Source organism: Apteryx mantelli, chromosome 23, assembly GCF_036417845.1.
Source record: "Apteryx mantelli isolate bAptMan1 chromosome 23, bAptMan1.hap1, whole genome shotgun sequence".
In the NCBI taxonomy this organism is placed as follows: Eukaryota; Metazoa; Chordata; class Aves; order Apterygiformes; family Apterygidae; genus Apteryx; species Apteryx mantelli.
The window spans coordinates 12212665-12349074 of record NC_090000.1 but is presented as its reverse complement, the minus strand read 5'-3'; positions in this window follow the sequence as shown (position 1 = coordinate 12349074).

The following is a 136410-nucleotide window of genomic DNA, read 5'->3' as shown; positions in this document are numbered from 1 at the left end:
GAGGCGGCGAACGCACAAAGCCATTTGCTCGGCGGTGATTCGCTGCCTCGCACAATAACGAACCACTGTGCATGTTGGCTGTCTCACAAACAAGCAGCCTGCTGCGTCTCTTCGCTGCCTCGCCAACTAGCAAAGTGCTGCCTCGCTTCGCCTGCAGGCGAAAAAGCCATCCGCCATGCCACTGCGCCACCTGGTGCACAAGCAAAGGGCTGCATCTCTTCGCTGCCTCGCACAATGAGCAACCACTGGGCATGTTGGCTGTGTCACAAACAAGGAGACTGCTGAATCTCTCCGCTGCCTCGCCAACAAGCAAACCGCTGCATCTCTTCGCTGCCTCACCAACAAGCAAAGCACTCGATCTGCTCGCCGCCTCGCCAGCATGCCAAGCGCCGCGTCTCTTCGCTGCCTGCCCAACAAGCAAACCGCTGCGTCTCTTCACTGCATCGCCAAAAGCAAAGCGTCGCGTCTCTTCGCCACACGGCCAGCTAACTAGCTGCTGCGTCTCTTCGACGCCTCGCAGACGAGCACACCGCTGCATCTCTTGCATGCCTCGCAAACTAAGGAAACGCTGCGCCTCTTCGCTCCCTCTCAAGAAGCAAAGCGCCGCGTCTCTTCGCCGCCTCGCAAACTAAACGCTGCATGTGTTCAGTGCCTCGCAGAAAAGCAGAGCGCTGCGTGTATTCGCTGCCTGGCAGCAAGCAAAGCACGGCGCCTGTTCGCTGCCTGGCCAGCAAGCAAAGCGCTCCATCTCTTCGCTGCCTGGCAAACTAAGGAAGCGCTGCGTGCCTTCGGCGCCTAGCAAAGCAGCGCGTGCCTTCACCGGCTCGCCGCCTAAGAAAGCGCTGCGTGCCTCCTCGCCCTCGCCGCCTAGCAAAGCGCCTAGCAAAGCGTCCTCACCCTTCGCTGCCTAGCAAAGCTCCACGTCCGCTCGCCGCCTAGCAAAGCACTGTGTGCCCTCGCCGCCTCCTACAGCGCTGCGTGCCTTCGGCGCCTGGCAAAGCACTGCGTGCCTTCGGCGCCTGCTAAAGCACTGCGTGCCCTCGCCGCCTCGCACAGCGCTGCATCCTTGGGCGCCTGGCAAAGCAGCGCGTGCCTTCGCCGCCTCGCCGCCTAGCAAGGGGCCCGAGCCCGTCGACCACCATCAAATGGCTGCATGCCTTCGCTGCCTCGTGCCTTAGCAAAGCGCCACGTGCCTTGGGCGCCTACAAAAGCGCCGTGTCCCTTCGGCGCTCCTACGGCGTTTGCTATGCGGCGAGGCGGCGAAGGGACGCAGCGGTGTGTGAGGCGGCGAAGGCAAGCAGCGCTTTGCTAGGCGGCGAGGCGGCGAAGGGACGAAGCGATTGGGGAGGCGGTGAAGGGACACGGCGCTTTGTTGGGCGGCGAGGGCGAAAAGGGACGCAGTGCTTTCTTAGGCGGCGAGGCGGCGAAGGCACGCAGCGCTGTGTGAGGCAGCGAAGGCACACAGTGCTTTGCCAGGCGCCGAAGGCACGCAGTGCTTTGCTAGGCTGCGATGCGGCGAGGCGCCGAACGCAGGCACTTCTTTGCTAGGCGTCGAAGGAACGCGGAGCTTTGCTAGGCGCCCAAGGCAGACGACGCTTTGCTGGGCGGCGAGGCGGCGAACGCACAAAGCCATTTGCTCGGCGGTGATTCGCTGCCTCGCACAATAACGAACCACTGTGCATGTTGGCTGTCTCACAAACAAGCAGCCTGCTGCGTCTCTTCGCTGCCTCGCCAACTAGCAAAGTGCTGCCTCGCTTCGCCTGCAGGCGAAAAAGCCATCCGCCATGCCACTGCGCCACCTGGTGCACAAGCAAAGGGCTGCATCTCTTCGCTGCCTCGCACAATGAGCAACCACTGGGCATGTTGGCTGTGTCACAAACAAGGAGACTGCTGAATCTCTCCGCTGCCTCGCCAACAAGCAAACCGCTGCATCTCTTCGCTGCCTCACCAACAAGCAAAGCACTCGATCTGCTCGCCGCCTCGCCAGCATGCCAAGCGCCGCGTCTCTTCGCTGCCTGCCCAACAAGCAAACCGCTGCGTCTCTTCACTGCATCGCCAAAAGCAAAGCGTCGCGTCTCTTCGCCACACGGCCAGCTAACTAGCTGCTGCGTCTCTTCGACGCCTCGCAGACGAGCACACCGCTGCATCTCTTGCATGCCTCGCAAACTAAGGAAACGCTGCGCCTCTTCGCTCCCTCTCAAGAAGCAAAGCGCCGCGTCTCTTCGCCGCCTCGCAAACTAAACGCTGCATGTGTTCAGTGCCTCGCAGAAAAGCAGAGCGCTGCGTGTATTCGCTGCCTGGCAGCAAGCAAAGCACGGCGCCTGTTCGCTGCCTGGCCAGCAAGCAAAGCGCTCCATCTCTTCGCTGCCTGGCAAACTAAGGAAGCGCTGCGTGCCTTCGGCGCCTAGCAAAGCAGCGCGTGCCTTCGCCGGCTCGCCGCCTAAGAAAGCGCTGCGTGCCTCCTCGCCCTCGCCGCCTAGCAAAGCGCCTAGCAAAGCGTCCTCACCCTTCGCTGCCTAGCAAAGCTCCACGTCCGCTCGCCGCCTAGCAAAGCACTGTGTGCCCTCGCCGCCTCCTACAGCGCTGCGTGCCTTCGGCGCCTGGCAAAGCACTGCGTGCCTTCGGCGCCTGCTAAAGCACTGCGTGCCCTCGCCGCCTCGCACAGCGCTGCATCCTTGGGCGCCTGGCAAAGCAGCGCGTGCCTTCGCCGCCTCGCCGCCTAGCAAGGCGCCCGAGCCCGTCGACCACCATCAAATGGCTGCATGCCTTCGCTGCCTCGTGCCTTAGCAAAGCGCCACGTGCCTTGGGCGCCTACAAAAGCGCCGTGTCCCTTCGGCGCTCCTACGGCGTTTGCTATGCGGCGAGGCGGCGAAGGGACGCAGCGGTGTGTGAGGCGGCGAAGGCAAGCAGCGCTTTGCTAGGCGGCGAGGCGGCGAAGGGACGAAGCGATTGGGGAGGCGGTGAAGGGACACGGCGCTTTGTTGGGCGGCGAGGGCGAAAAGGGACGCAGCGCTTTCTTAGGCGGCGAGGCGGCGAAGGCACGCAGCGCTGTGTGAGGCAGCGAAGGCACACAGTGCTTTGCCAGGCGCCGAAGGCACGCAGTGCTTTGCTAGGCTGCGATGCGGCGAGGCGCCGAACGCAGGCACTTCTTTGCTAGGCGTCGAAGGAACGCGGAGCTTTGCTAGGCGCCCAAGGCAGACGACGCTTTGCTGGGCGGCGAGGCGGCGAACGCACAAAGCCATTTGCTCGGCGGTGATTCGCTGCCTCGCACAATAACGAACCACTGTGCATGTTGGCTGTCTCACAAACAAGCAGCCTGCTGCGTCTCTTCGCTGCCTCGCCAACTAGCAAAGTGCTGCCTCGCTTCGCCTGCAGGCGAAAAAGCCATCCGCCATGCCACTGCGCCACCTGGTGCACAAGCAAAGGGCTGCATCTCTTCGCTGCCTCGCACAATGAGCAACCACTGGGCATGTTGGCTGTGTCACAAACAAGGAGACTGCTGAATCTCTCCGCTGCCTCGCCAACAAGCAAACCGCTGCATCTCTTCGCTGCCTCACCAACAAGCAAAGCACTCGATCTGCTCGCCGCCTCGCCAGCATGCCAAGCGCCGCGTCTCTTCGCTGCCTGCCCAACAAGCAAACCGCTGCGTCTCTTCACTGCATCGCCAAAAGCAAAGCGTCGCGTCTCTTCGCCACACGGCCAGCTAACTAGCTGCTGCGTCTCTTCGACGCCTCGCAGACGAGCACACCGCTGCATCTCTTGCATGCCTCGCAAACTAAGGAAACGCTGCGCCTCTTCGCTCCCTCTCAAGAAGCAAAGCGCCGCGTCTCTTCGCCGCCTCGCAAACTAAACGCTGCATGTGTTCAGTGCCTCGCAGAAAAGCAGAGCGCTGCGTGTATTCGCTGCCTGGCAGCAAGCAAAGCACGGCGCCTGTTCGCTGCCTGGCCAGCAAGCAAAGCGCTCCATCTCTTCGCTGCCTGGCAAACTAAGGAAGCGCTGCGTGCCTTCGGCGCCTAGCAAAGCAGCGCGTGCCTTCGCCGCCTCGCCGCCTAAGAAAGCGCTGCGTGCCTCCTCGCCCTCGCCGCCTAGCAAAGCGCCGTGTGCCGTCGCCGCCTCGCCTCCCAAATCGCTTCGTGCCTTCGCCGCCTAGCAAAGCGCCTAGCAAAGCGTCCTCACCCTTCGCTGCCTAGCAAAGCTCCACGTCCGCTCGCCGCCTAGCAAAGCACTGTGTGCCCTCGCCGCCTCCTACAGCGCTGCGTGCCTTCGGCGCCTGGCAAAGCACTGCGTGCCTTCGGCGCCTGCTAAAGCACTGCGTGCCCTCGCCGCCTCGCACAGCGCTGCATCCTTGGGCGCCTGGCAAAGCAGCGCGTGCCTTCGCCGCCTCGCCGCCTAGCAAGGCGCCCGAGCCCGTCGACCACCATCAAATGGCTGCATGCCTTCGCTGCCTCGTGCCTTAGCAAAGCGCCACGTGCCTTGGGCGCCTACAAAAGCGCCGTGTCCATTCGGCGCTCCTACGGCGTTTGCTAAGCGGCGAGGCGGCGAAGGGACGCAGCGGTGTGTGAGGCGGCGAAGGCAAGCAGCGCTTTGCTAGGCGGCGAGGCGGCGAAGGGACGAAGCGATTGGGGAGGCGGTGAAGGGACACGGCGCTTTGTTGGGCGGCGAGGGCGAAAAGGGACGCAGCGCTTTCTTAGGCGGCGAGGCGACGAAGGCACGCAGCGCTGTGTGAGGCGCCGAAGGCACACAGTGCTTTGCCAGGCGCCGAAGGCACGCAGTGCTTTGCTAGGCTGCGATGCGGCGAGGCGCCGAACGCAGGCACTTCTTTGCTAGGCGTCGAAGGAACGCGGTGCTTTGCTTGGCGGTGACGGCACGCGGAGCTTTGCTAGGCGCCCAAGGCAGACGACGCTTTGCTAGGCAGCGAGGCGGCGAACGCACAAAGCCATTTGCTCGGCGGTGATTCGCTGCCTCGCACAATAACGAACCACTGTGCATGTTGGCTGTCTCACAAACAAGCAGCCTGCTGCGTCTCTTCGCTGCCTCGCCAACTAGCAAAGTGCTGCCTCGCTTCGCCTGCAGGCGAAAAAGCCATCCGCCATGCCACTGCGCCACCTGGTGCACAAGCAAAGGGCTGCATCTCTTCGCTGCCTCGCACAATGAGCAACCACTGGGCATGTTGGCTGTGTCACAAACAAGGAGACTGCTGAATCTCTCCGCTGCCTCGCCAACAAGCAAACCGCTGCATCTCTTCGCTGCCTCACCAACAAGCAAAGCACTCGATCTGCTCGCCGCCTCGCCAGCATGCCAAGCGCCGCGTCTCTTCGCTGCCTGCCCAACAAGCAAACCGCTGCGTCTCTTCACTGCATCGCCAAAAGCAAAGCGTCGCGTCTCTTCGCCACACGGCCAGCTAACTAGCTGCTGCGTCTCTTCGACGCCTCGCAGACGAGCACACCGCTGCATCTCTTGCATGCCTCGCAAACTAAGGAAACGCTGCGCCTCTTCGCTCCCTCTCAAGAAGCAAAGCGCCGCGTCTCTTCGCCGCCTCGCAAACTAAACGCTGCATGTGTTCAGTGCCTCGCAGAAAAGCAGAGCGCTGCGTGTATTCGCTGCCTGGCAGCAAGCAAAGCACGGCGCCTGTTCGCTGCCTGGCCAGCAAGCAAAGCGCTCCATCTCTTCGCTGCCTGGCAAACTAAGGAAGCGCTGCGTGCCTTCGGCGCCTAGCAAAGCAGCGCGTGCCTTCGCCGGCTCGCCGCCTAAGAAAGCGCTGCGTGCCTCCTCGCCCTCGCCGCCTAGCAAAGCGCCTAGCAAAGCGTCCTCACCCTTCGCTGCCTAGCAAAGCTCCACGTCCGCTCGCCGCCTAGCAAAGCACTGTGTGCCCTCGCCGCCTCCTACAGCGCTGCGTGCCTTCGGCGCCTGGCAAAGCACTGCGTGCCTTCGGCGCCTGCTAAAGCACTGCGTGCCCTCGCCGCCTCGCACAGCGCTGCATCCTTGGGCGCCTGGCAAAGCAGCGCGTGCCTTCGCCGCCTCGCCGCCTAGCAAGGCGCCCGAGCCCGTCGACCACCATCAAATGGCTGCATGCCTTCGCTGCCTCGTGCCTTAGCAAAGCGCCACGTGCCTTGGGCGCCTACAAAAGCGCCGTGTCCCTTCGGCGCTCCTACGGCGTTTGCTATGCGGCGAGGCGGCGAAGGGACGCAGCGGTGTGTGAGGCGGCGAAGGCAAGCAGCGCTTTGCTAGGCGGCGAGGCGGCGAAGGGACGAAGCGATTGGGGAGGCGGTGAAGGGACACGGCGCTTTGTTGGGCGGCGAGGGCGAAAAGGGACGCAGCGCTTTCTTAGGCGGCGAGGCGGCGAAGGCACGCAGCGCTGTGTGAGGCAGCGAAGGCACACAGTGCTTTGCCAGGCGCCGAAGGCACGCAGTGCTTTGCTAGGCTGCGATGCGGCGAGGCGCCGAACGCAGGCACTTCTTTGCTAGGCGTCGAAGGAACGCGGAGCTTTGCTAGGCGCCCAAGGCAGACGACGCTTTGCTGGGCGGCGAGGCGGCGAACGCACAAAGCCATTTGCTCGGCGGTGATTCGCTGCCTCGCACAATAACGAACCACTGTGCATGTTGGCTGTCTCACAAACAAGCAGCCTGCTGCGTCTCTTCGCTGCCTCGCCAACTAGCAAAGTGCTGCCTCGCTTCGCCTGCAGGCGAAAAAGCCATCCGCCATGCCACTGCGCCACCTGGTGCACAAGCAAAGGGCTGCATCTCTTCGCTGCCTCGCACAATGAGCAACCACTGGGCATGTTGGCTGTGTCACAAACAAGGAGACTGCTGAATCTCTCCGCTGCCTCGCCAACAAGCAAACCGCTGCATCTCTTCGCTGCCTCACCAACAAGCAAAGCACTCGATCTGCTCGCCGCCTCGCCAGCATGCCAAGCGCCGCGTCTCTTCGCTGCCTGCCCAACAAGCAAACCGCTGCGTCTCTTCACTGCATCGCCAAAAGCAAAGCGTCGCGTCTCTTCGCCACACGGCCAGCTAACTAGCTGCTGCGTCTCTTCGACGCCTCGCAGACGAGCACACCGCTGCATCTCTTGCATGCCTCGCAAACTAAGGAAACGCTGCGCCTCTTCGCTCCCTCTCAAGAAGCAAAGCGCCGCGTCTCTTCGCCGCCTCGCAAACTAAACGCTGCATGTGTTCAGTGCCTCGCAGAAAAGCAGAGCGCTGCGTGTATTCGCTGCCTGGCAGCAAGCAAAGCACGGCGCCTGTTCGCTGCCTGGCCAGCAAGCAAAGCGCTCCATCTCTTCGCTGCCTGGCAAACTAAGGAAGCGCTGCGTGCCTTCGGCGCCTAGCAAAGCAGCGCGTGCCTTCGCCGCCTCGCCGCCTAAGAAAGCGCTGCGTGCCTCCTGGCCCTCGCCGCCTAGCAAAGCGCCGTGTGCCGTCGCCGCCTCGCCTCCCAAATCGCTTCGTGCCTTCGCCGCCTAGCAAAGCGCCTAGCAAAGCGTCCTCACCCTTCGCTGCCTAGCAAAGCTCCACGTCCGCTCGCCGCCTAGCAAAGCACTGTGTGCCCTCGCCGCCTCCTACAGCGCTGCGTGCCTTCGGCGCCTGGCAAAGCACTGCGTGCCTTCGGCGCCTGCTAAAGCACTGCGTGCCCTCGCCGCCTCGCACAGCGCTGCATCCTTGGGCGCCTGGCAAAGCAGCGCGTGCCTTCGCCGCCTCGCCGCCTAGCAAGGCGCCCGAGCCCGTCGACCACCATCAAATGGCTGCATGCCTTCGCTGCCTCGTGCCTTAGCAAAGCGCCACGTGCCTTGGGCGCCTACAAAAGCGCCGTGTCCATTCGGCGCTCCTACGGCGTTTGCTAAGCGGCGAGGCGGCGAAGGGACGCAGCGCTGTGTGAGGCGGCGAAGGCAAGCAGCGCTTTGCTAGGCGGCGAGGCGGCGAAGGGACGAAGCGATTGGGGAGGCGGTGAAGGGACACGGCGCTTTGTTGGGCGGCGAGGGCGAAAAGGGACGCAGCGCTTTCTTAGGCGGCGAGGCGGCGAAGGCACGCAGCGCTGTGTGAGGCGCCGAAGGCACACAGTGCTTTGCCAGGCGCCGAAGGCACGCAGTGCTTTGCTAGGCTGCGATGCGGCGAGGCGCCGAACGCAGGCACTTCTTTGCTAGGCGTCGAAGGAACGCGGTGCTTTGCTTGGCGGTGACGGCACGCGGAGCTTTGCTAGGCGCCCAAGGCAGACGACGCTTTGCTAGGCAGCGAGGCGGCGAACGCACAAAGCCATTTGCTCGGCGGTGATTCGCTGCCTCGCACAATAACGAACCACTGTGCATGTTGGCTGTCTCACAAACAAGCAGCCTGCTGCGTCTCTTCGCTGCCTCGCCAACTAGCAAAGTGCTGCCTCGCTTCGCCTGCAGGCGAAAAAGCCATCCGCCATGCCACTGCGCCACCTGGTGCACAAGCAAAGGGCTGCATCTCTTCGCTGCCTCGCACAATGAGCAACCACTGGGCATGTTGGCTGTGTCACAAACAAGGAGACTGCTGAATCTCTCCGCTGCCTCGCCAACAAGCAAACCGCTGCATCTCTTCGCTGCCTCACCAACAAGCAAAGCACTCGATCTGCTCGCCGCCTCGCCAGCATGCCAAGCGCCGCGTCTCTTCGCTGCCTGCCCAACAAGCAAACCGCTGCGTCTCTTCACTGCATCGCCAAAAGCAAAGCGTCGCGTCTCTTCGCCACACGGCCAGCTAACTAGCTGCTGCGTCTCTTCGACGCCTCGCAGACGAGCACACCGCTGCATCTCTTGCATGCCTCGCAAACTAAGGAAACGCTGCGCCTCTTCGCTCCCTCTCAAGAAGCAAAGCGCCGCGTCTCTTCGCCGCCTCGCAAACTAAACGCTGCATGTGTTCAGTGCCTCGCAGAAAAGCAGAGCGCTGCGTGTATTCGCTGCCTGGCAGCAAGCAAAGCACGGCGCCTGTTCGCTGCCTGGCCAGCAAGCAAAGCGCTCCATCTCTTCGCTGCCTGGCAAACTAAGGAAGCGCTGCGTGCCTTCGGCGCCTAGCAAAGCAGCGCGTGCCTTCGCCGGCTCGCCGCCTAAGAAAGCGCTGCGTGCCTCCTCGCCCTCGCCGCCTAGCAAAGCGCCGTGTGCCGTCGCCGCCTCGCCTCCCAAATCGCTTCGTGCCTTCGCCGCCTAGCAAAGCGCCTAGCAAAGCGTCCTCACCCTTCGCTGCCTAGCAAAGCTCCACGTCCGCTCGCCGCCTAGCAAAGCACTGTGTGCCCTCGCCGCCTCCTACAGCGCTGCGTGCCTTCGGCGCCTGGCAAAGCACTGCGTGCCTTCGGCGCCTGCTAAAGCACTGCGTGCCCTCGCCGCCTCGCACAGCGCTGCGTCCTTGGGCGCCTGGCAAAGCAGCGCGTGCCTTCGCCGCCTCGCCGCCTAGCAAGGCGCCCGAGCCCGTCGACCACCATCAAATGGCTGCATGCCTTCGCTGCCTCGTGCCTTAGCAAAGCGCCACGTGCCTTGGGCGCCTACAAAAGCGCCGTGTCCCTTCGGCGCTCCTACGGCGTTTGCTAAGCGGCGAGGCGGCGAAGGGACGCAGCGCTGTGTGAGGCGGCGAAGGCAAGCAGCGCTTTGCTAGGCGGCGAGGCGGCGAAGGGACGAAGCGATTGGGGAGGCGGTGAAGGGACACGGCGCTTTGTTGGGCGGCGAGGGCGAAAAGGGACGCAGCGCTTTCTTAGGCGGCGAGGCGGCGAAGGCACGCAGCGCTGTGTGAGGCAGCGAAGGCACACAGTGCTTTGCCAGGCGCCGAAGGCACGCAGTGCTTTGCTAGGCTGCGATGCGGCGAGGCGCCGAACGCAGGCACTTCTTTGCTAGGCGTCGAAGGAACGCGGTGCTTTGCTTGGCGGTGACGGCACGCGGAGCTTTGCTAGGCGCCCAAGGCAGACGACGCTTTGCTAGGCAGCGAGGCGGCGAACGCACAAAGCCATTTGCTCGGCGGTGATTCGCTGCCTCGCACAATAACGAACCACTGTGCATGTTGGCTGTCTCACAAACAAGCAGCCTGCTGCGTCTCTTCGCTGCCTCGCCAACTAGCAAAGTGCTGCCTCGCTTCGCCTGCAGGCGAAAAAGCCATCCGCCATGCCACTGCGCCACCTGGTGCACAAGCAAAGGGCTGCATCTCTTCGCTGCCTCGCACAATGAGCAACCACTGAGCATGTTGGCTGTCTCACAAACAAGGAGACTGCTGAATCTCTCCGCTGCCTCGCCAACAAGCAAACCGCTGCATCTCTTCGCTGCCTCACCAACAAGCAAAGCACTCGATCTGCTCGCCGCCTCGCCAGCATGCCAAGCGCCGCGTCTCTTCGCTGCCTGCCCAACAAGCAAACCGCTGCGTCTCTTCACTGCATCGCCAAAAGCAAAGCGTCGCGTCTCTTCGCCACACGGCCAGCTAACTAGCTGCTGCGTCTCTTCGACGCCTCGCAGACGAGCACACCGCTGCATCTCTTGCATGCCTCGCAAACTAAGGAAACGCTGCGCCTCTTCGCTCCCTCTCAAGAAGCAAAGCGCCGCGTCTCTTCGCCGCCTCGCAAACTAAACGCTGCATGTGTTCAGTGCCTCGCAGAAAAGCAGAGCGCTGCGTGTATTCGCTGCCTGGCAGCAAGCAAAGCACGGCGCCTGTTCGCTGCCTGGCCAGCAAGCAAAGCGCTCCATCTCTTCGCTGCCTGGCAAACTAAGGAAGCGCTGCGTGCCTTCGGCGCCTAGCAAAGCAGCGCGTGCCTTCGCCGCCTCGCCGCCTAAGAAAGCGCTGCGTGCCTCCTCGCCCTCGCCGCCTAGCAAAGCGCCTAGCAAAGCGTCCTCACCCTTCGCTGCCTAGCAAAGCTCCACGTCCGCTCGCCGCCTAGCAAAGCACTGTGTGCCCTCGCCGCCTCCTACAGCGCTGCGTGCCTTCGGCGCCTGGCAAAGCACTGCGTGCCTTCGGCGCCTGCTAAAGCACTGCATGCCCTCGCCGCCTCGCACAGCGCTGCATCCTTGGGCGCCTGGCAAAGCAGCGCGTGCCTTCGCCGCCTCGCCGCCTAGCAAGGCGCCCGAGCCCGTCGACCACCATCAAATGGCTGCATGCCTTCGCTGCCTCGTGCCTTAGCAAAGCGCCACGTGCCTTGGGCGCCTACAAAAGCACCGTGTCCCTTCGGCGCTCCTACGGCGTTTGCTAAGCGGCGAGGCGGCGAAGGGACGCAGCGCTGTGTGAGGCGGCGAAGGCAAGCAGCGCTTTGCTAGGCGGCGAGGCGGCGAAGGGACGAAGCGATTGGGGAGGCGGTGAAGGGACACGGCGCTTTGTTGGGCGGCGAGGGCGAAAAGGGACGCAGCGCTTTCTTAGGCGGCGAGGCGGCGAAGGCACGCAGCGCTGTGTGAGGCGCCGAAGGCACGCAGTGCTTTGCTAGGCTGCGATGCGGCGAGGCGCCGAACGCAGGCACTTCTTTGCTAGGCGTCGAAGGAACGCGGTGCTTTGCTTGGCGGCGACGGCACGCGGAGCTTTGCTAGGCGCCCAAGGCAGACGACGCTTTGCTAGGCAGCGAGGCGGCGAACGCACAAAGCCATTTGCTCGGCGGTGATTCGCTGCCTCGCACAATAACGAACCACTGTGCATGTTGGCTGTCTCACAAACAAGCAGCCTGCTGCGTCTCTTCGCTGCCTCGCCAACTAGCAAAGTGCTGCCTCGCTTCGCCTGCAGGCGAAAAAGCCATCCGCCATGCCACTGCGCCACCTGGTGCACAAGCAAAGGGCTGCATCTCTTCGCTGCCTCGCACAATGAGCAACCACTGGGCATGTTGGCTGTGTCACAAACAAGGAGACTGCTGAATCTCTCCGCTGCCTCGCCAACAAGCAAACCGCTGCATCTCTTCGCTGCCTCACCAACAAGCAAAGCACTCGATCTGCTCGCCGCCTCGCCAGCATGCCAAGCGCCGCGTCTCTTCGCTGCCTGCCCAACAAGCAAACCGCTGCGTCTCTTCACTGCATCGCCAAAAGCAAAGCGTCGCGTCTCTTCGCCACACGGCCAGCTAACTAGCTGCTGCGTCTCTTCGACGCCTCGCAGACGAGCACACCGCTGCATCTCTTGCATGCCTCGCAAACTAAGGAAACGCTGCGCCTCTTCGCTCCCTCTCAAGAAGCAAAGCGCCGCGTCTCTTCGCCGCCTCGCAAACTAAACGCTGCATGTGTTCAGTGCCTCGCAGAAAAGCAGAGCGCTGCGTGTATTCGCTGCCTGGCAGCAAGCAAAGCACGGCGCCTGTTCGCTGCCTGGCCAGCAAGCAAAGCGCTCCATCTCTTCGCTGCCTGGCAAACTAAGGAAGCGCTGCGTGCCTTCGGCGCCTAGCAAAGCAGCGCGTGCCTTCGCCGCCTCGCCGCCTAAGAAAGCGCTGCGTGCCTCCTCGCCCTCGCCGCCTAGCAAAGCGCCTAGCAAAGCGTCCTCACCCTTCGCTGCCTAGCAAAGCTCCACGTCCGCTCGCCGCCTAGCAAAGCACTGTGTGCCCTCGCCGCCTCCTACAGCGCTGCGTGCCTTCGGCGCCTGGCAAAGCACTGCGTGCCTTCGGCGCCTGCTAAAGCACTGCGTGCCCTCGCCGCCTCGCACAGCGCTGCATCCTTGGGCGCCTGGCAAAGCAGCGCGTGCCTTCGCCGCCTCGCCGCCTAGCAAGGCGCCCGAGCCCGTCGACCACCATCAAATGGCTGCATGCCTTCGCTGCCTCGTGCCTTAGCAAAGCGCCACGTGCCTTGGGCGCCTACAAAAGCGCCGTGTCCCTTCGGCGCTCCTACGGCGTTTGCTAAGCGGCGAGGCGGCGAAGGGACGCAGCGCTGTGTGAGGCGGCGAAGGCAAGCAGCGCTTTGCTAGGCGGCGAGGCGGCGAAGGGACGAAGCGATTGGGGAGGCGGTGAAGGGACACGGCGCTTTGTTGGGCGGCGAGGGCGAAAAGGGACGCAGCGCTTTCTTAGGCGGCGAGGCGGCGAAGGCACGCAGCGCTGTGTGAGGCAGCGAAGGCACACAGTGCTTTGCCAGGCGCCGAAGGCACGCAGTGCTTTGCTAGGCTGCGATGCGGCGAGGCGCCGAACGCAGGCACTTCTTTGCTAGGCGTCGAAGGAACGCGGAGCTTTGCTAGGCGCCCAAGGCAGACGACGCTTTGCTAGGCAGCGAGGCGGCGAACGCACAAAGCCATTTGCTCGGCGGTGATTCGCTGCCTCGCACAATAACGAACCACTGTGCATGTTGGCTGTCTCACAAACAAGCAGCCTGCTGCGTCTCTTCGCTGCCTCGCCAACTAGCAAAGTGCTGCCTCGCTTCGCCTGCAGGCGAAAAAGCCATCCGCCATGCCACTGCGCCACCTGGTGCACAAGCAAAGGGCTGCATCTCTTCGCTGCCTCGCACAATGAGCAACCACTGGGCATGTTGGCTGTGTCACAAACAAGGAGACTGCTGAATCTCTCCGCTGCCTCGCCAACAAGCAAACCGCTGCATCTCTTCGCTGCCTCACCAACAAGCAAAGCACTCGATCTGCTCGCCGCCTCGCCAGCATGCCAAGCGCCGCGTCTCTTCGCTGCCTGCCCAACAAGCAAACCGCTGCGTCTCTTCACTGCATCGCCAAAAGCAAAGCGTCGCGTCTCTTCGCCACACGGCCAGCTAACTAGCTGCTGCGTCTCTTCGACGCCTCGCAGACGAGCACACCGCTGCATCTCTTGCATGCCTCGCAAACTAAGGAAACGCTGCGCCTCTTCGCTCCCTCTCAAGAAGCAAAGCGCCGCGTCTCTTCGCCGCCTCGCAAACTAAACGCTGCATGTGTTCAGTGCCTCGCAGAAAAGCAGAGCGCTGCGTGTATTCGCTGCCTGGCAGCAAGCAAAGCACGGCGCCTGTTCGCTGCCTGGCCAGCAAGCAAAGCGCTCCATCTCTTCGCTGCCTGGCAAACTAAGGAAGCGCTGCGTGCCTTCGGCGCCTAGCAAAGCAGCGCGTGCCTTCGCCGGCTCGCCGCCTAAGAAAGCGCTGCGTGCCTCCTGGCCCTCGCCGCCTAGCAAAGCGCCGTGTGCCGTCGCCGCCTCGCCTCCCAAATCGCTTCGTGCCTTCGCCGCCTAGCAAAGCGCCTAGCAAAGCATCCTCACCCTTCGCTGCCTAGCAAAGCTCCACGTCCGCTCGCCGCCTAGCAAAGCACTGTGTGCCCTCGCCGCCTCCTACAGCGCTGCGTGCCTTCGGCGCCTGGCAAAGCACTGCGTGCCTTCGGCGCCTGCTAAAGCACTGCGTGCCCTCGCCGCCTCGCACAGCGCTGCATCCTTGGGCGCCTGGCAAAGCAGCGCGTGCCTTCGCCGCCTCGCCGCCTAGCAAGGCGCCCGAGCCCGTCGACCACCATCAAATGGCTGCATGCCTTCGCTGCCTCGTGCCTTAGCAAAGCGCCACGTGCCTTGGGCGCCTACAAAAGCGCCGTGTCCCTTCGGCGCTCCTACGGCGTTTGCTAAGCGGCGAGGCGGCGAAGGGACGCAGCGCTGTGTGAGGCGGCGAAGGCAAGCAGCGCTTTGCTAGGCGGCGAGGCGGCGAAGGGACGAAGCGATTGGGGAGGCGGTGAAGGGACACGGCGCTTTGTTGGGCGGCGAGGGCGAAAAGGGACGCAGCGCTTTCTTAGGCGGCGAGGCGGCGAAGGCACGCAGCGCTGTGTGAGGCAGCGAAGGCACACAGTGCTTTGCCAGGCGCCGAAGGCACGCAGTGCTTTGCTAGGCTGCGATGCGGCGAGGCGCCGAACGCAGGCACTTCTTTGCTAGGCGTCGAAGGAACGCGGAGCTTTGCTAGGCGCCCAAGGCAGACGACGCTTTGCTAGGCAGCGAGGCGGCGAACGCACAAAGCCATTTGCTCGGCGGTGATTCGCTGCCTCGCACAATAACGAACCACTGTGCATGTTGGCTGTCTCACAAACAAGCAGCCTGCTGCGTCTCTTCGCTGCCTCGCCAACTAGCAAAGTGCTGCCTCGCTTCGCCTGCAGGCGAAAAAGCCATCCGCCATGCCACTGCGCCACCTGGTGCACAAGCAAAGGGCTGCATCTCTTCGCTGCCTCGCACAATGAGCAACCACTGGGCATGTTGGCTGTGTCACAAACAAGGAGACTGCTGAATCTCTCCGCTGCCTCGCCAACAAGCAAACCGCTGCATCTCTTCGCTGCCTCACCAACAAGCAAAGCACTCGATCTGCTCGCCGCCTCGCCAGCATGCCAAGCGCCGCGTCTCTTCGCTGCCTGCCCAACAAGCAAACCGCTGCGTCTCTTCACTGCATCGCCAAAAGCAAAGCGTCGCGTCTCTTCGCCACACGGCCAGCTAACTAGCTGCTGCGTCTCTTCGACGCCTCGCAGACGAGCACACCGCTGCATCTCTTGCATGCCTCGCAAACTAAGGAAACGCTGCGCCTCTTCGCTCCCTCTCAAGAAGCAAAGCGCCGCGTCTCTTCGCCGCCTCGCAAACTAAACGCTGCATGTGTTCAGTGCCTCGCAGAAAAGCAGAGCGCTGCGTGTATTCGCTGCCTGGCAGCAAGCAAAGCACGGCGCCTGTTCGCTGCCTGGCCAGCAAGCAAAGCGCTCCATCTCTTCGCTGCCTGGCAAACTAAGGAAGCGCTGCGTGCCTTCGGCGCCTAGCAAAGCAGCGCGTGCCTTCGCCGCCTCGCCGCCTAAGAAAGCGCTGCGTGCCTCCTGGCCCTCGCCGCCTAGCAAAGCGCCGTGTGCCGTCGCCGCCTCGCCTCCCAAATCGCTTCGTGCCTTCGCCGCCTAGCAAAGCGCCTAGCAAAGCGTCCTCACCCTTCGCTGCCTAGCAAAGCTCCACGTCCGCTCGCCGCCTAGCAAAGCACTGTGTGCCCTCGCCGCCTCCTACAGCGCTGCGTGCCTTCGGCGCCTGGCAAAGCACTGCGTGCCTTCGGCGCCTGCTAAAGCACTGCGTGCCCTCGCCGCCTCGCACAGCGCTGCATCCTTGGGCGCCTGGCAAAGCAGCGCGTGCCTTCGCCGCCTCGCCGCCTAGCAAGGCGCCCGAGCCCGTCGACCACCATCAAATGGCTGCATGCCTTCGCTGCCTCGTGCCTTAGCAAAGCGCCACGTGCCTTGGGCGCCTACAAAAGCACCGTGTCCCTTCGGCGCTCCTACGGCGTTTGCTAAGCGGCGAGGCGGCGAAGGGACGCAGCGCTGTGTGAGGCGGCGAAGGCAAGCAGCGCTTTGCTAGGCGGCGAGGCGGCGAAGGGACGAAGCGATTGGGGAGGCGGTGAAGGGACACGGCGCTTTGTTGGGCGGCGAGGGCGAAAAGGGACGCAGCGCTTTCTTAGGCGGCGAGGCGGCGAAGGCACGCAGCGCTGTGTGAGGCGCCGAAGGCACGCAGTGCTTTGCTAGGCTGCGATGCGGCGAGGCGCCGAACGCAGGCACTTCTTTGCTAGGCGTCGAAGGAACGCGGTGCTTTGCTTGGCGGCGACGGCACGCGGAGCTTTGCTAGGCGCCCAAGGCAGACGACGCTTTGCTAGGCAGCGAGGCGGCGAACGCACAAAGCCATTTGCTCGGCGGTGATTCGCTGCCTCGCACAATAACGAACCACTGTGCATGTTGGCTGTCTCACAAACAAGCAGCCTGCTGCGTCTCTTCGCTGCCTCGCCAACTAGCAAAGTGCTGCCTCGCTTCGCCTGCAGGCGAAAAAGCCATCCGCCATGCCACTGCGCCACCTGGTGCACAAGCAAAGGGCTGCATCTCTTCGCTGCCTCGCACAATGAGCAACCACTGGGCATGTTGGCTGTCTCACAAACAAGGAGACTGCTGAATCTCTCCGCTGCCTCGCCAACAAGCAAACCGCTGCATCTCTTCGCTGCCTCACCAACAAGCAAAGCACTCGATCTGCTCGCCGCCTCGCCAGCATGCCAAGCGCCGCGTCTCTTCGCTGCCTGCCCAACAAGCAAACCGCTGCGTCTCTTCACTGCATCGCCAAAAGCAAAGCGTCGCGTCTCTTCGCCACACGGCCAGCTAACTAGCTGCTGCGTCTCTTCGACGCCTCGCAGACGAGCACACCGCTGCATCTCTTGCATGCCTCGCAAACTAAGGAAACGCTGCGCCTCTTCGCTCCCTCTCAAGAAGCAAAGCGCCGCGTCTCTTCGCCGCCTCGCAAACTAAACGCTGCATGTGTTCAGTGCCTCGCAGAAAAGCAGAGCGCTGCGTGTATTCGCTGCCTGGCAGCAAGCAAAGCACGGCGCCTGTTCGCTGCCTGGCCAGCAAGCAAAGCGCTCCATCTCTTCGCTGCCTGGCAAACTAAGGAAGCGCTGCGTGCCTTCGGCGCCTAGCAAAGCAGCGCGTGCCTTCGCCGCCTCGCCGCCTAAGAAAGCGCTGCGTGCCTCCTCGCCATCGCCGCCTAGCAAAGCGCCTAGCAAAGCGTCCTCACCCTTCGCTGCCTAGCAAAGCTCCACGTCCGCTCGCCGCCTAGCAAAGCACTGTGTGCCCTCGCCGCCTCCTACAGCGCTGCGTGCCTTCGGCGCCTGGCAAAGCACTGCGTGCCTTCGGCGCCTGCTAAAGCACTGCGTGCCCTCGCCGCCTCGCACAGCGCTGCATCCTTGGGCGCCTGGCAAAGCAGCGCGTGCCTTCGCCGCCTCGCCGCCTAGCAAGGCGCCCGAGCCCGTCGACCACCATCAAATGGCTGCATGCCTTCGCTGCCTCGTGCCTTAGCAAAGCGCCACGTGCCTTGGGCGCCTACAAAAGCGCCGTGTCCCTTCGGCGCTCCTACGGCGTTTGCTAAGCGGCGAGGCGGCGAAGGGACGCAGCGCTGTGTGAGGCGGCGAAGGCAAGCAGCGCTTTGCTAGGCGGCGAGGCGGCGAAGGGACGAAGCGATTGGGGAGGCGGTGAAGGGACACGGCGCTTTGTTGGGCGGCGAGGGCGAAAAGGGACGCAGCGCTTTCTTAGGCGGCGAGGCGGCGAAGGCACGCAGCGCTGTGTGAGGCAGCGAAGGCACACAGTGCTTTGCCAGGCGCCGAAGGCACGCAGTGCTTTGCTAGGCTGCGATGCGGCGAGGCGCCGAACGCAGGCACTTCTTTGCTAGGCGTCGAAGGAACGCGGTGCTTTGCTTGGCGGCGACGGCACGCGGAGCTTTGCTAGGCGCCCAAGGCAGACGACGCTTTGCTAGGCAGCGAGGCGGCGAACGCACAAAGCCATTTGCTCGGCGGTGATTCGCTGCCTCGCACAATAACGAACCACTGTGCATGTTGGCTGTCTCACAAACAAGCAGCCTGCTGCGTCTCTTCGCTGCCTCGCCAACTAGCAAAGTGCTGCCTCGCTTCGCCTGCAGGCGAAAAAGCCATCCGCCATGCCACTGCGCCACCTGGTGCACAAGCAAAGGGCTGCATCTCTTCGCTGCCTCGCACAATGAGCAACCACTGGGCATGTTGGCTGTGTCACAAACAAGGAGACTGCTGAATCTCTCCGCTGCCTCGCCAACAAGCAAACCGCTGCATCTCTTCGCTGCCTCACCAACAAGCAAAGCACTCGATCTGCTCGCCGCCTCGCCAGCATGCCAAGCGCCGCGTCTCTTCGCTGCCTGCCCAACAAGCAAACCGCTGCGTCTCTTCACTGCATCGCCAAAAGCAAAGCGTCGCGTCTCTTCGCCACACGGCCAGCTAACTAGCTGCTGCGTCTCTTCGACGCCTCGCAGACGAGCACACCGCTGCATCTCTTGCATGCCTCGCAAACTAAGGAAACGCTGCGCCTCTTCGCTCCCTCTCAAGAAGCAAAGCGCCGCGTCTCTTCGCCGCCTCGCAAACTAAACGCTGCATGTGTTCAGTGCCTCGCAGAAAAGCAGAGCGCTGCGTGTATTCGCTGCCTGGCAGCAAGCAAAGCACGGCGCCTGTTCGCTGCCTGGCCAGCAAGCAAAGCGCTCCATCTCTTCGCTGCCTGGCAAACTAAGGAAGCGCTGCGTGCCTTCGGCGCCTAGCAAAGCAGCGCGTGCCTTCGCCGCCTTGCCGCCTAAGAAAGCGCTGCGTGCCTCCTGGCCCTCGCCGCCTAGCAAAGCGCCGTGTGCCGTCGCCGCCTCGCCTCCCAAATCGCTTCGTGCCTTCGCCGCCTAGCAAAGCGCCTAGCAAAGCGTCCTCACCCTTCGCTGCCTAGCAAAGCTCCACGTCCGCTCGCCGCCTAGCAAAGCACTGTGTGCCCTCGCCGCCTCCTACAGCGCTGCGTGCCTTCGGCGCCTGGCAAAGCACTGCGTGCCTTCGGCGCCTGCTAAAGCACTGCGTGCCCTCGCCGCCTCGCACAGCGCTGCATCCTTGGGCGCCTGGCAAAGCAGCGCGTGCCTTCGCCGCCTCGCCGCCTAGCAAGGCGCCCGAGCCCGTCGACCACCATCAAATGGCTGCATGCCTTCGCTGCCTCGTGCCTTAGCAAAGCGCCACGTGCCTTGGGCGCCTACAAAAGCGCCGTGTCCCTTCGGCGCTCCTACGGCGTTTGCTAAGCGGCGAGGCGGCGAAGGGACGCAGCGCTGTGTGAGGCGGCGAAGGCAAGCAGCGCTTTGCTAGGCGGCGAGGCGGCGAAGGGACGAAGCGATTGGGGAGGCGGTGAAGGGACACGGCGCTTTGTTGGGCGGCGAGGGCGAAAAGGGACGCAGCGCTTTCTTAGGCGGCGAGGCGGCGAAGGCACGCAGCGCTGTGTGAGGCAGCGAAGGCACACAGTGCTTTGCTAGGCTGCGATGCGGCGAGGCGCCGAACGCAGGCACTTCTTTGCTAGGCGTCGAAGGAACGCGGTGCTTTGCTTGGCGGTGACGGCACGCGGAGCTTTGCTAGGCGCCCAAGGCAGACGACGCTTTGCTAGGCAGCGAGGCGGCGAACGCACAAAGCCATTTGCTCGGCGGTGATTCGCTGCCTCGCACAATAACGAACCACTGTGCATGTTGGCTGTCTCACAAACAAGCAGCCTGCTGCGTCTCTTCGCTGCCTCGCCAACTAGCAAAGTGCTGCCTCGCTTCGCCTGCAGGCGAAAAAGCCATCCGCCATGCCACTGCGCCACCTGGTGCACAAGCAAAGGGCTGCATCTCTTCGCTGCCTCGCACAATGAGCAACCACTGGGCATGTTGGCTGTCTCACAAACAAGGAGACTGCTGAATCTCTCCGCTGCCTCGCCAACAAGCAAACCGCTGCATCTCTTCGCTGCCTCACCAACAAGCAAAGCACTCGATCTGCTCGCCGCCTCGCCAGCATGCCAAGCGCCGCGTCTCTTCGCTGCCTGCCCAACAAGCAAACCGCTGCGTCTCTTCACTGCATCGCCAAAAGCAAAGCGTCGCGTCTCTTCGCCACACGGCCAGCTAACTAGCTGCTGCGTCTCTTCGACGCCTCGCAGACGAGCACACCGCTGCATCTCTTGCATGCCTCGCAAACTAAGGAAACGCTGCGCCTCTTCGCTCCCTCTCAAGAAGCAAAGCGCCGCGTCTCTTCGCCGCCTCGCAAACTAAACGCTGCATGTGTTCAGTGCCTCGCAGAAAAGCAGAGCGCTGCGTGTATTCGCTGCCTGGCAGCAAGCAAAGCACGGCGCCTGTTCGCTGCCTGGCCAGCAAGCAAAGCGCTCCATCTCTTCGCTGCCTGGCAAACTAAGGAAGCGCTGCGTGCCTTCGGCGCCTAGCAAAGCAGCGCGTGCCTTCGCCGCCTCGCCGCCTAAGAAAGCGCTGCGTGCCTCCTCGCCCTCACCGCCTAGTAAAGCGCCGTGTGCCGTCGCCGCCTCGCCTCCCAAATCGCTTCGTGCCTTCGCCGCCTAGCAAAGCGCCTAGCAAAGCGTCCTCACCCTTCGCTGCCTAGCAAAGCTCCACGTCCGCTCGCCGCCTAGCAAAGCACTGTGTGCCCTCGCCGCCTCCTACAGCGCTGCGTGCCTTCGGCGCCTGGCAAAGCACTGCGTGCCTTCGGCGCCTGCTAAAGCACTGCGTGCCCTCGCCGCCTCGCACAGCGCTGCATCCTTGGGCGCCTGGCAAAGCAGCGCGTGCCTTCGCCGCCTCGCCGCCTAGCAAGGCGCCCGAGCCCGTCGACCACCATCAAATGGCTGCATGCCTTCGCTGCCTCGTGCCTTAGCAAAGCGCCACGTGCCTTGGGCGCCTACAAAAGCGCCGTGTGCCTTCGGCGCTCCTACGGCGTTTGCTAAGCGGCGAGGCGGCGAAGGGACGCAGCGCTGTGTGAGGCGGCGAAGGCAAGCAGCGCTTTGCTAGGCGGCGAGGCGGCGAAGGGACGAAGCGATTGGGGAGGCGGTGAAGGGACACGGCGCTTTGTTGGGCGGCGAGGGCGAAAAGGGACGCAGCGCTTTCTTAGGCGGCGAGGCGGCGAAGGCACGCAGCGCTGTGTGAGGCAGCGAAGGCACACAGTGCTTTGCCAGGCGCCGAAGGCACGCAGTGTTTTGCTAGGCTGCGATGCGGCGAGGCGCCGAACGCAGGCACTTCTTTGCTAGGCGTCGAAGGAACGCGGTGCTTTGCTTGGCGGTGACGGCACGCGGAGCTTTGCTGGGCGGCGAGGCGGCGAAGGGACACGGCGCTTTGCTAGGCGGCGAGGGCGAGAAGGGACGCGGCGCTTTCTTAGGCGGCGAGGCGGCGAAGGCACGCGCTGCTTTGGCAGGCGCCGAAGGCACGCAGTGCTGTGTGAGGCGCCGAAGGCACGCAGTGCTTTGCTAGGCTGCGATGCGGCGAGGCGCCGAACGCAGGCACTTCTTTGCTAGGCGTCGAAGGAACGCGGTGCTTTGCTTGGCGGCGACGGCACGCGGAGCTTTGCTAGGCGCCCAAGGCAGACGACGCTTTGCTAGGCAGCGAGGCGGCGAACGCACAAAGCCATTTGCTCGGCGGTGATTCGCTGCCTCGCACAATAACGAACCACTGTGCATGTTGGCTGTCTCACAAACAAGCAGCCTGCTGCGTCTCTTCGCTGCCTCGCCAACTAGCAAAGTGCTGCCTCGCTTCGCCTGCAGGCGAAAAAGCCATCCGCCATGCCACTGCGCCACCTGGTGCACAAGCAAAGGGCTGCATCTCTTCGCTGCCTCGCACAATGAGCAACCACTGGGCATGTTGGCTGTGTCACAAACAAGGAGACTGCTGAATCTCTCCGCTGCCTCGCCAACAAGCAAACCGCTGCATCTCTTCGCTGCCTCACCAACAAGCAAAGCACTCGATCTGCTCGCCGCCTCGCCAGCATGCCAAGCGCCGCGTCTCTTCGCTGCCTGCCCAACAAGCAAACCGCTGCGTCTCTTCACTGCATCGCCAAAAGCAAAGCGTCGCGTCTCTTCGCCACACGGCCAGCTAACTAGCTGCTGCGTCTCTTCGACGCCTCGCAGACGAGCACACCGCTGCATCTCTTGCATGCCTCGCAAACTAAGGAAACGCTGCGCCTCTTCGCTCCCTCTCAAGAAGCAAAGCGCCGCGTCTCTTCGCCGCCTCGCAAACTAAACGCTGCATGTGTTCAGTGCCTCGCAGAAAAGCAGAGCGCTGCGTGTATTCGCTGCCTGGCAGCAAGCAAAGCACGGCGCCTGTTCGCTGCCTGGCCAGCAAGCAAAGCGCTCCATCTCTTCGCTGCCTGGCAAACTAAGGAAGCGCTGCGTGCCTTCGGCGCCTAGCAAAGCAGCGCGTGCCTTCGCCGCCTCGCCGCCTAAGAAAGCGCTGCGTGCCTCCTCGCCCTCGCCGCCTAGCAAAGCGCCTAGCAAAGCGTCCTCACCCTTCGCTGCCTAGCAAAGCTCCACGTCCGCTCGCCGCCTAGCAAAGCACTGTGTGCCCTCGCCGCCTCCTACAGCGCTGCGTGCCTTCGGCGCCTGGCAAAGCACTGCGTGCCTTCGGCGCCTGCTAAAGCACTGCGTGCCCTCGCCGCCTCGCACAGCGCTGCATCCTTGGGCGCCTGGCAAAGCAGCGCGTGCCTTCGCCGCCTCGCCGCCTAGCAAGGCGCCCGAGCCCGTCGACCACCATCAAATGGCTGCATGCCTTCGCTGCCTCGTGCCTTAGCAAAGCGCCACGTGCCTTGGGCGCCTACAAAAGCGCCGTGTCCCTTCGGCGCTCCTACGGCGTTTGCTAAGCGGCGAGGCGGCGAAGGGACGAAGCGATTGGGGAGGCGGTGAAGGGACACGGCGCTTTGTTGGGCGGCGAGGGCGAAAAGGGACGCAGCGCTTTCTTAGGCGGCGAGGCGGCGAAGGCACGCAGCGCTGTGTGAGGCGCCGAAGGCACGCAGTGCTTTGCTAGGCTGCGATGCGGCGAGGCGCCGAACGCAGGCACTTCTTTGCTAGGCGTCGAAGGAACGCGGTGCTTTGCTTGGCGGCGACGGCACGCGGAGCTTTGCTAGGCGCCCAAGGCAGACGACGCTTTGCTAGGCAGCGAGGCGGCGAACGCACAAAGCCATTTGCTCGGCGGTGATTCGCTGCCTCGCACAATAACGAACCACTGTGCATGTTGGCTGTCTCACAAACAAGCAGCCTGCTGCGTCTCTTCGCTGCCTCGCCAACTAGCAAAGTGCTGCCTCGCTTCGCCTGCAGGCGAAAAAGCCATCCGCCATGCCACTGCGCCACCTGGTGCACAAGCAAAGGGCTGCATCTCTTCGCTGCCTCGCACAATGAGCAACCACTGGGCATGTTGGCTGTGTCACAAACAAGGAGACTGCTGAATCTCTCCGCTGCCTCGCCAACAAGCAAACCGCTGCATCTCTTCGCTGCCTCACCAACAAGCAAAGCACTCGATCTGCTCGCCGCCTCGCCAGCATGCCAAGCGCCGCGTCTCTTCGCTGCCTGCCCAACAAGCAAACCGCTGCGTCTCTTCACGGCATCGCCAAAAGCAAAGCGTCGCGTCTCTTCGCCACACGGCCAGCTAACTAGCTGCTGCGTCTCTTCGACGCCTCGCAGACGAGCACACCGCTGCATCTCTTGCATGCCTCGCAAACTAAGGAAACGCTGCGCCTCTTCGCTCCCTCTCAAGAAGCAAAGCGCCGCGTCTCTTCGCCGCCTCGCAAACTAAACGCTGCATGTGTTCAGTGCCTCGCAGAAAAGCAGAGCGCTGCGTGTATTCGCTGCCTGGCAGCAAGCAAAGCACGGCGCCTGTTCGCTGCCTGGCCAGCAAGCAAAGCGCTCCATCTCTTCGCTGCCTGGCAAACTAAGGAAGCGCTGCGTGCCTTCGGCGCCTAGCAAAGCAGCGCGTGCCTTCGCCGCCTCGCCGCCTAAGAAAGCGCTGCGTGCCTCCTGGCCCTCGCCGCCTAGCAAAGCGCCGTGTGCCGTCGCCGCCTCGCCTCCCAAATCGCTTCGTGCCTTCGCCGCCTAGCAAAGCGCCTAGCAAAGCGTCCTCACCCTTCGCTGCCTAGCAAAGCTCCACGTCCGCTCGCCGCCTAGCAAAGCACTGTGTGCCCTCGCCGCCTCCTACAGCGCTGCGTGCCTTCGGCGCCTGGCAAAGCACTGCGTGCCTTCGGCGCCTGCTAAAGCACTGCGTGCCCTCGCCGCCTCGCACAGCGCTGCGTCCTTGGGCGCCTGGCAAAGCAGCGCGTGCCTTCGCCGCCTCGCCGCCTAGCAAGGCGCCCGAGCCCGTCGACCACCATCAAATGGCTGCATGCCTTCGCTGCCTCGTGCCTTAGCAAAGCGCCACGTGCCTTGGGCGCCTACAAAAGCGCCGTGTCCCTTCGGCGCTCCTACGGCGTTTGCTAAGCGGCGAGGCGGCGAAGGGACGCAGCGCTGTGTGAGGCGGCGAAGGCAAGCAGCGCTTTGCTAGGCGGCGAGGCGGCGAAGGGACGAAGCGATTGGGGAGGCGGTGAAGGGACACGGCGCTTTGTTGGGCGGCGAGGGCGAAAAGGGACGCAGCGCTTTCTTAGGCGGCGAGGCGGCGAAGGCACGCAGCGCTGTGTGAGGCAGCGAAGGCACACAGTGCTTTGCCAGGCGCCGAAGGCACGCAGTGCTTTGCTAGGCTGCGATGCGGCGAGGCGCCGAACGCAGGCACTTCTTTGCTAGGCGTCGAAGGAACGCGGTGCTTTGCTTGGCGGTGACGGCATGCGGAGGTTTGCTGGGCGGCGAGGCGGCGAAGGGACACGGCGCTTTGCTAGGCGGCGAGGGCGAGAAGGGACGCGGCGCTTTCTTAGGCGGCGAGGCGGCGAAGGCACGCGCTGCTTTGGCAGGCGCCGAAGGCACGCAGCGCTGTGTGAGGCGCCGAAGGCACGCAGTGCTTTGCTAGGCTGCGATGCGGCGAGGCGCCGAACGCAGGCACTTCTTTGCTAGGCGTCGAAGGAACGCGGTGCTTTGCTTGGCGGTGACGGCACGCGGAGCTTTGCTAGGCGCCCAAGGCAGACGACGCTTTGCTAGGCAGCGAGGCGGCGAACGCACAAAGCCATTTGCTCGGCGGTGATTCGCTGCCTCGCACAATAACGAACCACTGTGCATGTTGGCTGTCTCACAAACAAGCAGCCTGCTGCGTCTCTTCGCTGCCTCGCCAACTAGCAAAGTGCTGCCTCGCTTCGCCTGCAGGCGAAAAAGCCATCCGCCATGCCACTGCGCCACCTGGTGCACAAGCAAAGGGCTGCATCTCTTCGCTGCCTCGCACAATGAGCAACCACTGGGCATGTTGGCTGTGTCACAAACAAGGAGACTGCTGAATCTCTCCGCTGCCTCGCCAACAAGCAAACCGCTGCATCTCTTCGCTGCCTCACCAACAAGCAAAGCACTCGATCTGCTCGCCGCCTCGCCAGCATGCCAAGCGCCGCGTCTCTTCGCTGCCTGCCCAACAAGCAAACCGCTGCGTCTCTTCACTGCATCGCCAAAAGCAAAGCGTCGCGTCTCTTCGCCACACGGCCAGCTAACTAGCTGCTGCGTCTCTTCGACGCCTCGCAGACGAGCACACCGCTGCATCTCTTGCATGCCTCGCAAACTAAGGAAACGCTGCGCCTCTTCGCTCCCTCTCAAGAAGCAAAGCGCCGCGTCTCTTCGCCGCCTCGCAAACTAAACGCTGCATGTGTTCAGTGCCTCGCAGAAAAGCAGAGCGCTGCGTGTATTCGCTGCCTGGCAGCAAGCAAAGCACGGCGCCTGTTCGCTGCCTGGCCAGCAAGCAAAGCGCTCCATCTCTTCGCTGCCTGGCAAACTAAGGAAGCGCTGCGTGCCTTCGGCGCCTAGCAAAGCAGCGCGTGCCTTCGCCGCCTCGCCGCCTAAGAAAGCGCTGCGTGCCTCCTCGCCCTCGCCGCCTAGCAAAGCGCCTAGCAAAGCGTCCTCACCCTTCGCTGCCTAGCAAAGCTGCACGTCCGCTCGCCGCCTAGCAAAGCACTGTGTGCCCTCGCCGCCTCCTACAGCGCTGCGTGCCTTCGGCGCCTGGCAAAGCACTGCGTGCCTTCGGCGCCTGCTAAAGCACTGCGTGCCCTCGCCGCCTCGCACAGCGCTGCATCCTTGGGCACCTGGCAAAGCAGCGCGTGCCTTCGCCGCCTCGCCGCCTAGCAAGGCGCCCGAGCCCGTCGACCACCATCAAATGGCTGCATGCCTTCGCTGCCTCGTGCCTTAGCAAAGCGCCACGTGCCATGGGCGCCTACAAAAGCGCCGTGTCCCTTCGGCGCTCCTACGGCGTTTGCTAAGTGGCGAGGCGGCGAAGGGACGCAGCGGTGTGTGAGGCGGCGAAGGCAAGCAGCGCTTTGCTAGGCGGCGAGGCGGCGAAGGGACGAAGCGATTGGGGAGGCGGTGAAGGGACACGGCGCTTTGTTGGGCGGCGAGGGCGAAAAGGGACGCAGCGCTTTCTTAGGCGGCGAGGCGGCGAAGGCACGCAGCGCTGTGTGAGGCAGCGAAGGCACACAGTGCTTTGCTAGGCTGCGATGCGGCGAGGCGCCGAACGCAGGCACTTCTTTGCTAGGCGTCGAAGGAACGCGGAGCTTTGCTAGGCGCCCAAGGCAGACGACGCTTTGCTAGGCAGCGAGGCGGCGAACGCACAAAGCCATTTGCTCGGCGGTGATTCGCTGCCTCGCACAATAACGAACCACTGTGCATGTTGGCTGTCTCACAAACAAGCAGCCTGCTGCGTCTCTTCGCTGCCTCGCCAACTAGCAAAGTGCTGCCTCGCTTCGCCTGCAGGCGAAAAAGCCATCCGCCATGCCACTGCGCCACCTGGTGCACAAGCAAAGGGCTGCATCTCTTCGCTGCCTCGCACAATGAGCAACCACTGGGCATGTTGGCTGTGTCACAAACAAGGAGACTGCTGAATCTCTCCGCTGCCTCGCCAACAAGCAAACCGCTGCATCTCTTCGCTGCCTCACCAACAAGCAAAGCACTCGATCTGCTCGCCGCCTCGCCAGCATGCCAAGCGCCGCGTCTCTTCGCTGCCTGCCCAACAAGCAAAGCGCTGCGTCTCTTCACTGCATCGCCAAAAGCAAAGCGTCGCGTCTCTTCGCCACACGGCCAGCTAACTAGCTGCTGCGTCTCTTCGACGCCTCGCAGACGAGCACACCGCTGCATCTCTTGCATGCCTCGCAAACTAAGGAAACGCTGCGCCTCTTCGCTCCCTCTCAAGAAGCAAAGCGCCGCGTCTCTTCGCCGCCTCGCAAACTAAACGCTGCATGTGTTCAGTGCCTCGCAGAAAAGCAGAGCGCTGCGTGTATTCGCTGCCTGGCAGCAAGCAAAGCACGGCGCCTGTTCGCTGCCTGGCCAGCAAGCAAAGCGCTCCATCTCTTCGCTGCCTGGCAAACTAAGGAAGCGCTGCGTGCCTTCGGCGCCTAGCAAAGCAGCGCGTGCCTTCGCCGCCTCGCCGCCTAAGAAAGCGCTGCGTGCCTCCTCGCCCTCGCCGCCTAGCAAAGCGCCTAGCAAAGCGTCCTCACCCTTCGCTGCCTAGCAAAGCTCCACGTCCGCTCGCCGCCTAGCAAAGCACTGTGTGCCCTCGCCGCCTCCTACAGCGCTGCGTGCCTTCGGCGCCTGGCAAAGCACTGCGTGCCTTCGGCGCCTGCTAAAGCACTGCGTGCCCTCGCCGCCTCGCACAGCGCTGCATCCTTGGGCACCTGGCAAAGCAGCGCGTGCCTTCGCCGCCTCGCCGCCTAGCAAGGCGCCCGAGCCCGTCGACCACCATCAAATGGCTGCATGCCTTCGCTGCCTCGTGCCTTAGCAAAGCGCCACGTGCCTTGGGCGCCTACAAAAGCGCCGTGTCCCTTCGGCGCTCCTACGGCGTTTGCTAAGTGGCGAGGCGGCGAAGGGACGCAGCGGTGTGTGAGGCGGCGAAGGCAAGCAGCGCTTTGCTAGGCGGCGAGGCGGCGAAGGGACGAAGCGATTGGGGAGGCGGTGAAGGGACACGGCGCTTTGTTGGGCGGCGAGGGCGAAAAGGGACGCAGCGCTTTCTTAGGCGGCGAGGCGGCGAAGGCACGCAGCGCTGTGTGAGGCAGCGAAGGCACACAGTGCTTTGCCAGGCGCCGAAGGCACGCAGTGCTTTGCTAGGCTGCGATGCGGCGAGGCGCCGAACGCAGGCACTTCTTTGCTAGGCGTCGAAGGAACGCGGTGCTTTGCTTGGTGGTGACGGCACGCGGAGCTTTGCTGGGCGGCGAGGCGGCGAAGGGACACGGCGCTTTGCTAGGCGGCGAGGGCGAGAAGGGACACGGCGCTTTCTTAGGCGGCGAGGCGGCGAAGGCACGCGCTGCTTTGGCAGGCGCCGAAGGCACGCAGCGCTGTGTGAGGCGCCGAAGGCACGCAGTGCTTTGCTAGGCTGCGATGCGGCGAGGCGCCGAACGCAGGCACTTCTTTGCTAGGCGTCGAAGGAACGCGGTGCTTTGCTTGGCGGTGACGGCACGCGGAGCTTTGCTAGGCGCCCAAGGCAGACGACGCTTTGCTAGGCAGCGAGGCGGCGAACGCACAAAGCCATTTGCTCGGCGGTGATTCGCTGCCTCGCACAATAACGAACCACTGTGCATGTTGGCTGTCTCACAAACAAGCAGCCTGCTGCGTCTCTTCGCTGCCTCGCCAACTAGCAAAGTGCTGCCTCGCTTCGCCTGCAGGCGAAAAAGCCATCCGCCATGCCACTGCGCCACCTGGTGCACAAGCAAAGGGCTGCATCTCTTCGCTGCCTCGCACAATGAGCAACCACTGGGCATGTTGGCTGTGTCACAAACAAGGAGACTGCTGAATCTCTCCGCTGCCTCGCCAACAAGCAAACCGCTGCATCTCTTCGCTGCCTCACCAACAAGCAAAGCACTCGATCTGCTCGCCGCCTCGCCAGCATGCCAAGCGCCGCGTCTCTTCGCTGCCTGCCCAACAAGCAAACCGCTGCGTCTCTTCACTGCATCGCCAAAAGCAAAGCGTCGCGTCTCTTCGCCACACGGCCAGCTAACTAGCTGCTGCGTCTCTTCGACGCCTCGCAGACGAGCACACCGCTGCATCTCTTGCATGCCTCGCAAACTAAGGAAATGCTGCGCCTCTTCGCTCCCTCTCAAGAAGCAAAGCGCCGCGTCTCTTCGCCGCCTCGCAAACTAAACGCTGCATGTGTTCAGTGCCTCGCAGAAAAGCAGAGCGCTGCGTGTATTCGCTGCCTGGCAGCAAGCAAAGCACGGCGCCTGTTCGCTGCCTGGCCAGCAAGCAAAGCGCTCCATCTCTTCGCTGCCTGGCAAACTAAGGAAGTGCTGCGTGCCTTCAGCGCCTAGCAAAGCAGCGCGTGCCTTCGCCGCCTCGCCGCCTAAGAAAGCGCTGCGTGCCTCCTGGCCCTCGCCGCCTAGCAAAGCGCCGTGTGCCGTCGCCGCCTCGCCTCCCAAATCGCTTCGTGCCTTCGCCGCCTAGCAAAGCGCCTAGCAAAGCGTCCTCACCCTTCGCTGCCTAGCAAAGCTCCACGTCCGCTCGCCGCCTAGCAAAGCACTGTGTGCCCTCGCCGCCTCCTACAGCGCTGCGTGCCTTCGGCGCCTGGCAAAGCACTGCGTGCCTTCGGCGCCTGCTAAAGCACTGCGTGCCCTCGCCGCCTCGCACAGCGCTGCGTCCTTGGGCGCCTGGCAAAGCAGCGCGTGCCTTCGCCGCCTCGCCGCCTAGCAAGGCGCCCGAGCCCGTCGACCACCATCAAATGGCTGCATGCCTTCGCTGCCTCGTGCCTTAGCAAAGCGCCACGTGCCTTGGGCGCCTACAAAAGCGCCGTGTCCCTTCGGCGCTCCTACGGCGTTTGCTAAGCGGCGAGGCGGCGAAGGGACGCAGCGCTGTGTGAGGCGGCGAAGGCAAGCAGCGCTTTGCTAGGCGGCGAGGCGGCGAAGGGCCGAAGCGATTGGGGAGGCGGTGAAGGGACACGGCGCTTTGTTGGGCGGCGAGGGCGAAAAGGGACGCAGCGCTTTCTTAGGCGGCGAGGCGGCGAAGGCACGCAGCGCTGTGTGAGGCAGCGAAGGCACACAGTGCTTTGCCAGGCGCCGAAGGCACGCAGTGCTTTGCTAGGCTGCGATGCGGCGAGGCGCCGAACGCAGGCACTTCTTTGCTAGGCGTCGAAGGAACGCGGTGCTTTGCTTGGCGGTGACGGCATGCGGAGGTTTGCTGGGCGGCGAGGCGGCGAAGGGACACGGCGCTTTGCTAGGCGGCGAGGGCGAGAAGGGACGCGGCGCTTTCTTAGGCGGCGAGGCGGCGAAGGCACGCGCTGCTTTGGCAGGCGCCGAAGGCACGCAGCGCTGTGTGAGGCGCCGAAGGCACGCAGTGCTTTGCTAGGCTGCGATGCGGCGAGGCGCCGAACGCAGGCACTTCTTTGCTAGGCGTCGAAGGAACGCGGTGCTTTGCTTGGCGGCGACGGCACGCGGAGCTTTGCTAGGCGCCCAAGGCAGACGACGCTTTGCTAGGCAGCGAGGCGGCGAACGCACAAAGCCATTTGCTCGGCGGTGATTCGCTGCCTCGCACAATAACGAACCACTGTGCATGTTGGCTGTCTCACAAACAAGCAGCCTGCTGCGTCTCTTCGCTGCCTCGCCAACTAGCAAAGTGCTGCCTCGCTTCGCCTGCAGGCGAAAAAGCCATCCGCCATGCCACTGCGCCACCTGGTGCACAAGCAAAGGGCTGCATCTCTTCGCTGCCTCGCACAATGAGCAACCACTGGGCATGTTGGCTGTCTCACAAACAAGGAGACTGCTGAATCTCTCCGCTGCCTCGCCAACAAGCAAACCGCTGCATCTCTTCGCTGCCTCACCAACAAGCAAAGCACTCGATCTGCTCGCCGCCTCGCCAGCATGCCAAGCGCCGCGTCTCTTCGCTGCCTGCCCAACAAGCAAACCGCTGCGTCTCTTCACTGCATCGCCAAAAGCAAAGCGTCGCGTCTCTTCGCCACACGGCCAGCTAACTAGCTGCTGCGTCTCTTCGACGCCTCGCAGACGAGCGCACCGCTGCATCTCTTGCATGCCTCGCAAACTAAGGAAACGCTGCGCCTCTTCGCTCCCTCTCAAGAAGCAAAGCGCCGCGTCTCTTCGCCGCCTCGCAAACTAAACGCTGCATGTGTTCAGTGCCTCGCAGAAAAGCAGAGCGCTGCGTGTATTCGCTGCCTGGCAGCAAGCAAAGCACGGCGCCTGTTCGCTGCCTGGCCAGCAAGCAAAGCGCTCCATCTCTTCGCTGCCTGGCAAACTAAGGAAGCGCTGCGTGCCTTCGGCGCCTAGCAAAGCAGCGCGTGCCTTCGCCGCCTCGCCGCCTAAGAAAGCGCTGCGTGCCTCCTCGCCCTCGCCGCCTAGCAAAGCGCCTAGCAAAGCGTCCTCACCCTTCGCTGCCTAGCAAAGCTCCACGTCCGCTCGCCGCCTAGCAAAGCACTGTGTGCCCTCGCCGCCTCCTACAGCGCTGCGTGCCTTCGGCGCCTGGCAAAGCACTGCGTGCCTTCGGCGCCTGCTAAAGCACTGCGTGCCCTCGCCGCCTCGCACAGCGCTGCATCCTTGGGCACCTGGCAAAGCAGCGCGTGCCTTCGCCGCCTCGCCGCCTAGCAAGGCGCCCGAGCCCGTCGACCACCATCAAATGGCTGCATGCCTTCGCTGCCTCGTGCCTTAGCAAAGCGCCACGTGCCTTGGGCGCCTACAAAAGCGCCGTGTCCCTTCGGCGCTCCTACGGCGTTTGCTAAGTGGCGAGGCGGCGAAGGGACGCAGCGGTGTGTGAGGCGGCGAAGGCAAGCAGCGCTTTGCTAGGCGGCGAGGCGGCGAAGGGACGAAGCGATTGGGGAGGCGGTGAAGGGACACGGCGCTTTGTTGGGCGGCGAGGGCGAAAAGGGACGCAGCGCTTTCTTAGGCGGCGAGGCGGCGAAGGCACGCAGCGCTGTGTGAGGCAGCGAAGGCACACAGTGCTTTGCCAGGCGCCGAAGGCACGCAGTGCTTTGCTAGGCTGCGATGCGGCGAGGCGCCGAACGCAGGCACTTCTTTGCTAGGCGTCGAAGGAACGCGGTGCTTTGCTTGGTGGTGACGGCACGCGGAGCTTTGCTGGGCGGCGAGGCGGCGAAGGGACACGGCGCTTTGCTAGGCGGCGAGGGCGAGAAGGGACACGGCGCTTTCTTAGGCGGCGAGGCGGCGAAGGCACGCGCTGCTTTGGCAGGCGCCGAAGGCACGCAGCGCTGTGTGAGGCGCCGAAGGCACGCAGTGCTTTGCTAGGCTGCGATGCGGCGAGGCGCCGAACGCAGGCACTTCTTTGCTAGGCGTCGAAGGAACGCGGTGCTTTGCTTGGCGGTGACGGCACGCGGAGCTTTGCTAGGCGCCCAAGGCAGACGACGCTTTGCTAGGCAGCGAGGCGGCGAACGCACAAAGCCATTTGCTCGGCGGTGATTCGCTGCCTCGCACAATAACGAACCACTGTGCATGTTGGCTGTCTCACAAACAAGCAGCCTGCTGCGTCTCTTCGCTGCCTCGCCAACTAGCAAAGTGCTGCCTCGCTTCGCCTGCAGGCGAAAAAGCCATCCGCCATGCCACTGCGCCACCTGGTGCACAAGCAAAGGGCTGCATCTCTTCGCTGCCTCGCACAATGAGCAACCACTGGGCATGTTGGCTGTGTCACAAACAAGGAGACTGCTGAATCTCTCCGCTGCCTCGCCAACAAGCAAACCGCTGCATCTCTTCGCTGCCTCACCAACAAGCAAAGCACTCGATCTGCTCGCCGCCTCGCCAGCATGCCAAGCGCCGCGTCTCTTCGCTGCCTGCCCAACAAGCAAACCGCTGCGTCTCTTCACTGCATCGCCAAAAGCAAAGCGTCGCGTCTCTTCGCCACACGGCCAGCTAACTAGCTGCTGCGTCTCTTCGACGCCTCGCAGACGAGCACACCGCTGCATCTCTTGCATGCCTCGCAAACTAAGGAAATGCTGCGCCTCTTCGCTCCCTCTCAAGAAGCAAAGCGCCGCGTCTCTTCGCCGCCTCGCAAACTAAACGCTGCATGTGTTCAGTGCCTCGCAGAAAAGCAGAGCGCTGCGTGTATTCGCTGCCTGGCAGCAAGCAAAGCACGGCGCCTGTTCGCTGCCTGGCCAGCAAGCAAAGCGCTCCATCTCTTCGCTGCCTGGCAAACTAAGGAAGTGCTGCGTGCCTTCAGCGCCTAGCAAAGCAGCGCGTGCCTTCGCCGCCTCGCCGCCTAAGAAAGCGCTGCGTGCCTCCTGGCCCTCGCCGCCTAGCAAAGCGCCGTGTGCCGTCGCCGCCTCGCCTCCCAAATCGCTTCGTGCCTTCGCCGCCTAGCAAAGCGCCTAGCAAAGCGTCCTCACCCTTCGCTGCCTAGCAAAGCTCCACGTCCGCTCGCCGCCTAGCAAAGCACTGTGTGCCCTCGCCGCCTCCTACAGCGCTGCGTGCCTTCGGCGCCTGGCAAAGCACTGCGTGCCTTCGGCGCCTGCTAAAGCACTGCGTGCCCTCGCCGCCTCGCACAGCGCTGCGTCCTTGGGCGCCTGGCAAAGCAGCGCGTGCCTTCGCCGCCTCGCCGCCTAGCAAGGCGCCCGAGCCCGTCGACCACCATCAAATGGCTGCATGCCTTCGCTGCCTCGTGCCTTAGCAAAGCGCCACGTGCCTTGGGCGCCTACAAAAGCGCCGTGTCCCTTCGGCGCTCCTACGGCGTTTGCTAAGCGGCGAGGCGGCGAAGGGACGCAGCGCTGTGTGAGGCGGCGAAGGCAAGCAGCGCTTTGCTAGGCGGCGAGGCGGCGAAGGGCCGAAGCGATTGGGGAGGCGGTGAAGGGACACGGCGCTTTGTTGGGCGGCGAGGGCGAAAAGGGACGCAGCGCTTTCTTAGGCGGCGAGGCGGCGAAGGCACGCAGCGCTGTGTGAGGCAGCGAAGGCACACAGTGCTTTGCCAGGCGCCGAAGGCACGCAGTGCTTTGCTAGGCTGCGATGCGGCGAGGCGCCGAACGCAGGCACTTCTTTGCTAGGCGTCGAAGGAACGCGGTGCTTTGCTTGGCGGTGACGGCATGCGGAGGTTTGCTGGGCGGCGAGGCGGCGAAGGGACACGGCGCTTTGCTAGGCGGCGAGGGCGAGAAGGGACGCGGCGCTTTCTTAGGCGGCGAGGCGGCGAAGGCACGCGCTGCTTTGGCAGGCGCCGAAGGCACGCAGCGCTGTGTGAGGCGCCGAAGGCACGCAGTGCTTTGCTAGGCTGCGATGCGGCGAGGCGCCGAACGCAGGCACTTCTTTGCTAGGCGTCGAAGGAACGCGGTGCTTTGCTTGGCGGCGACGGCACGCGGAGCTTTGCTAGGCGCCCAAGGCAGACGACGCTTTGCTAGGCAGCGAGGCGGCGAACGCACAAAGCCATTTGCTCGGCGGTGATTCGCTGCCTCGCACAATAACGAACCACTGTGCATGTTGGCTGTCTCACAAACAAGCAGCCTGCTGCGTCTCTTCGCTGCCTCGCCAACTAGCAAAGTGCTGCCTCGCTTCGCCTGCAGGCGAAAAAGCCATCCGCCATGCCACTGCGCCACCTGGTGCACAAGCAAAGGGCTGCATCTCTTCGCTGCCTCGCACAATGAGCAACCACTGGGCATGTTGGCTGTCTCACAAACAAGGAGACTGCTGAATCTCTCCGCTGCCTCGCCAACAAGCAAACCGCTGCATCTCTTCGCTGCCTCACCAACAAGCAAAGCACTCGATCTGCTCGCCGCCTCGCCAGCATGCCAAGCGCCGCGTCTCTTCGCTGCCTGCCCAACAAGCAAACCGCTGCGTCTCTTCACTGCATCGCCAAAAGCAAAGCGTCGCGTCTCTTCGCCACACGGCCAGCTAACTAGCTGCTGCGTCTCTTCGACGCCTCGCAGACGAGCGCACCGCTGCATCTCTTGCATGCCTCGCAAACTAAGGAAACGCTGCGCCTCTTCGCTCCCTCTCAAGAAGCAAAGCGCCGCGTCTCTTCGCCGCCTCGCAAACTAAACGCTGCATGTGTTCAGTGCCTCGCAGAAAAGCAGAGCGCTGCGTGTATTCGCTGCCTGGCAGCAAGCAAAGCACGGCGCCTGTTCGCTGCCTGGCCAGCAAGCAAAGCGCTCCATCTCTTCGCTGCCTGGCAAACTAAGGAAGCGCTGCGTGCCTTCGGCGCCTAGCAAAGCAGCGCGTGCCTTCGCCGCCTCGCCGCCTAAGAAAGCGCTGCGTGCCTCCTCGCCCTCGCCGCCTAGCAAAGCGCCTAGCAAAGCGTCCTCACCCTTCGCTGCCTAGCAAAGCTCCACGTCCGCTCGCCGCCTAGCAAAGCACTGTGTGCCCTCGCCGCCTCCTACAGCGCTGCGTGCCTTCGGCGCCTGGCAAAGCACTGCGTGCCTTCGGCGCCTGCTAAAGCACTGCGTGCCCTCGCCGCCTCACACAGCGCTGCATCCTTGGGCGCCTGGCAAAGCAGCGCGTGCCTTCGCCGCCTCGCCGCCTAGCAAGGCGCCCGAGCCCGTCGACCACCATCAAATGGCTGCATGCCTTCGCTGCCTCGTGCCTTAGCAAAGCGCCACGTGCCTTGGGCGCCTACAAAAGCGCCGTGTCCCTTCGGCGCTCCTACGGCGTTTGCTAAGTGGCGAGGCGGCGAAGGGACGCAGCGGTGTGTGAGGCGGCGAAGGCAAGCAGCGCTTTGCTAGGCGGCGAGGCGGCGAAGGGACGAAGCGATTGGGGAGGCGGTGAAGGGACACGGCGCTTTGTTGGGCGGCGAGGGCGAAAAGGGACGCAGCGCTTTCTTAGGCGGCGAGGCGGCGAAGGCACGCAGCGCTGTGTGAGGCGCCGAAGGCACGCAGTGCTTTGCTAGGCTGCGATGCGGCGAGGCGCCGAACGCAGGCACTTCTTTGCTAGGCGTCGAAGGAACGCGGAGCTTTGCTAGGCGCCCAAGGCAGACGACGCTTTGCTAGGCAGCGAGGCGGCGAACGCACAAAGCCATTTGCTCGGCGGTGATTCGCTGCCTCGCACAATAACGAACCACTGTGCATGTTGGCTGTCTCACAAACAAGCAGCCTGCTGCGTCTCTTCGCTGCCTCGCCAACTAGCAAAGTGCTGCCTCGCTTCGCCTGCAGGCGAAAAAGCCATCCGCCATGCCACTGCGCCACCTGGTGCACAAGCAAAGGGCTGCATCTCTTCGCTGCCTCGCACAATGAGCAACCACTGGGCATGTTGGCTGTGTCACAAACAGGGAGACTGCTGAATCTCTCCGCTGCCTCGCCAACAAGCAAACCGCTGCATCTCTTCGCTGCCTCACCAACAAGCAAAGCACTCGATCTGCTCGCCGCCTCGCCAGCATGCCAAGCGCCGCGTCTCTTCGCTGCCTGCCCAACAAGCAAACCGCTGCGTCTCTTCACTGCATCGCCAAAAGCAAAGCGTCGCGTCTCTTCGCCACACGGCCAGCTAACTAGCTGCTGCGTCTCTTCGACGCCTCGCAGACGAGCACACCGCTGCATCTCTTGCATGCCTCGCAAACTAAGGAAACGCTGCGCCTCTTCGCTCCCTCTCAAGAAGCAAAGCGCCGCGTCTCTTCGCCGCCTCGCAAACTAAACGCTGCATGTGTTCAGTGCCTCGCAGAAAAGCAGAGCGCTGCGTGTATTCGCTGCCTGGCAGCAAGCAAAGCACGGCGCCTGTTCGCTGCCTGGCCAGCAAGCAAAGCGCTCCATCTCTTCGCTGCCTGGCAAACTAAGGAAGCGCTGCGTGCCTTCGGCGCCTAGCAAAGCAGCGCGTGCCTTCGCCGCCTCGCCGCCTAAGAAAGCGCTGCGTGCCTCCTCGCCCTCGCCGCCTAGCAAAGCGCCGTGTGCCGTCGCCGCCTCGCCTCCCAAATCGCTTCGTGCCTTCGCCGCCTAGCAAAGCGCCTAGCAAAGCGTCCTCACCCTTCGCTGCCTAGCAAAGCTCCACGTCCGCTCGCCGCCTAGCAAAGCACTGTGTGCCCTCGCCGCCTCCTACAGCGCTGCGTGCCTTCGGCGCCTGGCAAAGCACTGCGTGCCTTCGGCGCCTGCTAAAGCACTGCGTGCCCTCGCCGCCTCGCACAGCGCTGCGTCCTTGGGCGCCTGGCAAAGCAGCGCGTGCCTTCGCCGCCTCGCCGCCTAGCAAGGCGCCCGAGCCCGTCGACCACCATCAAATGGCTGCATGCCTTCGCTGCCTCGTGCCTTAGCAAAGCGCCACGTGCCTTGGGCGCCTACAAAAGCGCCGTGTGCCTTCGGCGCTCCTACGGCGTTTGCTAAGCGGCGAGGCGGCGAAGGGACGCAGCGCTGTGTGAGGCGGCGAAGGCAAGCAGCGCTTTGCTAGGCGGCGAGGCGGCGAAGGGACGAAGCGATTGGGGAGGCGGTGAAGGGACACGGCGCTTTGTTGGGCGGCGAGGGCGAAAAGGGACGCAGCGCTTTCTTAGGCGGCGAGGCGGCGAAGGCACGCAGCGCTGTATGAGGCAGCGAAGGCACACAGTGCTTTGCTAGGCTGCGATGCGGCGAGGCGCCGAACGCAGGCACTTCTTTGCTAGGCGTCGAAGGAACGCGGAGCTTTGCTAGGCGCCCAAGGCAGACGACGCTTTGCTAGGCAGCGAGGCGGCGAACGCACAAAGCCATTTGCTCGGCGGTGATTCGCTGCCTCGCACAATAACGAACCACTGTGCATGTTGGCTGTCTCACAAACAAGCAGCCTGCTGCGTCTCTTCGCTGCCTCGCCAACTAGCAAAGTGCTGCCTCGCTTCGCCTGCAGGCGAAAAAGCCATCCGCCATGCCACTGCGCCACCTGGTGCACAAGCAAAGGGCTGCATCTCTTCGCTGCCTCGCACAATGAGCAACCACTGGGCATGTTGGCTGTGTCACAAACAAGGAGACTGCTGAATCTCTCCGCTGCCTCGCCAACAAGCAAACCGCTGCATCTCTTCGCTGCCTCACCAACAAGCAAAGCACTCGATCTGCTCGCCGCCTCGCCAGCATGCCAAGCGCCGCGTCTCTTCGCTGCCTGCCCAACAAGCAAAGCGCTGCGTCTCTTCACTGCATCGCCAAAAGCAAAGCGTCGCGTCTCTTCGCCACACGGCCAGCTAACTAGCTGCTGCGTCTCTTCGACGCCTCGCAGACGAGCACACCGCTGCATCTCTTGCATGCCTCGCAAACTAAGGAAACGCTGCGCCTCTTCGCTCCCTCTCAAGAAGCAAAGCGCCGCGTCTCTTCGCCGCCTCGCAAACTAAACGCTGCATGTGTTCAGTGCCTCGCAGAAAAGCAGAGCGCTGCGTGTATTCGCTGCCTGGCAGCAAGCAAAGCACGGCGCCTGTTCGCTGCCTGGCCAGCAAGCAAAGCGCTCCATCTCTTCGCTGCCTGGCAAACTAAGGAAGCGCTGCGTGCCTTCGGCGCCTAGCAAAGCAGCGCGTGCCTTCGCCGCCTCGCCGCCTAAGAAAGCGCTGCGTGCCTCCTCGCCCTCGCCGCCTAGCAAAGCGCCGTGTGCCGTCGCCGCCTCGCCTCCCAAATCACTTCGTGCCTTCGCCGCCTAGCAAAGCGCCTAGCAAAGCGTCCTCACCCTTCGCTGCCTAGCAAAGCTCCACGTCCGCTCGCCGCCTAGCAAAGCACTGTGTGCCCTCGCCGCCTCCTACAGCGCTGCGTGCCTTCGGCGCCTGGCAAAGCACTGCGTGCCTTCGGCGCCTGCTAAAGCACTGCGTGCCCTCGCCGCCTCGCACAGCGCTGCGTCCTTGGGCGCCTGGCAAAGCAGCGCGTGCCTTCGCCGCCTCGCCGCCTAGCAAGGCGCCCGAGCCCGTCGACCACCATCAAATGGCTGCATGCCTTCGCTGCCTCGTGCCTTAGCAAAGCGCCACGTGCCTTGGGCGCCTACAAAAGCGCCGTGTCCCTTCGGCGCTCCTACGGCGTTTGCTAAGCGGCGAGGCGGCGAAGGGACGCAGCGCTGTGTGAGGCGGCGAAGGCAAGCAGCGCTTTGCTAGGCGGCGAGGCGGCGAAGGGACGAAGCGATTGGGGAGGCGGTGAAGGGACACGGCGCTTTGTTGGGCGGCGAGGGCGAAAAGGGACGCAGCGCTTTCTTAGGCGGCGAGGCGGCGAAGGCACGCAGCGCTGTGTGAGGCAGCGAAGGCACACAGTGCTTTGCTAGGCTGCGATGCGGCGAGGCGCCGAACGCAGGCACTTCTTTGCTAGGCGTCGAAGGAACGCGGAGCTTTGCTAGGCGCCCAAGGCAGACGACGCTTTGCTAGGCAGCGAGGCGGCGAACGCACAAAGCCATTTGCTCGGCGGTGATTCGCTGCCTCGCACAATAACGAACCACTGTGCATGTTGGCTGTCTCACAAACAAGCAGCCTGCTGCGTCTCTTCGCTGCCTCGCCAACTAGCAAAGTGCTGCCTCGCTTCGCCTGCAGGCGAAAAAGCCATCCGCCATGCCACTGCGCCACCTGGTGCACAAGCAAAGGGCTGCATCTCTTCGCTGCCTCGCACAATGAGCAACCACTGGGCATGTTGGCTGTGTCACAAACAGGGAGACTGCTGAATCTCTCCGCTGCCTCGCCAACAAGCAAACCGCTGCATCTCTTCGCTGCCTCACCAACAAGCAAAGCACTCGATCTGCTCGCCGCCTCGCCAGCATGCCAAGCGCCGCGTCTCTTCGCTGCCTGCCCAACAAGCAAACCGCTGCGTCTCTTCACTGCATCGCCAAAAGCAAAGCGTCGCGTCTCTTCGCCACACGGCCAGCTAACTAGCTGCTGCGTCTCTTCGACGCCTCGCAGACGAGCACACCGCTGCATCTCTTGCATGCCTCGCAAACTAAGGAAACGCTGCGCCTCTTCGCTCCCTCTCAAGAAGCAAAGCGCCGCGTCTCTTCGCCGCCTCGCAAACTAAACGCTGCATGTGTTCAGTGCCTCGCAGAAAAGCAGAGCGCTGCGTGTATTCGCTGCCTGGCAGCAAGCAAAGCACGGCGCCTGTTCGCTGCCTGGCCAGCAAGCAAAGCGCTCCATCTCTTCGCTGCCTGGCAAACTAAGGAAGCGCTGCGTGCCTTCGGCGCCTAGCAAAGCAGCGGGTGCCTTCGCCGCCTCGCCGCCTAAGAAAGCGCTGCGTGCCTCCTCGCCCTCGCCGCCTAGCAAAGCGCCTAGCAAAGCGTCCTCACCCTTCGCTGCCTAGCAAAGCTGCACGTCCGCTCGCCGCCTAGCAAAGCACTGTGTGCCCTCGCCGCCTCCTACAGCGCTGCGTGCCTTCGGCGCCTGGCAAAGCACTGCGTGCCTTCGGCGCCTGCTAAAGCACTGCGTGCCCTCGCCGCCTCGCACAGCGCTGCGTCCTTGGGCGCCTGGCAAAGCAGCGCGTGCCTTCGCCGCCTCGCCGCCTAGCAAGGCGCCCGAGCCCGTCGACCACCATCAAATGGCTGCATGCCTTCGCTGCCTCGTGCCTTAGCAAAGCGCCACGTGCCTTGGGCGCCTACAAAAGCGCCGTGTCCCTTCGGCGCTCCTACGGCGTTTGCTAAGCGGCGAGGCGGCGAAGGGACGCAGCGCTGTGTGAGGCGGCGAAGGCAAGCAGCGCTTTGCTAGGCGGCGAGGCGGCGAAGGGCCGAAGCGATTGGGGAGGCGGTGAAGGGACACGGCGCTTTGTTGGGCGGCGAGGGCGAAAAGGGACGCAGCGCTTTCTTAGGCGGCGAGGCGGCGAAGGCACGCAGCGCTGTGTGAGGCAGCGAAGGCACACAGTGCTTTGCTAGGCTGCGATGCGGCGAGGCGCCGAACGCAGGCACTTCTTTGCTAGGCGTCGAAGGAACGCGGAGCTTTGCTAGGCGCCCAAGGCAGACGACGCTTTGCTAGGCAGCGAGGCGGCGAACGCACAAAGCCATTTGCTCGGCGGTGATTCGCTGCCTCGCACAATAACGAACCACTGTGCATGTTGGCTGTCTCACAAACAAGCAGCCTGCTGCGTCTCTTCGCTGCCTCGCCAACTAGCAAAGTGCTGCCTCGCTTCGCCTGCAGGCGAAAAAGCCATCCGCCATGCCACTGCGCCACCTGGTGCACAAGCAAAGTGCTGCATCTCTTCGCTGCCTCGCACAATGAGCAACCACTGGGCATGTTGGCTGTGTCACAAACAGGGAGACTGCTGAATCTCTCCGCTGCCTCGCCAACAAGCAAAGCACTCGATCTGCTCGCCGCCTCGCCAGCATGCCAAGCGCCGCGTCTCTTCGCTGCCTGCCCAACAAGCAAACCGCTGCGTCTCTTCACTGCATCGCCAAAAGCAAAGCGTCGCGTCTCTTCGCCACACGGCCAGCTAACTAGCTGCTGCGTCTCTTCGACGCCTCGCAGACGAGCACACCGCTGCATCTCTTGCATGCCTCGCAAACTAAGGAAACGCTGCGCCTCTTCGCTCCCTCTCAAGAAGCAAAGCGCCGCGTCTCTTCGCCGCCTCGCAAACTAAACGCTGCATGTGTTCAGTGCCTCGCAGAAAAGCAGAGCGCTGCGTGTATTCGCTGCCTGGCAGCAAGCAAAGCACGGCGCCTGTTCGCTGCCTGGCCAGCAAGCAAAGCGCTCCATCTCTTCGCTGCCTGGCAAACTAAGGAAGCGCTGCGTGCCTTCGGCGCCTAGCAAAGCAGCGCGTGCCTTCGCCGCCTCGCCGCCTAAGAAAGCGCTGCGTGCCTCCTCGCCCTCGCCGCCTAGCAAAGCGCCGTGTGCCGTCGCCGCCTCGCCTCCCAAATCGCTTCGTGCCTTCGCCGCCTAGCAAAGCGCCTAGCAAAGCGTCCTCACCCTTCGCTGCCTAGCAAAGCTCCACGTCCGCTCGCCGCCTAGCAAAGCACTGTGTGCCCTCGCCGCCTCCTACAGCGCTGCGTGCCTTCGGCGCCTGGCAAAGCACTGCGTGCCTTCGGCGCCTGCTAAAGCACTGCGTGCCCTCGCCGCCTCGCACAGCGCTGCGTCCTTGGGCGCCTGGCAAAGCAGCGCGTGCCTTCGCCGCCTCGCCGCCTAGCAAGGCGCCCGAGCCCGTCGACCACCATCAAATGGCTGCATGCCTTCGCTGCCTCGTGCCTTAGCAAAGCGCCACGTGCCTTGGGCGCCTACAAAAGCGCCGTGTCCCTTCGGCGCTCCTACGGCGTTTGCTAAGCGGCGAGGCGGCGAAGGGACGCAGCGCTGTGTGAGGCGGCGAAGGCAAGCAGCGCTTTGCTAGGCGGCGAGGCGGCGAAGGGACGAAGCGATTGGGGAGGCGGTGAAGGGACACGGCGCTTTGTTGGGCGGCGAGGGCGAAAAGGGACGCAGCGCTTTCTTAGGCGGCGAGGCGGCGAAGGCACGCAGCGCTGTGTGAGGCAGCGAAGGCACACAGTGCTTTGCTAGGCTGCGATGCGGCGAGGCGCCGAACGCAGGCACTTCTTTGCTAGGCGTCGAAGGAACGCGGAGCTTTGCTAGGCGCCCAAGGCAGACGACGCTTTGCTAGGCAGCGAGGCGGCGAACGCACAAAGCCATTTGCTCGGCGGTGATTCGCTGCCTCGCACAATAACGAACCACTGTGCATGTTGGCTGTCTCACAAACAAGCAGCCTGCTGCGTCTCTTCGCTGCCTCGCCAACTAGCAAAGTGCTGCCTCGCTTCGCCTGCAGGCGAAAAAGCCATCCGCCATGCCACTGCGCCACCTGGTGCACAAGCAAAGGGCTGCATCTCTTCGCTGCCTCGCACAATGAGCAACCACTGGGCATGTTGGCTGTGTCACAAACAGGGAGACTGCTGAATCTCTCCGCTGCCTCGCCAACAAGCAAACCGCTGCATCTCTTCGCTGCCTCACCAACAAGCAAAGCACTCGATCTGCTCGCCGCCTCGCCAGCATGCCAAGCGCCGCGTCTCTTCGCTGCCTGCCCAACAAGCAAACCGCTGCGTCTCTTCACTGCATCGCCAAAAGCAAAGCGTCGCGTCTCTTCGCCACACGGCCAGCTAACTAGCTGCTGCGTCTCTTCGACGCCTCGCAGACGAGCACACCGCTGCATCTCTTGCATGCCTCGCAAACTAAGGAAACGCTGCGCCTCTTCGCTCCCTCTCAAGAAGCAAAGCGCCGCGTCTCTTCGCCGCCTCGCAAACTAAACGCTGCATGTGTTCAGTGCCTCGCAGAAAAGCAGAGCGCTGCGTGTATTCGCTGCCTGGCAGCAAGCAAAGCACGGCGCCTGTTCGCTGCCTGGCCAGCAAGCAAAGCGCTCCATCTCTTCGCTGCCTGGCAAACTAAGGAAGCGCTGCGTGCCTTCGGCGCCTAGCAAAGCAGCGGGTGCCTTCGCCGCCTCGCCGCCTAAGAAAGCGCTGCGTGCCTCCTCGCCCTCGCCGCCTAGCAAAGCGCCTAGCAAAGCGTCCTCACCCTTCGCTGCCTAGCAAAGCTGCACGTCCGCTCGCCGCCTAGCAAAGCACTGTGTGCCCTCGCCGCCTCCTACAGCGCTGCGTGCCTTCGGCGCCTGGCAAAGCACTGCGTGCCTTCGGCGCCTGCTAAAGCACTGCGTGCCCTCGCCGCCTCGCACAGCGCTGCGTCCTTGGGCGCCTGGCAAAGCAGCGCGTGCCTTCGCCGCCTCGCCGCCTAGCAAGGCGCCCGAGCCCGTCGACCACCATCAAATGGCTGCATGCCTTCGCTGCCTCGTGCCTTAGCAAAGCGCCACGTGCCTTGGGCGCCTACAAAAGCGCCGTGTCCCTTCGGCGCTCCTACGGCGTTTGCTAAGCGGCGAGGCGGCGAAGGGACGCAGCGCTGTGTGAGGCGGCGAAGGCAAGCAGCGCTTTGCTAGGCGGCGAGGCGGCGAAGGGCCGAAGCGATTGGGGAGGCGGTGAAGGGACACGGCGCTTTGTTGGGCGGCGAGGGCGAAAAGGGACGCAGCGCTTTCTTAGGCGGCGAGGCGGCGAAGGCACGCAGCGCTGTGTGAGGCAGCGAAGGCACACAGTGCTTTGCTAGGCTGCGATGCGGCGAGGCGCCGAACGCAGGCACTTCTTTGCTAGGCGTCGAAGGAACGCGGAGCTTTGCTAGGCGCCCAAGGCAGACGACGCTTTGCTAGGCAGCGAGGCGGCGAACGCACAAAGCCATTTGCTCGGCGGTGATTCGCTGCCTCGCACAATAACGAACCACTGTGCATGTTGGCTGTCTCACAAACAAGCAGCCTGCTGCGTCTCTTCGCTGCCTCGCCAACTAGCAAAGTGCTGCCTCGCTTCGCCTGCAGGCGAAAAAGCCATCCGCCATGCCACTGCGCCACCTGGTGCACAAGCAAAGTGCTGCATCTCTTCGCTGCCTCGCACAATGAGCAACCACTGGGCATGTTGGCTGTGTCACAAACAGGGAGACTGCTGAATCTCTCCGCTGCCTCGCCAACAAGCAAAGCACTCGATCTGCTCGCCGCCTCGCCAGCATGCCAAGCGCCGCGTCTCTTCGCTGCCTGCCCAACAAGCAAACCGCTGCGTCTCTTCACTGCATCGCCAAAAGCAAAGCGTCGCGTCTCTTCGCCACACGGCCAGCTAACTAGCTGCTGCGTCTCTTCGACGCCTCGCAGACGAGCACACCGCTGCATCTCTTGCATGCCTCGCAAACTAAGGAAACGCTGCGCCTCTTCGCTCCCTCTCAAGAAGCAAAGCGCCGCGTCTCTTCGCCGCCTCGCAAACTAAACGCTGCATGTGTTCAGTGCCTCGCAGAAAAGCAGAGCGCTGCGTGTATTCGCTGCCTGGCAGCAAGCAAAGCACGGCGCCTGTTCGCTGCCTGGCCAGCAAGCAAAGCGCTCCATCTCTTCGCTGCCTGGCAAACTAAGGAAGCGCTGCGTGCCTTCGGCGCCTAGCAAAGCAGCGCGTGCCTTCGCCGCCTCGCCGCCTAAGAAAGCGCTGCGTGCCTCCTCGCCCTCGCCGCCTAGCAAAGCGCCGTGTGCCGTCGCCGCCTCGCCTCCCAAATCGCTTCGTGCCTTCGCCGCCTAGCAAAGCGCCTAGCAAAGCGTCCTCACCCTTCGCTGCCTAGCAAAGCTCCACGTCCGCTCGCCGCCTAGCAAAGCACTGTGTGCCCTCGCCGCCTCCTACAGCGCTGCGTGCCTTCGGCGCCTGGCAAAGCACTGCGTGCCTTCGGCGCCTGCTAAAGCACTGCGTGCCCTCGCCGCCTCGCACAGCGCTGCGTCCTTGGGCGCCTGGCAAAGCAGCGCGTGCCTTCGCCGCCTCGCCGCCTAGCAAGGCGCCCGAGCCCGTCGACCACCATCAAATGGCTGCATGCCTTCGCTGCCTCGTGCCTTAGCAAAGCGCCACGTGCCTTGGGCGCCTACAAAAGCGCCGTGTGCCTTCGGCGCTCCTACGGCGTTTGCTAAGCGGCGAGGCGGCGAAGGGACGCAGCGCTGTGTGAGGCGGCGAAGGCAAGCAGCGCTTTGCTAGGCGGCGAGGCGGCGAAGGGACGAAGCGATTGGGGAGGCGGTGAAGGGACACGGCGCTTTGTTGGGCGGCGAGGGCGAAAAGGGACGCAGCGCTTTCTTAGGCGGCGAGGCGGCGAAGGCACGCAGTGCTTTGCCAGGCGCCGAAGGCACGCAGTGCTTTGCTAGGCTGCGATGCGGCGAGGCGCCGAACGCAGGCACTTCTTTGCTAGGCGTCGAAGGAACGCGGTGCTTTGCTTGGCGGTGACGGCACGCGGAGCTTTGCTGGGCGGCGAGGCGGCGAAGGGACACGGCGCTTTGCTAGGCGGCGAGGGCGAGAAGGGACGCGGCGCTTTCTTAGGCGGCGAGGCGGCGAAGGCACGCGCTGCTTTGGCAGGCGCCGAAGGCACGCAGCGCTGTGTGAGGCGCCGAAGGCACGCAGTGCTTTGCTAGGCTGCGATGCGGCGAGGCGCCGAACGCAGGCACTTCTTTGCTAGGCGTCGAAGGAACGCGGTGCTTTGCTTGGCGGCGACGGCACGCGGAGCTCTGCTGGGCGCCCAAGGCAGACGACGCTTTGCTAGGCAGCGAGGCGGCGAACGCACAAAGCCATTTGCTCGGCGGTGATTCGCTGCCTCGCACAATAACGAACCACTGTGCATGTTGGCTGTCTCACAAACAAGCAGCCTGCTGCGTCTCTTCGCTGCCTCGCCAACTAGCAAAGTGCTGCCTCGCTTCGCCTGCAGGCGAAAAAGCCATCCGCCATGCCACTGCGCCACCTGGTGCACAAGCAAAGGGCTGCATCTCTTCGCTGCCTCGCACAATGAGCAACCACTGGGCATGTTGGCTGTCTCACAAACAGGGAGACTGCTGAATCTCTCCGCTGCCTCGCCAACAAGCAAACCGCTGCATCTCTTCGCTGCCTCACCAACAAGCAAAGCACTCGATCTGCTCGCCGCCTCGCCAGCATGCCAAGCGCCGCGTCTCTTCGCTGCCTGCCCAACAAGCAAACCGCTGCGTCTCTTCACTGCATCGCCAAAAGCAAAGCGTCGCGTCTCTTCGCCACACGGCCAGCTAACTAGCTGCTGCGTCTCTTCGACGCCTCGCAGACGAGCACACCGCTGCATCTCTTGCATGCCTCGCAAACTAAGGAAACGCTGCGCCTCTTCGCTCCCTCTCAAGAAGCAAAGCGCCGCGTCTCTTCACCGCCTCGCAAACTAAACGCTGCATGTGTTCAGTGCCTCGCAGAAAAGCAGAGCGCTGCGTGTATTCGCTGCCTGGCAGCAAGCAAAGCACGGCGCCTGTTCGCTGCCTGGCCAGCAAGCAAAGCGCTCCATCTCTTCGCTGCCTGGCAAACTAAGGAAGCGCTGCGTGCCTTCGGCGCCTAGCAAAGCAGCGCGTGCCTTCGCCGCCTCGCCGCCTAAGAAAGCGCTGCGTGCCTCCTCGCCCTCGCCGCCTAGCAAAGCGCCGTGTGCCGTCGCCGCCTCGCCTCCCAAATCGCTTCGTGCCTTCGCCGCCTAGCAAAGCGCCTAGCAAAGCGTCCTCACCCTTCGCTGCCTAGCAAAGCTCCACGTCCGCTCGCCGCCTAGCAAAGCACTGTGTGCCCTCGCCGCCTCCTACAGCGCTGCGTGCCTTCGGCGCCTGGCAAAGCACTGCGTGCCTTCGGCGCCTGCTAAAGCACTGCGTGCCCTCGCCGCCTCGCACAGCGCTGCGTCCTTGGGCGCCTGGCAAAGCAGCGCGTGCCTTCGCCGCCTCGCCGCCTAGCAAGGCGCCCGAGCCCGTCGACCACCATCAAATGGCTGCATGCCTTCGCTGCCTCGTGCCTTAGCAAAGCGCCACGTGCCTTGGGCGCCTACAAAAGCGCCGTGTCCCTTCGGCGCTCCTACGGCGTTTGCTAAGCGGCGAGGCGGCGAAGGGACGCAGCGCTGTGTGAGGCGGCGAAGGCAAGCAGCGCTTTGCTAGGCGGCGAGGCGGCGAAGGGACGAAGCGATTGGGGAGGCGGTGAAGGGACACGGCGCTTTGTTGGGCGGCGAGGGCGAAAAGGGACGCAGCGCTTTCTTAGGCGGCGAGGCGGCAAAGGCACGCAGCGCTGTGTGAGGCGCCGAAGGCACGCAGTGCTTTGCTAGGCTGCGATGCGGCGAGGCGCCGAACGCAGGCACTTCTTTGCTAGGCGTCGAAGGAACGCGGTGTTTTGCTTGGCGGCGACGGCACGCGGAGCTTTGCTAGGCGCCCAAGGCAGACGACGCTTTGCTAGGCAGCGAGGCGGCGAACGCACAAAGCCATTTGCTCGGCGGTGATTCGCTGCCTCGCACAATAACGAACCACTGTGCATGTTGGCTGTCTCACAAACAAGCAGCCTGCTGCGTCTCTTCGCTGCCTCGCCAACTAGCAAAGTGCTGCCTCGCTTCGCCTGCAGGCGAAAAAGCCATCCGCCATGCCACTGCGCCACCTGGTGCACAAGCAAAGGGCTGCATCTCTTCGCTGCCTCGCACAATGAGCAACCACTGGGCATGTTGGCTGTGTCACAAACAGGGAGACTGCTGAATCTCTCCGCTGCCTCGCCAACAAGCAAACCGCTGCATCTCTTCGCTGCCTCACCAACAAGCAAAGCACTCGATCTGCTCGCCGCCTCGCCAGCATGCCAAGCGCCGCGTCTCTTCGCTGCCTGCCCAACAAGCAAACCGCTGCATCTCTTCACTGCATCGCCAAAAGCAAAGCGTCGCGTCTCTTCGCCACACGGCCAGCTAACTAGCTGCTGCGTCTCTTCGACGCCTCGCAGACGAGCACACCGCTGCATCTCTTGCATGCCTCGCAAACTAAGGAAACGCTGCGCCTCTTCGCTCCCTCTCAAGAAGCAAAGCGCCGCGTCTCTTCGCCGCCTCGCAAACTAAACGCTGCATGTGTTCAGTGCCTCGCAGAAAAGCAGAGCGCTGCGTGTATTCGCTGCCTGGCAGCAAGCAAAGCACGGCGCCTGTTCGCTGCCTGGCCAGCAAGCAAAGCGCTCCATCTCTTCGCTGCCTGGCAAACTAAGGAAGCGCTGCGTGCCTTCGGCGCCTAGCAAAGCAGCGCGTGCCTTCGCCGCCTCGCCGCCTAAGAAAGCGCTGCGTGCCTCCTCGCCCTCGCCGCCTAGCAAAGCGCCGTGTGCCGTCGCCGCCTCGCCTCCCAAATCGCTTCGTGCCTTCGCCGCCTAGCAAAGCGCCTAGCAAAGCGTCCTCACCCTTCGCTGCCTAGCAAAGCTCCACGTCCGCTCGCCGCCTAGCAAAGCACTGTGTGCCCTCGCCGCCTCCTACAGCGCTGCGTGCCTTCGGCGCCTGGCAAAGCACTGCGTGCCTTCGGCGCCTGCTAAAGCACTGCGTGCCCTCGCCGCCTCGCACAGCGCTGCGTCCTTGGGCGCCTGGCAAAGCAGCGCGTGCCTTCGCCGCCTCGCCGCCTAGCAAGGCGCCCGAGCCCGTCGACCACCATCAAATGGCTGCATGCCTTCGCTGCCTCGTGCCTTAGCAAAGCGCCACGTGCCTTGGGCGCCTACAAAAGCGCCGTGTCCCTTCGGCGCTCCTACGGCGTTTGCTAAGCGGCGAGGCGGCGAAGGGACGCAGCGCTGTGTGAGGCGGCGAAGGCAAGCAGCGCTTTGCTAGGCGGCGAGGCGGCGAAGGGACGAAGCGATTGGGGAGGCGGTGAAGGGACACGGCGCTTTGTTGGGCGGCGAGGGCGAAAAGGGACGCAGCGCTTTCTTAGGCGGCGAGGCGGCGAAGGCACGCAGCGCTGTGTGAGGCAGCGAAGGCACACAGTGCTTTGCCAGGCGCCGAAGGCACGCAGTGCTTTGCTAGGCTGCGATGCGGCGAGGCGCCGAACGCAGGCACTTCTTTGCTAGGCGTCGAAGGAACGCGGTGCTTTGCTTGGCGGTGACGGCACGCGGAGCTTTGCTGGGCGGCGAGGCGGCGAAGGGACACGGCGCTTTGCTAGGCGGCGAGGGCGAGAAGGGACGCGGCGCTTTCTTAGGCGGCGAGGCGGCGAAGGCACGCGCTGCTTTGGCAGGCGCCGAAGGCACGCAGCGCTGTGTGAGGCGCCGAAGGCACGCAGTGCTTTGCTAGGCTGCGATGCGGCGAGGCGCCGAACGCAGGCACTTCTTTGCTAGGCGTCGAAGGAACGCGGTGCTTTGCTTGGCGGTGACGGCACGCGGAGCTTTGCTAGGCGCCCAAGGCAGACGACGCTTTGCTAGGCAGCGAGGCGGCGAACGCACAAAGCCATTTGCTCGGCGGTGATTCGCTGCCTCGCACAATAACGAACCACTGTGCATGTTGGCTGTCTCACAAACAAGCAGCCTGCTGCGTCTCTTCGCTGCCTCGCCAACTAGCAAAGTGCTGCCTCGCTTCGCCTGCAGGCGAAAAAGCCATCCGCCATGCCACTGCGCCACCTGGTGCACAAGCAAAGTGCTGCATCTCTTCGCTGCCTCGCACAATGAGCAACCACTGGGCATGTTGGCTGTGTCACAAACAAGGAGACTGCTGAATCTCTCCGCTGCCTCGCCAACAAGCAAACCGCTGCATCTCTTCGCTGCCTCACCAACAAGCAAAGCACTCGATCTGCTCGCCGCCTCGCCAGCATGCCAAGCGCCGCGTCTCTTCGCTGCCTGCCCAACAAGCAAAGCGCTGCGTCTCTTCACTGCATCGCCAAAAGCAAAGCGTCGCGTCTCTTCGCCACACGGCCAGCTAACTAGCTGCTGCGTCTCTTCGACGCCTCGCAGACGAGCACACCGCTGCATCTCTTGCATGCCTCGCAAACTAAGGAAACGCTGCGCCTCTTCGCTCCCTCTCAAGAAGCAAAGCGCCGCGTCTCTTCGCCGCCTCGCAAACTAAACGCTGCATGTGTTCAGTGCCTCGCAGAAAAGCAGAGCGCTGCGTGTATTCGCTGCCTGGCAGCAAGCAAAGCACGGCGCCTGTTCGCTGCCTGGCCAGCAAGCAAAGCGCTCCATCTCTTCGCTGCCTGGCAAACTAAGGAAGCGCTGCGTGCCTTCGGCGCCTAGCAAAGCAGCGCGTGCCTTCGCCGCCTCGCCGCCTAAGAAAGCGCTGCGTGCCTCCTCGCCCTCGCCGCCTAGCAAAGCGCCTAGCAAAGCGTCCTCACCCTTCGCTGCCTAGCAAAGCTCCACGTCCGCTCGCCGCCTAGCAAAGCACTGTGTGCCCTCGCCGCCTCCTACAGCGCTGCGTGCCTTCGGCGCCTGGCAAAGCACTGCGTGCCTTCGGCGCCTGCTAAAGCACTGCGTGCCCTCGCCGCCTCGCACAGCGCTGCATCCTTGGGCGCCTGGCAAAGCAGCGCGTGCCTTCGCTGCCTCGCCGCCTAGCAAGGCGCCCGAGCCCGTCGACCACCATCAAATGGCTGCATGCCTTCGCTGCCTCGTGCCTTAGCAAAGCGCCACGTGCCTTGGGCGCCTACAAAAGCGCCGTGTCCCTTCGGCGCTCCTACGGCGTTTGCTAAGCGGCGAGGCGGCGAAGGGACGCAGCGCTGTGTGAGGCGGCGAAGGCAAGCAGCGCTTTGCTAGGCGGCGAGGCGGCGAAGGGACGAAGCGATTGGGGAGGCGGTGAAGGGACACGGCGCTTTGTTGGGCGGCGAGGGCGAAAAGGGACGCAGCGCTTTCTTAGGCGGCGAGGCGGCGAAGGCACGCAGCGCTGTGTGAGGCAGCGAAGGCACACAGTGCTTTGCCAGGCGCCGAAGGCACGCAGTGCTTTGCTAGGCTGCGATGCGGCGAGGCGCCGAACGCAGGCACTTCTTTGCTAGGCGTCGAAGGAACGCGGAGCTTTGCTAGGCGCCCAAGGCAGACGACGCTTTGCTAGGCAGCGAGGCGGCGAACGCACAAAGCCATTTGCTCGGCGGTGATTCGCTGCCTCGCACAATAACGAACCACTGTGCATGTTGGCTGTCTCACAAACAAGCAGCCTGCTGCGTCTCTTCGCTGCCTCGCCAACTAGCAAAGTGCTGCCTCGCTTCGCCTGCAGGCGAAAAAGCCATCCGCCATGCCACTGCGCCACCTGGTGCACAAGCAAAGGGCTGCATCTCTTCGCTGCCTCGCACAATGAGCAACCACTGGGCATGTTGGCTGTGTCACAAACAGGGAGACTGCTGAATCTCTCCGCTGCCTCGCCAACAAGCAAAGCACTCGATCTGCTCGCCGCCTCGCCAGCATGCCAAGCGCCGCGTCTCTTCGCTGCCTGCCCAACAAGCAAACCGCTGCGTCTCTTCACTGCATCGCCAAAAGCAAAGCGTCGCGTCTCTTCGCCACACGGCCAGCTAACTAGCTGCTGCGTCTCTTCGACGCCTCGCAGACGAGCACACCGCTGCATCTCTTGCATGCCTCGCAAACTAAGGAAACGCTGCGCCTCTTCGCTCCCTCTCAAGAAGCAAAGCGCCGCGTCTCTTCGCCGCCTCGCAAACTAAACGCTGCATGTGTTCAGTGCCTCGCAGAAAAGCGGAGCGCTGCGTGTATTCGCTGCCTGGCAGCAAGCAAAGCACGGCGCCTGTTCGCTGCCTGGCCAGCAAGCAAAGCGCTCCATCTCTTCGCTGCCTGGCAAACTAAGGAAGCGCTGCGTGCCTTCGGCGCCTAGCAAAGCAGCGCGTGCCTTCGCCGCCTCGCCGCCTAAGAAAGCGCTGCGTGCCTCCTCGCCCTCGCCGCCTAGCAAAGCGCCGTGTGCCGTCGCCGCCTCGCCTCCCAAATCGCTTCGTGCCTTCGCCGCCTAGCAAAGCGCCTAGCAAAGCGTCCTCACCCTTCGCTGCCTAGCAAAGCTCCACGTCCGCTCGCCGCCTAGCAAAGCACTGTGTGCCCTCGCCGCCTCCTACAGCGCTGCGTGCCTTCGGCGCCTGGCAAAGCACTGCGTGCCTTCGGCGCCTGCTAAAGCACTGCGTGCCCTCGCCGCCTCGCACAGCGCTGCGTCCTTGGGCGCCTGGCAAAGCAGCGCGTGCCTTCGCCGCCTCGCCGCCTAGCAAGGCGCCCGAGCCCGTCGACCACCATCAAATGGCTGCATGCCTTCGCTGCCTCGTGCCTTAGCAAAGCGCCACGTGCCTTGGGCGCCTACAAAAGCGCCGTGTCCCTTCGGCGCTCCTACGGCGTTTGCTAAGCGGCGAGGCGGCGAAGGGACGCAGCGCTGTGTGAGGCGGCGAAGGCAAGCAGCGCTTTGCTAGGCGGCGAGGCGGCGAAGGGACGAAGCGATTGGGGAGGCGGTGAAGGGACACGGCGCTTTGTTGGGCGGCGAGGGCGAAAAGGGACGCAGCGCTTTCTTAGGCGGCGAGGCGGCGAAGGCACGCAGCGCTGTGTGAGGCAGCGAAGGCACACAGTGCTTTGCCAGGCGCCGAAGGCACGCAGTGCTTTGCTAGGCTGCGATGCGGCGAGGCGCCGAACGCAGGCACTTCTTTGCTAGGCGTCGAAGGAACGCGGTGCTTTGCTTGGTGGTGACGGCACGCGGAGCTTTGCTGGGCGGCGAGGCGGCGAAGGGACACGGCGCTTTGCTAGGCGGCGAGGGCGAGAAGGGACGCGGCGCTTTCTTAGGCGGCGAGGCGGCGAAGGCACGCGCTGCTTTGGCAGGCGCCGAAGGCACGCAGCGCTGTGTGAGGCGCCGAAGGCACGCAGTGCTTTGCTAGGCTGCGATGCGGCGAGGCGCCGAACGCAGGCACTTCTTTGCTAGGCGTCGAAGGAACGCGGTGCTTTGCTTGGCGGTGACGGCACGCGGAGCTTTGCTAGGCGCCCAAGGCAGACGACGCTTTGCTAGGCAGCGAGGCGGCGAACGCACAAAGCCATTTGCTCGGCGGTGATTCGCTGCCTCGCACAATAACGAACCACTGTGCATGTTGGCTGTCTCACAAACAAGCAGCCTGCTGCGTCTCTTCGCTGCCTCGCCAACTAGCAAAGTGCTGCCTCGCTTCGCCTGCAGGCGAAAAAGCCATCCGCCATGCCACTGCGCCACCTGGTGCACAAGCAAGTGCTGCATCTCTTCGCTGCCTCGCACAATGAGCAACCACTGGGCATGTTGGCTGTGTCACAAACAGGAAGACTGCTGAATCTCTCCGCTGCCTCGCCAACAAGCAAACCGCTGCATCTCTTCGCTGCCTCACCAACAAGCAAAGCACTCGATCTGCTCGCCGCCTCGCCAGCATGCCAAGCGCCGCGTCTCTTCGCTGCCTGCCCAACAAGCAAACCGCTGCGTCTCTTCACTGCATCGCCAAAAGCAAAGCGTCGCGTCTCTTCGCCACACGGCCAGCTAACTAGCTGCTGCGTCTCTTCGACGCCTCGCAGACGAGCACACCGCTGCATCTCTTGCATGCCTCGCAAACTAAGGAAACGCTGCGCCTCTTCGCTCCCTCTCAAGAAGCAAAGCGCCGCGTCTCTTCGCCGCCTCGCAAACTAAACGCTGCATGTGTTCAGTGCCTCGCAGAAAAGCAGAGCGCTGCGTGTATTCGCTGCCTGGCAGCAAGCAAAGCACGGCGCCTGTTCGCTGCCTGGCCAGCAAGCAAAGCGCTCCATCTCTTCGCTGCCTGGCAAACTAAGGAAGCGCTGCGTGCCTTCGGCGCCTAGCAAAGCAGCGCGTGCCTTCGCCGCCTCGCCGCCTAAGAAAGCGCTGCGTGCCTCCTCGCCCTCGCCGCCTAGCAAAGCGCCGTGTGCCGTCGCCGCCTCGCCTCCCAAATCGCTTCGTGCCTTCGCCGCCTAGCAAAGCGCCTAGCAAAGCGTCCTCACCCTTCGCTGCCTAGCAAAGCTCCACGTCCGCTCGCCGCCTAGCAAAGCACTGTGTGCCCTCGCCGCCTCCTACAGCGCTGCGTGCCTTCGGCGCCTGGCAAAGCACTGCGTGCCTTCGGCGCCTGCTAAAGCACTGCGTGCCCTCGCCGCCTTGCACAGCGCTGCGTCCTTGGGCGCCTGGCAAAGCAGCGCGTGCCTTCGCCGCCTCGCCGCCTAGCAAGGCGCCCGAGCCCGTCGACCACCATCAAATGGCTGCATGCCTTCGCTGCCTCGTGCCTTAGCAAAGCGCCACGTGCCTTGGGCGCCTACAAAAGCGCCGTGTCCCTTCGGCGCTCCTACGGCGTTTGCTAAGCGGCGAGGCGGCGAAGGGACGCAGCGCTGTGTGAGGCGGCGAAGGCAAGCAGCGCTTTGCTAGGCGGCGAGGCGGCGAAGGGACGAAGCGATTGGGGAGGCGGTGAAGGGACACGGCGCTTTGTTGGGCGGCGAGGGCGAAAAGGGACGCAGCGCTTTCTTAGGCGGCGAGGCGGCGAAGGCACGCAGCGCTGTGTGAGGCAGCGAAGGCACACAGTGCTTTGCCAGGCGCCGAAGGCACGCAGTGCTTTGCTAGGCTGCGATGCGGCGAGGCGCCGAACGCAGGCACTTCTTTGCTAGGCGTCGAAGGAACGCGGTGCTTTGCTTGGCGGTGACGGCACGCGGAGCTTTGCTAGGCGCCCAAGGCAGACGACGCTTTGCTAGGCAGCGAGGCGGCGAACGCACAAAGCCATTTGCTCGGCGGTGATTCGCTGCCTCGCACAATAACGAACCACTGTGCATGTTGGCTGTCTCACAAACAAGCAGCCTGCTGCGTCTCTTCGCTGCCTCGCCAACTAGCAAAGTGCTGCCTCGCTTCGCCTGCAGGCGAAAAAGCCATCCGCCATGCCACTGCGCCACCTGGTGCACAAGCAAAGTGCTGCATCTCTTCGCTGCCTCGCACAATGAGCAACCACTGGGCATGTTGGCTGTCTCACAAACAAGGAGACTGCTGAATCTCTCCGCTGCCTCGCCAACAAGCAAACCGCTGCATCTCTTCGCTGTCTCACCAACAAGCAAAGCACTCGATCTGCTCGCCGCCTCGCCAGCATGCCAAGCGCCGCGTCTCTTCGCTGCCTGCCCAACAAGCAAACCGCTGCGTCTCTTCACTGCATCGCCAAAAGCAAAGCGTCGCGTCTCTTCGCCACACGGCCAGCTAACTAGCTGCTGCGTCTCTTCGACGCCTCGCAGACGAGCACACCGCTGCATCTCTTGCATGCCTCGCAAACTAAGGAAACGCTGCGCCTCTTCGCTCCCTCTCAAGAAGCAAAGCGCCGCGACTCTTCGCCGCCTCGCAAACTAAACGCTGCATGTGTTCAGTGCCTCGCAGAAAAGCAGAGCGCTGCGTGTATTCGCTGCCTGGCAGCAAGCAAAGCACGGCGCCTGTTCGCTGCCTGGCCAGCAAGCAAAGCGCTCCATCTCTTCGCTGCCTGGCAAACTAAGGAAGCGCTGCGTGCCTTCGGCGCCTAGCAAAGCAGCGCGTGCCTTCGCCGCCTCGCCGCCTAAGAAAGCGCTGCGTGCCTCCTCGCCCTCGCCGCCTAGCAAAGCGCCTAGCAAAGCGTCCTCACCCTTCGCTGCCTAGCAAAGCTCCACGTCCGCTCGCCGCCTAGCAAAGCACTGTGTGCCCTCGCCGCCTCCTACAGCGCTGCGTGCCTTTGGCGCCTGGCAAAGCACTGCGTGCCTTCGGCGCCTGCTAAAGCACTGCGTGCCCTCGCCGCCTCGCACAGCGCTGCATCCTTGGGCGCCTGGCAAAGCAGCGCGTGCCTTCGCCGCCTCGCCGCCTAGCAAGGCGCCCGAGCCCGTCGACCACCATCAAATGGCTGCATGCCTTCGCTGCCTCGTGCCTTAGCAAAGCGCCACGTGCCTTGGGCGCCTACAAAAGCGCCGTGTCCCTTCGGCGCTCCTACGGCGTTTGCTAAGCGGCGAGGCGGCGAAGGGACGCAGCGCTGTGTGAGGCGGCGAAGGCAAGCAGCGCTTTGCTAGGCGGCGAGGCGGCGAAGGGACGAAGCGATTGGGGAGGCGGTGAAGGGACACGGCGCTTTGTTGGGCGGCGAGGGCGAAAAGGGACGCAGCGCTTTCTTAGGCGGCGAGGCGGCGAAGGCACGCAGCGCTGTGTGAGGCAGCGAAGGCACACAGTGCTTTGCTAGGCTGCGATGCGGCGAGGCGCCGAACGCAGGCACTTCTTTGCTAGGCGTCGAAGGAACGCGGAGCTTTGCTAGGCGCCCAAGGCAGACGACGCTTTGCTAGGCAGCGAGGCGGCGAACGCACAAAGCCATTTGCTCGGCGGTGATTCGCTGCCTCGCACAATAACGAACCACTGTGCATGTTGGCTGTCTCACAAACAAGCAGCCTGCTGCGTCTCTTCGCTGCCTCGCCAACTAGCAAAGTGCTGCCTCGCTTCGCCTGCAGGCGAAAAAGCCATCCGCCATGCCACTGCGCCACCTGGTGCACAAGCAAAGTGCTGCATCTCTTCGCTGCCTCGCACAATGAGCAACCACTGGGCATGTTGGCTGTGTCACAAACAGGGAGACTGCTGAATCTCTCCGCTGCCTCGCCAACAAGCAAAGCACTCGATCTGCTCGCCGCCTCGCCAGCATGCCAAGCGCCGCGTCTCTTCGCTGCCTGCCCAACAAGCAAACCGCTGCGTCTCTTCACTGCATCGCCAAAAGCAAAGCGTCGCGTCTCTTCGCCACACGGCCAGCTAACTAGCTGCTGCGTCTCTTCGACGCCTCGCAGACGAGCACACCGCTGCATCTCTTGCATGCCTCGCAAACTAAGGAAACGCTGCGCCTCTTCGCTCCCTCTCAAGAAGCAAAGCGCCGCGTCTCTTCGCCGCCTCGCAAACTAAACGCTGCATGTGTTCAGTGCCTCGCAGAAAAGCAGAGCGCTGCGTGTATTCGCTGCCTGGCAGCAAGCAAAGCACGGCGCCTGTTCGCTGCCTGGCCAGCAAGCAAAGCGCTCCATCTCTTCGCTGCCTGGCAAACTAAGGAAGCGCTGCGTGCCTTCGGCGCCTAGCAAAGCAGCGCGTGCCTTCGCCGCCTCGCCGCCTAAGAAAGCGCTGCGTGCCTCCTCGCCCTCGCCGCCTAGCAAAGCGCCGTGTGCCGTCGCCGCCTCGCCTCCCAAATCGCTTCGTGCCTTCGCCGCCTAGCAAAGCGCCTAGCAAAGCGTCCTCACCCTTCGCTGCCTAGCAAAGCTCCACGTCCGCTCGCCGCCTAGCAAAGCACTGTGTGCCCTCGCCGCCTCCTACAGCGCTGCGTGCCTTCGGCGCCTGGCAAAGCACTGCGTGCCTTCGGCGCCTGCTAAAGCACTGCGTGCCCTCGCCGCCTCGCACAGCGCTGCGTCCTTGGGCGCCTGGCAAAGCAGCGCGTGCCTTCGCCGCCTCGCCGCCTAGCAAGGCGCCCGAGCCCGTCGACCACCATCAAATGGCTGCATGCCTTCGCTGCCTCGTGCCTTAGCAAAGCGCCACGTGCCTTGGGCGCCTACAAAAGCGCCGTGTGCCTTCGGCGCTCCTACGGCGTTTGCTAAGCGGCGAGGCGGCGAAGGGACGCAGCGCTGTGTGAGGCGGCGAAGGCAAGCAGCGCTTTGCTAGGCGGCGAGGCGGCGAAGGGACGAAGCGATTGGGGAGGCGGTGAAGGGACACGGCGCTTTGTTGGGCGGCGAGGGCGAAAAGGGACGCAGCGCTTTCTTAGGCGGCGAGGCGGCGAAGGCACGCAGCGCTGTGTGAGGCAGCGAAGGCACACAGTGCTTTGCCAGGCGCCGAAGGCACGCAGTGCTTTGCTAGGCTGCGATGCGGCGAGGCGCCGAACGCAGGCACTTCTTTGCTAGGCGTCGAAGGAACGCGGTGCTTTGCTTGGCGGTGACGGCACGCGGAGCTTTGCTAGGCGCCCAAGGCAGACGACGCTTTGCTAGGCAGCGAGGCGGCGAACGCACAAAGCCATTTGCTCGGCGGTGATTCGCTGCCTCGCACAATAACGAACCACTGTGCATGTTGGCTGTCTCACAAACAAGCAGCCTGCTGCGTCTCTTCGCTGCCTCGCCAACTAGCAAAGTGCTGCCTCGCTTCGCCTGCAGGCGAAAAAGCCATCCGCCATGCCACTGCGCCACCTGGTGCACAAGCAAAGTGCTGCATCTCTTCGCTGCCTCGCACAATGAGCAACCACTGGGCATGTTGGCTGTCTCACAAACAAGGAGACTGCTGAATCTCTCCGCTGCCTCGCCAACAAGCAAACCGCTGCATCTCTTCGCTGCCTCACCAACAAGCAAAGCACTCGATCTGCTCGCCGCCTCGCCAGCATGCCAAGCGCCGCGTCTCTTCGCTGCCTGCCCAACAAGCAAACCGCTGCGTCTCTTCACTGCATCGCCAAAAGCAAAGCGTCGCGTCTCTTCGCCACACGGCCAGCTAACTAGCTGCTGCGTCTCTTCGACGCCTCGCAGACGAGCACACCGCTGCATCTCTTGCATGCCTCGCAAACTAAGGAAACGCTGCGCCTCTTCGCTCCCTCTCAAGAAGCAAAGCGCCGCGACTCTTCGCCGCCTCGCAAACTAAACGCTGCATGTGTTCAGTGCCTCGCAGAAAAGCAGAGCGCTGCGTGTATTCGCTGCCTGGCAGCAAGCAAAGCACGGCGCTTGTTCGCTGCCTGGCCAGCAAGCAAAGCGCTCCATCTCTTCGCTGCCTGGCAAACTAAGGAAGCGCTGCGTGCCTTCGGCGCCTAGCAAAGCAGCGCGTGCCTTCGCCGCCTCGCCGCCTAAGAAAGCGCTGCGTGCCTCCTCACCCTCGCCGCCTAGCAAAGCGCCGTGTGCCGTCGCCGCCTCGCCTCCCAAATCGCTTCGTGCCTTCGCCGCCTAGCAAAGCGCCTAGCAAAGCGTCCTCACCCTTCGCTGCCTAGCAAAGCTCCACGTCCGCTCGCCGCCTAGCAAAGCACTGTGTGCCCTCGCCGCCTCCTACAGCGCTGCGTGCCTTCGGCGCCTGGCAAAGCACTGCGTGCCTTCGGCGCCTGCTAAAGCACTGCGTGCCCTCGCCGCCTCGCACAGCGCTGCGTCCTTGGGCGCCTGGCAAAGCAGCGCGTGCCTTCGCCGCCTCGCCGCCTAGCAAGGCGCCCGAGCCCGTCGACCACCATCAAATGGCTGCATGCCTTCGCTGCCTCGTGCCTTAGCAAAGCGCCACGTGCCTTGGGCGCCTACAAAAGCGCCGTGTGCCTTCGGCGCTCCTACGGCGTTTGCTAAGCGGCGAGGCGGCGAAGGGACGCAGCGCTGTGTGAGGCGGCGAAGGCAAGCAGCGCTTTGCTAGGCGGCGAGGCGGCGAAGGGACGAAGCGATTGGGGAGGCGGTGAAGGGACACGGCGCTTTGTTGGGCGGCGAGGGCGAAAAGGGACGCGGCGCTTTCTTAGGCGGCGAGGCGGCGAAGGCACGCAGCGCTGTGTGAGGCAGCGAAGGCACACAGTGCTTTGCCAGGCGCCGAAGGCACGCAGTGCTTTGCTAGGCTGCGATGCGGCGAGGCGCCGAACGCAGGCACTTCTTTGCTAGGCGTCGAAGGAACGCGGTGCTTTGCTTGGCGGTGACGGCACGCGGAGCTTTGCTAGGCGCCCAAGGCAGACGACGCTTTGCTAGGCAGCGAGGCGGCGAACGCACAAAGCCATTTGCTCGGCGGTGATTCGCTGCCTCGCACAATAACGAACCACTGTGCATGTTGGCTGTCTCACAAACAAGCAGCCTGCTGCGTCTCTTCGCTGCCTCGCCAACTAGCAAAGTGCTGCCTCGCTTCGCCTGCAGGCGAAAAAGCCATCCGCCATGCCACTGCGCCACCTGGTGCACAAGCAAAGTGCTGCATCTCTTCGCTGCCTCGCACAATGAGCAACCACTGGGCATGTTGGCTGTCTCACAAACAAGGAGACTGCTGAATCTCTCCGCTGCCTCGCCAACAAGCAAACCGCTGCATCTCTTCGCTGCCTCACCAACAAGCAAAGCACTCGATCTGCTCGCCGCCTCGCCAGCATGCCAAGCGCCGCGTCTCTTCGCTGCCTGCCCAACAAGCAAACCGCTGCGTCTCTTCACTGCATCGCCAAAAGCAAAGCGTCGCGTCTCTTCGCCACACGGCCAGCTAACTAGCTGCTGCGTCTCTTCGACGCCTCGCAGACGAGCACACCGCTGCATCTCTTGCATGCCTCGCAAACTAAGGAAACGCTGCGCCTCTTCGCTCCCTCTCAAGAAGCAAAGCGCCGCGACTCTTCGCCGCCTCGCAAACTAAACGCTGCATGTGTTCAGTGCCTCGCAGAAAAGCAGAGCGCTGCGTGTATTCGCTGCCTGGCAGCAAGCAAAGCACGGCGCCTGTTCGCTGCCTGGCCAGCAAGCAAAGCGCTCCATCTCTTCGCTGCCTGGCAAACTAAGGAAGCGCTGCGTGCCTTCGGCGCCTAGCAAAGCAGCGCGTGCCTTCGCCGCCTCGCCGCCTAAGAAAGCGCTGCGTGCCTCCTCGCCCTCGCCGCCTAGCAAAGCGCCGTGTGCCGTCGCCGCCTCGCCTCCCAAATCGCTTCGTGCCTTCGCCGCCTAGCAAAGCGCCTAGCAAAGCGTCCTCACCCTTCGCTGCCTAGCAAAGCTCCACGTCCGCTCGCCGCCTAGCAAAGCACTGTGTGCCCTCGCCGCCTCCTACAGCGCTGCGTGCCTTCGGCGCCTGGCAAAGCACTGCGTGCCTTCGGCGCCTGCTAAAGCACTGCGTGCCCTCGCCGCCTCGCACAGCGCTGCGTCCTTGGGCGCCTGGCAAAGCAGCGCGTGCCTTCGCCGCCTCGCCGCCTAGCAAGGCGCCCGAGCCCGTCGACCACCATCAAATGGCTGCATGCCTTCGCTGCCTCGTGCCTTAGCAAAGCGCCACGTGCCTTGGGCGCCTACAAAAGCGCCGTGTCCCTTCGGCGCTCCTACGGCGTTTGCTAAGCGGCGAGGCGGCGAAGGGACGCAGCGCTGTGTGAGGCGGCGAAGGCAAGCAGCGCTTTGCTAGGCGGCGAGGCGGCGAAGGGACGAAGCGATTGGGGAGGCGGTGAAGGGACACGGCGCTTTGTTGGGCGGCGAGGGCGAAAAGGGACGCAGCGCTTTCTTAGGCGGCGAGGCGGCGAAGGCACGCAGCGCTGTGTGAGGCAGCGAAGGCACACAGTGCTTTGCCAGGCGCCGAAGGCACGCAGTGCTTTGCTAGGCTGCGATGCGGCGAGGCGCCGAACGCAGGCACTTCTTTGCTAGGCGTCGAAGGAACGCGGTGCTTTGCTTGGCGGTGACGGCACGCGGAGCTTTGCTAGGCGCCCAAGGCAGACGACGCTTTGCTAGGCAGCGAGGCGGCGAACGCACAAAGCCATTTGCTCGGCGGTGATTCGCTGCCTCGCACAATAACGAACCACTGTGCATGTTGGCTGTCTCACAAACAAGCAGCCTGCTGCGTCTCTTCGCTGCCTCGCCAACTAGCAAAGTGCTGCCTCGCTTCGCCTGCAGGCGAAAAAGCCATCCGCCATGCCACTGCGCCACCTGGTGCACAAGCAAAGTGCTGCATCTCTTCGCTGCCTCGCACAATGAGCAACCACTGGGCATGTTGGCTGTGTCACAAACAGGGAGACTGCTGAATCTCTCCGCTGCCTCGCCAACAAGCAAACCGCTGCATCTCTTCGCTGCCTCACCAACAAGCAAAGCACTCGATCTGCTCGCCGCCTCGCCAGCATGCCAAGCGCCGCGTCTCTTCGCTGCCTGCCCAACAAGCAAACCGCTGCGTCTCTTCACTGCATCGCCAAAAGCAAAGCGTCGCGTCTCTTCGCCACACGGCCAGCTAACTAGCTGCTGCGTCTCTTCGACGCCTCGCAGACGAGCACACCGCTGCATCTCTTGCATGCCTCGCAAACTAAGGAAACGCTGCGCCTCTTCGCTCCCTCTCAAGAAGCAAAGCGCCGCGTCTCTTCGCCGCCTCGCAAACTAAACGCTGCATGTGTTCAGTGCCTCGCAGAAAAGCAGAGCGCTGCGTGTATTCGCTGCCTGGCAGCAAGCAAAGCACGGCGCCTGTTCGCTGCCTGGCCAGCAAGCAAAGCGCTCCATCTCTTCGCTGCCTGGCAAACTAAGGAAGCGCTGCGTGCCTTCGGCGCCTAGCAAAGCAGCGCGTGCCTTCGCCGCCTCGCCGCCTAAGAAAGCGCTGCGTGCCTCCTCGCCCTCGCCGCCTAGCAAAGCGCCTAGCAAAGCGTCCTCACCCTTCGCTGCCTAGCAAAGCTCCACGTCCGCTCGCCGCCTAGCAAAGCACTGTGTGCCCTCGCCGCCTCCTACAGCGCTGCGTGCCTTCGGCGCCTGGCAAAGCACTGCGTGCCTTCGGCGCCTGCTAAAGCACTGCGTGCCCTCGCCGCCTCGCACAGCGCTGCATCCTTGGGCGCCTGGCAAAGCAGCGCGTGCCTTCGCCGCCTCGCCGCCTAGCAAGGCGCCCGAGCCCGTCGACCACCATCAAATGGCTGCATGCCTTCGCTGCCTCGTGCCTTAGCAAAGCGCCACGTGCCTTGGGCGCCTACAAAAGCGCCGTGTGCCTTCGGCGCTCCTACGGCGTTTGCTAAGCGGCGAGGCGGCGAAGGGACGCAGCGCTGTGTGAGGCGGCGAAGGCAAGCAGCGCTTTGCTAGGCGGCGAGGCGGCGAAGGGACGAAGCGATTGGGGAGGCGGTGAAGGGACACGGCGCTTTGTTGGGCGGCGAGGGCGAAAAGGGACGCAGCGCTTTCTTAGGCGGCGAGGCGGCGAAGGCACGCAGCGCTGTGTGAGGCAGCGAAGGCACACAGTGCTTTGCCAGGCGCCGAAGGCACGCAGTGCTTTGCTAGGCTGCGATGCGGCGAGGCGCCGAACGCAGGCACTTCTTTGCTAGGCGTCGAAGGAACGCGGTGCTTTGCTTGGCGGTGACGGCACGCGGAGCTTTGCTAGGCGCCCAAGGCAGACGGCGCTTTGCTAGGCAGCGAGGCGGCGAACGCACAAAGCCATTTGCTCGGCGGTGATTCGCTGCCTCGCACAATAACGAACCACTGTGCATGTTGGCTGTCTCACAAACAAGCAGCCTGCTGCGTCTCTTCGCTGCCTCGCCAACTAGCAAAGTGCTGCCTCGCTTCGCCTGCAGGCGAAAAAGCCATCCGCCATGCCACTGCGCCACCTGGTGCACAAGCAAAGTGCTGCATCTCTTCGCTGCCTCGCACAATGAGCAACCACTGGGCATGTTGGCTGTCTCACAAACAAGGAGACTGCTGAATCTCTCCGCTGCCTCGCCAACAAGCAAACCGCTGCATCTCTTCGCTGCCTCACCAACAAGCAAAGCACTCGATCTGCTCGCCGCCTCGCCAGCATGCCAAGCGCCGCGTCTCTTCGCTGCCTGCCCAACAAGCAAACCGCTGCGTCTCTTCACTGCATCGCCAAAAGCAAAGCGTCGCGTCTCTTCGCCACACGGCCAGCTAACTAGCTGCTGCGTCTCTTCGACGCCTCGCAGACGAGCACACCGCTGCATCTCTTGCATGCCTCGCAAACTAAGGAAACGCTGCGCCTCTTCGCTCCCTCTCAAGAAGCAAAGCGCCGCGACTCTTCGCCGCCTCGCAAACTAAACGCTGCATGTGTTCAGTGCCTCGCAGAAAAGCAGAGCGCTGCGTGTATTCGCTGCCTGGCAGCAAGCAAAGCACGGCGCCTGTTCGCTGCCTGGCCAGCAAGCAAAGCGCTCCATCTCTTCGCTGCCTGGCAAACTAAGGAAGCGCTGCGTGCCTTCGGCGCCTAGCAAAGCAGCGCGTGCCTTCGCCGCCTCGCCGCCTAAGAAAGCGCTGCGTGCCTCCTCGCCCTCGCCGCCTAGCAAAGCGCCGTGTGCCGTCGCCGCCTCGCCTCCCAAATCGCTTCGTGCCTTCGCCGCCTAGCAAAGCGCCTAGCAAAGCGTCCTCACCCTTCGCTGCCTAGCAAAGCTCCACGTCCGCTCGCCGCCTAGCAAAGCACTGTGTGCCCTCGCCGCCTCCTACAGCGCTGCGTGCCTTCGGCGCCTGGCAAAGCACTGCGTGCCTTCGGCGCCTGCTAAAGCACTGCGTGCCCTCGCCGCCTCGCACAGCGCTGCGTCCTTGGGCGCCTGGCAAAGCAGCGCGTGCCTTCGCCGCCTCGCCGCCTAGCAAGGCGCCCGAGCCCGTCGACCACCATCAAATGGCTGCATGCCTTCGCTGCCTCGTGCCTTAGCAAAGCGCCACGTGCCTTGGGCGCCTACAAAAGCGCCGTGTCCCTTCGGCGCTCCTACGGCGTTTGCTAAGCGGCGAGGCGGCGAAGGGACGCAGCGCTGTGTGAGGCGGCGAAGGCAAGCAGCGCTTTGCTAGGCGGCGAGGCGGCGAAGGGACGAAGCGATTGGGGAGGCGGTGAAGGGACACGGCGCTTTGTTGGGCGGCGAGGGCGAAAAGGGACGCAGCGCTTTCTTAGGCGGCGAGGCGGCGAAGGCACGCAGCGCTGTGTGAGGCAGCGAAGGCACACAGTGCTTTGCCAGGCGCCGAAGGCACGCAGTGCTTTGCTAGGCTGCGATGCGGCGAGGCGCCGAACGCAGGCACTTCTTTGCTAGGCGTCGAAGGAACGCGGTGCTTTGCTTGGCGGTGACGGCACGCGGAGCTTTGCTAGGCGCCCAAGGCAGACGACGCTTTGCTAGGCAGCGAGGCGGCGAACGCACAAAGCCATTTGCTCGGCGGTGATTCGCTGCCTCGCACAATAACGAACCACTGTGCATGTTGGCTGTCTCACAAACAAGCAGCCTGCTGCGTCTCTTCGCTGCCTCGCCAACTAGCAAAGTGCTGCCTCGCTTCGCCTGCAGGCGAAAAAGCCATCCGCCATGCCACTGCGCCACCTGGTGCACAAGCAAAGTGCTGCATCTCTTCGCTGCCTCGCACAATGAGCAACCACTGGGCATGTTGGCTGTGTCACAAACAGGGAGACTGCTGAATCTCTCCGCTGCCTCGCCAACAAGCAAACCGCTGCATCTCTTCGCTGCCTCACCAACAAGCAAAGCACTCGATCTGCTCGCCGCCTCGCCAGCATGCCAAGCGCCGCGTCTCTTCGCTGCCTGCCCAACAAGCAAACCGCTGCGTCTCTTCACTGCATCGCCAAAAGCAAAGCGTCGCGTCTCTTCGCCACACGGCCAGCTAACTAGCTGCTGCGTCTCTTCGACGCCTCGCAGACGAGCACACCGCTGCATCTCTTGCATGCCTCGCAAACTAAGGAAACGCTGCGCCTCTTCGCTCCCTCTCAAGAAGCAAAGCGCCGCGTCTCTTCGCCGCCTCGCAAACTAAACGCTGCATGTGTTCAGTGCCTCGCAGAAAAGCAGAGCGCTGCGTGTATTCGCTGCCTGGCAGCAAGCAAAGCACGGCGCCTGTTCGCTGCCTGGCCAGCAAGCAAAGCGCTCCATCTCTTCGCTGCCTGGCAAACTAAGGAAGCGCTGCGTGCCTTCGGCGCCTAGCAAAGCAGCGCGTGCCTTCGCCGCCTCGCCGCCTAAGAAAGCGCTGCGTGCCTCCTCGCCCTCGCCGCCTAGCAAAGCGCCTAGCAAAGCGTCCTCACCCTTCGCTGCCTAGCAAAGCTCCACGTCCGCTCGCCGCCTAGCAAAGCACTGTGTGCCCTCGCCGCCTCCTACAGCGCTGCGTGCCTTCGGCGCCTGGCAAAGCACTGCGTGCCTTCGGCGCCTGCTAAAGCACTGCGTGCCCTCGCCGCCTCGCACAGCGCTGCATCCTTGGGCGCCTGGCAAAGCAGCGCGTGCCTTCGCCGCCTCGCCGCCTAGCAAGGCGCCCGAGCCCGTCGACCACCATCAAATGGCTGCATGCCTTCGCTGCCTCGTGCCTTAGCAAAGCGCCACGTGCCTTGGGCGCCTACAAAAGCGCCGTGTCCCTTCGGCGCTCCTACGGCGTTTGCTAAGCGGCGAGGCGGCGAAGGGACGCAGCGCTGTGTGAGGCGGCGAAGGCAAGCAGCGCTTTGCTAGGCGGCGAGGCGGCGAAGGGACGAAGCGATTGGGGAGGCGGTGAAGGGACACGGCGCTTTGTTGGGCGGCGAGGGCGAAAAGGGACGCAGCGCTTTCTTAGGCGGCGAGGCGGCGAAGGCACGCAGCGCTGTGTGAGGCAGCGAAGGCACGCAGTGCTTTGCTAGGCTGCGATGCGGCGAGGCGCCGAACGCAGGCACTTCTTTGCTAGGCGTCGAAGGAACGCGGAGCTTTGCTAGGCGCCCAAGGCAGACGACGCTTTGCTAGGCAGCGAGGCGGCGAACGCACAAAGCCATTTGCTCGGCGGTGATTCGCTGCCTCGCACAATAACGAACCACTGTGCATGTTGGCTGTCTCACAAACAAGCAGCCTGCTGCGTCTCTTCGCTGCCTCGCCAACTAGCAAAGTGCTGCCTCGCTTCGCCTGCAGGCGAAAAAGCCATCCGCCATGCCACTGCGCCACCTGGTGCACAAGCAAAGTGCTGCATCTCTTCGCTGCCTCGCACAATGAGCAACCACTGGGCATGTTGGCTGTGTCACAAACAGGGAGACTGCTGAATCTCTCCGCTGCCTCGCCAACAAGCAAACCGCTGCATCTCTTCGCTGCCTCACCAACAAGCAAAGCACTCGATCTGCTCGCCGCCTCGCCAGCATGCCAAGCGCCGCGTCTCTTCGCTGCCTGCCCAACAAGCAAACCGCTGCGTCTCTTCACTGCATCGCCAAAAGCAAAGCGTCGCGTCTCTTCGCCACACGGCCAGCTAACTAGCTGCTGCGTCTCTTCGACGCCTCGCAGACGAGCACACCGCTGCATCTCTTGCATGCCTCGCAAACTAAGGAAACGCTGCGCCTCTTCGCTCCCTCTCAAGAAGCAAAGCGCCGCGTCTCTTCGCCGCCTCGCAAACTAAACGCTGCATGTGTTCAGTGCCTCGCAGAAAAGCAGAGCGCTGCGTGTATTCGCTGCCTGGCAGCAAGCAAAGCACGGCGCCTGTTCGCTGCCTGGCCAGCAAGCAAAGCGCTCCATCTCTTCGCTGCCTGGCAAACTAAGGAAGCGCTGCGTGCCTTCGGCGCCTAGCAAAGCAGCGCGTGCCTTCGCCGCCTCGCCGCCTAAGAAAGCGCTGCGTGCCTCCTCGCCCTCGCCGCCTAGCAAAGCGCCGTGTGCCGTTGCCGCCTCGCCTCCCAAATCGCTTCGTGCCTTCGCCGCCTAGCAAAGCGCCTAGCAAAGCGTCCTCACCCTTCGCTGCCTAGCAAAGCTCCACGTCCGCTCGCCGCCTAGCAAAGCACTGTGTGCCCTCGCCGCCTCCTACAGCGCTGCGTGCCTTCGGCGCCTGGCAAAGCACTGCGTGCCTTCGGCGCCTGCTAAAGCACTGCGTGCCCTCGCCGCCTCGCACAGCGCTGCGTCCTTGGGCGCCTGGCAAAGCAGCGCGTGCCTTCGCCGCCTCGCCGCCTAGCAAGGCGCCCGAGCCCGTCGACCACCATCAAATGGCTGCATGCCTTCGCTGCCTCGTGCCTTAGCAAAGCGCCACGTGCCTTGGGCGCCTACAAAAGCGCCGTGTCCCTTCGGCGCTCCTACGGCGTTTGCTAAGCGGCGAGGCGGCGAAGGGACGCAGCGCTGTGTGAGGCGGCGAAGGCAAGCAGCGCTTTGCTAGGCGGCGAGGCGGCGAAGGGACGAAGCGATTGGGGAGGCGGTGAAGGGACACGGCGCTTTGTTGGGCGGCGAGGGCAAAAAGGGACGCAGCGCTTTCTTAGGCGGCGAGGCGGCGAAGGCACGCAGCGCTGTGTGAGGCAGCGAAGGCACACAGTGCTTTGCCAGGCGCCGAAGGCACGCAGTGCTTTGCTAGGCTGCGATGCGGCGAGGCGCCGAACGCAGGCACTTCTTTGCTAGGCGTCGAAGGAACGCGGTGCTTTGCTTGGCGGTGACGGCACGCGGAGCTTTGCTGGGCGGCGAGGCGGCGAAGGGACACGGCGCTTTGCTAGGCGGCGAGGGCGAGAAGGGACGCGGCGCTTTCTTAGGCGGCGAGGCGGCGAAGGCACGCGCTGCTTTGGCAGGCGCCGAAGGCACGCAGCGCTGTGTTAGGCGCCGAAGGCACGCAGTGCTTTGCTAGGCTGCGATGCGGCGAGGCGCCGAACGCAGGCACTTCTTTGCTAGGCGTCGAAGGAACGCGGTGCTTTGCTTGGCGGTGACGGCACGCGGAGCTTTGCTAGGCGCCCAAGGCAGACGACGCTTTGCTAGGCAGCGAGGCGGCGAACGCACAAAGCCATTTGCTCGGCGGTGATTCGCTGCCTCGCACAATAACGAACCACTGTGCATGTTGGCTGTCTCACAAACAAGCAGCCTGCTGCGTCTCTTCGCTGCCTCGCCAACTAGCAAAGTGCTGCCTCGCTTCGCCTGCAGGCGAAAAAGCCATCCGCCATGCCACTGCGCCACCTGGTGCACAAGCAAAGGGCTGCATCTCTTCGCTGCCTCGCACAATGAGCAACCACTGGGCATGTTGGCTGTCTCACAAACAAGGAGACTGCTGAATCTCTCCGCTGCCTCGCCAACAAGCAAAGCACTCGATCTGCTCGCCGCCTCGCCAGCATGCCAAGCGCCGCGTCTCTTCGCTGCCTGCCCAACAAGCAAACCGCTGCGTCTCTTCACTGCATCGCCAAAAGCAAAGCGTCGCGTCTCTTCGCCACACGGCCAGCTAACTAGCTGCTGCGTCTCTTCGACGCCTCGCAGACGAGCACACCGCTGCATCTCTTGCATGCCTCGCAAACTAAGGAAACGCTGCGCCTCTTCGCTCCCTCTCAAGAAGCAAAGCGCCGCGTCTCTTCGCCGCCTCGCAAACTAAACGCTGCATGTGTTCAGTGCCTCGCAGAAAAGCAGAGCGCTGCGTGTATTCGCTGCCTGGCAGCAAGCAAAGCACGGCGCCTGTTCGCTGCCTGGCCAGCAAGCAAAGCGCTCCATCTCTTCGCTGCCTGGCAAACTAAGGAAGCGCTGCGTGCCTTCGGCGCCTAGCAAAGCAGCGCGTGCCTTCGCCGCCTCGCCGCCTAAGAAAGCGCTGCGTGCCTCCTCGCCCTCGCCGCCTAGCAAAGCGCCGTGTGCCGTCGCCGCCTCGCCTCCCAAATCGCTTCGTGCCTTCGCCGCCTAGCAAAGCGCCTAGCAAAGCGTCCTCACCCTTCGCTGCCTAGCAAAGCTCCACGTCCGCTCGCCGCCTAGCAAAGCACTGTGTGCCCTCGCCGCCTCCTACAGCGCTGCGTGCCTTCGGCGCCTGGCAAAGCACTGCGTGCCTTCGGCGCCTGCTAAAGCACTGCGTGCCCTCGCCGCCTCGCACAGCGCTGCGTCCTTGGGCGCCTGGCAAAGCAGCGCGTGCCTTCGCCGCCTCGCCGCCTAGCAAGGCGCCCGAGCCCGTCGACCACCATCAAATGGCTGCATGCCTTCGCTGCCTCGTGCCTTAGCAAAGCGCCACGTGCCTTGGGCGCCTACAAAAGCGCCGTGTCCCTTCGGCGCTCCTACGGCGTTTGCTAAGCGGCGAGGCGGCGAAGGGACGCAGCGCTGTGTGAGGCGGCGAAGGCAAGCAGCGCTTTGCTAGGCGGCGAGGCGGCGAAGGGACGAAGCGATTGGGGAGGCGGTGAAGGGACACGGCGCTTTGTTGGGCGGCGAGGGCAAAAAGGGACGCAGCGCTTTCTTAGGCGGCGAGGCGGCGAAGGCACGCAGCGCTGTGTGAGGCAGCGAAGGCACACAGTGCTTTGCCAGGCGCCGAAGGCACGCAGTGCTTTGCTAGGCTGCGATGCGGCGAGGCGCCGAACGCAGGCACTTCTTTGCTAGGCGTCGAAGGAACGCGGTGCTTTGCTTGGCGGTGACGGCACGCGGAGCTTTGCTGGGCGGCGAGGCGGCGAAGGGACACGGCGCTTTGCTAGGCGGCGAGGGCGAGAAGGGACGCGGCGCTTTCTTAGGCGGCGAGGCGGCGAAGGCACGCGCTGCTTTGCCAGGCGCCGAAGGCACGCAGCGCTGTGTGAGGCGCCGAAGGCACACAGTGCTTTGCCAGGCGCCGAAGGCACGCAGTGCTTTGCTAGGCTGCGATGCGGCGAGGCGCCGAACGCAGGCACTTCTTTGCTAGGCGTCGAAGGAACGCGGTGCTTTGCTTGGCGGCGACGGCACGCGGAGCTTTGCTAGGCGCCCAAGGCAGACGACGCTTTGCTAGGCAGCGAGGCGGCGAACGCACAAAGCCATTTGCTCGGCGGTGATTCGCTGCCTCGCACAATAACGAACCACTGTGCATGTTGGCTGTCTCACAAACAAGCAGCCTGCTGCGTCTCTTCGCTGCCTCGCCAACTAGCAAAGTGCTGCCTCGCTTCGCCTGCAGGCGAAAAAGCCATCCGCCATGCCACTGCGCCACCTGGTGCACAAGCAAAGGGCTGCATCTCTTCGCTGCCTCGCACAATGAGCAACCACTGGGCATGTTGGCTGTGTCACAAACAAGGAGACTGCTGAATCTCTCCGCTGCCTCGCCAACAAGCAAACCGCTGCATCTCTTCGCTGCCTCACCAACAAGCAAAGCACTCGATCTGCTCGCCGCCTCGCCAGCATGCCAAGCGCCGCGTCTCTTCGCTGCCTGCCCAACAAGCAAACCGCTGCGTCTCTTCACTGCATCGCCAAAAGCAAAGCGTCGCGTCTCTTCGCCACACGGCCAGCTAACTAGCTGCTGCGTCTCTTCGACGCCTCGCAGACGAGCACACCGCTGCATCTCTTGCATGCCTCGCAAACTAAGGAAACGCTGCGCCTCTTCGCTCCCTCTCAAGAAGCAAAGCGCCGCGTCTCTTCGCCGCCTCGCAAACTAAACGCTGCATGTGTTCAGTGCCTCGCAGAAAAGCAGAGCGCTGCGTGTATTCGCTGCCTGGCAGCAAGCAAAGCACGGCGCCTGTTCGCTGCCTGGCCAGCAAGCAAAGCGCTCCATCTCTTCGCTGCCTGGCAAACTAAGGAAGCGCTGCGTGCCTTCGGCGCCTAGCAAAGCAGCGCGTGCCTTCGCCGCCTCACCGCCTAAGAAAGCGCTGCGTGCCTCCTCGCCATCGCCGCCTAGCAAAGCGCCTAGCAAAGCGTCCTCACCCTTCGCTGCCTAGCAAAGCTCCACGTCCGCTCGCCGCCTAGCAAAGCACTGTGTGCCCTCGCCGCCTCCTACAGCGCTGCGTGCCTTCGGCGCCTGGCAAAGCACTGCGTGCCTTCGGCGCCTGCTAAAGCACTGCGTGCCCTCGCCGCCTCGCACAGCGCTGCATCCTTGGGCGCCTGGCAAAGCAGCGCGTGCCTTCGCCGCCTCGCCGCCTAGCAAGGCGCCCGAGCCCGTCGACCACCATCAAATGGCTGCATGCCTTCGCTGCCTCGTGCCTTAGCAAAGCGCCACGTGCCTTGGGCGCCTACAAAAGCGCCGTGTCCCTTCGGCGCTCCTACGGCGTTTGCTAAGCGGCGAGGCGGCGAAGGGACGCAGCGCTGTGTGAGGCGGCGAAGGCAAGCAGTGCTTTGCTAGGCGGCGAGGCGGCGAAGGGACGAAGCGATTGGGGAGGCGGTGAAGGGACACGGCGCTTTGTTGGGCGGCGAGGGCGAAAAGGGACGCAGCGCTTTCTTAGGCGGCGAGACGGCGAAGGCACGCAGCGCTGTGTGAGGCAGCGAAGGCACACAGTGCTTTGCTAGGCTGCGATGCGGCGAGGCGCCGAAGGCAGGCACTTCTTTGCTAGGCGTCGAAGGAACGCGGAGCTTTGCTAGGCGCCCAAGGCAGACGACGCTTTGCTAGGCAGCGAGGCGGCGAACGCACAAAGCCATTTGCTCGGCGGTGATTCGCTGCCTCGCACAATAACGAACCACTGTGCATGTTGGCTGTCTCACAAACAAGCAGCCTGCTGCGTCTCTTCGCTGCCTCGCCAACTAGCAAAGTGCTGCCTCGCTTCGCCTGCAGGCGAAAAAGCCATCCGCCATGCCACTGCGCCACCTGGTGCACAAGCAAAGTGCTGCATCTCTTCGCTGCCTCGCACAATGAGCAACCACTGGGCATGTTGGCTGTGTCACAAACAGGGAGACTGCTGAATCTCTCCGCTGCCTCGCCAACAAGCAAAGCACTCGATCTGCTCGCCGCCTCGCCAGCATGCCAAGCGCCGCGTCTCTTCGCTGCCTGCCCAACAAGCAAACCGCTGCGTCTCTTCACTGCATCGCCAAAAGCAAAGCGTCGCGTCTCTTCGCCACACGGCCAGCTAACTAGCTGCTGCGTCTCTTCGACGCCTCGCAGACGAGCACACCGCTGCATCTCTTGCATGCCTCGCAAACTAAGGAAACGCTGCGCCTCTTCGCTCCCTCTCAAGAAGCAAAGCGCCGCGTCTCTTCGCCGCCTCGCAAACTAAACGCTGCATGTGTTCAGTGCCTCGCAGAAAAGCAGAGCGCTGCGTGTATTCGCTGCCTGGCAGCAAGCAAAGCACGGCGCCTGTTCGCTGCCTGGCCAGCAAGCAAAGCGCTCCATCTCTTCGCTGCCTGGCAAACGAAGGAAGCGCTGCGTGCCTTCGGCGCCTAGCAAAGCAGCGCGTGCCTTCGCCGCCTCGCCGCCTAAGAAAGCGCTGCGTGCCTCCTCGCCCTCGCCGCCTAGCAAAGCGCCGTGTGCCGTCGCCGCCTCGCCTCCCAAATCGCTTCGTGCCTTCGCCGCCTAGCAAAGCGCCTAGCAAAGCGTCCTCACCCTTCGCTGCCTAGCAAAGCTCCACGTCCGCTCGCCGCCTAGCAAAGCACTGTGTGCCCTCGCCGCCTCCTACAGCGCTGCGTGCCTTCGGCGCCTGGCAAAGCACTGCGTGCCTTCGGCGCCTGCTAAAGCACTGCGTGCCCTCGCCGCCTCGCACAGCGCTGCGTCCTTGGGCGCCTGGCAAAGCAGCGCGTGCCTTCGCCGCCTCGCCGCCTAGCAAGGCGCCCGAGCCCGTCGACCACCATCAAATGGCTGCATGCCTTCGCTGCCTCGTGCCTTAGCAAAGCGCCACGTGCCTTGGGCGCCTACAAAAGCGCCGTGTCCCTTCGGCGCTCCTACGGCGTTTGCTAAGCGGCGAGGCGGCGAAGGGACGCAGCGCTGTGTGAGGCGGCGAAGGCAAGCAGCGCTTTGCTAGGCGGCGAGGCGGCGAAGGGACGAAGCGATTGGGGAGGCGGTGAAGGGACACGGCGCTTTGTTGGGCGGCGAGGGCGAAAAGGGACGCAGCGCTTTCTTAGGCGGCGAGGCGGCGAAGGCACGCAGCGCTGTGTGAGGCAGCGAAGGCACACAGTGCTTTGCCAGGCGCCGAAGGCACGCAGTGCTTTGCTAGGCTGCGATGCGGCGAGGCGCCGAACGCAGGCACTTCTTTGCTAGGCGTCGAAGGAACGCGGTGCTTTGCTTGGCGGTGACGGCACGCGGAGCTTTGCTGGGCGGCGAGGCGGCGAAGGGACACGGCGCTTTGCTAGGCGGCGAGGGCGAGAAGGGACGCGGCGCTTTCTTAGGCGGCGAGGCGGCGAAGGCACGCGCTGCTTTGGCAGGCGCCGAAGGCACGCAGCGCTGTGTGAGGCGCCGAAGGCACGCAGTGCTTTGCTAGGCTGCGATGCGGCGAGGCGCCGAACGCAGGCACTTCTTTGCTAGGCGTCGAAGGAACGCGGTGCTTTGCTTGGCGGTGACGGCACGCGGAGCTTTGCTAGGCGCCCAAGGCAGACGACGCTTTGCTAGGCAGCGAGGCGGCGAACGCACAAAGCCATTTGCTCGGCGGTGATTCGCTGCCTCGCACAATAACGAACCACTGTGCATGTTGGCTGTCTCACAAACAAGCAGCCTGCTGCGTCTCTTCGCTGCCTCGCCAACTAGCAAAGTGCTGCCTCGCTTCGCCTGCAGGCGAAAAAGCCATCCGCCATGCCACTGCGCCACCTGGTGCACAAGCAAAGTGCTGCATCTCTTCGCTGCCTCGCACAATGAGCAACCACTGGGCATGTTGGCTGTGTCACAAACAGGGAGACTGCTGAATCTCTCCGCTGCCTCGCCAACAAGCAAACCGCTGCATCTCTTCGCTGCCTCACCAACAAGCAAAGCACTCGATCTGCTCGCCGCCTCGCCAGCATGCCAAGCGCCGCGTCTCTTCGCTGCCTGCCCAACAAGCAAACCGCTGCGTCTCTTCACTGCATCGCCAAAAGCAAAGCGTCGCGTCTCTTCGCCACACGGCCAGCTAACTAGCTGCTGCGTCTCTTCGACGCCTCGCAGACGAGCACACCGCTGCATCTCTTGCATGCCTCGCAAACTAAGGAAACGCTGCGCCTCTTCGCTCCCTCTCAAGAAGCAAAGCGCCGCGTCTCTTCGCCGCCTCGCAAACTAAACGCTGCATGTGTTCAGTGCCTCGCAGAAAAGCAGAGCGCTGCGTGTATTCGCTGCCTGGCAGCAAGCAAAGCACGGCGCCTGTTCGCTGCCTGGCCAGCAAGCAAAGCGCTCCATCTCTTCGCTGCCTGGCAAACTAAGGAAGCGCTGCGTGCCTTCGGCGCCTAGCAAAGCAGCGCGTGCCTTCGCCGCCTCACCGCCTAAGAAAGCGCTGCGTGCCTCCTCGCCCTCGCCGCCTAGCAAAGCGCCTAGCAAAGCGTCCTCACCCTTCGCTGCCTAGCAAAGCTCCACGTCCGCTCGCCGCCTAGCAAAGCACTGTGTGCCCTCGCCGCCTCCTACAGCGCTGCGTGCCTTCGGCGCCTGGCAAAGCACTGCGTGCCTTCGGCGCCTGCTAAAGCACTGCGTGCCCTCGCCGCCTCGCACAGCGCTGCATCCTTGGGCGCCTGGCAAAGCAGCGCGTGCCTTCGCCGCCTCGCCGCCTAGCAAGGCGCCCGAGCCCGTCGACCACCATCAAATGGCTGCATGCCTTCGCTGCCTCGTGCCTTAGCAAAGCGCCACGTGCCTTGGGCGCCTACAAAAGCGCCGTGTCCCTTCGGCGCTCCTACGGCGTTTGCTAAGTGGCGAGGCGGCGAAGGGACGCAGCGCTGTGTGAGGCGGCGAAGGCAAGCAGCGCTTTGCTAGGCGGCGAGGCGGCGAAGGGACGAAGCGATTGGGGAGGCGGTGAAGGGACACGGCGCTTTGTTGGGCGGCGAGGGCGAAAAGGGACGCGGCGCTTTCTTAGGCGGCGAGGCGGCGAAGGCACGCAGCGCTGTGTGAGGCGCCGAAGGCACGCAGTGCTTTGCTAGGCTGCGATGCGGCGAGGCGCCGAACGCAGGCACTTCTTTGCTAGGCGTCGAAGGAACGCGGTGCTTTGCTTGGCGGCGACGGCACGCGGAGCTTTGCTAGGCGCCCAAGGCAGACGACGCTTTGCTAGGCAGCGAGGCGGCGAACGCACAAAGCCATTTGCTCGGCGGTGATTCGCTGCCTCGCACAATAACGAACCACTGTGCATGTTGGCTGTCTCACAAACAAGCAGCCTGCTGCGTCTCTTCGCTGCCTCGCCAACTAGCAAAGTGCTGCCTCGCTTCGCCTGCAGGCGAAAAAGCCATCCGCCATGCCACTGCGCCACCTGGTGCACAAGCAAAGGGCTGCATCTCTTCGCTGCCTCGCACAATGAGCAACCACTGGGCATGTTGGCTGTGTCACAAACAAGGAGACTGCTGAATCTCTCCGCTGCCTCGCCAACAAGCAAACCGCTGCATCTCTTCGCTGCCTCACCAACAAGCAAAGCACTCGATCTGCTCGCCGCCTCGCCAGCATGCCAAGCGCCGCGTCTCTTCGCTGCCTGCCCAACAAGCAAACCGCTGCGTCTCTTCACTGCATCGCCAAAAGCAAAGCGTCGCGTCTCTTCGCCACACGGCCAGCTAACTAGCTGCTGCGTCTCTTCGACGCCTCGCAGACGAGCACACCGCTGCATCTCTTGCATGCCTCGCAAACTAAGGAAACGCTGCGCCTCTTCGCTCCCTCTCAAGAAGCAAAGCGCTGCGTCTCTTCGCCGCCTCGCAAACTAAACGCTGCATGTGTTCAGTGCCTCGCAGAAAAGCAGAGCGCTGCGTGTATTCGCTGCCTGGCAGCAAGCAAAGCACGGCGCCTGTTCGCTGCCTGGCCAGCAAGCAAAGCGCTCCATCTCTTCGCTGCCTGGCAAACTAAGGAAGCGCTGCGTGCCTTCGGCGCCTAGCAAAGCAGCGCGTGCCTTCGCCGCCTCGCCGCCTAAGAAAGCGCTGCGTGCCTCCTCGCCCTCGCCGCCTAGCAAAGCGCCGTGTGCCGTCGCCGCCTCGCCTCCCAAATCGCTTCGTGCCTTCGCCGCCTAGCAAAGCACTGTGTGCCCTCGCCGCCTCGCACAGCGCTGCGTCCTTGGGCGCCTGGCAAAGCGCTGCGTGCCTTCGGCGCCTCGCCGCCTAGCAAGGCGCCCGAGCCCGTCGACCACCATCAAATGGCTGCATGCCTTCGCTGCCTCGTGCCTTAGCAAAGCGCCACGTGCCTTGGGCGCCTACAAAAGCGCCGTGTCCCTTCGGCGCTCCTACGGCGTTTGCTAAGCGGCGAGGCGGCGAAGGGACGCAGCGCTGTGTGAGGCGGCGAAGGCAAGCAGCGCTTTGCTAGGCGGCGAGGCGGCGAAGGGACGAAGCGATTGGGGAGGCGGTGAAGGGACACGGCGCTTTGTTGGGCGGCGAGGGCGAAAAGGGACGCAGCGCTTTCTTAGGCGGCGAGGCGGCGAAGGCACGCAGCGCTGTGTGAGGCGCCGAAGGCACGCAGTGCTTTGCTAGGCTGCGATGCGGCGAGGCGCCGAACGCAGGCACTTCTTTGCTAGGCGTCGAAGGAACGCGGTGCTTTGCTTGGCGGCAACGGCACGCGGAGCTTTGCTAGGCGCCCAAGGCAGACGACGCTTTGCTAGGCAGCGAGGCGGCGAACGCACAAAGCCATTTGCTCGGCGGTGATTCGCTGCCTCGCACAATAACGAACCACTGTGCATGTTGGCTGTCTCACAAACAAGCAGCCTGCTGCGTCTCTTCGCTGCCTCGCCAACTAGCAAAGTGCTGCCTCGCTTCGCCTGCAGGCGAAAAAGCCATCCGCCATGCCACTGCGCCACCTGGTGCACAAGCAAAGGGCTGCATCTCTTCGCTGCCTCGCACAATGAGCAACCACTGGGCATGTTGGCTGTGTCACAAACAAGGAGACTGCTGAATCTCTCCGCTGCCTCGCCAACAAGCAAACCGCTGCATCTCTTCGCTGCCTCACCAACAAGCAAAGCACTCGATCTGCTCGCCGCCTCGCCAGCATGCCAAGCGCCGCGTCTCTTCGCTGCCTGCCCAACAAGCAAAGCGCTGCGTCTCTTCACTGCATCGCCAAAAGCAAAGCGTCGCGTCTCTTCGCCACACGGCCAGCTAACTAGCTGCTGCGTCTCTTCGACGCCTCGCAGACGAGCACACCGCTGCATCTCTTGCATGCCTCGCAAACTAAGGAAACGCTGCGCCTCTTCGCTCCCTCTCAAGAAGCAAAGCGCCGCGTCTCTTCGCCGCCTCGCAAACTAAACGCTGCATGTGTTCAGTGCCTCGCAGAAAAGCAGAGCGCTGCGTGTATTCGCTGCCTGGCAGCAAGCAAAGCACGGCGCCTGTTCGCTGCCTGGCCAGCAAGCAAAGCGCTCCATCTCTTCGCTGCCTGGCAAACTAAGGAAGCGCTGCGTGCCTTCGGCGCCTAGCAAAGCAGCGCGTGCCTTCGCCGCCTCGCCGCCTAAGAAAGCGCTGCGTGCCTCCTCGCCCTCGCCGCCTAGCAAAGCGCCGTGTGCCGTCGCCGCCTCGCCTCCCAAATCGCTTCGTGCCTTCGCCGCCTAGCAAAGCGCCTAGCAAAGCGTCCTCACCCTTCGCTGCCTAGCAAAGCTCCACGTCCGCTCGCCGCCTAGCAAAGCACTGTGTGCCCTCGCCGCCTCCTAGAGCGCTGCGTGCCTTCGGCGCCTGGCAAAGCACTGCGTGCCTTCGGCGCCTGCTAAAGCACTGCGTGCCCTCGCCGCCTCGCACAGCGCTGCATCCTTGGGCGCCTGGCAAAGCAGCGCGTGCCTTCGCCGCCTCGCCGCCTAGCAAGGCGCCCGAGCCCGTCGACCACCATCAAATGGCTGCATGCCTTCGCTGCCTCGTGCCTTAGCAAAGCGCCACGTGCCTTGGGCGCCTACAAAAGCGCCGTGTCCCTTCGGCGCTCCTACGGCGTTTGCTAAGCGGCGAGGCGGCGAAGGGACGCAGCGCTGTGTGAGGCGGCGAAGGCAAGCAGCGCTTTGCTAGGCGGCGAGGCGGCGAAGGGACGAAGCGATTGGGGAGGCGGTGAAGGGACACGGCGCTTTGCTAGGCGGCGAGGGCGAGAAGGGACGCAGCGCTTTCTTAGGCGGGGAGGCGGCGAAGGCACGCGCTGCTTTGCCAGGCGCCGAAGGCACGCAGCGCTGTGTGAGGCGCCGAAGGCACGCAGCGCTGTGTGAGGCGCCGAAGGCACGCAGTGCTTTGCTAGGCTGCGATGCGGCGAGGCGCCGAACGCAGGCACTTCTTTGCTAGGTGCCGAAGGAACGCGGTGCTTTGCTTGGCGGTGACGGCACGCGGAGCTCTGCTGGGCGGCGAGGCGGCGAAGGGACACGGCGCTCTGCTAGGCGGCGAGGCGGCAAACGCACAAAGCCATTTGCTCGGTGGAGATTCGCTGCCTCGCACAATACCGATCCACTGTGCATGTTGGCTGTCTCACAAACAAGCAGCCTGCTGCGTCTCTTCGCTGCCTCGCCAACTAGCAAAGTGCTGCCTCGCTTCGCCTGCAGGCGAAAAAGCCATCCGCCATGCCACTGCGCCACCTGGTGCACAAGCAAAGGGCTGCATCTCTTCGCTGCCTCGCACAATGAGCAACCACTGGGCATGTTGGCTGTGTCACAAACAAGGAGACTGCTGAATCTCTCTGCTGCCTCGCCAACAAGCAAACCGCTGCATCTCTTCGCTGCCTCACCAACAAGCAAAGCACTCGATCTGCTCGCCGCCTCGCCAGCATGCCAAGCGCCGCGTCTCTTCGCTGCCTGCCCAACAAGCAAACCGCTGCGTCTCTTCACTGCATCGCCAAAAGCAAAGCGTCGCGTCTCTTCGCCACACGGCCAGCTAACTAGCTGCTGCGTCTCTTCGACGCCTCGCAGACGAGCACACCGCTGCATCTCTTGCATGCCTCGCAAACTAAGGAAACGCTGCGCCTCTTCGCTCCCTCTCAAGAAGCAAAGCGCCGCGTCTCTTCGCCGCCTCGCAAACTAAACGCTGCATGTGTTCAGTGCCTCGCAGAAAAGCAGAGCGCTGCGTGTATTCGCTGCCTGGCAGCAAGCAAAGCACGGCGCCTGTTCGCTGCCTGGCCAGCAAGCAAAGCGCTCCATCTCTTCGCTGCCTGGCAAACTAAGGAAGCGCTGCGTGCCTTCGGCGCCTAGCAAAGCAGCGCGTGCCTTCGCCGCCTCGCCGCCTAAGAAAGCGCTGCGTGCCTCCTCGCCCTCGCCGCCTAGCAAAGCGCCTAGCAAAGCGTCCTCACCCTTCGCTGCCTAGCAAAGCTCCACGTCCGCTCGCCGCCTAGCAAAGCACTGTGTGCCCTCGCCGCCTCCTACAGCGCTGCGTGCCTTCGGCGCCTGGCAAAGCACTGCGTGCCTTCGGCGCCTGCTAAAGCACTGCGTGCCCTCGCCGCCTCGCACAGCGCTGCATCCTTGGGCGCCTGGCAAAGCAGCGCGTGCCTTCGCCGCCTCGCCGCCTAGCAAGGCGCCCGAGCCCGTCGACCACCATCAAATGGCTGCATGCCTTCGCTGCCTCGTGCCTTAGCAAAGCGCCACGTGCCTTGGGCGCCTACAAAAGCGCCGTGTCCCTTCGGCGCTCCTACGGCGTTTGCTAAGCGGCGAGGCGGCGAAGGGACGCAGCGCTGTGTGAGGCGGCGAAGGCAAGCAGCGCTTTGCTAGGCGGCGAGGCGGCGAAGGGACGAAGCGATTGGGGAGGCGGTGAAGGGACACGGCGCTTTGTTGGGCGGCGAGGGCGAAAAGGGACGCGGCGCTTTCTTAGGCGGCGAGGCGGCGAAGGCACGCAGCGCTGTGTGAGGCGCCGAAGGCACGCAGTGCTTTGCTAGGCTGCGATGCGGCGAGGCGCCGAACGCAGGCACTTCTTTGCTAGGCGTCGAAGGAACGCGGTGCTTTGCTTGGCGGCGACGGCACGCGGAGCTTTGCTAGGCGCCCAAGGCAGACGACGCTTTGCTAGGCAGCGAGGCGGCGAACGCACAAAGCCATTTGCTCGGCGGTGATTCGCTGCCTCGCACAATACCGAACCACTGTGCATGTTGGCTGTCTCACAAACAAGCAGCCTGCTGCGTCTCTTCGCTGCCTCGCCAACTAGCAAAGTGCTGCCTCGCTTCGCCTGCAGGCGAAAAAGCCATCCGCCATGCCACTGCGCCACCTGGTGCACAAGCAAAGGGCTGCATCTCTTCGCTGCCTCGCACAATGAGCAACCACTGGGCATGTTGGCTGTGTCACAAACAAGGAGACTGCTGAATCTCTCCGCTGCCTCGCCAACAAGCAAACCGCTGCATCTCTTCGCTGCCTCACCAACAAGCAAAGCACTCGATCTGCTCGCCGCCTCGCCAGCATGCCAAGCGCCGCGTCTCTTCGCTGCCTGCCCAACAAGCAAACCGCTGCGTCTCTTCACTGCATCGCCAAAAGCAAAGCGTCGCGTCTCTTCGCCACACGGCCAGCTAACTAGCTGCTGCGTCTCTTCGACGCCTCGCAGACGAGCACACCGCTGCATCTCTTGCATGCCTCGCAAACTAAGGAAACGCTGCGCCTCTTCGCTCCCTCTCAAGAAGCAAAGCGCCGCGTCTCTTCGCCGCCTCGCAAACTAAACGCTGCATGTGTTCAGTGCCTCGCAGAAAAGCAGAGCGCTGCGTGTATTCGCTGCCTGGCAGCAAGCAAAGCACGGCGCCTGTTCGCTGCCTGGCCAGCAAGCAAAGCGCTCCATCTCTTCGCTGCCTGGCAAACTAAGGAAGCGCTGCGTGCCTTCGGCGCCTAGCAAAGCAGCGCGTGCCTTCGCCGCCTCGCCGCCTAAGAAAGCGCTGCGTGCCTCCTCGCCCTCGCCGCCTAGCAAAGCGCCTAGCAAAGCGTCCTCACCCTTCGCTGCCTAGCAAAGCTCCACGTCCGCTCGCCGCCTAGCAAAGCACTGTGTGCCCTCGCCGCCTCCTACAGCGCTGCGTGCCTTCGGCGCCTGGCAAAGCACTGCGTGCCTTCGGCGCCTGCTAAAGCACTGCGTGCCCTCGCCGCCTCGCACAGCGCTGCATCCTTGGGCGCCTGGCAAAGCAGCGCGTGCCTTCGCCGCCTCGCCGCCTAGCAAGGCGCCCGAGCCCGTCGACCACCATCAAATGGCTGCATGCCTTCGCTGCCTCGTGCCTTAGCAAAGCGCCACGTGCCTTGGGCGCCTACAAAAGCGCCGTGTCCCTTCGGCGCTCCTACGGCGTTTGCTAAGCGGCGAGGCGGCGAAGGGACGCAGCGCTGTGTGAGGCGGCGAAGGCAAGCAGCGCTTTGCTAGGCGGCGAGGCGGCGAAGGGACGAAGCGATTGGGGAGGCGGTGAAGGGACACGGCGCTTTGCTAGGCGGCGAGGGCGAGAAGGGACGCGGCGCTTTCTTAGGCGGCGAGGCGGCGAAGGCACGCGCTGCTTTGCCAGGCGCCGAAGGCACGCAGCGCTGTGTGAGGCGCCGAAGGCACGCAGCGCTGTGTGAGGCGCCGAAGGCACGCAGTGCTTTGCTAGGCTGCGATGCGGCGAGGCGCCGAACGCAGGCACTTCTTTGCTAGGTGCCGAAGGAACGCGGTGCTTTGCTTGGCGGTGACGGCACGCGGAGCTCTGCTGGGCGGCGAGGCGGCGAAGGGACACGGCGCTCTGCTAGGCGGCGAGGCGGCGAACGCACAAAGCCATTTGCTCGGTGGAGATTCGCTGCCTCGCACAATAACGAACCACTGTGCATGTTGGCTGTCTCACAAACAAGCAGCCTGCTGCGTCTCTTCGCTGCCTCGCCAACTAGCAAAGTGCTGCCTCGCTTCGCCTGCAGGCGAAAAAGCCATCCGCCATGCCACTGCGCCACCTGGTGCACAAGCAAAGGGCTGCATCTCTTCGCTGCCTCGCACAATGAGCAACCACTGGGCATGTTGGCTGTGTCACAAACAAGGAGACTGCTGAATCTCTCCGCTGCCTCGCCAACAAGCAAACCGCTGCATCTCTTCGCTGCCTCACCAACAAGCAAAGCACTCGATCTGCTCGCCGCCTCGCCAGCATGCCAAGCGCCGCGTCTCTTCGCTGCCTGCCCAACAAGCAAACCGCTGCGTCTCTTCACTGCATCGCCAAAAGCAAAGCGTCGCGTCTCTTCGCCACACGGCCAGCTAACTAGCTGCTGCGTCTCTTCGACGCCTCGCAGACGAGCACACCGCTGCATCTCTTGCATGCCTCGCAAACTAAGGAAACGCTGCGCCTCTTCGCTCCCTCTCAAGAAGCAAAGCGCCGCGTCTCTTCGCCGCCTCGCAAACTAAACGCTGCATGTGTTCAGTGCCTCGCAGAAAAGCAGAGCGCTGCGTGTATTCGCTGCCTGGCAGCAAGCAAAGCACGGCGCCTGTTCGCTGCCTGGCCAGCAAGCAAAGCGCTCCATCTCTTCGCTGCCTGGCAAACTAAGGAAGCGCTGCGTGCCTTCGGCGCCTAGCAAAGCAGCGCGTGCCTTCGCCGCCTCGCCGCCTAAGAAAGCGCTGCGTGCCTCCTCGCCCTCGCCGCCTAGCAAAGCGCCTAGCAAAGCGTCCTCACCCTTCGCTGCCTAGCAAAGCTCCACGTCCGCTCGCCGCCTAGCAAAGCACTGTGTGCCCTCGCCGCCTCCTACAGCGCTGCGTGCCTTCGGCGCCTGGCAAAGCACTGCGTGCCTTCGGCGCCTGCTAAAGCACTGCGTGCCCTCGCCGCCTCGCACAGCGCTGCATCCTTGGGCGCCTGGCAAAGCAGCGCGTGCCTTCGCCGCCTCGCCGCCTAGCAAGGCGCCCGAGCCCGTCGACCACCATCAAATGGCTGCATGCCTTCGCTGCCTCGTGCCTTAGCAAAGCGCCACGTGCCTTGGGCGCCTACAAAAGCGCCGTGTCCCTTCGGCGCTCCTACGGCGTTTGCTAAGCGGCGAGGCGGCGAAGGGACGCAGCGCTGTGTGAGGCGGCGAAGGCAAGCAGCGCTTTGCTAGGCGGCGAGGCGGCGAAGGGACGAAGCGATTGGGGAGGCGGTGAAGGGACACGGCGCTTTGTTGGGCGGCGAGGGCGAAAAGGGACGCGGCGCTTTCTTAGGCGGCGAGGCGGCGAAGGCACGCAGCGCTGTGTGAGGCGCCGAAGGCACGCAGTGCTTTGCTAGGCTGCGATGCGGCGAGGCGCCGAACGCAGGCACTTCTTTGCTAGGCGTCGAAGGAACGCGGTGCTTTGCTTGGCGGCGACGGCACGCGGAGCTTTGCTAGGCGCCCAAGGCAGACGACGCTTTGCTAGGCAGCGAGGCGGCGAACGCACAAAGCCATTTGCTCGGCGGTGATTCGCTGCCTCGCACAATACCGAACCACTGTGCATGTTGGCTGTCTCACAAACAAGCAGCCTGCTGCGTCTCTTCGCTGCCTCGCCAACTAGCAAAGTGCTGCCTCGCTTCGCCTGCAGGCGAAAAAGCCATCCGCCATGCCACTGCGCCACCTGGTGCACAAGCAAAGGGCTGCATCTCTTCGCTGCCTCGCACAATGAGCAACCACTGGGCATGTTGGCTGTGTCACAAACAAGGAGACTGCTGAATCTCTCCGCTGCCTCGCCAACAAGCAAACCGCTGCATCTCTTCGCTGCCTCACCAACAAGCAAAGCACTCGATCTGCTCGCCGCCTCGCCAGCATGCCAAGCGCCGCGTCTCTTCGCTGCCTGCCCAACAAGCAAACCGCTGCGTCTCTTCACTGCATCGCCAAAAGCAAAGCGTCGCGTCTCTTCGCCACACGGCCAGCTAACTAGCTGCTGCGTCTCTTCGACGCCTCGCAGACGAGCACACCGCTGCATCTCTTGCATGCCTCGCAAACTAAGGAAACGCTGCGCCTCTTCGCTCCCTCTCAAGAAGCAAAGCGCCGCGTCTCTTCGCCGCCTCGCAAACTAAACGCTGCATGTGTTCAGTGCCTCGCAGAAAAGCAGAGCGCTGCGTGTATTCGCTGCCTGGCAGCAAGCAAAGCACGGCGCCTGTTCGCTGCCTGGCCAGCAAGCAAAGCGCTCCATCTCTTCGCTGCCTGGCAAACTAAGGAAGCGCTGCGTGCCTTCGGCGCCTAGCAAAGCAGCGCGTGCCTTCGCCGCCTCGCCGCCTAAGAAAGCGCTGCGTGCCTCCTCGCCCTCGCCGCCTAGCAAAGCGCCTAGCAAAGCGTCCTCACCCTTCGCTGCCTAGCAAAGCTCCACGTCCGCTCGCCGCCTAGCAAAGCACTGTGTGCCCTCGCCGCCTCCTACAGCGCTGCGTGCCTTCGGCGCCTGGCAAAGCACTGCGTGCCTTCGGCGCCTGCTAAAGCACTGCGTGCCCTCGCCGCCTCGCACAGCGCTGCATCCTTGGGCGCCTGGCAAAGCAGCGCGTGCCTTCGCCGCCTCGCCGCCTAGCAAGGCGCCCGAGCCCGTCGACCACCATCAAATGGCTGCATGCCTTCGCTGCCTCGTGCCTTAGCAAAGCGCCACGTGCCTTGGGCGCCTACAAAAGCGCCGTGTCCCTTCGGCGCTCCTACGGCGTTTGCTAAGCGGCGAGGCGGCGAAGGGACGCAGCGCTGTGTGAGGCGGCGAAGGCAAGCAGCGCTTTGCTAGGCGGCGAGGCGGCGAAGGGACGAAGCGATTGGGGAGGCGGTGAAGGGACACGGCGCTTTGTTGGGCGGCGAGGGCGAAAAGGGACGCGGCGCTTTCTTAGGCGGCGAGGCGGCGAAGGCACGCGCTGCTTTGCCAGGCGCCGAAGGCACGCAGCGCTGTGTGAGGCGCCGAAGGCACGCAGCGCTGTGTGAGGCGCCGAAGGCACGCAGTGCTTTGCTAGGCTGCGATGCGGCGAGGCGCCGAACGCAGGCACTTCTTTGCTAGGTGCCGAAGGAACGCGGTGCTTTGCTTGGCGGTGACGGCACGCGGAGCTCTGCTGGGCGGCGAGGCGGCGAAGGGACACGGCGCTCTGCTAGGCGGCGAGGCGGCGAACGCACAAAGCCATTTGCTCGGTGGAGATTCGCTGCCTCGCACAATAACGAACCACTGTGCATGTTGGCTGTCTCACAAACAAGCAGCCTGCTGCGTCTCTTCGCTGCCTCGCCAACTAGCAAAGTGCTGCCTCGCTTCGCCTGCAGGCGAAAAAGCCATCCGCCATGCCACTGCGCCACCTGGTGCACAAGCAAAGGGCTGCATCTCTTCGCTGCCTCGCACAATGAGCAACCACTGGGCATGTTGGCTGTGTCACAAACAAGGAGACTGCTGAATCTCTCCGCTGCCTCGCCAACAAGCAAACCGCTGCATCTCTTCGCTGCCTCACCAACAAGCAAAGCACTCGATCTGCTCGCCGCCTCGCCAGCATGCCAAGCGCCGCGTCTCTTCGCTGCCTGCCCAACAAGCAAACCGCTGCGTCTCTTCACTGCATCGCCAAAAGCAAAGCGTCGCGTCTCTTCGCCACACGGCCAGCTAACTAGCTGCTGCGTCTCTTCGACGCCTCGCAGACGAGCACACCGCTGCATCTCTTGCATGCCTCGCAAACTAAGGAAACGCTGCGCCTCTTCGCTCCCTCTCAAGAAGCAAAGCGCCGCGTCTCTTCGCCGCCTCGCAAACTAAACGCTGCATGTGTTCAGTGCCTCGCAGAAAAGCAGAGCGCTGCGTGTATTCGCTGCCTGGCAGCAAGCAAAGCACGGCGCCTGTTCGCTGCCTGGCCAGCAAGCAAAGCGCTCCATCTCTTCGCTGCCTGGCAAACTAAGGAAGCGCTGCGTGCCTTCGGCGCCTAGCAAAGCAGCGCGTGCCTTCGCCGCCTCGCCGCCTAAGAAAGCGCTGCGTGCCTCCTCGCCCTCGCCGCCTAGCAAAGCGCCTAGCAAAGCGTCCTCACCCTTCGCTGCCTAGCAAAGCTCCACGTCCGCTCGCCGCCTAGCAAAGCACTGTGTGCCCTCGCCGCCTCCTACAGCGCTGCGTGCCTTCGGCGCCTGGCAAAGCACTGCGTGCCTTCGGCGCCTGCTAAAGCACTGCGTGCCCTCGCCGCCTCGCACAGCGCTGCATCCTTGGGCGCCTGGCAAAGCAGCGCGTGCCTTCGCCGCCTCGCCGCCTAGCAAGGCGCCCGAGCCCGTCGACCACCATCAAATGGCTGCATGCCTTCGCTGCCTCGTGCCTTAGCAAAGCGCCACGTGCCTTGGGCGCCTACAAAAGCGCCGTGTCCCTTCGGCGCTCCTACGGCGTTTGCTAAGCGGCGAGGCGGCGAAGGGACGCAGCGCTGTGTGAGGCGGCGAAGGCAAGCAGCGCTTTGCTAGGCGGCGAGGCGGCGAAGGGACGAAGCGATTGGGGAGGCGGTGAAGGGACACGGCGCTTTGTTGGGCGGCGAGGGCGAAAAGGGACGCGGCGCTTTCTTAGGCGGCGAGGCGGCGAAGGCACGCAGCGCTGTGTGAGGCGCCGAAGGCACGCAGTGCTTTGCTAGGCTGCGATGCGGCGAGGCGCCGAACGCAGGCACTTCTTTGCTAGGCGTCGAAGGAACGCGGTGCTTTGCTTGGCGGCGACGGCACGCGGAGCTTTGCTAGGCGCCCAAGGCAGACGACGCTTTGCTAGGCAGCGAGGCGGCGAACGCACAAAGCCATTTGCTCGGCGGTGATTCGCTGCCTCGCACAATAACGAACCACTGTGCATGTTGGCTATCTCACAAACAAGCAGCCTGCTGCGTCTCTTCGCTGCCTCGCCAACTAGCAAAGTGCTGCCTCGCTTCGCCTGCAGGCGAAAAAGCCATCCGCCATGCCACTGCGCCACCTGGTGCACAAGCAAAGGGCTGCATCTCTTCGCTGCCTCGCACAATGAGCAACCACTGGGCATGTTGGCTGTGTCACAAACAAGGAGACTGCTGAATCTCTCCGCTGCCTCGCCAACAAGCAAACCGCTGCATCTCTTCGCTGCCTCACCAACAAGCAAAGCACTCGATCTGCTCGCCGCCTCGCCAGCATGCCAAGCGCCGCGTCTCTTCGCTGCCTGCCCAACAAGCAAACCGCTGCGTCTCTTCACTGCATCGCCAAAAGCAAAGCGTCGCGTCTCTTCGCCACACGGCCAGCTAACTAGCTGCTGCGTCTCTTCGACGCCTCGCAGACGAGCACACCGCTGCATCTCTTGCATGCCTCGCAAACTAAGGAAACGCTGCGCCTCTTCGCTCCCTCTCAAGAAGCAAAGCGCCGCGTCTCTTCGCCGCCTCGCAAACTAAACGCTGCATGTGTTCAGTGCCTCGCAGAAAAGCAGAGCGCTGCGTGTATTCGCTGCCTGGCAGCAAGCAAAGCACGGCGCCTGTTCGCTGCCTGGCCAGCAAGCAAAGCGCTCCATCTCTTCGCTGCCTGGCAAACTAAGGAAGCGCTGCGTGCCTTCGGCGCCTAGCAAAGCAGCGCGTGCCTTCGCCGCCTCGCCGCCTAAGAAAGCGCTGCGTGCCTCCTCGCCCTCGCCGCCTAGCAAAGCGCCTAGCAAAGCGTCCTCACCCTTCGCTGCCTAGCAAAGCTCCACGTCCGCTCGCCGCCTAGCAAAGCACTGTGTGCCCTCGCCGCCTCCTACAGCGCTGCGTGCCTTCGGCGCCTGGCAAAGCACTGCGTGCCTTCGGCGCCTGCTAAAGCACTGCGTGCCCTCGCCGCCTCGCACAGCGCTGCATCCTTGGGCGCCTGGCAAAGCAGCGCGTGCCTTCGCCGCCTCGCCGCCTAGCAAGGCGCCCGAGCCCGTCGACCACCATCAAATGGCTGCATGCCTTCGCTGCCTCGTGCCTTAGCAAAGCGCCACGTGCCTTGGGCGCCTACAAAAGCGCCGTGTCCCTTCGGCGCTCCTACGGCGTTTGCTAAGCGGCGAGGCGGCGAAGGGACGCAGCGCTGTGTGAGGCGGCGAAGGCAAGCAGCGCTTTGCTAGGCGGCGAGGCGGCGAAGGGACGAAGCGATTGGGGAGGCGGTGAAGGGACACGGCGCTTTGTTGGGCGGCGAGGGCGAAAAGGGACGCGGCGCTTTCTTAGGCGGCGAGGCGGCGAAGGCACGCAGCGCTGTGTGAGGCGCCGAAGGCACGCAGTGCTTTGCTAGGCTGCGATGCGGCGAGGCGCCGAACGCAGGCACTTCTTTGCTAGGCGTCGAAGGAACGCGGTGCTTTGCTTGGCGGCGACGGCACGCGGAGCTTTGCTAGGCGCCCAAGGCAGACGACGCTTTGCTAGGCAGCGAGGCGGCGAACGCACAAAGCCATTTGCTCGGCGGTGATTCGCTGCCTCGCACAATAACGAACCACTGTGCATGTTGGCTATCTCACAAACAAGCAGCCTGCTGCGTCTCTTCGCTGCCTCGCCAACTAGCAAAGTGCTGCCTCGCTTCGCCTGCAGGCGAAAAAGCCATCCGCCATGCCACTGCGCCACCTGGTGCACAAGCAAAGGGCTGCATCTCTTCGCTGCCTCGCACAATGAGCAACCACTGGGCATGTTGGCTGTGTCACAAACAAGGAGACTGCTGAATCTCTCCGCTGCCTCGCCAACAAGCAAACCGCTGCATCTCTTCGCTGCCTCACCAACAAGCAAAGCACTCGATCTGCTCGCCGCCTCGCCAGCATGCCAAGCGCCGCGTCTCTTCGCTGCCTGCCCAACAAGCAAACCGCTGCGTCTCTTCACTGCATCGCCAAAAGCAAAGCGTCGCGTCTCTTCGCCACACGGCCAGCTAACTAGCTGCTGCGTCTCTTCGACGCCTCGCAGACGAGCACACCGCTGCATCTCTTGCATGCCTCGCAAACTAAGGAAACGCTGCGCCTCTTCGCTCCCTCTCAAGAAGCAAAGCGCCGCGTCTCTTCGCCGCCTCGCAAACTAAACGCTGCATGTGTTCAGTGCCTCGCAGAAAAGCAGAGCGCTGCGTGTATTCGCTGCCTGGCAGCAAGCAAAGCACGGCGCCTGTTCGCTGCCTGGCCAGCAAGCAAAGCGCTCCATCTCTTCGCTGCCTGGCAAACTAAGGAAGCGCTGCGTGCCTTCGGCGCCTAGCAAAGCAGCGCGTGCCTTCGCCGCCTCGCCGCCTAAGAAAGCGCTGCGTGCCTCCTCGCCCTCGCCGCCTAGCAAAGCGCCTAGCAAAGCGTCCTCACCCTTCGCTGCCTAGCAAAGCTCCACGTCCGCTCGCCGCCTAGCAAAGCACTGTGTGCCCTCGCCGCCTCCTACAGCGCTGCGTGCCTTCGGCGCCTGGCAAAGCACTGCGTGCCTTCGGCGCCTGCTAAAGCACTGCGTGCCCTCGCCGCCTCGCACAGCGCTGCATCCTTGGGCGCCTGGCAAAGCAGCGCGTGCCTTCGCCGCCTCGCCGCCTAGCAAGGCGCCCGAGCCCGTCGACCACCATCAAATGGCTGCATGCCTTCGCTGCCTCGTGCCTTAGCAAAGCGCCACGTGCCTTGGGCGCCTACAAAAGCGCCGTGTCCCTTCGGCGCTCCTACGGCGTTTGCTAAGCGGCGAGGCGGCGAAGGGACGCAGCGCTGTGTGAGGCGGCGAAGGCAAGCAGCGCTTTGCTAGGCGGCGAGGCGGCGAAGGGCCGAAGCGATTGGGGAGGCGGTGAAGGGACACGGCGCTTTGTTGGGCGGCGAGGGCGAAAAGGGACGCGGCGCTTTCTTAGGCGGCGAGGCGGCGAAGGCACGCAGCGCTGTGTGAGGCGCCGAAGGCACGCAGTGCTTTGCTAGGCTGCGATGCGGCGAGGCGCCGAACGCAGGCACTTCTTTGCTAGGCGTCGAAGGAACGCGGTGCTTTGCTTGGCGGCGACGGCACGCGGAGCTTTGCTAGGCGCCCAAGGCAGACGACGCTTTGCTAGGCAGCGAGGCGGCGAACGCACAAAGCCATTTGCTCGGCGGTGATTCGCTGCCTCGCACAATAACGAACCACTGTGCATGTTGGCTATCTCACAAACAAGCAGCCTGCTGCGTCTCTTCGCTGCCTCGCCAACTAGCAAAGTGCTGCCTCGCTTCGCCTGCAGGCGAAAAAGCCATCCGCCATGCCACTGCGCCACCTGGTGCACAAGCAAAGGGCTGCATCTCTTCGCTGCCTCGCACAATGAGCAACCACTGGGCATGTTGGCTGTGTCACAAACAAGGAGACTGCTGAATCTCTCCGCTGCCTCGCCAACAAGCAAACCGCTGCATCTCTTCGCTGCCTCACCAACAAGCAAAGCACTCGATCTGCTCGCCGCCTCGCCAGCATGCCAAGCGCCGCGTCTCTTCGCTGCCTGCCCAACAAGCAAACCGCTGCGTCTCTTCACTGCATCGCCAAAAGCAAAGCGTCGCGTCTCTTCGCCACACGGCCAGCTAACTAGCTGCTGCGTCTCTTCGACGCCTCGCAGACGAGCACACCGCTGCATCTCTTGCATGCCTCGCAAACTAAGGAAACGCTGCGCCTCTTCGCTCCCTCTCAAGAAGCAAAGCGCCGCGTCTCTTCGCCGCCTCGCAAACTAAACGCTGCATGTGTTCAGTGCCTCGCAGAAAAGCAGAGCGCTGCGTGTATTCGCTGCCTGGCAGCAAGCAAAGCACGGCGCCTGTTCGCTGCCTGGCCAGCAAGCAAAGCGCTCCATCTCTTCGCTGCCTGGCAAACTAAGGAAGCGCTGCGTGCCTTCGGCGCCTAGCAAAGCAGCGCGTGCCTTCGCCGCCTCGCCGCCTAAGAAAGCGCTGCGTGCCTCCTCGCCCTCGCCGCCTAGCAAAGCGCCGTGTGCCGTCGCCGCCTCGCCTCCCAAATCGCTTCGTGCCTTCGCCGCCTAGCAAAGCGCCTAGCAAAGCGTCCTCACCCTTCGCTGCCTAGCAAAGCTCCACGTCCGCTCGCCGCCTAGCAAAGCACTGTGTGCCCTCGCCGCCTCCTACAGCGCTGCGTGCCTTCGGCGCCTGGCAAAGCACTGCGTGCCTTCGGCGCCTGCTAAAGCACTGCGTGCCCTCGCCGCCTCGCACAGCGCTGCATCCTTGGGCGCCTGGCAAAGCAGCGCGTGCCTTCGCCGCCTCGCCGCCTAGCAAGGCGCCCGAGCCCGTCGACCACCATCAAATGGCTGCATGCCTTCGCTGCCTCGTGCCTTAGCAAAGCGCCACGTGCCTTGGGCGCCTACAAAAGCGCCGTGTGCCTTCGGCGCTCCTACGGCGTTTGCTAAGCGGCGAGGCGGCGAAGGGACGCAGCGCTGTGTGAGGCGGCGAAGGCAAGCAGCGCTTTGCTGGGCGGCGAAGGGCCGAAGCGATTGGGGAGGCGGTGAAGGGACACGGCGCTTTGTTGGGCGGCGAGGGCGAAAAGGGACGCAGCGCTTTCTTAGGCGGCGAGGCGGCGAAGGCACGCAGCGCTGTGTGAGGCGCCGAAGGCACGCAGTGCTTTGCTAGGCTGCGATGCGGCGAGGCGCCGAACGCAGGCACTTCTTTGCTAGGCGTCGAAGGAACGCGGTGCTTTGCTTGGCGGCGACGGCACGCGGAGCTTTGCTAGGCGCCCAAGGCAGACGACGCTTTGCTAGGCAGCGAGGCGGCGAACGCACAAAGCCATTTGCTCGGCGGTGATTCGCTGCCTCGCACAATAACGAACCACTGTGCATGTTGGCTGTCTCACAAACAAGCAGCCTGCTGCGTCTCTTCGCTGCCTCGCCAACTAGCAAAGTGCTGCCTCGCTTCGCCTGCAGGCGAAAAAGCCATCCGCCATGCCACTGCGCCACCTGGTGCACAAGCAAAGGGCTGCATCTCTTCGCTGCCTCGCACAATGAGCAACCACTGGGCATGTTGGCTGTGTCACAAACAAGGAGACTGCTGAATCTCTCCGCTGCCTCGCCAACAAGCAAACCGCTGCATCTCTTCGCTGCCTCACCAACAAGCAAAGCACTCGATCTGCTCGCCGCCTCGCCAGCATGCCAAGCGCCGCGTCTCTTCGCTGCCTGCCCAACAAGCAAACCGCTGCGTCTCTTCACTGCATCGCCAAAAGCAAAGCGTCGCGTCTCTTCGCCACACGGCCAGCTAACTAGCTGCTGCGTCTCTTCGACGCCTCGCAGACGAGCACACCGCTGCATCTCTTGCATGCCTCGCAAACTAAGGAAACGCTGCGCCTCTTCGCTCCCTCTCAAGAAGCAAAGCGCCGCGTCTCTTCGCCGCCTCGCAAACTAAACGCTGCATGTGTTCAGTGCCTCGCAGAAAAGCAGAGCGCTGCGTGTATTCGCTGCCTGGCAGCAAGCAAAGCACGGCGCCTGTTCGCTGCCTGGCCAGCAAGCAAAGCGCTCCATCTCTTCGCTGCCTGGCAAACTAAGGAAGCGCTGCGTGCCTTCGGCGCCTAGCAAAGCAGCGCGTGCCTTCGCCGCCTCGCCGCCTAAGAAAGCGCTGCGTGCCTCCTCGCCCTCGCCGCCTAGCAAAGCGCCGTGTGCCGTCGCCGCCTCGCCTCCCAAATCGCTTCGTGCCTTCGCCGCCTAGCAAAGCGCCTAGCAAAGCGTCCTCACCCTTCGCTGCCTAGCAAAGCTCCACGTCCGCTCGCCGCCTAGCAAAGCACTGTGTGCCCTCGCCGCCTCCTACAGCGCTGCGTGCCTTCGGCGCCTGGCAAAGCACTGCGTGCCTTCGGCGCCTGCTAAAGCACTGCGTGCCCTCGCCGCCTCGCACAGCGCTGCATCCTTGGGCGCCTGGCAAAGCAGCGCGTGCCTTCGCCGCCTCGCCGCCTAGCAAGGCGCCCGAGCCCGTCGACCACCATCAAATGGCTGCATGCCTTCGCTGCCTCGTGCCTTAGCAAAGCGCCACGTGCCTTGGGCGCCTACAAAAGCGCCGTGTGCCTTCGGCGCTCCTACGGCGTTTGCTAAGCGGCGAGGCGGCGAAGGGACGCAGCGCTGTGTGAGGCGGCGAAGGCAAGCAGCGCTTTGCTGGGCGGCGAAGGGCCGAAGCGATTGGGGAGGCGGTGAAGGGACACGGCGCTTTGTTGGGCGGCGAGGGCGAAAAGGGACGCAGCGCTTTCTTAGGCGGCGAGGCGGCGAAGGCACGCAGCGCTGTGTGAGGCGCCGAAGGCACGCAGTGCTTTGCTAGGCTGCGATGCGGCGAGGCGCCGAACGCAGGCACTTCTTTGCTAGGCGTCGAAGGAACGCGGTGCTTTGCTTGGCGGCGACGGCACGCGGAGCTTTGCTAGGCGCCCAAGGCAGACGACGCTTTGCTAGGCAGCGAGGCGGCGAACGCACAAAGCCATTTGCTCGGCGGTGATTCGCTGCCTCGCACAATAACGAACCACTGTGCATGTTGGCTGTCTCACAAACAAGCAGCCTGCTGCGTCTCTTCGCTGCCTCGCCAACTAGCAAAGTGCTGCCTCGCTTCGCCTGCAGGCGAAAAAGCCATCCGCCATGCCACTGCGCCACCTGGTGCACAAGCAAAGGGCTGCATCTCTTCGCTGCCTCGCACAATGAGCAACCACTGGGCATGTTGGCTGTGTCACAAACAAGGAGACTGCTGAATCTCTCCGCTGCCTCGCCAACAAGCAAACCGCTGCATCTCTTCGCTGCCTCACCAACAAGCAAAGCACTCGATCTGCTCGCCGCCTCGCCAGCATGCCAAGCGCCGCGTCTCTTCGCTGCCTGCCCAACAAGCAAACCGCTGCGTCTCTTCACTGCATCGCCAAAAGCAAAGCGTCGCGTCTCTTCGCCACACGGCCAGCTAACTAGCTGCTGCGTCTCTTCGACGCCTCGCAGACGAGCACACCGCTGCATCTCTTGCATGCCTCGCAAACTAAGGAAACGCTGCGCCTCTTCGCTCCCTCTCAAGAAGCAAAGCGCCGCGTCTCTTCGCCGCCTCGCAAACTAAACGCTGCATGTGTTCAGTGCCTCGCAGAAAAGCAGAGCGCTGCGTGTATTCGCTGCCTGGCAGCAAGCAAAGCACGGCGCCTGTTCGCTGCCTGGCCAGCAAGCAAAGCGCTCCATCTCTTCGCTGCCTGGCAAACTAAGGAAGCGCTGCGTGCCTTCGGCGCCTAGCAAAGCAGCGCGTGCCTTCGCCGCCTCGCCGCCTAAGAAAGCGCTGCGTGCCTCCTCGCCCTCGCCGCCTAGCAAAGCGCCTAGCAAAGCGTCCTCACCCTTCGCTGCCTAGCAAAGCTCCACGTCCGCTCGCCGCCTAGCAAAGCACTGTGTGCCCTCGCCGCCTCCTACAGCGCTGCGTGCCTTCGGCGCCTGGCAAAGCACTGCGTGCCTTCGGCGCCTGCTAAAGCACTGCGTGCCCTCGCCGCCTCGCACAGCGCTGCATCCTTGGGCGCCTGGCAAAGCAGCGCGTGCCTTCGCCGCCTCGCCGCCTAGCAAGGCGCCCGAGCCCGTCGACCACCATCAAATGGCTGCATGCCTTCGCTGCCTCGTGCCTTAGCAAAGCGCCACGTGCCTTGGGCGCCTACAAAAGCGCCGTGTCCCTTCGGCGCTCCTACGGCGTTTGCTAAGCGGCGAGGCGGCGAAGGGACGCAGCGCTGTGTGAGGCGGCGAAGGCAAGCAGCGCTTTGCTAGGCGGCGAGGCGGCGAAGGGCCGAAGCGATTGGGGAGGCGGTGAAGGGACACGGCGCTTTGTTGGGCGGCGAGGGCGAAAAGGGACGCAGCGCTTTCTTAGGCGGCGAGGCGGCGAAGGGACGCAGCGCTGTGTGAGGCGCCGAAGGCACGCAGTGCTTTGCTAGGCTGCGATGCGGCGAGGCGCCGAACGCAGGCACTTCTTTGCTAGGCGTCGAAGGAACGCGGTGCTTTGCTTGGCGGCGACGGCACGCGGAGCTTTGCTAGGCGCCCAAGGCAGACGACGCTTTGCTAGGCAGCGAGGCGGCGAACGCACAAAGCCATTTGCTCGGCGGTGATTCGCTGCCTCGCACAATAACGAATCACTGTGCATGTTGGCTGTCTCACAAACAAGCAGCCTGCTGCGTCTCTTCGCTGCCTCGCCAACTAGCAAAGTGCTGCCTCGCTTCGCCTGCAGGCGAAAAAGCCATCCGCCATGCCACTGCGCCACCTGGTGCACAAGCAAAGGGCTGCATCTCTTCGCTGCCTCGCACAATGAGCAACCACTGGGCATGTTGGCTGTGTCACAAACAAGGAGACTGCTGAATCTCTCCGCTGCCTCGCCAACAAGCAAACCGCTGCATCTCTTCGCTGCCTCACCAACAAGCAAAGCACTCGATCTGCTCGCCGCCTCGCCAGCATGCCAAGCGCCGCGTCTCTTCGCTGCCTGCCCAACAAGCAAACCGCTGCGTCTCTTCACTGCATCGCCAAAAGCAAAGCGTCGCGTCTCTTCGCCACACGGCCAGCTAACTAGCTGCTGCGTCTCTTCGACGCCTCGCAGACGAGCACACCGCTGCATCTCTTGCATGCCTCGCAAACTAAGGAAACGCTGCGCCTCTTCGCTCCCTCTCAAGAAGCAAAGCGCCGCGTCTCTTCGCCGCCTCGCAAACTAAACGCTGCATGTGTTCAGTGCCTCGCAGAAAAGCAGAGCGCTGCGTGTATTCGCTGCCTGGCAGCAAGCAAAGCACGGCGCCTGTTCGCTGCCTGGCCAGCAAGCAAAGCGCTCCATCTCTTCGCTGCCTGGCAAACTAAGGAAGCGCTGCGTGCCTTCGGCGCCTAGCAAAGCAGCGCGTGCCTTCGCCGCCTCGCCGCCTAAGAAAGCGCTGCGTGCCTCCTCGCCCTCGCCGCCTAGCAAAGCGCCGTGTGCCGTCGCCGCCTCGCCTCCCAAATCGCTTCGTGCCTTCGCCGCCTAGCAAAGCGCCTAGCAAAGCGTCCTCACCCTTCGCTGCCTAGCAAAGCTCCACGTCCGCTCGCCGCCTAGCAAAGCACTGTGTGCCCTCGCCGCCTCCTACAGCGCTGCGTGCCTTCGGCGCCTGGCAAAGCACTGCGTGCCTTCGGCGCCTGCTAAAGCACTGCGTGCCCTCGCCGCCTCGCACAGCGCTGCATCCTTGGGCGCCTGGCAAAGCAGCGCGTGCCTTCGCCGCCTCGCCGCCTAGCAAGGCGCCCGAGCCCGTCGACCACCATCAAATGGCTGCATGCCTTCGCTGCCTCGTGCCTTAGCAAAGCGCCACGTGCCTTGGGCGCCTACAAAAGCGCCGTGTGCCTTCGGCGCTCCTACGGCGTTTGCTAAGCGGCGAGGCGGCGAAGGGACGCAGCGCTGTGTGAGGCGGCGAAGGCAAGCAGCGCTTTGCTGGGCGGCGAAGGGCCGAAGCGATTGGGGAGGCGGTGAAGGGACACGGCGCTTTGTTGGGCGGCGAGGGCGAAAAGGGACGCAGCGCTTTCTTAGGCGGCGAGGCGGCGAAGGCACGCAGCGCTGTGTGAGGCGCCGAAGGCACGCAGTGCTTTGCTAGGCTGCGATGCGGCGAGGCGCCGAACGCAGGCACTTCTTTGCTAGGCGTCGAAGGAACGCGGTGCTTTGCTTGGCGGCGACGGCACGCGGAGCTTTGCTAGGCGCCCAAGGCAGACGACGCTTTGCTAGGCAGCGAGGCGGCGAACGCACAAAGCCATTTGCTCGGCGGTGATTCGCTGCCTCGCACAATAACGAACCACTGTGCATGTTGGCTGTCTCACAAACAAGCAGCCTGCTGCGTCTCTTCGCTGCCTCGCCAACTAGCAAAGTGCTGCCTCGCTTCGCCTGCAGGCGAAAAAGCCATCCGCCATGCCACTGCGCCACCTGGTGCACAAGCAAAGGGCTGCATCTCTTCGCTGCCTCGCACAATGAGCAACCACTGGGCATGTTGGCTGTGTCACAAACAAGGAGACTGCTGAATCTCTCCGCTGCCTCGCCAACAAGCAAACCGCTGCATCTCTTCGCTGCCTCACCAACAAGCAAAGCACTCGATCTGCTCGCCGCCTCGCCAGCATGCCAAGCGCCGCGTCTCTTCGCTGCCTGCCCAACAAGCAAACCGCTGCGTCTCTTCACTGCATCGCCAAAAGCAAAGCGTCGCGTCTCTTCGCCACACGGCCAGCTAACTAGCTGCTGCGTCTCTTCGACGCCTCGCAGACGAGCACACCGCTGCATCTCTTGCATGCCTCGCAAACTAAGGAAACGCTGCGCCTCTTCGCTCCCTCTCAAGAAGCAAAGCGCCGCGTCTCTTCGCCGCCTCGCAAACTAAACGCTGCATGTGTTCAGTGCCTCGCAGAAAAGCAGAGCGCTGCGTGTATTCGCTGCCTGGCAGCAAGCAAAGCACGGCGCCTGTTCGCTGCCTGGCCAGCAAGCAAAGCGCTCCATCTCTTCGCTGCCTGGCAAACTAAGGAAGCGCTGCGTGCCTTCGGCGCCTAGCAAAGCAGCGCGTGCCTTCGCCGCCTCGCCGCCTAAGAAAGCGCTGCGTGCCTCCTCGCCCTCGCCGCCTAGCAAAGCGCCGTGTGCCGTCGCCGCCTCGCCTCCCAAATCGCTTCGTGCCTTCGCCGCCTAGCAAAGCGCCTAGCAAAGCGTCCTCACCCTTCGCTGCCTAGCAAAGCTCCACGTCCGCTCGCCGCCTAGCAAAGCACTGTGTGCCCTCGCCGCCTCCTACAGCGCTGCGTGCCTTCGGCGCCTGGCAAAGCACTGCGTGCCTTCGGCGCCTGCTAAAGCACTGCGTGCCCTCGCCGCCTCGCACAGCGCTGCATCCTTGGGCGCCTGGCAAAGCAGCGCGTGCCTTCGCCGCCTCGCCGCCTAGCAAGGCGCCCGAGCCCGTCGACCACCATCAAATGGCTGCATGCCTTCGCTGCCTCGTGCCTTAGCAAAGCGCCACGTGCCTTGGGCGCCTACAAAAGCGCCGTGTGCCTTCGGCGCTCCTACGGCGTTTGCTAAGCGGCGAGGCGGCGAAGGGACGCAGCGCTGTGTGAGGCGGCGAAGGCAAGCAGCGCTTTGCTGGGCGGCGAAGGGCCGAAGCGATTGGGGAGGCGGTGAAGGGACACGGCGCTTTGTTGGGCGGCGAGGGCGAAAAGGGACGCAGCGCTTTCTTAGGCGGCGAGGCGGCGAAGGCACGCAGCGCTGTGTGAGGCGCCGAAGGCACGCAGTGCTTTGCTAGGCTGCGATGCGGCGAGGCGCCGAACGCAGGCACTTCTTTGCTAGGCGTCGAAGGAACGCGGTGCTTTGCTTGGCGGCGACGGCACGCGGAGCTTTGCTAGGCGCCCAAGGCAGACGACGCTTTGCTAGGCAGCGAGGCGGCGAACGCACAAAGCCATTTGCTCGGCGGTGATTCGCTGCCTCGCACAATAACGAACCACTGTGCATGTTGGCTGTCTCACAAACAAGCAGCCTGCTGCGTCTCTTCGCTGCCTCGCCAACTAGCAAAGTGCTGCCTCGCTTCGCCTGCAGGCGAAAAAGCCATCCGCCATGCCACTGCGCCACCTGGTGCACAAGCAAAGGGCTGCATCTCTTCGCTGCCTCGCACAATGAGCAACCACTGGGCATGTTGGCTGTGTCACAAACAAGGAGACTGCTGAATCTCTCCGCTGCCTCGCCAACAAGCAAACCGCTGCATCTCTTCGCTGCCTCACCAACAAGCAAAGCACTCGATCTGCTCGCCGCCTCGCCAGCATGCCAAGCGCCGCGTCTCTTCGCTGCCTGCCCAACAAGCAAACCGCTGCGTCTCTTCACTGCATCGCCAAAAGCAAAGCGTCGCGTCTCTTCGCCACACGGCCAGCTAACTAGCTGCTGCGTCTCTTCGACGCCTCGCAGACGAGCACACCGCTGCATCTCTTGCATGCCTCGCAAACTAAGGAAACGCTGCGCCTCTTCGCTCCCTCTCAAGAAGCAAAGCGCCGCGTCTCTTCGCCGCCTCGCAAACTAAACGCTGCATGTGTTCAGTGCCTCGCAGAAAAGCAGAGCGCTGCGTGTATTCGCTGCCTGGCAGCAAGCAAAGCACGGCGCCTGTTCGCTGCCTGGCCAGCAAGCAAAGCGCTCCATCTCTTCGCTGCCTGGCAAACTAAGGAAGCGCTGCGTGCCTTCGGCGCCTAGCAAAGCAGCGCGTGCCTTCGCCGCCTCGCCGCCTAAGAAAGCGCTGCGTGCCTCCTCGCCCTCGCCGCCTAGCAAAGCGCCTAGCAAAGCGTCCTCACCCTTCGCTGCCTAGCAAAGCTCCACGTCCGCTCGCCGCCTAGCAAAGCACTGTGTGCCCTCGCCGCCTCCTACAGCGCTGCGTGCCTTCGGCGCCTGGCAAAGCACTGCGTGCCTTCGGCGCCTGCTAAAGCACTGCGTGCCCTCGCCGCCTCGCACAGCGCTGCATCCTTGGGCGCCTGGCAAAGCAGCGCGTGCCTTCGCCGCCTCGCCGCCTAGCAAGGCGCCCGAGCCCGTCGACCACCATCAAATGGCTGCATGCCTTCGCTGCCTCGTGCCTTAGCAAAGCGCCACGTGCCTTGGGCGCCTACAAAAGCGCCGTGTGCCTTCGGCGCTCCTACGGCGTTTGCTAAGCGGCGAGGCGGCGAAGGGACGCAGCGCTGTGTGAGGCGGCGAAGGCAAGCAGCGCTTTGCTGGGCGGCGAAGGGCCGAAGCGATTGGGGAGGCGGTGAAGGGACACGGCGCTTTGTTGGGCGGCGAGGGCGAAAAGGGACGCAGCGCTTTCTTAGGCGGCGAGGCGGCGAAGGCACGCAGCGCTGTGTGAGGCGGCGAAGGCACGCAGCGCTGTGTGAGGCGCCGAAGGCACGCAGTGCTTTGCTAGGCTGCGATGCGGCGAGGCGCCGAACGCAGGCACTTCTTTGCTAGGCGTCGAAGGAACGCGGTGCTTTGCTTGGCGGCGACGGCACGCGGAGCTTTGCTAGGCGCCCAAGGCAGACGACGCTTTGCTAGGCAGCGAGGCGGCGAACGCACAAAGCCATTTGCTCGGCGGTGATTCGCTGCCTCGCACAATAACGAACCACTGTGCATGTTGGCTGTCTCACAAACAAGCAGCCTGCTGCGTCTCTTCGCTGCCTCGCCAACTAGCAAAGTGCTGCCTCGCTTCGCCTGCAGGCGAAAAAGCCATCCGCCATGCCACTGCGCCACCTGGTGCACAAGCAAAGGGCTGCATCTCTTCGCTGCCTCGCACAATGAGCAACCACTGGGCATGTTGGCTGTGTCACAAACAAGGAGACTGCTGAATCTCTCCGCTGCCTCGCCAACAAGCAAACCGCTGCATCTCTTCGCTGCCTCACCAACAAGCAAAGCACTCGATCTGCTCGCCGCCTCGCCAGCATGCCAAGCGCCGCGTCTCTTCGCTGCCTGCCCAACAAGCAAACCGCTGCGTCTCTTCACTGCATCGCCAAAAGCAAAGCGTCGCGTCTCTTCGCCACACGGCCAGCTAACTAGCTGCTGCGTCTCTTCGACGCCTCGCAGACGAGCACACCGCTGCATCTCTTGCATGCCTCGCAAACTAAGGAAACGCTGCGCCTCTTCGCTCCCTCTCAAGAAGCAAAGCGCCGCGTCTCTTCGCCGCCTCGCAAACTAAACGCTGCATGTGTTCAGTGCCTCGCAGAAAAGCAGAGCGCTGCGTGTATTCGCTGCCTGGCAGCAAGCAAAGCACGGCGCCTGTTCGCTGCCTGGCCAGCAAGCAAAGCGCTCCATCTCTTCGCTGCCTGGCAAACTAAGGAAGCGCTGCGTGCCTTCGGCGCCTAGCAAAGCAGCGCGTGCCTTCGCCGCCTCGCCGCCTAAGAAAGCGCTGCGTGCCTCCTCGCCCTCGCCGCCTAGCAAAGCGCCGTGTGCCGTCGCCGCCTCGCCTCCCAAATCGCTTCGTGCCTTCGCCGCCTAGCAAAGCGCCTAGCAAAGCGTCCTCACCCTTCGCTGCCTAGCAAAGCTCCACGTCCGCTCGCCGCCTAGCAAAGCACTGTGTGCCCTCGCCGCCTCCTAGAGCGCTGCGTGCCTTCGGCGCCTGGCAAAGCACTGCGTGCCTTCGGCGCCTGCTAAAGCACTGCGTGCCCTCGCCGCCTCGCACAGCGCTGCGTCCTTGGGCGCCTGGCAAAGCAGCGCGTGCCTTCGCCGCCTCGCCGCCTAGCAAGGCGCCCGAGCCCGTCGACCACCATCAAATGGCTGCATGCCTTCGCTGCCTCGTGCCTTAGCAAAGCGCCACGTGCCTTGGGCGCCTACAAAAGCGCCGTGTGCCTTCGGCGCTCCTACGGCGTTTGCTAAGCGGCGAGGCGGCGAAGGGACGCAGCGCTGTGTGAGGCGGCGAAGGCAAGCAGCGCTTTGCTGGGCGGCGAAGGGACGAAGCGATTGGGGAGGCGGTGAAGGGACACGGCGCTTTGCTAGGCGGCGAGGGCGAGAAGGGACGCAGCGCTTTCTTAGGCGGCGAGGCGGCGAAGGCACGCAGCGCTGTGTGAGGCGCCGAAGGCACGCAGTGCTTTGCTAGGCTGCGATGCGGCGAGGCGCCGAACGCAGGCACTTCTTTGCTAGGCGTCGAAGGAACGCGGTGCTTTGCTTGGCGGCGACGGCACGCGGAGCTTTGCTAGGCGCCCAAGGCAGACGACGCTTTGCTAGGCAGCGAGGCGGCGAACGCACAAAGCCATTTGCTCGGCGGTGATTCGCTGCCTCGCACAATAACGAACCACTGTGCATGTTGGCTGTCTCACAAACAAGCAGCCTGCTGCGTCTCTTCGCTGCCTCGCCAACTAGCAAAGTGCTGCCTCGCTTCGCCTGCAGGCGAAAAAGCCATCCGCCATGCCACTGCGCCACCTGGTGCACAAGCAAAGGGCTGCATCTCTTCGCTGCCTCGCACAATGAGCAACCACTGGGCATGTTGGCTGTGTCACAAACAAGGAGACTGCTGAATCTCTCCGCTGCCTCGCCAACAAGCAAACCGCTGCATCTCTTCGCTGCCTCACCAACAAGCAAAGCACTCGATCTGCTCGCCGCCTCGCCAGCATGCCAAGCGCCGCGTCTCTTCGCTGCCTGCCCAACAAGCAAACCGCTGCGTCTCTTCACTGCATCGCCAAAAGCAAAGCGTCGCGTCTCTTCGCCACACGGCCAGCTAACTAGCTGCTGCGTCTCTTCGACGCCTCGCAGACGAGCACACCGCTGCATCTCTTGCATGCCTCGCAAACTAAGGAAACGCTGCGCCTCTTCGCTCCCTCTCAAGAAGCAAAGCGCCGCGTCTCTTCGCCGCCTCGCAAACTAAACGCTGCATGTGTTCAGTGCCTCGCAGAAAAGCAGAGCGCTGCGTGTATTCGCTGCCTGGCAGCAAGCAAAGCACGGCGCCTGTTCGCTGCCTGGCCAGCAAGCAAAGCGCTCCATCTCTTCGCTGCCTGGCAAACTAAGGAAGCGCTGCGTGCCTTCGGCGCCTAGCAAAGCAGCGCGTGCCTTCGCCGCCTCGCCGCCTAAGAAAGCGCTGCGTGCCTCCTCGCCCTCGCCGCCTAGCAAAGCGCCGTGTGCCGTCGCCGCCTCGCCTCCCAAATCGCTTCGTGCCTTCGCCGCCTAGCAAAGCGCCTAGCAAAGCGTCCTCACCCTTCGCTGCCTAGCAAAGCTCCACGTCCGCTCGCCGCCTAGCAAAGCACTGTGTGCCCTCGCCGCCTCCTACAGCGCTGCGTGCCTTCGGCGCCTGGCAAAGCACTGCGTGCCTTCGGCGCCTGCTAAAGCACTGCGTGCCCTCGCCGCCTCGCACAGCGCTGCATCCTTGGGCGCCTGGCAAAGCAGCGCGTGCCTTCGCCGCCTCGCCGCCTAGCAAGGCGCCCGAGCCCGTCGACCACCATCAAATGGCTGCATGCCTTCGCTGCCTCGTGCCTTAGCAAAGCGCCACGTGCCTTGGGCGCCTACAAAAGCGCCGTGTCCCTTCGGCGCTCCTACGGCGTTTGCTAAGCGGCGAGGCGGCGAAGGGACGCAGCGCTGTGTGAGGCGGCGAAGGCAAGCAGCGCTTTGCTGGGCGGCGAAGGGCCGAAGCGATTGGGGAGGCGGTGAAGGGACACGGCGCTTTGTTGGGCGGCGAGGGCGAAAAGGGACGCAGCGCTTTCTTAGGCGGCGAGGCGGCGAAGGCACGCAGCGCTGTGTGAGGCGCCGAAGGCACGCAGTGCTTTGCTAGGCTGCGATGCGGCGAGGCGCCGAACGCAGGCACTTCTTTGCTAGGCGTCGAAGGAACGCGGTGCTTTGCTTGGCGGCGACGGCACGCGGAGCTTTGCTAGGCGCCCAAGGCAGACGACGCTTTGCTAGGCAGCGAGGCGGCGAACGCACAAAGCCATTTGCTCGGCGGTGATTCGCTGCCTCGCACAATAACGAACCACTGTGCATGTTGGCTGTCTCACAAACAAGCAGCCTGCTGCGTCTCTTCGCTGCCTCGCCAACTAGCAAAGTGCTGCCTCGCTTCGCCTGCAGGCGAAAAAGCCATCCGCCATGCCACTGCGCCACCTGGTGCACAAGCAAAGGGCTGCATCTCTTCGCTGCCTCGCACAATGAGCAACCACTGGGCATGTTGGCTGTGTCACAAACAAGGAGACTGCTGAATCTCTCCGCTGCCTCGCCAACAAGCAAACCGCTGCATCTCTTCGCTGCCTCACCAACAAGCAAAGCACTCGATCTGCTCGCCGCCTCGCCAGCATGCCAAGCGCCGCGTCTCTTCGCTGCCTGCCCAACAAGCAAACCGCTGCGTCTCTTCACTGCATCGCCAAAAGCAAAGCGTCGCGTCTCTTCGCCACACGGCCAGCTAACTAGCTGCTGCGTCTCTTCGACGCCTCGCAGACGAGCACACCGCTGCATCTCTTGCATGCCTCGCAAACTAAGGAAACGCTGCGCCTCTTCGCTCCCTCTCAAGAAGCAAAGCGCCGCGTCTCTTCGCCGCCTCGCAAACTAAACGCTGCATGTGTTCAGTGCCTCGCAGAAAAGCAGAGCGCTGCGTGTATTCGCTGCCTGGCAGCAAGCAAAGCACGGCGCCTGTTCGCTGCCTGGCCAGCAAGCAAAGCGCTCCATCTCTTCGCTGCCTGGCAAACTAAGGAAGCGCTGCGTGCCTTCGGCGCCTAGCAAAGCAGCGCGTGCCTTCGCCGCCTCGCCGCCTAAGAAAGCGCTGCGTGCCTCCTCGCCCTCGCCGCCTAGCAAAGCGCCTAGCAAAGCGTCCTCACCCTTCGCTGCCTAGCAAAGCTCCACGTCCGCTCGCCGCCTAGCAAAGCACTGTGTGCCCTCGCCGCCTCCTACAGCGCTGCGTGCCTTCGGCGCCTGGCAAAGCACTGCGTGCCTTCGGCGCCTGCTAAAGCACTGCGTGCCCTCGCCGCCTCGCACAGCGCTGCATCCTTGGGCGCCTGGCAAAGCAGCGCGTGCCTTCGCCGCCTCGCCGCCTAGCAAGGCGCCCGAGCCCGTCGACCACCATCAAATGGCTGCATGCCTTCGCTGCCTCGTGCCTTAGCAAAGCGCCACGTGCCTTGGGCGCCTACAAAAGCGCCGTGTGCCTTCGGCGCTCCTACGGCGTTTGCTAAGCGGCGAGGCGGCGAAGGGACGCAGCGCTGTGTGAGGCGGCGAAGGCAAGCAGCGCTTTGCTGGGCGGCGAAGGGCCGAAGCGATTGGGGAGGCGGTGAAGGGACACGGCGCTTTGTTGGGCGGCGAGGGCGAAAAGGGACGCAGCGCTTTCTTAGGCGGCGAGGCGGCGAAGGCACGCAGCGCTGTGTGAGGCGGCGAAGGCACGCAGCGCTGTGTGAGGCGCCGAAGGCACGCAGTGCTTTGCTAGGCTGCGATGCGGCGAGGCGCCGAACGCAGGCACTTCTTTGCTAGGCGTCGAAGGAACGCGGTGCTTTGCTTGGCGGCGACGGCACGCGGAGCTTTGCTAGGCGCCCAAGGCAGACGACGCTTTGCTAGGCAGCGAGGCGGCGAACGCACAAAGCCATTTGCTCGGCGGTGATTCGCTGCCTCGCACAATACCGAACCACTGTGCATGTTGGCTGTCTCACAAACAAGCAGCCTGCTGCGTCTCTTCGCTGCCTCGCCAACTAGCAAAGTGCTGCCTCGCTTCGCCTGCAGGCGAAAAAGCCATCCGCCATGCCACTGCGCCACCTGGTGCACAAGCAAAGGGCTGCATCTCTTCGCTGCCTCGCACAATGAGCAACCACTGGGCATGTTGGCTGTGTCACAAACAAGGAGACTGCTGAATCTCTCCGCTGCCTCGCCAACAAGCAAACCGCTGCATCTCTTCGCTGCCTCACCAACAAGCAAAGCACTCGATCTGCTCGCCGCCTCGCCAGCATGCCAAGCGCCGCGTCTCTTCGCTGCCTGCCCAACAAGCAAACCGCTGCGTCTCTTCACTGCATCGCCAAAAGCAAAGCGTCGCGTCTCTTCGCCACACGGCCAGCTAACTAGCTGCTGCGTCTCTTCGACGCCTCGCAGACGAGCACACCGCTGCATCTCTTGCATGCCTCGCAAACTAAGGAAACGCTGCGCCTCTTCGCTCCCTCTCAAGAAGCAAAGCGCCGCGTCTCTTCGCCGCCTCGCAAACTAAACGCTGCATGTGTTCAGTGCCTCGCAGAAAAGCAGAGCGCTGCGTGTATTCGCTGCCTGGCAGCAAGCAAAGCACGGCGCCTGTTCGCTGCCTGGCCAGCAAGCAAAGCGCTCCATCTCTTCGCTGCCTGGCAAACTAAGGAAGCGCTGCGTGCCTTCGGCGCCTAGCAAAGCAGCGCGTGCCTTCGCCGCCTCGCCGCCTAAGAAAGCGCTGCGTGCCTCCTCGCCCTCGCCGCCTAGCAAAGCGCCGTGTGCCGTCGCCGCCTCGCCTCCCAAATCGCTTCGTGCCTTCGCCGCCTAGCAAAGCGCCTAGCAAAGCGTCCTCACCCTTCGCTGCCTAGCAAAGCTCCACGTCCGCTCGCCGCCTAGCAAAGCACTGTGTGCCCTCGCCGCCTCCTACAGCGCTGCGTGCCTTCGGCGCCTGGCAAAGCACTGCGTGCCTTCGGCGCCTGCTAAAGCACTGCGTGCCCTCGCCGCCTCGCACAGCGCTGCATCCTTGGGCGCCTGGCAAAGCAGCGCGTGCCTTCGCCGCCTCGCCGCCTAGCAAGGCGCCCGAGCCCGTCGACCACCATCAAATGGCTGCATGCCTTCGCTGCCTCGTGCCTTAGCAAAGCGCCACGTGCCTTGGGCGCCTACAAAAGCGCCGTGTCCCTTCGGCGCTCCTACGGCGTTTGCTAAGCGGCGAGGCGGCGAAGGGACGCAGCGCTGTGTGAGGCGGCGAAGGCAAGCAGCGCTTTGCTGGGCGGCGAAGGGCCGAAGCGATTGGGGAGGCGGTGAAGGGACACGGCGCTTTGTTGGGCGGCGAGGGCGAAAAGGGACGCAGCGCTTTCTTAGGCGGCGAGGCGGCGAAGGCACGCAGCGCTGTGTGAGGCGCCGAAGGCACGCAGTGCTTTGCTAGGCTGCGATGCGGCGAGGCGCCGAACGCAGGCACTTCTTTGCTAGGCGTCGAAGGAACGCGGTGCTTTGCTTGGCGGCGACGGCACGCGGAGCTTTGCTAGGCGCCCAAGGCAGACGACGCTTTGCTAGGCAGCGAGGCGGCGAACGCACAAAGCCATTTGCTCGGCGGTGATTCGCTGCCTCGCACAATAACGAACCACTGTGCATGTTGGCTGTCTCACAAACAAGCAGCCTGCTGCGTCTCTTCGCTGCCTCGCCAACTAGCAAAGTGCTGCCTCGCTTCGCCTGCAGGCGAAAAAGCCATCCGCCATGCCACTGCGCCACCTGGTGCACAAGCAAAGGGCTGCATCTCTTCGCTGCCTCGCACAATGAGCAACCACTGGGCATGTTGGCTGTGTCACAAACAAGGAGACTGCTGAATCTCTCCGCTGCCTCGCCAACAAGCAAACCGCTGCATCTCTTCGCTGCCTCACCAACAAGCAAAGCACTCGATCTGCTCGCCGCCTCGCCAGCATGCCAAGCGCCGCGTCTCTTCGCTGCCTGCCCAACAAGCAAACCGCTGCGTCTCTTCACTGCATCGCCAAAAGCAAAGCGTCGCGTCTCTTCGCCACACGGCCAGCTAACTAGCTGCTGCGTCTCTTCGACGCCTCGCAGACGAGCACACCGCTGCATCTCTTGCATGCCTCGCAAACTAAGGAAACGCTGCGCCTCTTCGCTCCCTCTCAAGAAGCAAAGCGCCGCGTCTCTTCGCCGCCTCGCAAACTAAACGCTGCATGTGTTCAGTGCCTCGCAGAAAAGCAGAGCGCTGCGTGTATTCGCTGCCTGGCAGCAAGCAAAGCACGGCGCCTGTTCGCTGCCTGGCCAGCAAGCAAAGCGCTCCATCTCTTCGCTGCCTGGCAAACTAAGGAAGCGCTGCGTGCCTTCGGCGCCTAGCAAAGCAGCGGGTGCCTTCGCCGCCTCGCCGCCTAAGAAAGCGCTGCGTGCCTCCTCGCCCTCGCCGCCTAGCAAAGCGCCTAGCAAAGCGTCCTCACCCTTCGCTGCCTAGCAAAGCTCCACGTCCGCTCGCCGCCTAGCAAAGCACTGTGTGCCCTCGCCGCCTCCTACAGCGCTGCGTGCCTTCGGCGCCTGGCAAAGCACTGCGTGCCTTCGGCGCCTGCTAAAGCACTGCGTGCCCTCGCCGCCTCGCACAGCGCTGCATCCTTGGGCGCCTGGCAAAGCAGCGCGTGCCTTCGCCGCCTCGCCGCCTAGCAAGGCGCCCGAGCCCGTCGACCACCATCAAATGGCTGCATGCCTTCGCTGCCTCGTGCCTTAGCAAAGCGCCACGTGCCTTGGGCGCCTACAAAAGCGCCGTGTGCCTTCGGCGCTCCTACGGCGTTTGCTAAGCGGCGAGGCGGCGAAGGGACGCAGCGCTGTGTGAGGCGGCGAAGGCAAGCAGCGCTTTGCTGGGCGGCGAAGGGCCGAAGCGATTGGGGAGGCGGTGAAGGGACACGGCGCTTTGTTGGGCGGCGAGGGCGAAAAGGGACGCAGCGCTTTCTTAGGCGGCGAGGCGGCGAAGGCACGCAGCGCTGTGTGAGGCGGCGAAGGCACGCAGCGCTGTGTGAGGCGCCGAAGGCACGCAGTGCTTTGCTAGGCTGCGATGCGGCGAGGCGCCGAACGCAGGCACTTCTTTGCTAGGCGTCGAAGGAACGCGGTGCTTTGCTTGGCGGCGACGGCACGCGGAGCTTTGCTAGGCGCCCAAGGCAGACGACGCTTTGCTAGGCAGCGAGGCGGCGAACGCACAAAGCCATTTGCTCGGCGGTGATTCGCTGCCTCGCACAATAACGAACCACTGTGCATGTTGGCTGTCTCACAAACAAGCAGCCTGCTGCGTCTCTTCGCTGCCTCGCCAACTAGCAAAGTGCTGCCTCGCTTCGCCTGCAGGCGAAAAAGCCATCCGCCATGCCACTGCGCCACCTGGTGCACAAGCAAAGGGCTGCATCTCTTCGCTGCCTCGCACAATGAGCAACCACTGGGCATGTTGGCTGTGTCACAAACAAGGAGACTGCTGAATCTCTCCGCTGCCTCGCCAACAAGCAAACCGCTGCATCTCTTCGCTGCCTCACCAACAAGCAAAGCACTCGATCTGCTCGCCGCCTCGCCAGCATGCCAAGCGCCGCGTCTCTTCGCTGCCTGCCCAACAAGCAAACCGCTGCGTCTCTTCACTGCATCGCCAAAAGCAAAGCGTCGCGTCTCTTCGCCACACGGCCAGCTAACTAGCTGCTGCGTCTCTTCGACGCCTCGCAGACGAGCACACCGCTGCATCTCTTGCATGCCTCGCAAACTAAGGAAACGCTGCGCCTCTTCGCTCCCTCTCAAGAAGCAAAGCGCCGCGTCTCTTCGCCGCCTCGCAAACTAAACGCTGCATGTGTTCAGTGCCTCGCAGAAAAGCAGAGCGCTGCGTGTATTCGCTGCCTGGCAGCAAGCAAAGCACGGCGCCTGTTCGCTGCCTGGCCAGCAAGCAAAGCGCTCCATCTCTTCGCTGCCTGGCAAACTAAGGAAGCGCTGCGTGCCTTCGGCGCCTAGCAAAGCAGCGCGTGCCTTCGCCGCCTCGCCGCCTAAGAAAGCGCTGCGTGCCTCCTCGCCCTCGCCGCCTAGCAAAGCGCCTAGCAAAGCGTCCTCACCCTTCGCTGCCTAGCAAAGCTCCACGTCCGCTCGCCGCCTAGCAAAGCACTGTGTGCCCTCGCCGCCTCCTACAGCGCTGCGTGCCTTCGGCGCCTGGCAAAGCACTGCGTGCCTTCGGCGCCTGCTAAAGCACTGCGTGCCCTCGCCGCCTCGCACAGCGCTGCGTCCTTGGGCGCCTGGCAAAGCAGCGCGTGCCTTCGCCGCCTCGCCGCCTAGCAAGGCGCCCGAGCCCGTCGACCACCATCAAATGGCTGCATGCCTTCGCTGCCTCGTGCCTTAGCAAAGCGCCACGTGCCTTGGGCGCCTACAAAAGCGCCGTGTGCCTTCGGCGCTCCTACGGCGTTTGCTAAGCGGCGAGGCGGCGAAGGGACGCAGCGCTGTGTGAGGCGGCGAAGGCAAGCAGCGCTTTGCTGGGCGGCGAAGGGACGAAGCGATTGGGGAGGCGGTGAAGGGACACGGCGCTTTGCTAGGCGGCGAGGGCGAGAAGGGACGCAGCGCTTTCTTAGGCGGCGAGGCGGCGAAGGCACGCAGCGCTGTGTGAGGCGCCGAAGGCACGCAGTGCTTTGCTAGGCTGCGATGCGGCGAGGCGCCGAACGCAGGCACTTCTTTGCTAGGCGTCGAAGGAACGCGGTGCTTTGCTTGGCGGCGACGGCACGCGGAGCTTTGCTAGGCGCCCAAGGCAGACGACGCTTTGCTAGGCAGCGAGGCGGCGAACGCACAAAGCCATTTGCTCGGCGGTGATTCGCTGCCTCGCACAATAACGAACCACTGTGCATGTTGGCTGTCTCACAAACAAGCAGCCTGCTGCGTCTCTTCGCTGCCTCGCCAACTAGCAAAGTGCTGCCTCGCTTCGCCTGCAGGCGAAAAAGCCATCCGCCATGCCACTGCGCCACCTGGTGCACAAGCAAAGGGCTGCATCTCTTCGCTGCCTCGCACAATGAGCAACCACTGGGCATGTTGGCTGTGTCACAAACAAGGAGACTGCTGAATCTCTCCGCTGCCTCGCCAACAAGCAAACCGCTGCATCTCTTCGCTGCCTCACCAACAAGCAAAGCACTCGATCTGCTCGCCGCCTCGCCAGCATGCCAAGCGCCGCGTCTCTTCGCTGCCTGCCCAACAAGCAAACCGCTGCGTCTCTTCACTGCATCGCCAAAAGCAAAGCGTCGCGTCTCTTCGCCACACGGCCAGCTAACTAGCTGCTGCGTCTCTTCGACGCCTCGCAGACGAGCACACCGCTGCATCTCTTGCATGCCTCGCAAACTAAGGAAACGCTGCGCCTCTTCGCTCCCTCTCAAGAAGCAAAGCGCCGCGTCTCTTCGCCGCCTCGCAAACTAAACGCTGCATGTGTTCAGTGCCTCGCAGAAAAGCAGAGCGCTGCGTGTATTCGCTGCCTGGCAGCAAGCAAAGCACGGCGCCTGTTCGCTGCCTGGCCAGCAAGCAAAGCGCTCCATCTCTTCGCTGCCTGGCAAACTAAGGAAGCGCTGCGTGCCTTCGGCGCCTAGCAAAGCAGCGCGTGCCTTCGCCGCCTCGCCGCCTAAGAAAGCGCTGCGTGCCTCCTCGCCCTCGCCGCCTAGCAAAGCGCCGTGTGCCGTCGCCGCCTCGCCTCCCAAATCGCTTCGTGCCTTCGCCGCCTAGCAAAGCGCCTAGCAAAGCGTCCTCAGCCTTGGCTGCCTAGCAAAGCTCCACGTCCGCTCGCCGCCTAGCAAAGCACTGTGTGCCCTCGCCGCCTCCTACAGCGCTGCGTGCCTTCGGCGCCTGGCAAAGCACTGCGTGCCTTCGGCGCCTGCTAAAGCACTGCGTGCCCTCGCCGCCTCGCACAGCGCTGCATCCTTGGGCGCCTGGCAAAGCAGCGCGTGCCTTCGCCGCCTCGCCGCCTAGCAAGGCGCCCGAGCCCGTCGACCACCATCAAATGGCTGCATGCCTTCGCTGCCTCGTGCCTTAGCAAAGCGCCACGTGCCTTGGGCGCCTACAAAAGCGCCGTGTGCCTTCGGCGCTCCTACGGCGTTTGCTAAGCGGCGAGGCGGCGAAGGGACGCAGCGCTGTGTGAGGCGGCGAAGGCAAGCAGCGCTTTGCTAGGCGGCGAGGCGGCGAAGGGACGAAGCGATTGGGGAGGCGGTGAAGGGACACGGCGCTTTGTTGGGCGGCGAGGGCGAAAAGGGACGCGGCGCTTTCTTAGGCGGCGAGGCGGCGAAGGCACGCAGCGCTGTGTGAGGCGCCGAAGGCACGCAGTGCTTTGCTAGGCTGCGATGCGGCGAGGCGCCGAACGCAGGCACTTCTTTGCTAGGCGTCGAAGGAACGCGGTGCTTTGCTTGGCGGCGACGGCACGCGGAGCTTTGCTAGGCGCCCAAGGCAGACGACGCTTTGCTAGGCAGCGAGGCGGCGAACACACAAAGCCATTTGCTCGGCGGTGATTCGCTGCCTCGCACAATAACGAACCACTGTGCATGTTGGCTGTCTCACAAACAAGCAGCCTGCTGCGTCTCTTCGCTGCCTCGCCAACTAGCAAAGTGCTGCCTCGCTTCGCCTGCAGGCGAAAAAGCCATCCGCCATGCCACTGCGCCACCTGGTGCACAAGCAAAGGGCTGCATCTCTTCGCTGCCTCGCACAATGAGCAACCACTGGGCATGTTGGCTGTGTCACAAACAAGGAGACTGCTGAATCTCTCCGCTGCCTCGCCAACAAGCAAACCGCTGCATCTCTTCGCTGCCTCACCAACAAGCAAAGCACTCGATCTGCTCGCCGCCTCGCCAGCATGCCAAGCGCCGCGTCTCTTCGCTGCCTGCCCAACAAGCAAACCGCTGCGTCTCTTCACTGCATCGCCAAAAGCAAAGCGTCGCGTCTCTTCGCCACACGGCCAGCTAACTAGCTGCTGCGTCTCTTCGACGCCTCGCAGACGAGCACACCGCTGCATCTCTTGCATGCCTCGCAAACTAAGGAAACGCTGCGCCTCTTCGCTCCCTCTCAAGAAGCAAAGCGCCGCGTCTCTTCGCCGCCTCGCAAACTAAACGCTGCATGTGTTCAGTGCCTCGCAGAAAAGCAGAGCGCTGCGTGTATTCGCTGCCTGGCAGCAAGCAAAGCACGGCGCCTGTTCGCTGCCTGGCCAGCAAGCAAAGCGCTCCATCTCTTCGCTGCCTGGCAAACTAAGGAAGCGCTGCGTGCCTTCGGCGCCTAGCAAAGCAGCGCGTGCCTTCGCCGCCTCGCCGCCTAAGAAAGCGCTGCGTGCCTCCTCGCCCTCGCCGCCTAGCAAAGCGCCGTGTGCCGTCGCCGCCTCGCCTCCCAAATCGCTTCGTGCCTTCGCCGCCTAGCAAAGCGCCTAGCAAAGCGTCCTCAGCCTTGGCTGCCTAGCAAAGCTGCACGTTCGCTCGCCGCCTAGCAAAGCACTGTGTGCCCTCGCCGCCTCCTACAGCGCTGCGTGCCTTCGGCGCCTGGCAAAGCACTGCGTGCCTTCGGCGCCTGCTAAAGCACTGCGTGCCCTCGCCGCCTCGCACAGCGCTGCATCCTTGGGCGCCTGGCAAAGCAGCGCGTGCCTTCGCCGCCTCGCCGCCTAGCAAGGCGCCCGAGCCCGTCGACCACCATCAAATGGCTGCATGCCTTCGCTGCCTCGGTGCTTAGCAAAGCGCCACGTGCCTTGGGCGCCTACAAAAGCGCCGTGTCCCTTCGGCGCTCCTACGGCGTTTGCTAAGCGGCGAGGCGGCGAAGGGACGCAGCGCTGTGTGAGGCGGCGAAGGCAAGCAGCGCTTTGCTAGGCGGCGAGGCGGCGAAGGGACGAAGCGATTGGGGAGGCGGTGAAGGGACACGGCGCTTTGTTGGGCGGCGAGGGCGAAAAGGGACGCAGCGCTTTCTTAGGCGGCGAGGCGGCGAAGGCACGCAGCGCTGTGTGAGGCGCCGAAGGCACGCAGTGCTTTGCTAGGCTGCGATGCGGCGAGGCGCCGAACGCAGGCACTTCTTTGCTAGGCGTCGAAGGAACGCGGTGCTTTGCTTGGCGGCGACGGCACGCGGAGCTTTGCTAGGCGCCCAAGGCAGACGACGCTTTGCTAGGCAGCGAGGCGGCGAACGCACAAAGCCATTTGCTCGGCGGTGATTCGCTGCCTCGCACAATAACGAATCACTGTGCATGTTGGCTGTCTCACAAACAAGCAGCCTGCTGCGTCTCTTCGCTGCCTCGCCAACTAGCAAAGTGCTGCCTCGCTTCGCCTGCAGGCGAAAAAGCCATCCGCCATGCCACTGCGCCACCTGGTGCACAAGCAAAGGGCTGCATCTCTTCGCTGCCTCGCACAATGAGCAACCACTGGGCATGTTGGCTGTGTCACAAACAAGGAGACTGCTGAATCTCTCCGCTGCCTCGCCAACAAGCAAACCGCTGCATCTCTTCGCTGCCTCACCAACAAGCAAAGCACTCGATCTGCTCGCCGCCTCGCCAGCATGCCAAGCGCCGCGTCTCTTCGCTGCCTGCCCAACAAGCAAACCGCTGCGTCTCTTCACTGCATCGCCAAAAGCAAAGCGTCGCGTCTCTTCGCCACACGGCCAGCTAACTAGCTGCTGCGTCTCTTCGACGCCTCGCAGACGAGCACACCGCTGCATCTCTTGCATGCCTCGCAAACTAAGGAAACGCTGCGCCTCTTCGCTCCCTCTCAAGAAGCAAAGCGCCGCGTCTCTTCGCCGCCTCGCAAACTAAACGCTGCATGTGTTCAGTGCCTCGCAGAAAAGCAGAGCGCTGCGTGTATTCGCTGCCTGGCAGCAAGCAAAGCACGGCGCCTGTTCGCTGCCTGGCCAGCAAGCAAAGCGCTCCATCTCTTCGCTGCCTGGCAAACTAAGGAAGCGCTGCGTGCCTTCGGCGCCTAGCAAAGCAGCGCGTGCCTTCGCCGCCTCGCCGCCTAAGAAAGCGCTGCGTGCCTCCTCGCCCTCGCCGCCTAGCAAAGCGCCTAGCAAAGCGTCCTCACCCTTCGCTGCCTAGCAAAGCTCCACGTCCGCTCGCCGCCTAGCAAAGCACTGTGTGCCCTCGCCGCCTCCTACAGCGCTGCGTGCCTTCGGCGCCTGGCAAAGCACTGCGTGCCTTCGGCGCCTGCTAAAGCACTGCGTGCCCTCGCCGCCTCGCACAGCGCTGCATCCTTGGGCGCCTGGCAAAGCAGCGCGTGCCTTCGCCGCCTCGCCGCCTAGCAAGGCGCCCGAGCCCGTCGACCACCATCAAATGGCTGCATGCCTTCGCTGCCTCGTGCCTTAGCAAAGCGCCACGTGCCTTGGGCGCCTACAAAAGCGCCGTGTCCCTTCGGCGCTCCTACGGCGTTTGCTAAGCGGCGAGGCGGCGAAGGGACGCAGCGCTGTGTGAGGCGGCGAAGGCAAGCAGCGCTTTGCTAGGCGGCGAGGCGGCGAAGGGACGAAGCGATTGGGGAGGCGGTGAAGGGACACGGCGCTTTGCTAGGCGGCGAGGGCGAGAAGGGACGCAGCGCTTTCTTAGGCGGCGAGGCGGCGAAGGCACGCGCTGCTTTGCCAGGCGCCGAAGGCACGCAGCGCTGTGTGAGGCGCCGAAGGCACGCAGTGCTTTGCTAGGCTGCGATGCGGCGAGGCGCCGAACGCAGGCACTTCTTTGCTAGGTGCCGAAGGAACGCGGTGCTTTGCTTGGCGGTGACGGCACGCGGAGCTCTGCTGGGCGGCGAGGCGGCGAAGGGACACTGCGCTCTGCTAGGCGGCGAGGCGGCGAACGCACAAAGCCATTTGCTCGGTGGAGATTCGCTGCCTCGCACAATACCGAACCACTGTGCATGTTGGCTGTCTCACAAACAAGCAGCCTGCTGCGTCTCTTCGCTGCCTCGCCAACTAGCAAAGTGCTGCCTCGCTTCGCCTGCAGGCGAAAAAGCCATCCGCCATGCCACTGCGCCACCTGGTGCACAAGCAAAGGGCTGCATCTCTTCGCTGCCTCGCACAATGAGCAACCACTGGGCATGTTGGCTGTGTCACAAACAAGGAGACTGCTGAATCTCTTCGCTGCCTCGCCAACAAGCAAACCGCTGCATCTCTTCGCTGCCTCACCAACAAGCAAAGCACTCGATCTGCTTGCCGCCTCGCCAGCATGCCAAGCGCCGCGTCTCTTCGCTGCCTGCCCAACAAGCAAACCGCTGCGTCTCTTCACTGCATCGCCAAAAGCAAAGCGTCGCGTCTCTTCGCCACACGGCCAGCTAACTAGCTGCTGCGTCTCTTCGACGCCTCGCAGACGAGCACACCGCTGCATCTCTTGCATGCCTCGCAAACTAAGGAAACGCTGCGCCTCTTCGCTCCCTCTCAAGAAGCAAAGCGCCGCGTCTCTTCGCCGCCTCGCAAACTAAACGCTGCATGTGTTCAGTGCCTCGCAGAAAAGCAGAGCGCTGCGTGTATTCGCTGCCTGGCAGCAAGCAAAGCACGGCGCCTGTTCGCTGCCTGGCCAGCAAGCAAAGCGCTCCATCTCTTCGCTGCCTGGCAAACTAAGGAAGCGCTGCGTGCCTTCGGCTCCTAGCAAAGCAGCGCGTGCCTTCGCCGCCTCGCCGCCTAAGAAAGCGCTGCGTGCCTCCTCGCCCTCGCCGCCTAGCAAAGCGCCGTGTGCCGTCGCCGCCTCGCCTCCCAAATCGCTTCGTGCCTTCGCCGCCTAGCAAAGCGCCTAGCAAAGCGTCCTCACCCTTCGCTGCCTAGCAAAGCTGCACGTCCGCTCGCCGCCTAGCAAAGCACTGTGTGCCCTCGCCGCCTCCTACAGCGCTGCGTGCCTTCGGCGCCTGGCAAAGCACTGCGTGCCTTCGGCGCCTGCTAAAGCACTGCGTGCCCTCGCCGCCTCGCACAGCGCTGCGTCCTTGGGCGCCTGGCAAAGCAGCGCGTGCCTTCGCCGCCTCGCCGCCTAGCAAGGCGCCCGAGCCCGTCGACCACCATCAAATGGCTGCATGCCTTCGCTGCCTCGTGCCTTAGCAAAGCGCCACGTGCCTTGGGCGCCTACAAAAGCGCCGTGTCCCTTCGGCGCTCCTACGGCGTTTGCTAAGCGGCGAGGCGGCGAAGGGACGCAGCGCTGTGTGAGGCGGCGAAGGCAAGCAGCGCTTTGCTAGGCGGCGAGGCGGCGAAGGGACGAAGCGATTGGGGAGGCGGTGAAGGGACACGGCGCTTTGCTAGGCGGCGAGGGCGAGAAGGGACGCAGCGCTTTCTTAGGCGGCGAGGCGGCGAAGGCACGCAGCGCTGTGTGAGGCGCCGAAGGCACGCAGTGCTTTGCTAGGCTGCGATGCGGCGAGGCGCCGAACGCAGGCACTTCTTTGCTAGGCGTCGAAGGAACGCGGTGCTTTGCTTGGCGGCGACGGCACGCGGAGCTTTGCTAGGCGCCCAAGGCAGACGACGCTTTGCTAGGCAGCGAGGCGGCGAACGCACAAAGCCATTTGCTCGGCGGTGATTCGCTGCCTCGCACAATAACGAACCACTGTGCATGTTGGCTGTCTCACAAACAAGCAGCCTGCTGCGTCTCTTCGCTGCCTCGCCAACTAGCAAAGTGCTGCCTCGCTTCGCCTGCAGGCGAAAAAGCCATCCGCCATGCCACTGCGCCACCTGGTGCACAAGCAAAGGGCTGCATCTCTTCGCTGCCTCGCACAATGAGCAACCACTGGGCATGTTGGCTGTGTCACAAACAAGGAGACTGCTGAATCTCTCCGCTGCCTCGCCAACAAGCAAACCGCTGCATCTCTTCGCTGCCTCACCAACAAGCAAAGCACTCGATCTGCTCGCCGCCTCGCCAGCATGCCAAGCGCCGCGTCTCTTCGCTGCCTGCCCAACAAGCAAACCGCTGCGTCTCTTCACTGCATCGCCAAAAGCAAAGCGTCGCGTCTCTTCGCCACACGGCCAGCTAACTAGCTGCTGCGTCTCTTCGACGCCTCGCAGACGAGCACACCGCTGCATCTCTTGCATGCCTCGCAAACTAAGGAAACGCTGCGCCTCTTCGCTCCCTCTCAAGAAGCAAAGCGCCGCGTCTCTTCGCCGCCTCGCAAACTAAACGCTGCATGTGTTCAGTGCCTCGCAGAAAAGCAGAGCGCTGCGTGTATTCGCTGCCTGGCAGCAAGCAAAGCACGGCGCCTGTTCGCTGCCTGGCCAGCAAGCAAAGCGCTCCATCTCTTCGCTGCCTGGCAAACTAAGGAAGCGCTGCGTGCCTTCGGCGCCTAGCAAAGCAGCGCGTGCCTTCGCCGCCTCGCCGCCTAAGAAAGCGCTGCGTGCCTCCTCGCCCTCGCCGCCTAGCAAAGCGCCGTGTGCCGTCGCCGCCTCGCCTCCCAAATCGCTTCGTGCCTTCACCGCCTAGCAAAGCGCCTAGCAAAGCGTCCTCAGCCTTGGCTGCCTAGCAAAGCTGCACGTCCGCTCGCCGCCTAGCAAAGCACTGTGTGCCCTCGCCGCCTCCTACAGCGCTGCGTGCCTTCGGCGCCTGGCAAAGCACTGCGTGCCTTCGGCGCCTGCTAAAGCACTGCGTGCCCTCGCCGCCTCGCACAGCGCTGCATCCTTGGGCGCCTGGCAAAGCAGCGCGTGCCTTCGCCGCCTCGCCGCCTAGCAAGGCGCCCGAGCCCGTCGACCACCATCAAATGGCTGCATGCCTTCGCTGCCTCGGTGCTTAGCAAAGCGCCACGTGCCTTGGGCGCCTACAAAAGCGCCGTGTGCCTTCGGCGCTCCTACGGCGTTTGCTAAGCGGCGAGGCGGCGAAGGGACGCAGCGCTGTGTGAGGCGGCGAAGGCAAGCAGCGCTTTGCTAGGCGGCGAGGCGGCGAAGGGACGAAGCGATTGGGGAGGCGGTGAAGGGACACGGCGCTTTGTTGGGCGGCGAGGGCGAAAAGGGACGCAGCGCTTTCTTAGGCGGCGAGGCGGCGAAGGCACGCAGCGCTGTGTGAGGCGCCGAAGGCACGCAGTGCTTTGCTAGGCTGCGATGCGGCGAGGCGCCGAACGCAGGCACTTCTTTGCTAGGCGTCGAAGGAACGCGGTGCTTTGCTTGGCGGCGACGGCACGCGGAGCTTTGCTAGGCGCCCAAGGCAGACGACGCTTTGCTAGGCAGCGAGGCGGCGAACGCACAAAGCCATTTGCTCGGCGGTGATTCGCTGCCTCGCACAATAACGAACCACTGTGCATGTTGGCTGTCTCACAAACAAGCAGCCTGCTGCGTCTCTTCGCTGCCTCGCCAACTAGCAAAGTGCTGCCTCGCTTCGCCTGCAGGCGAAAAAGCCATCCGCCATGCCACTGCGCCACCTGGTGCACAAGCAAAGGGCTGCATCTCTTCGCTGCCTCGCACAATGAGCAACCACTGGGCATGTTGGCTGTGTCACAAACAAGGAGACTGCTGAATCTCTCCGCTGCCTCGCCAACAAGCAAACCGCTGCATCTCTTCGCTGCCTCACCAACAAGCAAAGCACTCGATCTGCTCGCCGCCTCGCCAGCATGCCAAGCGCCGCGTCTCTTCGCTGCCTGCCCAACAAGCAAACCGCTGCGTCTCTTCACTGCATCGCCAAAAGCAAAGCGTCGCGTCTCTTCGCCACACGGCCAGCTAACTAGTTCTGCGTCTCTTCGACGCCTCGCAGACGAGCACACCGCTGCATCTCTTGCATGCCTCGCAAACTAAGGAAACGCTGCGCCTCTTCGCTCCCTCTCAAGAAGCAAAGCGCCGCGTCTCTTCGCCGCCTCGCAAACTAAACGCTGCATGTGTTCAGTGCCTCGCAGAAAAGCAGAGCGCTGCGTGTATTCGCTGCCTGGCAGCAAGCAAAGCACGGCGCCTGTTCGCTGCCTGGCCAGCAAGCAAAGCGCTCCATCTCTTCGCTGCCTGGCAAACTAAGGAAGCGCTGCGTGCCTTCGGCGCCTAGCAAAGCAGCGCGTGCCTTCGCCGCCTCGCCGCCTAAGAAAGCGCTGCGTGCCTCCTCGCCCTCGCCGCCTAGCAAAGCGCCTAGCAAAGCGTCCTCACCCTTCGCTGCCTAGCAAAGCTCCACGTCCGCTCGCCGCCTAGCAAAGCACTGTGTGCCCTCGCCGCCTCCTACAGCGCTGCGTGCCTTCGGCGCCTGGCAAAGCACTGCGTGCCTTCGGCGCCTGCTAAAGCACTGCGTGCCCTCGCCGCCTCGCACAGCGCTGCGTCCTTGGGCGCCTGGCAAAGCAGCGCGTGCCTTCGCCGCCTCGCCGCCTAGCAAGGCGCCCGAGCCCGTCGACCACCATCAAATGGCTGCATGCCTTCGCTGCCTCGTGCCTTAGCAAAGCGCCACGTGCCTTGGGCGCCTACAAAAGCGCCGTGTCCCTTCAGCGCTCCTACGGCGTTTGCTAAGCGGCGAGGCGGCGAAGGGACGCAGCGCTGTGTGAGGCGCCGAAGGCACGCAGTGCTTTGCTAGGCTGCGATGCGGCGAGGCGCCGAACGCAGGCACTTCTTTGCTAGGCGTCGAAGGAACGCGGTGCTTTGCTTGGCGGTGACGGCACGCGGAGCTTTGCTGGGCGGCGAGGCGGCGAAGGGACACGGCGCTTTGCTAGGCGGCGAGACGGCGAAGGCACGCAGCGCTGTGTGATGCAGCGAAGGCACACAGTGCTTTGCCAGGCGCCGAAGGCACGCAGTGCTTTGCTAGGCTGCGATGCGGCGAGGCGCCGAACGCAGGCACTTCTTTGCTAGGCGTCGAAGGAACGCGGTGCTTTGCTTGGCGGTGACGGCACGCGGAGCTTTGCTAGGCGCCCAAGGCAGACGACGCTTTGCTAGGCAGCGAGGCGGCGAACGCACAAAGCCATTTGCTCGGCGGTGATTCGCTGCCTCGCACAATACCGAACCACTGTGCATGTTGGCTGTCTCACAAACAAGCAGCCTGCTGCGTCTCTTCGCTGCCTCGCCAACTAGCAAAGTGCTGCCTCGCTTCGCCTGCAGGCGAAAAAGCCATCCGCCATGCCACTGCGCCACCTGGTGCACAAGCAAAGGGCTGCATCTCTTCGCTGCCTCGCACAATGAGCAACCACTGGGCATGTTGGCTGTGTCACAAACAAGGAGACTGCTGAATCTCTCCGCTGCCTCGCCAACAAGCAAACCGCTGCATCTCTTCGCTGCCTCACCAACAAGCAAAGCACTCGATCTGCTCGCCGCCTCGCCAGCATGCCAAGCGCCGCGTCTCTTCGCTGCCTGCCCAACAAGCAAACCGCTGCGTCTCTTCACTGCATCGCCAAAAGCAAAGCGTCGCGTCTCTTCGCCACACGGCCAGCTAACTAGCTGCTGCGTCTCTTCGACGCCTCGCAGACGAGCACACCGCTGCATCTCTTGCATGCCTCGCAAACTAAGGAAACGCTGCGCCTCTTCGCTCCCTCTCAAGAAGCAAAGCGCCGCGTCTCTTCGCCGCCTCGCAAACTAAACGCTGCATGTGTTCAGTGCCTCGCAGAAAAGCAGAGCGCTGCGTGTATTCGCTGCCTGGCAGCAAGCAAAGCACGGCGCCTGTTCGCTGCCTGGCCAGCAAGCAAAGCGCTCCATCTCTTCGCTGCCTGGCAAACTAAGGAAGCGCTGCGTGCCTTCGGCGCCTAGCAAAGCAGCGCGTGCCTTCGCCGCCTCGCCGCCTAAGAAAGCGCTGCGTGCCTCCTCGCCCTCGCCGCCTAGCAAAGCGCCTAGCAAAGCGTCCTCACCCTTCGCTGCCTAGCAAAGCTCCACGTCCGCTCGCCGCCTAGCAAAGCACTGTGTGCCCTCGCCGCCTCCTACAGCGCTGCGTGCCTTCGGCGCCTGGCAAAGCACTGCGTGCCTTCGGCGCCTGCTAAAGCACTGCGTGCCCTCGCCGCCTCGCACAGCGCTGCGTCCTTGGGCGCCTGGCAAAGCAGCGCGTGCCTTCGCCGCCTCGCCGCCTAGCAAGGCGCCCGAGCCCGTCGACCACCATCAAATGGCTGCATGCCTTCGCTGCCTCGTGCCTTAGCAAAGCGCCACGTGCCTTGGGCGCCTACAAAAGCGCCGTGTCCCTTCGGCGCTCCTACGGCGTTTGCTAAGCGGCGAGGCGGCGAAGGGACGCAGCGCTGTGTGAGGAGCCGAAGGCACGCAGTGCTTTGCTAGGCTGCGATGCGGCGAGGCGCCGAACGCAGGCACTTCTTTGCTAGGCGTCGAAGGAACGCGGTGCTTTGCTTGGCGGTGACGGCACGCGGAGCTTTGCTGGGCGGCGAGGCGGCGAAGGGACACGGCGCTTTGCTAGGCGGCGAGACGGCGAAGGCACGCAGCGCTGTGTGATGCAGCGAAGGCACACAGTGCTTTGCCAGGCGCCGAAGGCACGCAGTGCTTTGCTAGGCTGCGATGCGGCGAGGCGCCGAACGCAGGCACTTCTTTGCTAGGCGTCGAAGGAACGCGGTGCTTTGCTTGGCGGTGACGGCACGCGGAGCTTTGCTAGGCGCCCAAGGCAGACGACGCTTTGCTAGGCAGCGAGGCGGCGAACGCACAAAGCCATTTGCTCGGCGGTGATTCGCTGCCTCGCACAATAACGAACCACTGTGCATGTTGGCTGTCTCACAAACAAGCAGCCTGCTGCGTCTCTTCGCTGCCTCGCCAACTAGCAAAGTGCTGCCTCGCTTCGCCTGCAGGCGAAAAAGCCATCCGCCATGCCACTGCGCCACCTGGTGCACAAGCAAAGGGCTGCATCTCTTCGCTGCCTCGCACAATGAGCAACCACTGGGCATGTTGGCTGTGTCACAAACAAGGAGACTGCTGAATCTCTCCGCTGCCTCGCCAACAAGCAAACCGCTGCATCTCTTCGCTGCCTCACCAACAAGCAAAGCACTCGATCTGCTCGCCGCCTCGCCAGCATGCCAAGCGCCGCGTCTCTTCGCTGCCTGCCCAACAAGCAAACCGCTGCGTCTCTTCACTGCATCGCCAAAAGCAAAGCGTCGCGTCTCTTCGCCACACGGCCAGCTAACTAGCTGCTGCGTCTCTTCGACGCCTCGCAGACGAGCACACCGCTGCATCTCTTGCATGCCTCGCAAACTAAGGAAACACTGCGCCTCTTCGCTCCCTCTCAAGAAGCAAAGCGCCGCGTCTCTTCGCCGCCTCGCAAACTAAACGCTGCATGTGTTCAGTGCCTCGCAGAAAAGCAGAGCGCTGCGTGTATTCGCTGCCTGGCAGCAAGCAAAGCACGGCGCCTGTTCGCTGCCTGGCCAGCAAGCAAAGCGCTCCATCTCTTCGCTGCCTGGCAAACTAAGGAAGCGCTGCGTGCCTTCGGCGCCTAGCAAAGCAGCGCGTGCCTTCGCCGCCTCGCCGCCTAAGAAAGCGCTGCGTGCCTCCTCGCCCTCGCCGCCTAGCAAAGCGCCGTGTGCCGTCGCCGCCTCGCCTCCCAAATCGCTTCGTGCCTTCGCCGCCTAGCAAAGCGCCTAGCAAAGCGTCCTCACCCTTCGCTGCCTAGCAAAGCTCCACGTCCGCTCGCCGCCTAGCAAAGCACTGTGTGCCCTCGCCGCCTCCTACAGCGCTGCGTGCCTTCGGCGCCTGGCAAAGCACTGCGTGCCTTCGGCGCCTGCTAAAGCACTGCGTGCCCTCGCCGCCTCGCACAGCGCTGCGTCCTTGGGCGCCTGGCAAAGCAGCGCGTGCCTTCGCCGCCTCGCCGCCTAGCAAGGCGCCCGAGCCCGTCGACCACCATCAAATGGCTGCATGCCTTCGCTGCCTCGTGCCTTAGCAAAGCGCCACGTGCCTTGGGCGCCTACAAAAGCGCCGTGTGCCTTCGGCGCTCCTACGGCGTTTGCTAAGCGGCGAGGCGGCGAAGGGACGCAGCGCTGTGTGAGGCGGCGAAGGCAAGCAGCGCTTTGCTAGGCGGCGAGGCGGCGAAGGGACGAAGCGATTGGGGAGGCGGTGAAGGGACACGGCGCTTTGTTGGGCGGCGAGGGCGAAAAGGGACGCGGCGCTTTCTTAGGCGGCGAGGCGGCGAAGGCACGCAGCGCTGTGTGAGGCGCCGAAGGCACGCAGTGCTTTGCTAGGCTGCGATGCGGCGAGGCGCCGAACGCAGGCACTTCTTTGCTAGGCGTCGAAGGAACGCGGTGCTTTGCTTGGCGGCGACGGCACGCGGAGCTTTGCTAGGCGCCCAAGGCAGACGACGCTTTGCTAGGCAGCGAGGCGGCGAACGCACAAAGCCATTTGCTCGGCGGTGATTCGCTGCCTCGCACAATACCGAACCACTGTGCATGTTGGCTGTCTCACAAACAAGCAGCCTGCTGCGTCTCTTCGCTGCCTCGCCAACTAGCAAAGTGCTGCCTCGCTTCGCCTGCAGGCGAAAAAGCCATCCGCCATGCCACTGCGCCACCTGGTGCACAAGCAAAGGGCTGCATCTCTTCGCTGCCTCGCACAATGAGCAACCACTGGGCATGTTGGCTGTGTCACAAACAAGGAGACTGCTGAATCTCTCCGCTGCCTCGCCAACAAGCAAACCGCTGCATCTCTTCGCTGCCTCACCAACAAGCAAAGCACTCGATCTGCTCGCCGCCTCGCCAGCATGCCAAGCGCCGCGTCTCTTCGCTGCCTGCCCAACAAGCAAACCGCTGCGTCTCTTCACTGCATCGCCAAAAGCAAAGCGTCGCGTCTCTTCGCCACACGGCCAGCTAACTAGCTGCTGCGTCTCTTCGACGCCTCGCAGACGAGCACACCGCTGCATCTCTTGCATGCCTCGCAAACTAAGGAAACGCTGCGCCTCTTCGCTCCCTCTCAAGAAGCAAAGCGCCGCGTCTCTTCGCCGCCTCGCAAACTAAACGCTGCATGTGTTCAGTGCCTCGCAGAAAAGCAGAGCGCTGCGTGTATTCGCTGCCTGGCAGCAAGCAAAGCACGGCGCCTGTTCGCTGCCTGGCCAGCAAGCAAAGCGCTCCATCTCTTCGCTGCCTGGCAAACTAAGGAAGCGCTGCGTGCCTTCGGCGCCTAGCAAAGCAGCGCGTGCCTTCGCCGCCTCGCCGCCTAAGAAAGCGCTGCGTGCCTCCTCGCCCTCGCCGCCTAGCAAAGCGCCTAGCAAAGCGTCCTCACCCTTCGCTGCCTAGCAAAGCTCCACGTCCGCTCGCCGCCTAGCAAAGCACTGTGTGCCCTCGCCGCCTCCTACAGCGCTGCGTGCCTTCGGCGCCTGGCAAAGCACTGCGTGCCTTCGGCGCCTGCTAAAGCACTGCGTGCCCTCGCCGCCTCGCACAGCGCTGCGTCCTTGGGCGCCTGGCAAAGCAGCGCGTGCCTTCGCCACCTCGCCGCCTAGCAAGGCGCCCGAGCCCGTCGACCACCATCAAATGGCTGCATGCCTTCGCTGCCTCGTGCCTTAGCAAAGCGCCACGTGCCTTGGGCGCCTACAAAAGCGCCGTGTCCCTTCAGCGCTCCTACGGCGTTTGCTAAGCGGCGAGGCGGCGAAGGGACGCAGCGCTGTGTGAGGCGCCGAAGGCACGCAGTGCTTTGCTAGGCTGCGATGCGGCGAGGCGCCGAACGCAGGCACTTCTTTGCTAGGCGTCGAAGGAACGCGGTGCTTTGCTTGGCGGTGACGGCACGCGGAGCTTTGCTGGGTGGCGAGGCGGCGAAGGGACACGGCGCTTTGCTAGGCGGCGAGACGGCGAAGGCACGCAGCGCTGTGTGAGGCAGCGAAGGCACACAGTGCTTTGCCAGGCGCCGAAGGCACGCAGTGCTTTGCTAGGCTGCGATGCGGCGAGGCGCCGAACGCAGGCACTTCTTTGCTAGGCGTCGAAGGAACGCGGTGCTTTGCTTGGCGGTGACGGCACGCGGAGCTTTGCTAGGCGCCCAAGGCAGACGACGCTTTGCTAGGCAGCGAGGCGGCGAACGCACAAAGCCATTTGCTCGGCGGTGATTCGCTGCCTCGCACAATAACGAACCACTGTGCATGTTGGCTGTCTCACAAACAAGCAGCCTGCTGCGTCTCTTCGCTGCCTCGCCAACTAGCAAAGTGCTGCCTCGCTTCGCCTGCAGGCGAAAAAGCCATCCGCCATGCCACTGCGCCACCTGGTGCACAAGCAAAGGGCTGCATCTCTTCGCTGCCTCGCACAATGAGCAACCACTGGGCATGTTGGCTGTGTCACAAACAAGGAGACTGCTGAATCTCTCCGCTGCCTCGCCAACAAGCAAACCGCTGCATCTCTTCGCTGCCTCACCAACAAGCAAAGCACTCGATCTGCTCGCCGCCTCGCCAGCATGCCAAGCGCCGCGTCTCTTCGCTGCCTGCCCAACAAGCAAACCGCTGCGTCTCTTCACTGCATCGCCAAAAGCAAAGCGTCGCGTCTCTTCGCCACACGGCCAGCTAACTAGCTGCTGCGTCTCTTCGACGCCTCGCAGACGAGCACACCGCTGCATCTCTTGCATGCCTCGCAAACTAAGGAAACGCTGCGCCTCTTCGCTCCCTCTCAAGAAGCAAAGCGCCGCGTCTCTTCGCCGCCTCGCAAACTAAACGCTGCATGTGTTCAGTGCCTCGCAGAAAAGCAGAGCGCTGCGTGTATTCGCTGCCTGGCAGCAAGCAAAGCACGGCGCCTGTTCGCTGCCTGGCCAGCAAGCAAAGCGCTCCATCTCTTCGCTGCCTGGCAAACTAAGGAAGCGCTGCGTGCCTTCGGCGCCTAGCAAAGCAGCGCGTGCCTTCGCCGCCTCGCCGCCTAAGAAAGCGCTGCGTGCCTCCTCGCCCTCGCCGCCTAGCAAAGCGCTGTGTGCCGTCGCCGCCTCGCCTCCCAAATCGCTTCGTGCCTTCGCCGCCTAGCAAAGCGCCTAGCAAAGCGTCCTCCCCCTTCGCTGCCTAGCAAAGCTCCACGTCCGCTCGCCGCCTAGCAAAGCACTGTGTGCCCTCGCCGCCTCCTACAGCGCTGCGTGCCTTCGGCGCCTGGCAAAGCACTGCGTGCCTTCGGCGCCTGCTAAAGCACTGCGTGCCCTCGCCGCCTCGCACAGCGCTGCATCCTTGGGCGCCTGGCAAAGCAGCGCGTGCCTTCGCCGCCTCGCCGCCTAGCAAGGCGCCCGAGCCCGTCGACCACCATCAAATGGCTGCATGCCTTCGCTGCCTCGTGCCTTAGCAAAGCGCCACGTGCCTTGGGCGCCTACAAAAGCGCCGTGTCCCTTCGGCGCTCCTACGGCGTTTGCTAAGCGGCGAGGCGGCGAAGGGACGCAGCGCTGTGTGAGGCGGCGAAGGCAAGCAGCGCTTTGCTAGGCGGCGAGGCGGCGAAGGGACGAAGCGATTGGGGAGGCGGTGAAGGGACACGGCGCTTTGCTAGGCGGCGAGGGCGAGAAGGGACGCAGCGCTTTCTTAGGCGGCGAGGCGGCGAAGGCACGCGCTGCTTTGCCAGGCGCCGAAGGCACGCAGCGCTGTGTGAGGCGCCGAAGGCACGCAGTGCTTTGCTAGGCTGCGATGCGGCGAGGCGCCGAACGCAGGCACTTCTTTGCTAGGTGCCGAAGGAACGCGGTGCTTTGCTTGGCGGTGACGGCACGCGGAGCTCTGCTGGGCGGCGAGGCGGCGAAGGGACACTGCGCTCTGCTAGGCGGCGAGGCGGCGAACGCACAAAGCCATTTGCTCGGTGGAGATTCGCTGCCTCGCACAATACCGAACCACTGTGCATGTTGGCTGTCTCACAAACAAGCAGCCTGCTGCGTCTCTTCGCTGCCTCGCCAACTAGCAAAGTGCTGCCTCGCTTCGCCTGCAGGCGAAAAAGCCATCCGCCATGCCACTGCGCCACCTGGTGCACAAGCAAAGGGCTGCATCTCTTCGCTGCCTCGCACAATGAGCAACCACTGGGCATGTTGGCTGTGTCACAAACAAGGAGACTGCTGAATCTCTTCGCTGCCTCGCCAACAAGCAAACCGCTGCATCTCTTCGCTGCCTCACCAACAAGCAAAGCACTCGATCTGCTTGCCGCCTCGCCAGCATGCCAAGCGCCGCGTCTCTTCGCTGCCTGCCCAACAAGCAAACCGCTGCGTCTCTTCACTGCATCGCCAAAAGCAAAGCGTCGCGTCTCTTCGCCACACGGCCAGCTAACTAGCTGCTGCGTCTCTTCGACGCCTCGCAGACGAGCACACCGCTGCATCTCTTGCATGCCTCGCAAACTAAGGAAACGCTGCGCCTCTTCGCTCCCTCTCAAGAAGCAAAGCGCCGCGTCTCTTCGCCGCCTCGCAAACTAAACGCTGCATGTGTTCAGTGCCTCGCAGAAAAGCAGAGCGCTGCGTGTATTCGCTGCCTGGCAGCAAGCAAAGCACGGCGCCTGTTCGCTGCCTGGCCAGCAAGCAAAGCGCTCCATCTCTTCGCTGCCTGGCAAACTAAGGAAGCGCTGCGTGCCTTCGGCGCCTAGCAAAGCAGCGCGTGCCTTCGCCGCCTCGCCGCCTAAGAAAGCGCTGCGTGCCTCCTCGCCCTCGCCGCCTAGCAAAGCGCCGTGTGCCGTCGCCGCCTCGCCTCCCAAATCGCTTCGTGCCTTCGCCGCCTAGCAAAGCGCCTAGCAAAGCGTCCTCACCCTTCGCTGCCTAGCAAAGCTGCACGTCCGCTCGCCGCCTAGCAAAGCACTGTGTGCCCTCGCCGCCTCCTACAGCGCTGCGTGCCTTCGGCGCCTGGCAAAGCACTGCGTGCCTTCGGCGCCTGCTAAAGCACTGCGTGCCCTCGCCGCCTCGCACAGCGCTGCATCCTTGGGCGCCTGGCAAAGCAGCGCGTGCCTTCGCCGCCTCGCCGCCTAGCAAGGCGCCCGAGCCCGTCGACCACCATCAAATGGCTGCATGCCTTCGCTGCCTCGGTGCTTAGCAAAGCGCCACGTGCCTTGGGCGCCTACAAAAGCGCCGTGTCCCTTCGGCGCTCCTACGGCGTTTGCTAAGCGGCGAGGCGGCGAAGGGACGCAGCGCTGTGTGAGGCGGCGAAGGCAAGCAGCGCTTTGCTAGGCGGCGAGGCGGCGAAGGGACGAAGCGATTGGGGAGGCGGTGAAGGGACACGGCGCTTTGCTAGGCGGCGAGGGCGAGAAGGGACGCAGCGCTTTCTTAGGCGGCGAGGCGGCGAAGGCACGCAGCGCTGTGTGAGGCGCCGAAGGCACGCAGTGCTTTGCTAGGCTGCGATGCGGCGAGGCGCCGAACGCAGGCACTTCTTTGCTAGGCGTCGAAGGAACGCGGTGCTTTGCTTGGCGGTGACGGCACGCGGAGCTTTGCTGGGCGGCGAGGCGGCGAAGGGACACGGCGCTTTGCTAGGCGGCGAGACGGCGAAGGCACGCAGCGCTGTGTGATGCAGCGAAGGCACACAGTGCTTTGCCAGGCGCCGAAGGCACGCAGTGCTTTGCTAGGCTGCGATGCGGCGAGGCGCCGAACGCAGGCACTTCTTTGCTAGGCGTCGAAGGAACGCGGTGCTTTGCTTGGCGGTGACGGCACGCGGAGCTTTGCTAGGCGCCCAAGGCAGACGACGCTTTGCTAGGCAGCGAGGCGGCGAACGCACAAAGCCATTTGCTCGGCGGTGATTCGCTGCCTCGCACAATAACGAACCACTGTGCATGTTGGCTGTCTCACAAACAAGCAGCCTGCTGCGTCTCTTCGCTGCCTCGCCAACTAGCAAAGTGCTGCCTCGCTTCGCCTGCAGGCGAAAAAGCCATCCGCCATGCCACTGCGCCACCTGGTGCACAAGCAAAGGGCTGCATCTCTTCGCTGCCTCGCACAATGAGCAACCACTGGGCATGTTGGCTGTGTCACAAACAAGGAGACTGCTGAATCTCTCCGCTGCCTCGCCAACAAGCAAACCGCTGCATCTCTTCGCTGCCTCACCAACAAGCAAAGCACTCGATCTGCTCGCCGCCTCGCCAGCATGCCAAGCGCCACGTCTCTTCGCTGCCTGCCCAACAAGCAAACCGCTGCGTCTCTTCACTGCATCGCCAAAAGCAAAGCGTCGCGTCTCTTCGCCACACGGCCAGCTAACTAGCTGCTGCGTCTCTTCGACGCCTCGCAGACGAGCACACCGCTGCATCTCTTGCATGCCTCGCAAACTAAGGAAACACTGCGCCTCTTCGCTCCCTCTCAAGAAGCAAAGCGCCGCGTCTCTTCGCCGCCTCGCAAACTAAACGCTGCATGTGTTCAGTGCCTCGCAGAAAAGCAGAGCGCTGCGTGTATTCGCTGCCTGGCAGCAAGCAAAGCACGGCGCCTGTTCGCTGCCTGGCCAGCAAGCAAAGCGCTCCATCTCTTCGCTGCCTGGCAAACTAAGGAAGCGCTGCGTGCCTTCGGCGCCTAGCAAAGCAGCGCGTGCCTTCGCCGCCTCGCCGCCTAAGAAAGCGCTGCGTGCCTCCTCGCCCTCGCCGCCTAGCAAAGCGCCGTGTGCCGTCGCCGCCTCGCCTCCCAAATCGCTTCGTGCCTTCGCCGCCTAGCAAAGCGCCTAGCAAAGCGTCCTCACCCTTCGCTGCCTAGCAAAGCTCCACGTCCGCTCGCCGCCTAGCAAAGCACTGTGTGCCCTCGCCGCCTCCTACAGCGCTGCGTGCCTTCGGCGCCTGGCAAAGCACTGCGTGCCTTCGGCGCCTGCTAAAGCACTGCGTGCCCTCGCCGCCTCGCACAGCGCTGCGTCCTTGGGCGCCTGGCAAAGCAGCGCGTGCCTTCGCCGCCTCGCCGCCTAGCAAGGCGCCCGAGCCCGTCGACCACCATCAAATGGCTGCATGCCTTCGCTGCCTCGTGCCTTAGCAAAGCGCCACGTGCCTTGGGCGCCTACAAAAGCGCCGTGTGCCTTCGGCGCTCCTACGGCGTTTGCTAAGCGGCGAGGCGGCGAAGGGACGCAGCGCTGTGTGAGGCGGCGAAGGCAAGCAGCGCTTTGCTAGGCGGCGAGGCGGCGAAGGGACGAAGCGATTGGGGAGGCGGTGAAGGGACACGGCGCTTTGTTGGGCGGCGAGGGCGAAAAGGGACGCGGCGCTTTCTTAGGCGGCGAGGCGGCGAAGGCACGCAGCGCTGTGTGAGGCGCCGAAGGCACGCAGTGCTTTGCTAGGCTGCGATGCGGCGAGGCGCCGAACGCAGGCACTTCTTTGCTAGGCGTCGAAGGAACGCGGTGCTTTGCTTGGCGGCGACGGCACGCGGAGCTTTGCTAGGCGCCCAAGGCAGACGACGCTTTGCTAGGCAGCGAGGCGGCGAACGCACAAAGCCATTTGCTCGGCGGTGATTCGCTGCCTCGCACAATACCGAACCACTGTGCATGTTGGCTGTCTCACAAACAAGCAGCCTGCTGCGTCTCTTCGCTGCCTCGCCAACTAGCAAAGTGCTGCCTCGCTTCGCCTGCAGGCGAAAAAGCCATCCGCCATGCCACTGCGCCACCTGGTGCACAAGCAAAGGGCTGCATCTCTTCGCTGCCTCGCACAATGAGCAACCACTGGGCATGTTGGCTGTGTCACAAACAAGGAGACTGCTGAATCTCTCCGCTGCCTCGCCAACAAGCAAACCGCTGCATCTCTTCGCTGCCTCACCAACAAGCAAAGCACTCGATCTGCTCGCCGCCTCGCCAGCATGCCAAGCGCCGCGTCTCTTCGCTGCCTGCCCAACAAGCAAACCGCTGCGTCTCTTCACTGCATCGCCAAAAGCAAAGCGTCGCGTCTCTTCGCCACACGGCCAGCTAACTAGCTGCTGCGTCTCTTCGACGCCTCGCAGACGAGCACACCGCTGCATCTCTTGCATGCCTCGCAAACTAAGGAAACGCTGCGCCTCTTCGCTCCCTCTCAAGAAGCAAAGCGCCGCGTCTCTTCGCCGCCTCGCAAACTAAACGCTGCATGTGTTCAGTGCCTCGCAGAAAAGCAGAGCGCTGCGTGTATTCGCTGCCTGGCAGCAAGCAAAGCACGGCGCCTGTTCGCTGCCTGGCCAGCAAGCAAAGCGCTCCATCTCTTCGCTGCCTGGCAAACTAAGGAAGCGCTGCGTGCCTTCGGCGCCTAGCAAAGCAGCGCGTGCCTTCGCCGCCTCGCCGCCTAAGAAAGCGCTGCGTGCCTCCTCGCCCTCGCCGCCTAGCAAAGCGCCTAGCAAAGCGTCCTCACCCTTCGCTGCCTAGCAAAGCTCCACGTCCGCTCGCCGCCTAGCAAAGCACTGTGTGCCCTCGCCGCCTCCTACAGCGCTGCGTGCCTTCGGCGCCTGGCAAAGCACTGCGTGCCTTCGGCGCCTGCTAAAGCACTGCGTGCCCTCGCCGCCTCGCACAGCGCTGCGTCCTTGGGCGCCTGGCAAAGCAGCGCGTGCCTTCGCCACCTCGCCGCCTAGCAAGGCGCCCGAGCCCGTCGACCACCATCAAATGGCTGCATGCCTTCGCTGCCTCGTGCCTTAGCAAAGCGCCACGTGCCTTGGGCGCCTACAAAAGCGCCGTGTCCCTTCAGCGCTCCTACGGCGTTTGCTAAGCGGCGAGGCGGCGAAGGGACGCAGCGCTGTGTGAGGCGCCGAAGGCACGCAGTGCTTTGCTAGGCTGCGATGCGGCGAGGCGCCGAACGCAGGCACTTCTTTGCTAGGCGTCGAAGGAACGCGGTGCTTTGCTTGGCGGTGACGGCACGCGGAGCTTTGCTGGGTGGCGAGGCGGCGAAGGGACACGGCGCTTTGCTAGGCGGCGAGACGGCGAAGGCACGCAGCGCTGTGTGAGGCAGCGAAGGCACACAGTGCTTTGCCAGGCGCCGAAGGCACGCAGTGCTTTGCTAGGCTGCGATGCGGCGAGGCGCCGAACGCAGGCACTTCTTTGCTAGGCGTCGAAGGAACGCGGTGCTTTGCTTGGCGGTGACGGCACGCGGAGCTTTGCTAGGCGCCCAAGGCAGACGACGCTTTGCTAGGCAGCGAGGCGGCGAACGCACAAAGCCATTTGCTCGGCGGTGATTCGCTGCCTCGCACAATAACGAACCACTGTGCATGTTGGCTGTCTCACAAACAAGCAGCCTGCTGCGTCTCTTCGCTGCCTCGCCAACTAGCAAAGTGCTGCCTCGCTTCGCCTGCAGGCGAAAAAGCCATCCGCCATGCCACTGCGCCACCTGGTGCACAAGCAAAGGGCTGCATCTCTTCGCTGCCTCGCACAATGAGCAACCACTGGGCATGTTGGCTGTGTCACAAACAAGGAGACTGCTGAATCTCTCCGCTGCCTCGCCAACAAGCAAACCGCTGCATCTCTTCGCTGCCTCACCAACAAGCAAAGCACTCGATCTGCTCGCCGCCTCGCCAGCATGCCAAGCGCCGCGTCTCTTCGCTGCCTGCCCAACAAGCAAACCGCTGCGTCTCTTCACTGCATCGCCAAAAGCAAAGCGTCGCGTCTCTTCGCCACACGGCCAGCTAACTAGCTGCTGCGTCTCTTCGACGCCTCGCAGACGAGCACACCGCTGCATCTCTTGCATGCCTCGCAAACTAAGGAAACGCTGCGCCTCTTCGCTCCCTCTCAAGAAGCAAAGCGCCGCGTCTCTTCGCCGCCTCGCAAACTAAACGCTGCATGTGTTCAGTGCCTCGCAGAAAAGCAGAGCGCTGCGTGTATTCGCTGCCTGGCAGCAAGCAAAGCACGGCGCCTGTTCGCTGCCTGGCCAGCAAGCAAAGCGCTCCATCTCTTCGCTGCCTGGCAAACTAAGGAAGCGCTGCGTGCCTTCGGCGCCTAGCAAAGCAGCGCGTGCCTTCGCCGCCTCGCCGCCTAAGAAAGCGCTGCGTGCCTCCTCGCCCTCGCCGCCTAGCAAAGCGCTGTGTGCCGTCGCCGCCTCGCCTCCCAAATCGCTTCGTGCCTTCGCCGCCTAGCAAAGCGCCTAGCAAAGCGTCCTCCCCCTTCGCTGCCTAGCAAAGCTCCACGTCCGCTCGCCGCCTAGCAAAGCACTGTGTGCCCTCGCCGCCTCCTACAGCGCTGCGTGCCTTCGGCGCCTGGCAAAGCACTGCGTGCCTTCGGCGCCTGCTAAAGCACTGCGTGCCCTCGCCGCCTCGCACAGCGCTGCATCCTTGGGCGCCTGGCAAAGCAGCGCGTGCCTTCGCCGCCTCGCCGCCTAGCAAGGCGCCCGAGCCCGTCGACCACCATCAAATGGCTGCATGCCTTCGCTGCCTCGTGCCTTAGCAAAGCGCCACGTGCCTTGGGCGCCTACAAAAGCGCCGTGTCCCTTCGGCGCTCCTACGGCGTTTGCTAAGCGGCGAGGCGGCGAAGGGACGCAGCGCTGTGTGAGGCGGCGAAGGCAAGCAGCGCTTTGCTAGGCGGCGAGGCGGCGAAGGGACGAAGCGATTGGGGAGGCGGTGAAGGGACACGGCGCTTTGCTAGGCGGCGAGGGCGAGAAGGGACGCAGCGCTTTCTTAGGCGGCGAGGCGGCGAAGGCACGCGCTGCTTTGCCAGGCGCCGAAGGCACGCAGCGCTGTGTGAGGCGCCGAAGGCACGCAGTGCTTTGCTAGGCTGCGATGCGGCGAGGCGCCGAACGCAGGCACTTCTTTGCTAGGTGCCGAAGGAACGCGGTGCTTTGCTTGGCGGTGACGGCACGCGGAGCTCTGCTGGGCGGCGAGGCGGCGAAGGGACACTGCGCTCTGCTAGGCGGCGAGGCGGCGAACGCACAAAGCCATTTGCTCGGTGGAGATTCGCTGCCTCGCACAATACCGAACCACTGTGCATGTTGGCTGTCTCACAAACAAGCAGCCTGCTGCGTCTCTTCGCTGCCTCGCCAACTAGCAAAGTGCTGCCTCGCTTCGCCTGCAGGCGAAAAAGCCATCCGCCATGCCACTGCGCCACCTGGTGCACAAGCAAAGGGCTGCATCTCTTCGCTGCCTCGCACAATGAGCAACCACTGGGCATGTTGGCTGTGTCACAAACAAGGAGACTGCTGAATCTCTTCGCTGCCTCGCCAACAAGCAAACCGCTGCATCTCTTCGCTGCCTCACCAACAAGCAAAGCACTCGATCTGCTTGCCGCCTCGCCAGCATGCCAAGCGCCGCGTCTCTTCGCTGCCTGCCCAACAAGCAAACCGCTGCGTCTCTTCACTGCATCGCCAAAAGCAAAGCGTCGCGTCTCTTCGCCACACGGCCAGCTAACTAGCTGCTGCGTCTCTTCGACGCCTCGCAGACGAGCACACCGCTGCATCTCTTGCATGCCTCGCAAACTAAGGAAACGCTGCGCCTCTTCGCTCCCTCTCAAGAAGCAAAGCGCCGCGTCTCTTCGCCGCCTCGCAAACTAAACGCTGCATGTGTTCAGTGCCTCGCAGAAAAGCAGAGCGCTGCGTGTATTCGCTGCCTGGCAGCAAGCAAAGCACGGCGCCTGTTCGCTGCCTGGCCAGCAAGCAAAGCGCTCCATCTCTTCGCTGCCTGGCAAACTAAGGAAGCGCTGCGTGCCTTCGGCGCCTAGCAAAGCAGCGCGTGCCTTCGCCGCCTCGCCGCCTAAGAAAGCGCTGCGTGCCTCCTCGCCCTCGCCGCCTAGCAAAGCGCCGTGTGCCGTCGCCGCCTCGCCTCCCAAATCGCTTCGTGCCTTCGCCGCCTAGCAAAGCGCCTAGCAAAGCGTCCTCACCCTTCGCTGCCTAGCAAAGCTGCACGTCCGCTCGCCGCCTAGCAAAGCACTGTGTGCCCTCGCCGCCTCCTACAGCGCTGCGTGCCTTCGGCGCCTGGCAAAGCACTGCGTGCCTTCGGCGCCTGCTAAAGCACTGCGTGCCCTCGCCGCCTCGCACAGCGCTGCATCCTTGGGCGCCTGGCAAAGCAGCGCGTGCCTTCGCCGCCTCGCCGCCTAGCAAGGCGCCCGAGCCCGTCGACCACCATCAAATGGCTGCATGCCTTCGCTGCCTCGGTGCTTAGCAAAGCGCCACGTGCCTTGGGCGCCTACAAAAGCGCCGTGTCCCTTCGGCGCTCCTACGGCGTTTGCTAAGCGGCGAGGCGGCGAAGGGACGCAGCGCTGTGTGAGGCGGCGAAGGCAAGCAGCGCTTTGCTAGGCGGCGAGGCGGCGAAGGGACGAAGCGATTGGGGAGGCGGTGAAGGGACACGGCGCTTTGCTAGGCGGCGAGGGCGAGAAGGGACGCAGCGCTTTCTTAGGCGGCGAGGCGGCGAAGGCACGCAGCGCTGTGTGAGGCGCCGAAGGCACGCAGTGCTTTGCTAGGCTGCGATGCGGCGAGGCGCCGAACGCAGGCACTTCTTTGCTAGGCGTCGAAGGAACGCGGTGCTTTGCTTGGCGGCGACGGCACGCGGAGCTTTGCTAGGCGCCCAAGGCAGACGACGCTTTGCTAGGCAGCGAGGCGGCGAACGCACAAAGCCATTTGCTCGGCGGTGATTCGCTGCCTCGCACAATAACGAACCACTGTGCATGTTGGCTGTCTCACAAACAAGCAGCCTGCTGCGTCTCTTCGCTGCCTCGCCAACTAGCAAAGTGCTGCCTCGCTTCGCCTGCAGGCGAAAAAGCCATCCGCCATGCCACTGCGCCACCTGGTGCACAAGCAAAGGGCTGCATCTCTTCGCTGCCTCGCACAATGAGCAACCACTGGGCATGTTGGCTGTGTCACAAACAAGGAGACTGCTGAATCTCTCCGCTGCCTCGCCAACAAGCAAACCGCTGCATCTCTTCGCTGCCTCACCAACAAGCAAAGCACTCGATCTGCTCGCCGCCTCGCCAGCATGCCAAGCGCCGCGTCTCTTCGCTGCCTGCCCAACAAGCAAACCGCTGCGTCTCTTCACTGCATCGCCAAAAGCAAAGCGTCGCGTCTCTTCGCCACACGGCCAGCTAACTAGCTGCTGCGTCTCTTCGACGCCTCGCAGACGAGCACACCGCTGCATCTCTTGCATGCCTCGCAAACTAAGGAAACGCTGCGCCTCTTCGCTCCCTCTCAAGAAGCAAAGCGCCGCGTCTCTTCGCCGCCTCGCAAACTAAACGCTGCATGTGTTCAGTGCCTCGCAGAAAAGCAGAGCGCTGCGTGTATTCGCTGCCTGGCAGCAAGCAAAGCACGGCGCCTGTTCGCTGCCTGGCCAGCAAGCAAAGCGCTCCATCTCTTCGCTGCCTGGCAAACTAAGGAAGCGCTGCGTGCCTTCGGCGCCTAGCAAAGCAGCGCGTGCCTTCGCCGCCTCGCCGCCTAAGAAAGCGCTGCGTGCCTCCTCGCCCTCGCCGCCTAGCAAAGCGCCGTGTGCCGTCGCCGCCTCGCCTCCCAAATCGCTTCGTGCCTTCGCCGCCTAGCAAAGCGCCTAGCAAAGCGTCCTCACCCTTCGCTGCCTAGCAAAGCTGCACGTCCGCTCGCCGCCTAGCAAAGCACTGTGTGCCCTCGCCGCCTCCTACAGCGCTGCGTGCCTTCGGCGCCTGGCAAAGCACTGCGTGCCTTCGGCGCCTGCTAAAGCACTGCGTGCCCTCGCCGCCTCGCACAGCGCTGCATCCTTGGGCGCCTGGCAAAGCAGCGCGTGCCT